The 144,179-nt window shown below is 41.8% G+C and overlaps 1 protein-coding gene across 1 annotated transcript; it reads left to right on the top strand.

Moving 5' to 3' along the window:
* Positions 1-39,758: 39,758 nt before the first annotated feature.
* LOC124596474 (proteasome subunit beta type-4-like) lies at positions 39,759-107,524 on the top strand. The gene is made up of 4 exons (XM_047135617.1): positions 39,759-39,849; positions 59,068-59,319; positions 73,769-73,997; positions 107,304-107,524. The coding sequence occupies exons 2-4, from the start codon at positions 59,069-59,071 to the stop codon at positions 107,457-107,459; spliced, it is 636 nt and encodes a 211-aa protein (XP_046991573.1). The 5' UTR covers positions 39,759-39,849; position 59,068; the 3' UTR covers positions 107,460-107,524.
* Positions 107,525-144,179: the final 36,655 nt, after the last annotated feature.

Below are 144,179 nucleotides of genomic sequence, written 5' to 3'. Positions count from 1 at the left end.
AGTCGGCCACAGAGTACTGCAGGTAGCCTTGCTCGGGACCTTACCGCAGCCACTGGAACAGTTGTCTCCAGACACACAGTCAACAGACGACTGAAAAGACATGGTTTATTCGCCCAGAGACCTGCAAGGTGCATTCCACTGACCCCTGGTTACAGGAGAGCCCGTAAGGCAGGGTGTCAAGAACACAGTACAAGGTCATTGGAACAGTGGTCCCAGGTTATTTTCACGGACGTGTCCAGGTATAGTCTGAACAGTGATTATCGCCGAGTTTTCATCTGGCGTGAACCAGGAACCAGATACCAACCCCTTAATGTCCTTGAAAGGGACCTGTATCGAGGTCGTGGTTTGATAGTATGGGGTGGGATTATGATTGGTGCACGTACACCCCTGCATGTCTTTGACAGAGGAACTGTAACACGTCAGGTGTAACGGGACGTAATTTTGCACCAGTATGTCCGCCTTTTCAGGGGTGCAGTGGGTCCCGCCTTCCTCCTAATGGATAATAACGCACGGCCCCACCGAGCTGCCATCGTGGAGGAGTAAGTGAACGGAGTGGCCTGCCTGTTCTCCAGACCTAAACCCCAACGAGCACGTCTGGGATGCTCTCGGTCGACGTATCGCTGCGCGCCTTCAAACCCCTACGACACTTCAGGAGCTCCGACAGGCACTGGTGCAAGAATGGGAGGCTACACCCCAGCAGCTGCTCGACCACCTGATCCAGAGTACTCCAACCCGTTGTGCGGCCTGTGTACGTGTGCATGGTAATCATATCCCATGTTGATGTCGGGGTACATGCGCAGGAAACAGTGGCGTTTTGTAGCACATGTGTTTCGGGACGGTTTTCTCAACTTATCACCAATATCGTGGACTTACAGATCTGTGTTTTTTTGTGCATATGCTACTAGCGCCAGTTATGGGTAGTGCCACGTTGTGTGGCACCAAATTCTGCAATTATCGTTAATTTATCAGCATGAATGTATATTGTTCCACGTGGATTGGATACAACGAAAGATGAGTCTGAATTTGAATTCCAGTCCGGCACCAAATTTTTCAACATCCCAAGTTCAGGTAAAATAAGAGCCCTGTGACATGAAATGACCGTTGGCTCATTAAGTAAAATGAAGTTTATAGAGTAAGGAATTTCACTGGCGACAGACTTTCTGTTAGTTACGACTTCCGCCTCTGCTGTGGCCCAACCTAAACCTGTACTGCCTTAGATGGTAGCGAAGGGATATGATGCTTATGAAACGGATTGTGCACAACGGTGAAAGCTGACGTTCTTCACTTGCCATTACTAGACGAGAAGGAGATTTATTCATATTTGTTTAAGGTGGCTTTCTAGTCTAGGAGACCGATTTTTACCTCATTGTCAACATTTGTTTTGAGGTGAAATCATAAAATAAGTCAAGCAATGCTTATATCCTTTTATTCATCTATCTTTTAGCTGAATATCAAGTTTTTTTCCAGAAATATTATGGTGTTATTAAACAAAAGGGCGTCGAAGATCGTAATGCACGCCGTGCACCGGTAGACGGGTCGACCTGGTTCAAAAATAGGGTTGTCTGTAACACACCAAACCAAAAAATTATTAAAATATATGAGTGTAGCTATGGCCCGAACCTCTGAAAAGTGAAAAAATTTCTTTTTTCAGAGAATGGCGGATATTTGAAAAAAGTGAAAAAATCGATTATTTTTAGGCATAAAAGATCGATATTTTGAAAACTGTTGAACTTTTAGAGGTTCCGACCACAGCTATTTCAGTTCTCTACAAAAATGGCTACGCGGCTTCAAAATCGGCTGAGTAGTTTTTTGGCAGTCCAAAAACCCAACAAAAAATGTGACTCTTAGCAAAACGCGTTTAAAGTTTGGAAAGGGGTTTCTTCTGTTTCTTGGGACTTACTATCAGTCTGCGATGCCTGAAGCACACAGTACGCCTTCCTCAATCTAGTAAATTTCGTTCACGTGCACCGCTAGCTCCCGGGTCGCTTCTTTACTGGCCGTAGACGCGCGGTGCACTGAGCGTACAGGCAGTTCGGGTTGCGCCATCTGCAAAATTGGAAGGCCGTGTTGCCGAAGTTGAATGTCCATGACATTCGTTCAAAAATGGTTCAAATGGCTCTGAGCACTATGGGACTTAACATCTGAGGTCATCAGTCCCGTACAACTTAGAACTACTTAAACCTAACTAACCTAAGGACATCACACACATCCATGCCCGAGGCAGGATTCGACCCTGCGACCGTAGCGATCGCGCTGTTCCAGACTGAAGTGCCTAGAACCGCTCGGCCACACTGGCGGGCAAGCTTTGCACCACACCGAAAACTATATAGGGTGTCCCAAGAAAAATTGTCAATATTCGGGGATATCAAAGAACGATCAATAGAAGTAATAAAGTCCAGTAATCTGCATACCTTAGGAGCTATTAGCACGTAATCTTAGACACCGTGAAACAAATACCATCTACTGCAAACAGTTTGCTTTCCACATTTTTCGAGGAGGTCGCATGGACCAAAACAAAAAAAAGTCTAGTAAACGTGAGCTCTAAAATACATACCTTAAGAGCTATGACTACTTGTTGAGTAGAAGAGATGAATTTCACAGTATCGAAGATGAATAAGTGCTCATAGCTCTAAAGGTATGCATTTTAGAGTCCATTTTTAGTAGAATTTTGATTCCAATGCTCGTTCTTGTCGTAACCCAGAATATTGGCCAATCCTCATGGGACTCTCTCTATATTCGTGTATCTCTTTTCATTTTAGATAACTGCATCATCTGCAGAAAGTTTGAGATTACAGCTAATACTATCTGCCAAGCTAATACGGCCCCAAATACTTCTCCGGAGCACGCCTGAAATTACTACTTCTGTCGACGAGTTTCCAGTCAAGATAATACGCTGTAGCCTTCCTTCCAACAAATGCTCAACCTAGTCACAAAGTACATCTGATACTCCACAAGATCGTACATTCGCTAGTAAAAGTTAGTATGTTTTTTGAAAGTCAAGAAATACTGCATCCACCTTACGCCTTGATCCAGTTTCAGAATCAATGTCAGAAACGCTTGAGTTCGGCTCCATCGATGTTTGTCGGAATCCATGCTGTGTGGAATGGAATAGGTCATTCTGTTCGAGATAACACAACACGTTTGAGCACAGGATATATTCTAAGATTCAACGACAGATGAATGTGAGAGATATTGGACTCTAGTTTTGTGGATCGCTTCTGATACCAGTCTTCTGTGGTTTCTTCCAACTCCGGTGCACATAGTTTTATTTATTTATTTATTTATTTTGCCGGATTCCATCGGATCCAGTGACCTCGTTTAACTTTAGCTGAGTAGTTTGTCTGAAAAACACAGAAAAAATGTACAGTTTAGGCGTTAGATTACAATTACATGTGTGTGTGTGAAAAATATGGGGACAACCTGTAGCTGTAATCTACACGAATATCGGAATGGTAGAGAATGAGATAAACAAGGACTAAAAATACTACCATCCGGAAAAAAATCTACAGTTTAATCACTGAATTACGATCATCTGTGTCTGAAACATCAGTACAAGACGAATAGCAGCGGTGTACATGGGTATCACGAATGACAAACCTACATCAATAAAAATAGTTGCCTCATGTCCGAAAGATCATCACCTGAGAACTGCTTGACCGATTTGGTTGATTTTTGTTGCTGTTGTGTTCGTTATTGTCAGGAAACATTTGTATGAGAAAAAGTTGGAAAATCCAACGGAAAAATGCGAAATTAACATAAATTGCTACATGTTTGAAATATCATCAATTAAGAACGGCTCGACAGATTTGGTCTTTGTTGTGTTTGTAATTGTCAGGACGAGGTTTGTATGACAGAAAATGTTTTGAAAAATTCACAAGGAAAGTCGGAAATTACAATCAGGTGTGTAAGATCGTAACTTGAGAACGGCCGGATTGATTTCGTTGATTCTTTTTTGTTGTGTACGTAATTGTGGACGGTAGAGGCATTTTTGGTATGAAAAAGAAAATAAAAAAGATTTTGCGTTCAGTTTGACAGTCCTGCTGTCTCATGTTATCGTAGAAAAAAAAAAGAAAAGAAAACCAGTTTGACAGTTACATACGAGGGTTGGAACTTATATAGTGGCAACTATTTATTCACAACCGATGCAAAGAGTTACATATTTGCATTTGTTACTGTCCTTCAAAGTAGTCACCAGCGTTGTGTGGAACCCGTTGCCAGCGATGTGGAAGGCGTAGTATGCCGTTAGCAGAGAGCCTGTTCTGTTGCTGGTGCGAATGGAGCGGTTTAAAGTTATGGTGATTCTAGTGTACGACTGTGATGGTGTTATCCTAACACATTACGTTCTTCCACGGCAGACCGTCAATGCACAGTATTACGGTTCGTTTTTGGAGCATCACCTGCGACCAGCTTTGCGAAAGAAGCGCCGACACTTTCTGCGCAGCCCACCCATCATTTTGCACGGCAATGCGCGGGCGCATACACCGCAGGCTGTGGCTGCCCTGTTCGGTCGATGGGACTGGGAAGTACTGTACCATCCACCACACTCCCCAGACTTAAATCCTTGTGACTTTGATTTGATTCCGTAGATGAAGGAACCACTTTGTGGCATTCGCTTCAGAACTGTTCCAGAGATTCGACAGGCAGTAGACCGGTCTATTCGCACCATCAACAGAACATGTTCTGCTAACGATATACTACGCCTTCCACATCGCTGGCAACGGGTTCTAAACAATGCTGGTGACTACGCTGAAGGACAGTAACAAGTGCAAACATGTAAATCTTTTGTATCGGTTGCGAATAAATAGTTGCCACTATTTAAATTCCAACCCTCGTATATGATATATAAATACATGTGTAACATCTCGAAAAGTTCTTGACCGATTTTCTACAGATTTTATACGCGACACCCTAATGAACGTTTGGACGGACATAGGGTATACATTTTTGTAATATATTACATAAATAAATATATGTGTAATCTACACTGAAGCGCCAAAGAAACTGGGATAGGCATGCGTATTCAAATACAGAGATAAGTAAACAGGCAGAATATGGCGCTGCGGTCAGCAACGCTTATATAAGACAAGTGTCTGGCGCAGTTTTTAGATCGGTTACTGCTGCTACAGCGGCAGGTTATCAAGATTTAAGTGAATTTGAACGTGGTGTTATGGTCTGCGCACGAGCGATGGGACACAGCAAAAAAAAAAAAAAAAAAAAAAAAAAAAAAAAAAAAAAAATATATATATATATATATATATATATATATATATATATTAAAAGAAATAAATGTGTGTGAAATCTTATGGGACTTAGCTGCTAAGGTCATCAGTCCCTAAGCTTACACACTACTTAACCTAAATTATCCTAAGCACAAACACACACACCCATGCCTGAGGGAGGACTCGAACGTCCGCCGGAACCAGCCGCACAGTTCACGACTGCCGCACCTTAGACCGTTCGGATAATCCCGCGCGGCGGGACACAGCATCTCCGCAGTAGCGATGAAGTGTTTTTTTTTTTTCGTTTACGACCAATTCACGAGTGTACCGTGTGTATCAGAAATCCGGCGAAACATCAAATCTCCGACATTGCTGCGGTCGGAAAAAAATCCCGCGAGAACGGGACCAACTACGACTGAGGGGAATTGCTCAACGTGGCAGAAGTGCAACCCTTCCGCAAGTTGCTGCTGATTTCAATGTTGGGCCATCAACAAGAGTAAGCGTGCGAACCACTCAAAGAAACATCATCCATGTGGGCGTTCGGAGTCGAAGGCCCACTCGTGTATCCTTCATGATTGCACAACACAAAGCCTTACGCCTTGCCTGGGCGCGTCAACACAGACAGTGGACTGTTGATGACTGGAAACATGTTGCCTGTTCGGAGGTCTCGTTTCAGTTTGGATGGACGTGTACGGGTATGGAGACAACCTCATGAAGCCATGGACCCTGCATGTCAGCAGGGGACTGTTCAAGCCGGTGGAGGCTCTGTAATGGTGTGGGGCATGTGCAGTTGGAGTGATATGGGACAGCTGATACGTCTAGATACGACTCTGATGCGTGACAGGTAAGTTTGATCACCTGAATCCATTCACGTCCATTGTGTATTTCGACGGACTTGGGCAATTCCAGCAAGACAAGGCGATACCCCACACGTCCACAATTTCTACAGAGTGGCTCCAGGAACACTCTTCTGTGTCAAAACACTTTCGCTGGCCACCAAACTCCCCTGACATGAACATAATTGAGCAAAATCTGGGATACCTTGCAACGTGCTATCCAGAAGAGATCTCCACTCCCTCGTTCTCTTACAAATTTATGGAGAGCCCTACAGGATTCATGGTGTCAGTTCCCTCCAGTACTACTTTAGATATTAATCGAGCCCATGCCATGTCTTGTTGCGGCATTTCTGCGTGCCCGCGGGGGCGCTACACGATATTAGGGGGGGGGGGGGGGGGGCAGCTCTCCTGGACGGCGGGGCATAACACACCACCAGGCTACACGCAGCAACAAATGGTTCAAATGGCTCTGAGCACTATGGGACTTAACTCCTGAGGTCATCAGTCCCCTAGAACTTAGAACTACTTAAAGCTAACTAACCTAAGGACATCTCACACATCCATGGCCGAGGCAGGATTCGAACCAGCGATCGTAGCGGTCGCGCGGTTCCAGACTGTAGCGCCTAGAACCGCTCGACTACCCCGGCCGGCTACACGATATTAGGCAGGTGTACCAGTTCCTTTGGCTCTTCAGTGTATAAAGGGGAAAAGTTGTTACGAGAAGTCTCGAAAAGATCTTGACGGATTTACTTTAAACTTTTACGCGATTCTGTTATGAACATTCAGACGGAAGTGGACATACAGAAGGGGGGGCAGGTGGTCGACAGAGAGAGGGAGAGGAGATAATTCAGAGAGATGAGGGGAGGGGGAGATGTACGGAGGGAGAGAGAGGGGAGATGGGAAAATGGGCAGAGAGGAGGCGCAACGAATTTAGGATGTATACACAATTCCCATAGATATTTAGCACTTGTGAGGCATTGTCGGGTTCGGTAGTAAGAAGACAAGCAAGGAGCTGCATCCGGAAAGAATCTACCGATCAGGCGCTGAATTACAGTCATCCGTGTTCGAAAAATCCGTACAAAACGTGCATGAGTTGTGCACACAAATAACATGAATGGCAGGCAACAGGATAAACAAGAAGTTGCAACGCTTCCATTCGGGAAAAAAGTTTACAGTTTACGAACAGAACTACGATAATTCCTGGGTGAGAAACGTACGCAAAACATGTAGCAGTAAATTACACGTATGTTACGGACGAGAAACAATGAGGTAAACAATGACGTGCACGGATCATTTCTGCGGAAACGGCCCTCGGCATTGTTCAGAAGCTATAAAAGCAAGCGAGCCGCGGCACCGGGCAACAGCTTTCTGAGCGAGCAACCGAGACCAGGGAGGTCGCAGCAGCTGCAGAACCATCGACAGACCGGACACCCATCTGACAGCTGAGCCATGGCTCCTACATTCCAGGGCAGCAAATCGAACGGCGGCAGGAAGCGCCTGCTGACTGTCATCTCGGATGCGCTCAAGCAGCTGGGGGACGGCCACGGCTCGTCTCCCAAGCAGATACTCGCCTGGGTGGAGAAGAACCCCACCGTCGCCAAACGGGTAAGTCGAGCGCTAAGCGAGCCGTGCCTTAGTTCTGTCGCAGTTGGCAGGACGTTAGGAGCAGGTGTGAGCCTGGGGCGGACGCTTCTGTGCAGGTGGACGAGCCGCGCCTGCTGCACACGCTGAAGAGGGCGGTGGAGGCGGGGGTGCTGACGGCTCGCGGCGGCCGCTACAAGCTGGCGGCGCGGGATGACGACCGCGAGCTGTGCTGCCGCAGGCGCCGCCGCCGCAGCTGCAGGAGGAGGCGTCGCCGCAGCTGCAGGAGGAGGCGTCGCCGCAGCTGCCGTAGGCGCCGCCGCCGCAGCTGCCGTAGGCGCCGCCGCCGCAGCTGCCGTAGGCGCCGCCGCCGCTCGTGCAGACGTAGGAGGAGGAGGAGCTGTCGGAGGCGGCGTCGCCGTTCCTGCCGGCGCAGGAGGCGAAGGTACTTGCTTAACCCTGTAGCAGATAGGCACGAGCTGCCACGCCTTGCGGTGAACGTGTAAATTTAACCCCCTGCTCCTGTCCGCAGCTGCCGCCGCCGCCGACGACGCTCCTGTAGGAGGCGCCGCCGCCGCTGCAGCAGTGATCCGGAGGCGGCGTCCCTGGCCAGCGTAGACGCCGCTGCGGGCCAGACGTCGGGCGGCTCGGGCCAGCCTCCGCAGCATGCGATGCAGCAAAACTAAATGTGTCGTCGTTCCCTCCCACTAGTGCTCGCTGTACCAAATCTTGTGTCAATAAAATTTTAAAATTTTAGTTTTGTTTTTACTTAACTCTCTAAAAAACACTGCTGTTCACTATTATGTGGAAAAGTCTGGAAAAAAATAAAGACCGTGTTGAAAAAAGGTGAACAACACACCAAGCATGCTCTAAGAAACATGTATTCCGTCCAGGTAACCCAAGCAAATACCTCCCACAAACTGGTAGTGTGTGTTGAAAAAAGTAAAGCTACCAAGGAAAAACTAAAGCTACAAAGTATTTTCTAGGAAACATTCCGTTCAGCTATCTCTAGCAAACACGTGTAAGAGTAATGGAATCTGGTTGAAAAGATACCAACTCTGAGATGGTAAACACCTGTTGGCCGCTAAGGCCACCAAATCTGAGATAAAAATTAAAAAAAAGTAAAAAAATTGGGTTCTAGATTAGAGCTCGCTCTCCCTTACAGTTTCTACATGGAAAGCAATGATATCGGGTTCTAGATTAGAGCTCGCTCTCCCGTACAGTTTATACATCGAAAGCAATCATCCAGTTTCGGACGAAGTACAAGAACTGAAAATAGCTCGCTCTCCCGTACAGTTTATACATCGAAAGCAATCATCCAGTTTCGGACGAAGTACAAGAACAAAATATTCAACCGCGGCAGATCAGCCTGTACAGTTTCGTATGATGCGACCTCGAGCCAGACAGACACCATCGGCCTACACGCTGCGCGACGAGAGAACACGAAACGAGAATTCGCCTTGCCGGCACAGGCACGCCAAGGATGCGTTAGCGCCAGCAAAGCAAATGGTGCGAATGCGACGCCTCACCGATCAGTCGCTGTCCCAGCAGACTGATGCAGTTACTGTCTACTCTCATATTCCCCGCTGGTGGCCAGATTGTGCGCAATGTGAATGTACAGGCTAGCGGGAGAACAAATGTTTACGTCTGAAAAAAAAAATGGCTCTGAGCACTATGGGACTTAACATCTTACGCCATCAGTCCCCTAGAACTTAGAACTACTTAAACCTAACTAACCTAAGGACATCACACACATCCATGCCCGAGGCAGGATTCGAACCTGCGACCGTAGCAGTCCCGCGGTTCCGGACTGCAGCGCCTAGAACCGCACGGCCACCGCGGCCGGCATTTACGTCTGACCTCTACCAGATAATGAAGGCAAGAAGACAAATACATTAGTACAAGTCTCTCCGTTTCTTTCTGAACAAGTTAAGTTAGAGTCTTTGCAAATATCTCTGAAAAAACTGCACTGGTGTGCAAAACTTAAACACGAACATAAATTTTGCTTAAAGTGTATGCCAAGTAACATAGCACAATGAAACTTGGACCGTACACGGAATGAATTACTACAGTGATGTACAGCAGGTAACTGAAAGATATACACAGTGAGACGATCACAAATGACAAGAAATTATTATACTGAAGTCGTCCGATTTATGGTGGTGCCCTTGACATTACGAAAGAGGCGACATGGTTCTGAACAGGGTGTGTGCTTATCACGGACGGCACTTCATACTCTGCAACGTGCTCCCATGCGGCTACAAGGTTGGTAAGCATTCTTGTGGACGGGCGTACCTCTCTCCAACACATCTCACCCGTGTTCGATGGGATTTAAATCGGCGGAACAGAGAGGCCAGTCCATTTTCCGAATATCCTCTCCTTCAGGTTCTCCTCCACCTGCGCTGTACGATGTGGTCGTGTATGGAAGCAGTACGGTATCACAGTAACCTTGTTCAGAGAGTGTACTGTGTTCAAATGCTTGGAGGTCAGAACACCACTATTAACACACGGATCACAAAAACGATCATGTTCGATAATGTTCCTGGGTACGTCCAGAATCACTACTCAGACTAAATCTGCTGCTCTGAACCGAGAAGAGCACGCGACCCCAAGGTCGTTTAATGACTACGAGTAGGCGACACAGTGTTGGGCGTCCACGCATCATCACAGAACGTGAAAGTCAGATATTTTCCCACTCTGTAAAACAGCACATAAAGCGATCTATGACAGATCCAACCATAAAGCACAGTCAGATCTTTTCCCACTCTGTAAAACAGCACATAAAGCGATCTATGACAGATCTAACTATAAAGCACAGTGCTAGTGTAAGTACAAGTGTTTCAGAGTACACCATTCTGCACACGTAGATGAACATGGGGTTCTGCAACAGACGACGCACTAAAATCATCAATTAGGATCGCAATGGGCACAGGTTTATCGAGATTGGACGTTGCATCAATGGAAAAGTGTCGCCTAATCGGCCAATCACCATTCTGCACACATAGTTGAACATGGAGTTCTGCAACATACGACGCCTACATGCTACCAAATGGTTCAAATGGCTCTGAGCAATATGGGACTTAACTTCTGAGGTCATCAGTCCCCTAGAACTTAGATCTACTTAAACCTAACCAACCTAAGGACATCACACACAGCAATGCCCGAGGCAGGATTCGAACCTGCGACCGTAGCGGTCGCGCTGTTCCAGACTATAGCGCTTAGAACCGCTCGGCCACCTCGGCCGGCCATGCTACCAAGTTGATCCACTAACATCACCAATTAGGATCGCAATGGGCATAGGTTTATCGAGATTGGACTTTGCATCAATGGAAAAGTGTCGCCTAGTAGGAATGATCATGTTTCTTGTTACACCAGGTCGATGATCTTGTCCGGATATGCCGTCATCCGGGCACTAGCTCATGGGTGGAGTACTACGCTACGAGGAACATTCATCTGGGCTTCCATATAACGTATGATAGTATTCGAAAGCACCATGGCAGATGTGGACTACGTGAAAATTACTGCAGACCACCTGCATCCTTTCATGCTTGATGTCTTGCTTGACTGCGATGGCTTTTCCAGCAGAATAACTATCCGTATGGTAAAGCCAGAACCGTGGTGCAGTGATTTGAGGAGCTTGACGGAGACCAACGTTCATGCCTTGGCCACCAAATTCGCCTGATCTCAAACCGGGGGACGCTATCGAGTGTCAGCTCCACGCCCGCAAACCACCAGATTGTAATTTATGTGCCTTGCGTGACCTGTGCATAGACGTCTGGTACCACCTACCTCCAGAAACCCATAGACCTATCGAATCCGTGCAGAAGCTGCAATGCACTCCGAACGTGGACAACACGCTGTTAAGCAGACGGTCTACACCTACATCTACATAGACACTCCGCAAGTCACCGTACGATGCGTGGCAGAGGGTACCCTGTACCACTACTAGTCATTTCCTTACCTGTTCCACTTTCAAATAGAGCGAAGGAAAAACGACTGTCTATATGCGTCCGTAAGAACTCTGATTTCTTGTATCTTATCTTCATGGTCCTTACGCGTAACGTATGTTGGCGGCAGTAGAATTTTTCAACTTCAGCTTCAAATGCCGTTTCTCTAAGTTTTTTTAATAGCGTGTTTCGAAAAGAACGTCGCCTTCCCTCCAGGGATTCACAGTTGAGTTCCCAAAGCATCTCCGTAACATTTACCTGTTGTTCGAACCTACCGATAACAAATATAGCAGCCCGCCTCTAAATTGGTTCGATGTCTTCCTTCAGTAATATGAATGTAATCATCACCAGAGTTGCAGGGTGCAACACTTTTAATTCTGTGCTCTATTGAGATAGTGAAGCCAGAATTTTTAAATGCAAAGAATAACTTCTTCATTCACAATGACAAGGTAATATTTTACCAGCGCCCATTAGTGTAGAGAATAGCATAATCATGAACTGTAACTGTAAATTGCCTCATTTCTGTTGGAGAAGGAAGTGAAGAGACGTAAAATAGTGGGCCCCAGATGTGGACAAAAAGAAGGAGTATTACTTAAAGATAATTACTAATGTGAAAATTCTGTAATTTGGAATGTAAGATAGTAGTCTTTTATACAAAAGATTTATCTAACCGTGTTTCTTCCATTTTGTTCCGTATATGCCTAATTAAGAACAACAGAATGGATACAGCTTACGAATTTCAATTGTTGAAGGGTGCTAAATAATAACGCTGAAAGTGCCACCACTAGTCGAAATTGGGTTAACAGTGAAAGCTGGTTCTATGTGGCACTCTCCCACTGCTTTGATGTTCATAACTTTCAAATTGACAACTGCTAGCGCTCTTGTGGTAAAAAATCAAACGTGCCTGCCAAACGTTGCATTTGAGCTGCACAAAACTCTTAACTCGCATTGTGATATACAGGGTGGTCCATTGATCGTGATCGGGCCAAATATCTTACGAAATAAGGGTCAAACGAAAAAACTACAAAGAACTAAACTCGTCTAGCTTGAAGGGGGAAACCAGATGGCTCTATGGTTGGCCCGCTAGATGGCGCTGCCATAGGTCAAACGGATATCACTGCGTTTTTTAAAAAAGGAACCCCCATTTTTATTACATATTCGTGTAGTACGTAAAGAAATATAAATGTTTTAATTGGACCACTTTTTTCGCTTTGTGATAGATGGCGCCGTAATAGTCACAAACATATGGCTCACAATTTTAGACGAACAGTTGGTAACAGATAGGTTTTTTAAATTAAAATACAGAACGTAGGTACGTTTGAACATTTTATTTCGGTTGTTCCAATGTGATACATCTACCTTTGTGAACTTATCATTTCTGAGAACGCATGCTGTTACAGCCTAATCGCCTGTAAATATCACATTAATGCAATAAATGCTCAAAATGATGTCCGTCAACCTCAATGCGTTTGGCAATACGTGTAACGACATTCCTCTCAACAGCAAGTAGTTCGCCTTCCGTAATGTTCGCACATGCACTAACAATGCGCTGACGCATGTTGTCAGGCGTTGTCGGTGGATCACGATAGCAAATATCCTTCAACTTTCCCCACAGTAAGAAATCCGGGGACGTCAGATCCGGTGAACGTGCAGAACATGGTATGGTGCTTCGACGACCAATCCACCTGTCGTGAAATATGCTATTCAATACCGCTTCAACCGCACGCGAGCTATGTGGCGGACATCGATCATGTTGGAAGTACATCGTCATTCTGTCATGCAGTGAAACATCTTGTAGTAACATCGGTAGAACATTACGTAGGAAATCAGCATACATTGCACCGTTTAGATTGCCATAGATAAAATGGGGGCCAATTACCCTTCCTCCCATAATGGCGCACCATACATAAACCCGCCAAGGTCGCTGATGATCCACTTGTCGCAGCCATCGTGAATTTTCCGTCGCCCAATAGTGCATATTATGCCGGTTTACGTTATCGCTGTTGGTGAATGACCCTTCGTCGCTAAATAGAACGCGTGCAAAAAATCTGTCATCGTCCCGTAATTTCTCTTGTGCCCAGTGGCAGGACCGTACACGACGTTCAAAGTCGTCGCACATGCAATTCCTGGTGCATAGGAATATGGTACGGGTGCAATCGATGTTGATGTAGCATTCTCAACACCGACGTTTTTGAGATTCCGATCCTCGCGCAATTTGTCTGCTACTGATGTGCGGATTAGCCGCGACAGCAGCTAAAACACCTACTTGGGCATCATCATTTGTTGCAGGTCATGGTTGACGTTTCACATGTGGCTGAACACTTCCTGATTCCTTAAGTAACCTAACTGTCCGGCGAACGGTCCGGGCACTTGGATGAAGTCGTCCAGGATACCGAGCAGCATACATAGCACACGCCCGTTGGGCATTTTGATCACAATAGCCATACATCAACACGATATCGACCTTTTCCGCAATTGGTAAACGGTCCATTTTAATACGGTTAATGTATCACGAAGCAAATACCGTCCGCACTGGTGGAATGTTACGTGATACCACGTACTTATATGTTTGTGACTATTACAGCGCCATCTATCACAGAGCGAAAAAAGTGGTCCAACTAAAACATTCATATTTCTTTACTTACTACACGAATATGTAATAACAAATGGGGGTTCCTATTTTTAAAAAACGCAGTTGATATTTGTTTGACCTATGGCAGCGCCATCTAGCGGGCCAACCATAGCGCCATCTGGTTCCCCCCTTCAAGCTACACGACTTTCGTTCTTTGTAGTTTTTTCGTTCTTTGTAGTTTTTTCGTTTGATGCTTATTTCGTGAGATATTTGGCCCGGTCGCTATCAATGGACCACCCCGTATAAGCATTTTGAAAAACCTTTTATTCTTTCGACGGACTACTCTGTCGGAGTTGTTTTAAGACAGGAATATGATGGTGAGGCAAGACCAATTGATTACGCCTCCAGAAATTAATTACAGTACTACCGAGAAGGAGTTTCTAGCTCTCATGTTTGGAGTAAATTAGTTTTAATGTTGCACGTCAGTTCACTGTGCTACAGACCATGCTGCTGTAGTATGGATGTTAGTTTAAAGGACCCCTCTAGTCGCTTGACTAGATGGGCATTAAAATGATCAGAATGTGATTACACAGTTTGGCAAAATCCTGGTCGCCAGCACAGCAATGCCGCCGGTCTAAGCAGAAGCGTTAGAGATGTTCAGACAGATGATGTTTCTATCGATGAATTGAAAGAGGCACAAGAGAGACATGTAGATTGCCATCGGTATGCTACAGTCCCAGATTTTGTTACGGAAGACGATATACTATACTGCAAAACCCCACTGGGTAACACAAGCGTTAGAGATGTTCAGACAGATGATGTTTCAATCGATGAATTGAAAGAGGCACAAGAGAGACATGTAGATTGCCATCGGTATGCTACAGTCCCAGATTTTGTTACGGAAGACGATATACTATACTGCAAAACCCCACTGGGTAACAGGATAGCAACACCTAAAGAATTGCAACAGCATGTTATGGCACAATGTCATGACAGCCTACAGGCCACCTTAAGGGGCGACAGGACAAAAAATGCTAGAACAGCCTCACGATGCTGATGGAGAGGTCGACAAACGGATGTTTGGAAGTATATACAAAACTGTTTGCCTTGTCGCAAAGATCGCCTCCATCAAGAACCGAAATACCTTTACAAACATAGCCAGAAACTACAAAACCATTCCAAAACATGGTCTTAGGTCTCGTACGTCCCTTTCCCCAAAGTAATCAGGGTAGCAAAAATATACTGTCAATCCTTGACACTTTTCCAGGTTCCTAATTTTAGTACCACTTGCGGACATGACCGCGGAAACAGTAGCGTGCGGACCATTCGGCAGCCCCGACTCAATACCTACTGAGCTTACTGACCAAGGTTCAAATTTCATGTCAGTTTTGTTCGTAGAGGTTTGCAAAATGTCAAGAACTAAAAAAATGGCGAACTACTCCCTTTCGCCCTAAAGCTAGCGGGCGCCTGGAGTGAGAGCATAAAACTATTGTGCAAATGCTATCGTATTGTGTAGGGAAGACCCATTTGGATTGGGACACATGTGTAGAATTTGTCACCTCAGCTTTGTGTCGTATCCATGAGGCAACGGGATACTCCCCATACGAAGCAGTCTATGAGAGACCCCTGAATCCACTTGTGAGACTGACAAGGGACGAATTGTGTAGTTCACTGCTCGGTACGAGGGCCCCTATCCTCTGTTACGGATCACCTCACCAGCGAACGCCGAAATTCAGTTGCGGGATCGTAATAACACTTTGAGGCCCCTGTGCCGCCTCAAGCAGCACTGCCTGCCTCTAACCCTCAAGTCGCTCAGACGGGTAAGGGTGTCGCCATGAAAAATCGTAAAAGGAAGAGAGATAGGGAGTTATTAGTACGTCTCGCTATGCTTTAAGAAACAAACATCCCTACGCCCCGAGGTATAGGAAATAAATAAGAAAGATGTGGTGATAAGAAAGCATCAAAATAGGACAAGAAAATACGAATAATTTAACTATTTATTTGTATATATATTAGCCGGACGGAATTGAGTGCAACAGAGACGCATGCTGTTCCGCTAAAACAACAACAAAAAAAAAGGTTTTTTGCAAGGGTTGCTTGTGCTCTTGTATGCTTCTAGTTGCATCATGTTGTAAGTCATAGAGTTAAGCATCATCAGTTAGAGCAGAGAAAAATAAGTCATGAGAACTAAATTATAATAAGCGAGCGAATTGTAAATGCCCTTTCATTTGTGACAAGGTTCTGCCAGTTACAAGGAAACGTGAAAGTATGAGTAAGTTTATGATGCAGCAGTCACAATTTATGTAAGTTAGACATTGCCTAGCACTTACACGTGGTCATGAACAGAAAAGCTGAAGAGAATAAGTTTTACGAATTCACGGTAATCCATTGCTTAACTTTAATTATGGAGGTCCAAGGAGACAAAAGACCTCCACGACACATGTACGAAACAGAAACAGTTTGCATAATGTCACTATAACTGAAACAGACACAAAATATAGCGAAAGGCTCTTAAGTCAATTTAAGTGTAAGACACAGGTGAAGAACACAGGTTATGTTCCACTTGAGAATCAGTCGGAAACTACTTCTTGTGCCAACTTGAACACCTAGAAAATGCAGAGTAAGTTAAAAGTGGCATCTCTGTTATTAGTACCGTTGGATAGCTCAAGGCACAAAAATCTCGCATTTACAAGTAACGACTGTTACCAGTACACAACTGTTTTATCTCTTGCTACAATGCTTCACGCAAAGTGCAGTTCTATTTCTTAACAAGAACCCTAAAAAGTTTTGGTCATATGTAAAATCGGTAAGCGGATCTAAATCCCCTATTCAGTCACTCGTTGACCACGATGGAACCGAAACAGAGGACGACCGAAGAAAGGCAGAAATACTGAATTCAGTGTTCCGAAACTGTTTCACTGCGGAAAATCGTAACACGGTCCCTGACTTCAGCCGTCGCACGGACGCCAAAATGGAAAATATTGAAATAAACGATATCGGAATTGAAAAACAACTGCTATCACTTAGTAGCGGAAAAGCTTCCGGACCAGACGAGATACCCTTAAGATTCTACAGTGATTATGCTAAAGAACTTGCCCCCTTTCTATCAGCAATTTATCGTAGATCGCTGGAAGAACGTAAAGTACCTAGCGACTGGAAGAAAGCGCAGGTCGTTCCCATTTTCAAGAAGGGTCATAAATCAGATGCGAATAATTATAGGCCTATTTCGCTTACGTCAATCTGTTGTAGAATAATGGAACATGTTTTGTGTTCTCGTATTATGACGTTCTTAGATAATACAAATCTCCTTCATCATAACCAACATGGATTCCGCAAACAGAGATCATGTGAAACTCAGCTCGCCCTATTTGCCCAAGAAATTCACAGTGCCGTAGACACTGGCGAGCAGATTGATGCCGTATTCCTGGACTTCAGGAAGGCATTTGATACGGTTCCGCACTTACGTTTAGTGAAAAAAATACGAGCTTACGGAATATCGGACCAGGTTTGTGATTGGATTCAGGATTTCCTAGAAGAAAGAACACAACATGTCATTCTTAACGGTTCAAAATCTGCAGATGTAGAGGTAATTTCGGGAGTACCGCAGGGAAGCGTGATAGGACCTTTATTGTTTACAATATACATAAATGACTTAGTTGACAACATCGGTAGCTCCGTGAGGCTATTTGCAGATGACACGGTTGTCTACAAGAAAGTAGCAACATCAGAAGACTCGTACGTACTCCAGGAGGACCTGCAGAGGATTAATGCATGGTGCGACAGCTGGCAGCTTTCCCTAAACGTAGATAAATGTAATACAGGGCGTTTCAAAAAGAAAGAGCAGATTTCAAACATTTATTTCTCAAAAACTACAAATGATAGAAACACAATTCAAACGTTTCTTGTCAGAGAAAGGTTCAAAGTTTTTCAATGGTCCGCGCAGAAGTTCCATGCAAATCCGCAGTGGCGCTGGCGTTTGTTTGTAGGAAAATGGCGACGACACCACAGGAACGATCATTTTGTGTGCTGCAATTTGCAAAGTTAGAGTCCATTGTTGGTGTGCAACGTGCATTCCGCCGTCAATTCAACAAACAGCCGCCTCGTCATAAGCAAATTTATGAGTGGCATCACAGATTCGTAGAAGATGGTTGCATCTGCAAGCGAAAAAGCACGGGTCGTCCACGCACATCGGATGAAAATGTCGAGCGTGTCCGTGCAGCTTACGAAAGGAGCCCTAGAAAATCCACGACACGGGCAAGTCACGAACTAAACATGTCTAAAACAACGGTATGGCGCGTTCTGAGTAAGCGTCTGCACATGAAGCCGTACAAACTGCAGTTATTGCAAGCATTGCGTCCTGACGACCACAACAAAAGGTTCGAATTTTCAACTGCAATTCTACAGGACATGGAAGAGGACAATTTTGCCGAACGATTAATTTTTTCAGATGAATCAACGTTTCACATTTCTGGTAAAGTTAATCGGCATAACATACGAATTTGGGCGAGTGAAACTCCGAGGGACGTTATTCAACATGAAAGAGACTCACCAAAGGTTAACGTCTTTTGTGCAATTTCGGTAAACAAAGTTTATGGACCTTTCTTTTTCATGGAGAAAACTATCACAGGAACCATTTACCTGGACATGTTAGAAAACTGGCTATTTCCTCAACTTCAGGAAGATTCAAATCACTTCATCTTCATGCAAGATGGCGCCCCACCACACTTCTCTGAACCTGTACGACGGTACCTAAATAACACCATTCCAGGACGGTGGATTGGAAGAGCAGGAGCACAAGATCAATGTCATCGTCTGTGGCCTCCCAGGTCACCAGACCTTACTCCCTGCGATTTTTATTTGTGGGGGTACATAAAGGACTGTGTTTATGTCCCACCTATGCCCGCTACTCTTCAAGAGGTACGACATCGAATTGTTGCGGCCGTGAATTCGGTAACTAAAGACCAGTTGCGTCGTGTGTGGCAAGAAATGAGATACCGGTTTGATATTTGTCGTGTAACAAATGGTGCTCATATTGAGGTACAGTTTTGATATTTGTTGTGTAACATTTGGTACTCATATTGAGTGAAGGACCGTTGGAATTGTGTTTCTATCATTTGTAGTTTTTGAGAAATAAATGTTTGAAATCTGCTCTTTCTTTTTGAAACGCCCTGTATAATGCGCATACATAGGGGCAGAAATCCATTCCAGTACGATTATGCCATAGGTGGTAAATCATTGGAAGCGGTAACGACCGTAAAATACTTAGGAGTTACTATCCGGAGCGATCTGAAGTGGAATGATCACATAAAACAAATAGTGGGAAAAGCAGGCGCCAGGTTGAGATTCATAGGAAGAATTCTAAGAAAATGTGACTCATCGACGAAAGAAGTAGCTTACAAAACGCTTGTTCGTCCGATTCTTGAGTATTGCTCATCAGTATGGGACCCTTACCAGGTTGGATTAATAGAAGAGATAGACATGATCCAGCGAAAAGCAGCGCGATTCGTCATGGGGACATTTAGTCAGCGCGAGAGCGTTACGGAGATGCTGAACAAGCTCCAGTGGCGGACACTTCAAGAAAGGCGTTACGCAATACGGAGAGGTTTATTATCGAAATTACGAGAGAGCACATTCCGGGAAGAGATGGGCAACATATTACTACCGCCCACATATATCTCGCGTAATGATCACAACGAAAAGATCCGAGAAATTAGAGCAAATACGGAGACTTACAAGCAGTCGTTCTTTCCACGCACAATTCGTGAATGGAACAGGGAAGGGGGGATCAGATAGTGGTACAATAAGTACCCTCCGCCACACACCGTAAGGTGGCTCGCGGAGTATAGATGTAGATGTATTACGATATGTTTTTTCAGTCAATGATTTATATTGGCACGAACGAATTGCTATGTATGCCTACACAGAGTGTACTACAAATGGAACACGTTACCCATTGCCATTGCTTGCGAGGTCAACCAATGTTATTTACACGAAGATAAAACCGTTCACCAAAACAGCTGACGTTGTATACAACACTTACACGAGTTGAATTAGAACCATACTTCTAAACAAAACCATGACTATTATTTATTTTACACTCAGATTTCGTACACTGAGGCAGCAATTCAATCCCATTTAAGTTCAGGATTGTTGATTATTGTCTGGTAGTAAGGAAAATTTATTATAAAACAGGAAACTAACAAAGATCAGCTTATTTTCGTCAGCTCAGAGGCAACAGGACGATAAGCGTGTGACTTAAGATTTCTACAACTTAGGATTGTATACTGACTTCTTGGAACATGCCTTCCATCCTCCTGATAGGAAATATTAACGAAAGGTTGAAAAGCTTAGCCGCTACGGCGAGCGACGCTACATTGTCGCCCGCGCGTAGATTCGAATGCGCGCCGGCTCCCCCGCCCCTACGCCGGCACACGGCGGCCATTGCTCTGACGTGCGGTTCTCAGCTGTCCGTCCGCTTGCTGTTTACGATCACCACACGTGGCTTTCTTTACTAACCGTAACATACCGGAAGATGATTTCCTTTCATAAGACACCCACTGCATTCCAACCCAGCAAAGTATAATTAAAACGTTAAGTTAAAACATTAAATTCACATTATCAAATAAAGGGTTAAGCGTTTGCTTTATGGCTTAAATAAGTCCAATGTTAGACTGGTCAGAGCTCACCTGAAACAAAAGATGAAATGAGCGTATGGCATGGTTTGCGGGGAGGTCCCATTCGCGGAAGTTCGGCCGCCAAGTACAAGTCTTATTTCAGTCGACGGCACATTGGGCGACTTGCGCGCCGGTGTTGAGGTTGAAATGATGATGAGGACAACACATTACCCAGTCCCTGAGCGGAGAAAATCTCCCACCCGGCCGGGAATCGAACTTTTTTTGTAACAATATATATTTATTTAAAATATTAACAATGGTACGTTTTTAAACATTTCTTTCTATCAAGCTTTTATATTCCTACAGTTCGTTAACAACACTGTCGTTTTTACAGTTTTTCGTTTGTATATTCTTTTTCTTTTTGATTTTTCCTTATTTTGTTCCTCGAAACCGTTTCCATGGCCATTTGTTGCCTTTTTGTTCGTGGATAAACCTTTGCAGGACAGGCATAATAATTTATATCTAGGGTCAACACATAATTGATTATGACTTCAAATTTTGTGTATGTGATGCACTTTATGGCGCCAGAGGCACGTTGTGCAAGCTGGTTTGATTTTCTTTCTTTAGTCAGTACTCTTAGGTGGGACAGAATGAGAAAAAAACATCAGCATGACAGATGGAGCAGAAGTGGGAGAAAAATTTTTACATAGACTACAAACTAAAAGGTAAATTGAAAGAAAACAATGTCATGTTATATAAGAAGCAGAGGTGAGTGTGAGTAAACAATATAAATTTTGTAAAGCATATAATAAAGGAAACCGTTCAATTTTTGTGAGTAATAGGCACTTTTCACTAAGTAATGCTTGTATCCTAAAACAATATAGTACAAATAATGAAGTATACCTGAGTGCTAGCCGGCCGCTGTGGCCGAGCTGTTCTAGGCGCTTCAGTCGGCAACCGCGCTGCAGCTACGATCGCAGGTTCGAATCCTGCTTTGGGAATGGATGTGTGTGATGTCCTTAGGTTAGTTAGGTTTAAGTAATTCTAAGTCTAGGGGACTGATGACCTAAGATGTTAAGTCCCACACTGCTTAGAGCCATTTGAACCTGGGTGCTACGAAACAAACATGACAGGAAGTAAATGTTGTCTTTTTTAACAAATACACGTTTAGAAATCACGGGTAGTACTATTGGACGTACTTTTGACTCTGATTTGGATGTGAGCATGACCGATGTTTAGTGAGGAGCACTTGTAACACTGTTTCACTAGAAGAAACACTTTAGACTATGATACTTGAATATTTTAGGTGAGACGAGGAACACTTTATCTTTTCTGTTGCACTTATGCACTTTCACTGCACACTTTCTTCTTGTGGGGAGTGTGGTGGGATGGGGGTCATAGGCTGGGGAGGACTCTGGCGATTGCTGTCTGCAGTGGAATCTGCAGGAAGTTTTTTAAATTCTCGCGGTAGCGCGTGTGTTGCTTGCTGGACTGTCATGTACTCCTCCCAGAGGTCTATCAGGAAGGCCGGATGGTCGGTCTGCCTCCGCGCTACGATGGCGTGTCCGTATGGCGAGGATCCAGAGAGTCGCCAGCCGCTTGGCTCGTAGAAATGGCTTGGAGTCTGGGGCAGTAATTGCTTCCATTGTGATGCTTCCCGGCGCCGTTCTGTTGATGTGGGCCACCATCTGCTGGCACGCTTCCCATATGGTGGTGGCATTCCCACATGTGAAACGGTGCTCGAGGGTGTCACTCATGGCACATACGTCACACTTGTCACTTGCAACGAGTTTTATCTCCGCCAGTCTTTGGTTGGTTGGTACCGTCCTGTTTACTATTTTGTACCATGTCTCCTTTGCGTCTTTAATCACGTTTTCGGAGACAGTTTGCCATATTCGTTTCCAACTGTACTGCGGAAATTTGTTTTCAATTTTGTTTTTCGCCAGGTTCCCCCTGAGAGCCCAGTATATTCTCTTGGCTGTTCTGTGGCCAGGGTTGGCCATGGTGTTCAGAGCCTAGCTTTTGTTGACATAGTGAGGCAGGGATGTGCCCCTGTCGACGAGCGTCTCTTCTGATGCGGTCTTGTATCTTGCAATCACTGTGGCTGTGATCCTGTCAGGGTTTTTGTCCTGGATGGCGAGCGTTCGTTTTAATAGGAGCGCCACACATTTGGTCTTTACACCCACTAGACTTCGTCCCCCTTCTTCCGTTGGCAGCGAGCATGTTGCACGAGCCACTTTCAATATATTTCGACGCCACAGCAGGTAGAACACTGTGCTCGTAATTCCTCTCGCAATTTCGGTCGGGATGCTTAGGGATTCCCAGCCACGTGGTCGGCCTGGAGCACGCGCTGGGGCTACCCCTCTTGCTCCGGATAGTGTTCGGCACCACGTGATTGCTGACGAGCCATGGCTTGCCAAGAGGCCACGCCAACTCCGAACTTAGAATATTTTCAGGGCACCACAACTCGCCCATTATCTCATGACTTGCTTAGGTTGTGAAACCACACTGTGTTGAAGTGTTCATCAAATTTTATCTCAAAGCTTCTGTCTGGCTTCCCAGTGTAGCATTTTGGAGGGGATTCACAAATTAGTTTGTATAAGCAGTGACACATAAACACACTTTATAAAGGCGGTGCTTGCGGCAGTGCTATGTTGTCTGCAGAGGGTGCCCCAGACCTTTCAGTTCTCTATGTGTACTGCTACTGCTCTTTGTGTACATAATTGGTTCCTGTTGAATGTTACTTTAATACTGTGTTGAAGTTGTTAACGCTTCTGTGGAATAAACTTGTGCTCAGTCTACTGGTAGTGTTGTACTTATACCTAATTACAACAGCGAGTATCAGATTTCTTAGGGGTATAATGGATGTATCTATATTATGAATAGCTTGATGCTGCAGTTTACTGTTTTTGAAGAAAGGTACTTTTGAAGACTGGCTGTCTTATAGAACCGGCCTCATAGAAAGAGTGTAGCAGCATATTTGATGGCAGTTTTAACAACTTGCATTGGAAGCAAGGAGGTGGTAGAAGTGTTTCAGCTTTTATTTTATCTGAACACTTGTCAGTAAAGCAAGAATTGTAACGATTGTTCTTAGCTTCTGTTTCAATAATAAAAATTTCTTCTAGTTCCCATGTTTTATCAATTGTGGTCTTATGCAAATGATTCTGCATTGACATGTGGAATAATTGGGTCTACTGCCTGATGTTTGTGTCGCTCTGGTACAATATTTCGGCCACGTAACTCGTTGCCTTCTTCAGGTGCTACCTGAGACTGCCCTATTGGAGGATCTTGTCCAGTATTTATGCCCGTCTGGCACTCTGCATTGCTCTGAATTCTGGATGACAAGAGCTGCTGTTGACACTTACATGAGTTGAAAATTAGTCGAAAGCCAAAGAGACCATCAAAATGTGTAGCTATACAAAGATGTTATTTGAAATCAATGTATACACGCAAAGACAATTTTATGTGTAATTTATAATTTTTATAATTGACATTGCAAATTTTACGAGAGATCATAAAAAATTATAGAAACAGTAATAATGTCGTTGTTGTCGTGGTCTTCAGTCCAGAGACTGGTTTGATGCAGCTCTCCATGCTACTCTACCCCGTGCAAGCTTCTTCATCTCGCAGTACCTACTGACCTACATCCTTCTGAATCTGTTTAGTGTCTTCATCTCTTGGTCTCCCTCTACAATTTTTACCCACCACGCTGCCCTCCAATATTAAGTTGGTGATCCCTTGATGCCTCAGAATATGCCCTATCAACCGATCCCTTCTTCTAGTCAAGTTGTGCCACAAATTTCTCTTGTCTCCAATTCTATTCAATACCTCCTCATTAGTTACGTGATCTACCCACCTAATCTTCAGCATTCTTCTGTAGCACCACATTTCGAAAGCTTCTATTCTCTTCTTGTCTAAACTATTTATCATCCACTTTTCACTTTCATACATGGGTACACTCCATACAAATACTTTCAGGATCGACTTCCTGACACTTAAATCTATACTCGATGTTAACAAATTTCTCTTCTTCAGAAACGCTTTCCTTGCCTTTGCCAGTCTATATTTTATATTCTCTCTACTTCTACCATCATGTTATTTTGCTCTCCAAATAGAAAAACTCATTTACTACTTTAAGCCTCTCATTTGCTAATCTAATTCCCTCAGCATCACCCAATTTAATTCGACTACATTTCATTATCCTTGTTTCGCTTCTGTTGATGTTCATCTTATATCCTACTTTCAAGACACTGTCCATTCCATTCAGCTACTCTTCCAGGTCCTTTGCTGTCTCTGACAGAATTACAATGTCATCGGAGAACCTCAAAGTTTTTATTTCTTCTCCATGGATTTTAATTCCTACTCCGAATTTTTTTTTGTTTCCTTTACTGCTTGCTCAATATACAGATTGAATAACATCGGGTCTAGGCTACAACCTTGTCTCAATCCCTTACCCACCACTGCTTTGCTTTCATGCCTCTCGACTCTTATAACTGCCATCTGGTTTCTGTACAAATTGTAAATAGCATTTTGCTCCCTGTATTTTACCCCTGCCACCTTCAGAATTTGTAAGAGAGTATTACAGTCAACATTGTCAAAAGGTTTCTCTAAGTCTACAAATGCTAGAAACGTAGGTTTGCCTTTCCTTAATCTATTTTCTAAGATAAGTTGTAGGGTCAGTACAGCCTCACGTGTTCCAACATTTCTACGGAATCCAAACTGATCTTCCCCGAGGTTGGCTTCTACTAGTTTTTCCATTCGTCTCTAAAGAATTTGTGTTAGTATTTTGCAGCCGTGGCTTATTAAACTGATAGTTCGGCAATTTTCACATCTGTCGACACCTGCTTTCTTTGGGATTGGAATTATTATATTCTTCTTGAAGTCTGAGGGTATTTCGCGTGTCTTATACATCTTGCTCACTAGATGGTAGAGTTTTGTTAGGCCTGGCTCTGCCAAGGCTGTCAGTAGTTCTAATGGAATGTTGTCTACTCCCGGGGCCTTGTTTCGACATAGGTCTTTCAGTGCTCTGTCAAACTCTTCATGCACTATATCTCCTATTGTATCTTCATCTACATTCCCTTCCATTTCTATAATATTGTCCTCAAGAACATCGCCCTTGTATAGACCCTCTATATACTCCTTCCACCTTTCCGCTTTGCCTTCTTTGCTTAGAACTGGGTTTCCATCTGAGCTCTTGATATTCATGCATTTCTCCTTTCATCAGTTAAATTCAATATATTCTCTGTTACTCAAGGACTTCTACTAGCCCTCGTCTTTTTACCTAATTGATCCTCTGCTGCCTTCACTATTTCATCTCTCAAAGTTACCCATTCTTCTTCTACTGTATTTCTTTCCCCATTCTTGTCAACTGTTCCCTAATGCTCTGTCTGAAACTCTCTACAACCCTCTGGTTCTTTCAGTTTATCCAGGCCCCATCTCTTTAAATTCCCACCTTTTTACAGTTTCTTCAGTTTTAATCTGCAGTTCATAACCAATAGATTGTGGTCAGAGTCCACGTCTGCCCCTGGAAATGTCTTACAATTTAAAACCTGGTTCCTAAATCTCTGTCTTACCATTATATAATCCGTCTTAAACCTTCCAGTGTCTCCAGGCCTCTTCCATGTATACAACCTTCTTTCATGCTCCTTAAACGAGGTGTTGGCTATGACGAAGTTATGCCTTGTGCAAAATTTTACCAGGCGGCTTCCTCTTTCATTCCTTAACCCCATTACATATTCACCTGCTACTTTTCCTTTTCCTACTATCGAATTCCAGTCCATCATGACTATTAAATTTTTGTCTCCCTTCTCTGTCTAAATAATTTCTTTTATCTCCTCATACATTTCTTCAATCTCTTTGTCATCTATGGAGCTAGTTGGCATATAAAATTGTACTACTGTGTTAGGTGTTGGCTTCATGTCAGTCTTGGCTACAAAAATGCATTCACTATGCTGTTCGTAATAGCTTACCCATGCTCCATTTTTTTTTATTCATTATTAAACCTACTCCTGCATTACCCCTATTTGATTTTGTAGTTATAACCCTGTAGTCACCTGACCAGAAGTCTTGTTCCTCCTGCCACTGAACTTCACTAATTCCCACTATATCTGACTTTAACCTATCCATTTCCTTTTTAAATTTTCTAACCTACCTGCCCGATTAAGGGATCTTACATTCCACACTCTGATCCGTAAACACCAGTTTTGTTTCTCCTGATAACAGTGTCCACCTGAGTAAACCCTGCCCAGAGATCCGAATGGGGGACTATTTTACCTCCAGAATGTGTTACCCAAGGCGACGCCATCATCATTTAACCATACAGTAAAGTTGCACTTTTTAACTTTCTCTCTGGATTTCCTGTGGCACCAGCAGATTGGCTGACCAGTCTCTGATTTGGACTGAGTCAAGTAACAGCTCCTAGATTGCTTGCAGCTAGACCTCTGTAGCGACTACCACATCCTTGCGACATGAATGTGCCGATATATGTGCTCGGTGCATCAACTTTGGCAGACAGATCATTGTAATTTGTGCAGCAGACAGGAAGGGTCATGGATGTGCCACTACTAGACATTGTCACAGCACTAATCTGTTGATTCAGAGCGATGGCTTCATAGATGTGGTCAGCCCACTGTGCAGTAGCATCCAGACATCTCAGCCTGTGACACAATGATCACCTTTACCTGTGGTGGCAGACAGATGCTCCATAAAGTGTTCAGGAGATTGTCAGGCAGTGCCACCTTGCTGCAGAGTTGACACAGGTACTGGGACAGTTTTCTGTCACCCATGTCTTCCTGAGTCAGCATTTGTCTGATACAGTATACCTGCAGTGCTGGTACTCTACATATAAGCTTGATGTTTGATCTTTCGAGGATTGTCTCTGCTCACGGAAATGTGATTATATCCTAAACTGTGGATGTGTAACATTGGTCAAGCTGACTGTCAAAGAAAATTTAGTCGCATCCACTGTAATTCCAGTACTTAATAAGTGCTCGATCAAACACTGGGAATAGGCTTCAACAGTTTTATCAAAATAACAGAATGGAAAGAATCAGTTGCTATAGGTGACTTGTCAATAAACAGTTAGCAGAGAACAGAATAAACATAAAGTAAATGAGTTACAATTCTAAAGAGTAAGTAATAAACATCAACGCAGCACTCCAAGCAGCAGACACAAAGTTATCATTGATGTTCAAACAATTTTATTGTGTTAATAGCCATTTGAAATGAAATACATGGAAATGATTTGCATATGGCTGCTACATCTATGAAAGACTGTACAGAAAAGCTAACATTTGTGACTGTAATGATCATAAACATTTGTATTTACTGTCAGGTTTGTGTGTTAACATGCTGCGCAATTTTAAGAATGAAGAAATTAAAGATATAAGCTGCTTGGGAAGAAGATCTCATACCAATCATGGACTACACCTTAACTACTTAGGAAAACAGTTTTTGGCGATGAAAATAATCTCTGCTCTAGTATTACTAAAAACTACAGGCACTCACAAAGCAGGAAGTAAGCAGGTGCTAATTACAAATTGTTTGACAAAGAAAAGAATAAGCAGGACAAAACACTGATAAAACTAGTTTAATGTGTACTGAACCTACTGTTGCAAATGGCAATAGCCAGTTAAAGTTAACACCATCAAAATGATTCTTTCTGACTGAGAGCCAACAATCAAGGAAGGATAGTATACAAGATCTACCAACCACTTGTCAAGTGATTTCTACAAAATCATCCCCAACAGCAGCACTGAGCAACCTAACATCAAAAAGCTCCACAGAAAAAAACCACAGCAGCAGCACAAGAAAGTATCCAGAGAATGAGCCTGAGACCTAGAAGATACATAGCAAAATCAGCAACAGAAATCAAAAGCAGCAAGCACCCAGAGAATGCAACTCATACCAAGAGAAGCCACAATACACAATGAGGGTTCTTCATGGTATTGTGGCATAGTGAGGAAAGGTCTATCCTATATGTAAGTAATGTGGCCCAGCTTAATAATGAGTAGTGTCATATCTTTACAAAGAGTATCCAGAGAATGAGCCTGAGACCTAGAAGATACATAGCAAAATCAGCAACAGAAATCAAAAGCAGCACCCAGAGAATGCAACTCATACCAAGAGAAGCCACAATACACAATGAGGGTTCTTCATGGTATTGTGGCATAGTGAGGAAAGGTCTATCCTATATGTAAGTAATGTGGCCCAGCTTAATAATGAGTAGTGTCATATCTTTACAAAGAGTCTCCCTTCTCTGCAAACAATAGGCCATTTAGTATGTTGAAAGAAATAACAACATCCAGCTCCTTGGAACCATATACTAACAGGTATAAAGTACTTATTGTGCAATAGTTCAATAATGCAACATTAGAAATATGGCACTAGAATTAGAACATTACTGCAGAAGCAAGAAACTGGATATAGTTTGTACATCACAACACTGGATAACTGAATATGAAATAGACTTTTCTGTTCCTAAAGGCTATGTTGATGCTTGCATAATGTGTAAAAAAAAAAAAAAAAAAAAAAAAAAAAAAAATGTGGAGTTGTAACATTTATCAAAGATGGTCTGAAATTCACAGAAGTTGAAGTAATCCTATTCTCTTCCAAATTAGACAGTGAGGTCAGCTGCCTAATGCTGACAGACCGGAATATTATAGGTGTAAGTCTTAATGGGGCTCCAGACAGAGCTGTATAAATATTCGTCATAAATTTTTAACCTGTGAAGAAAAAAATCAAGGAAAAAAGAGAACATAATTACATGCGGTGACATCAATATAGGAATTTTAGTCTCTGACAAGCAAGCATCAAGATCTTTTTTCAGTATCCTAAAGGCATTAAATTTATTCTGCACAGGAAAAAGGACATTCCAAGGCACAGACTGCTTAAAGCAACACACTCATACAGAGTCTGCTCCCCAAAAATCCCTAATAAATTATCAGCCCCAGAGTGGTCCATATCTTTGACATCACTTCAAATAAAATTGTATAACTGGTTGGGTGATAATCCATTTTATACAATAACATAATTTTTTTGATGTACAGATTGTGGAGATATGTTAAATTTAAAAACATATAACTAAATATCTGAAATTATGAAAATAATTAAATATTTCAGTAACTAAGTATATCTTCAGTGATGTACAAAAATGATGCCTATTCCTCCACTGTATAGAAGGTAAACGGTGAATAAAAACGAATATAGATGTGCACTGACATGTGTGTTACTAGCTTTGAAATTACAGCCTAACTGGTGGGTATGCATGTAGATACACAAGAAAATTGCACACAGTAAGCAAATGAATTAGACACAACCACTAGTAGCATCAGCGCCCCTTCCCAAGCTAACGGTGCATTATGATATGGACATCACAAAACATCAAAAGCATTGGGGAGTCATCATGATTTATGACTGCTCAATGGCTACTCAGAACTTATGGAGACAGGATTGAGCTGGATTCAAGGCAAGAACATATTGCAATATGGCATTCCAAACAAGCTCAGTAACTTTTTGATTTGATTATCTGAGATGCTACATACAGACCCTCATTTCTATGGGGTATTCTTCAAAATTCTGGAGTAATGGTGTGTTGCATTATCTTCCTGAAGGTAAATATGACTTATGGGAAGCAGTAGGCAAGCCGACTGTTGTTCGTTATTAGAAATAGGAGTCTGTACTGTTTGGTAGTGGGAGAGAAATCGAAAAATATTAGAGAACCCCTTTCAATCCATTTAAAGATTCCCCTGATGAGAACATTAGAGTAGATTACTTCCATGAACTGACTAAATGGTTTTTTGTTTGTAAGTGGTTTTATCGCCTTACATGGTGTTTTTACCTCCTATCATTGGTGTATACCAACTTGTAGCAGAGTTCATCAGTTAATGTGATCTTTCTCCAAGCTTAGAGTGTTCAATGATAATGGTTCTGTGTCCAAGTTCCTAAATGGTATGACTGCTCACTGAATTTTGTGATCCAGCATTGAACTGGAGAGTGATTTGCTGTACTCTGGGCCATTTATTCAAAGTTCTGGGAGAATGAATGCTCAAAAGCCTCTGCCCACACTGTAATTAGTCTATACTCCAAACTTTTCTTTGCTGTCCATATGGGACCAGCATTCTGTAGCATATTCCTACATCCTCACTCAGTAACGGTTCCAGAAGCATCTGTGGCTCTCTTCCACAGTTCAAACACCCTGTGGCCATTCACACTGCCCATTTTTATATAAGGTCAACATCCCTTATGGGGGAGGAATCATCTGATGACATGACATATGAAGAAATTGTAGTCGATATGGAAGAGGATGGGGATCCAGTATTAGAATCAGAATTTAAAAGATCTTTAGACTAGCTGAGATCAAATAAGGCAGAAGGGGTAGGTAGCATTCCACTGTAATTTCTAAAATTAGTCTGGGAAGTTGCACCTAAACAGCTACTCAAGCTGGTGTGTATAATTTATCAGAGATGCCATCAGACTCTTAGACAAACATCATCCATTCAATTCTGAAGACAGCAAAAGCAAATAAGTGTGAGAACTATCACACAATCAGCTTAATAGTCCATGTATCTAAGCTGGTGACAAGGACAGTATACAGAAGAATAGAAAAGAAAACTGAGGAACTGTTAGTTGATGATAAGTTTGGTTCTAGGAAAGGAAGACACCAGAGAGGAAGTGTGGTATTTTACTTGATAATGGAAACACGAGTGAAGAAAAATCAAGACAGCCCCATAGGATTTGTTGAACTAGAAAAAAGTGTTTGACTACACAAAATGGTCGAAGATGATCAAAATTCTGCGAAGAAGAGGAATAAGGTAAGAGGAAATGCAAGTAATATACAATATGTACAACATCAAAGAGGTAAAATTAAGACTGGAAGACCAAGAATGAAGTGCTCAGATTAAAAAGGCAGTAAGACAGAAATGCAGTCTTTCAGCCCTGCTATTCACTCTACATATCAAAGAACCAGTGACAGAAATAAAAGAAAGTTTCAAGAGAATGGGACTGAAATACACTTCGGGTAAACTGGAACAGAAGAGAATCAAAGCATCTGATATGTGTTGCTAGAGAAGAACACTGAAAATTAGGTGAACTGATAAGTTAAGGAATGAGGAAGTTCTCTGCAAAATTGGTGAAGAAAGAAACATTTGTACTACACTGACAGAAAGAAGAAAGAGGATGATAGGATATGTAATAAGACACAAAGGAATAAATACCATGGTACAAGAAGAATCTGTAGAGGAAGACAAGGAATCCAATAAATAATTGAGGATGCAGGATGCAAGTGCTACTCTGAGATGAAGAGTTGGTATAGGAGAGCAATTTGTAGCAGGCTGCATCACACCATTCAGAAGACTGACAAAAAATCCTTGATAGACTTGAAAGCTGACAGCATTTTCCCAATATTCTATCAATAAAATGAGGTGTGCCAGCTACTTTGCCCATTACTGAGCTATTGTGCCCATTTTATATGTTCAGCCATTATTACAGCCAAGTATTGAATGCGTATGAGATGACTGCTTAAATTTGTGGCCTACTGATGATAATGTTATAGCGCATTGATGTCGATGTTACAGGATGTTATGTTTTTTGCATTTTGCGAAACACACAGTTTTACATTTTTGAACATTTAAAATGTATTATCAATCTTTGTTCCACTTTCAAATATTATCAAGAGGTGACATCACAAAGTTTTTTTGTTCTGTGACTCACTCCAGCACATTCACAAATTATGCTGCTGACACCTTAACCAATGTTCTCTGGGTTTTGAATGTGAGTATAGTTCCAAGCAGTACTAACAGTGACAATCTATGGAAGGAGCATTGTTGTCACCAAAAAAGTCTTTTTCATACAACATTTCTTTTCCAAAGCTAAGTTTCCTCTTTGCAGCACATTCTCCTTTCTTGCATTTCTCTTCATGTCTCTGGAGAAGTTGTTTTAAGTAGGCACTGTTGGTGAATTCATTTCCAAATGAGCTGGAAGGAATGGGGATGATATCTGCCATGCCATTTGAGTGGGAGTGAAATTCACTTCCATGGCTTCAACATCTTTGTTTGTTTCTTTGTCTTTGGTTTCACAAAGAGAGGTGGTCAACTCAGCAGACACTTCAGATGTCTTTGGAGGTTCACAACTGGAATATCTGTAGTTGCTGCTGGAGCAAAGAGGTGTCCTGGAAATATGTCATGGCTACGAGGTCAGAGACCAGTGTGTTCGAAGGCACTAACAATGTTAGCAAGGGTTGCTGCTTTCCCACAGGCTTTAGTAAATAGAGTACGCATTTGATACTGGGAAACTGTTCTTTCTGGATTACATTTTAGCCACTTTGTTACCTCTCAATCAAAATAAGTTCTTAGTGGGCCAACAAATGAGATATCTAGTGGCTGGAGCCTATGGATGCAGTGCGCAGGAAAACAAAACATAGTGATACCATTCTCCTTAGCAAAACAGACACTTCAACCTGTATGTCTATCTAGCAGGAGGAGTGCATTATAGTCTAGAGACAGCTTCACAAAAGAACAAAAATGCTCAAACCACTTCAAAAAAAGTCTCCTGTCATCCAGCCTGTTTCCTGGACAACTCCATTGGTTCCTAATGAAGCCATGTCAGTTAACTCCTTTTTACCAGTTTTTTCTGGGGTAAATCAGCATTGGTGGCATGAACACCTCTTTCTGCAATGGTTATTGCACCTACCTGCTTTTTTCTCTCTGTGCAAATATTCGTACCTTCAAAGGTTTCTGGACACTGCACAGACCAGATTCATGAACATTATAAGTGTTACATGCTGAAATACCTTCATTGTCTATTACTTCTTCAAAAATTGAAAAGAACTTTTGGACAACTGGTTTGTTACAACCTGCTGCCCTAGCTGCTGATGTTGCCTCAGGTTTACGTAGGCGAATGTCTAGATTTTGCTTTAAGAAGCCAGCAACCCAGTCCCACAGATCCATCTTCTTTTCCTTGTTGAATCTGGGCACAAATCAATTTTTCTCAGCTATTTGGAGTGCAAGTTGTCTCACCTCCTTCATGGTCATAGCAAACATGCACAACGCAAATATATTTCAGGTGTTGTACTAATACATGCTCCAATTCAGTGTTGCAAGTTGCTTGGAATCTACACAATCCTTTGTCAATGTCATTGAAGACTTTGTTCATATTCCTAGTTCATCTTCTGAACATAGCCTGGGGAACTCCGAATGCTTTCGATGTGTGCACCCATCCCATCTCGCCTCTGGTAACAGCATCTATAACCTGCTGCATCTGCAGCGCATCCCAAGACTATCTTGATGATTTCCTTACTTTATTGCTTGCCGTCTGAAAGGGGAAATTCATATACTTATATTTGGCCTAAGTAAATTCACTGTATTTGTGTATCATTGCACATTTATCAACTCATGTTTAATGTTTTGTTTAATGTATTTTATTCTAGAGTGACCTACTGTTATTGTTGTTAAATTTAAACAGATATGTAAAATAAATAGCTTAATTAATATCAAAGATCACACAGAATAGAATACAATCCACATCGGGGTAAAATGACATACTGAGTCACTTTATACTGACACATGGTAATTCACTGCAGCCTGGAAAACCTTCTTTGATTCATTCAAGAAATATTCCACAACTGCGTGCTCTAGCAGAACCTCCTGCCTCTCAAAAAATAGCTAAAAGTATGCTTTACAAGATAACTTACGCTTTTCTCAAACATGTAATTACCTACAACACTAATCAAGGAATATATGTGAATAAAAGTAAAAAGTTGGATGTTTACCATCAAGCTTTTCGTTCACAGCACCAAGACAGAAGCTGGCAACTCATCGCAGGAACAGGGTTGCAAATCGACTTTTCTATACAGCTTAGTGCAGGTGGTGTCACTCATCTGGTTTCATCCATAGACTTGCTATTCCACTTTACCTTGGTATGTCATTATAACCTGACTTCCCTGATTTGGAAAAAAATTGCCACAGCACGCTATGGCCTATATCAAGCACACCATGTAATAGCTCATGTCTAAGAATAACATACTTTGCACACACACACTCTATCATAAGATATGGAAAATGTGTCCAAAGTGCAAAAAAAAGGCTATCAAAATAATGAGCAAGAGTTGCCACAGTACCCACTGCACCAAGCTAGTTAAAAAATTTTATATTTTGACAGTTTTAAATGAATACATGTTTGAAACTACAATTTTTGTACAGAAAGTCATTGAGTAATATGCAGCTAACAGCTCCACATATGATCAACAAATCAGATACAGTGATTGTTTGTACCTGACTACAAAAAATTAAAACTAAGAACAAACTACTTTGTTTTACCTAGGACTTGTGGTATATAATAAACTGCCAAATGAGATCAAAGACATACAATAAATGTAAATTTAAAACACGTATTGAAGTCCTGGTACGTTGACTAAAAAATAATTTTTACTCAGTTAAAAAGTTCATGCAATACAAATAATTACAAACAAATAATGAGGTTGCTCAACAGCAAAATAGTCACACAGGATGGAGTATGCAACAAGCAACACAATAGGCCTACATGTCTTGTTTATAAATTATGCCATGTAATCTAAAATCCAAAGTTTATTGCCTGAGGAGTCTTATAAGTCATTTCACTTGTTTGAATAATGTTTGTTTCTGATCCCCAAATCCTGACTTATGTAATTCAATGATAAATAGAATACATATGTCTGTTTAATGAATTTCTTATACGCCATTTTAATTTTCCCCCCCCATTACTCTTAACTTACCCCTGTTATAAGTAGGCCTATTGCACATGTGCATGTATTGCAATGACATCCACACAAAGGAATTTGGATGGATGAATAAATAAATAATTACGAATTTGTGTGTTTTCAGATACCTGTAGTGCACAACCTACACCTCAGCATGATTTCTTTGCACCTTTGCGTGCTTTTTGAACAACAGGTTGGTCAACAAAGACATTGAACATGCACGTCACTTTTTCCCTATGTTTTTTCTCACATATAGATGTTTTAGTTTTCCTTTAGCAAAGAGATAATTAACATTTTTGACAAGCATCAACAAGTTGCTGGTTTTATAACTAGACTAAGTACGTTCCGGTAATGATATCAGTTGACTGTTTCAAAAGATAGGAATGTCTATTGTGCCCTTCCAAGTGAATGACAGAGTGAACAAAAAAATAATTTATATTTGTAGGGAAAGCTGTGTGTTTAATATTTGCAGCTTTTCTGCCCAAATTTACCCAAACACCCAGAATACCTACTCCGTATTTCTAATTGACACTAGTGAATTATTCACCAGCGACACAGAATACAAGTCAGAAAAAGTGAAGAGACACTGGATTTGTGCCAGCATATGAAAATTGGAGGAAACCAATTTGCTATTTGTTTATGTCATTACGGCTAAAATTGTTACCCTGGCACCATTGCAGGTTGCCTATCTGACAGCTTCCAGGGCCAACAAAAATTTGATTTTCAGCATTTCCGATAATTATTACCTGAGTTCAAAACACTACCATAATCTATTCATTAAGTAGTATTATCTTACATTAAAGGTTTAACACAAGAAGTAAAGTATTAAAGTTAGGAACTGTGTAGGACTACGTTTTGAAGTATTGTAACTCATGCTGAGCAAATTATACAGGCTATATTCATCCAGTATTTGAGAAAGAGCTTTTAAGCGACTTCCAACAAACTTGACACATAATTTCAAACTTTTTCATAAATTCTCAGTAATGAAACAACAAGCGCACTCATTTTGTATGTCTGGGGACCTCGTTCAGCATGTTTAAGAGGCTATTCCAGCAGCCATTGAGGAAACATTAAGCAAACAACTGAAGACTGTAGCACACGTTGGAACGAATCATGCCTGTCGTCTGGGCTCTGAGGTCATACATGGGTCATTCCAGTGACTGGCAAAGAAAGTTAAGACCAGTATTGCACATGATGTTTTATTGAAGCTTGCAATTTGCAGCATTGTCCCCAGAACTGATCATGGCCCTTAGGTTCTGAGTCGAGTGGAACTGAACCATGGAGATTTCAAAAGGTCTGTGACAAGCTGGGCTGCGACTTCTTAGGCTGTGTCATAGGGTTGAGAACTGTAGAGACCCCCTAAATAGGCCAGGTGCGCACTACACAGGTTTTTAGATTTGAAGACTCTCCACCCAGTCTAAATAACAATAGCTGTAGGAAACTCAAGGGTATCAGTGTAAGATCGAAAGAAATGCCTTCACAGATGAGTAGGCTATTAAAATCCTAATGGTAACCAGTCGAATCATTCACAACAAAGTGCTAAAGTTTGAAGTGCTCATGAAAATCAGTGAAGCTCACAAAATACTAGGTACAGAAAGCTGGTTGAAACCTGAAATAGATAGCAGTGAGATTTATGGGGAAAATTTAAGTGTATATTGAAAGGATAGGCAAATGGGAAATGGCGGTGGCATATTTGTCACAACAGACAAGAAACTCAGACCCACCGAGCTGAAGTTCCATGTGGGATTGTTCGGGCAAGACTATCAGGGGTGGGCACAAAAGGATAATTGGACCCTTGATGTATCCAAAAACTTCTACAGAGGGTCCCCAATCATACTGTAATCAGTGATGGAGGCTTTAATCATCCAACAATGAATTGGGAAAATTACGGTATTGTTAGTGATGGGTGTGATAAGCCATCCTGTGAAACTTTACTAAATTCCTTCGCTGAAAACAACCTAGAACAGATAGTTAGGAACCCCATTCAAGAGGGAAACATACTGGGTCTAACGGAAACAAATAGAGCTGACCTCTTTGAGTGTATTTTGAAACAGGTACCAGTGAATATGACACAGTTGTGGCAAAACTGATTACCAAAGTACAAATGACAACTAAAATGAGCATAAAGATATGTATATTCAGTAAACTAGATAAAGAATCAGTAGCATCATATCTCGATGAGGAACTTGAAGCTTCCAGCACAGGGCAGGAGCATGTAGAAGAACTCTGGCTCAAGTGTAAAACAATAGTTGACTATGCTCTGGATAGATATGCACCCAGTAGAAGATTTCACAATGGGAGGGAAGCTCAATGGTATACAGTCACTGCAAACAAACTTCTAAAGAAACACAGATTACTGCATAATAGGTATAAAACAAAGCATAGGGCTGTTAAGAAGGCAATGACTACTGTAGCAGAATATTGTCATATGATCTTTCACGGAACCCAAAGAAATTCTGGTTATATGTAAAGACTGTTATTGGCATCAAAGTTAGTGTCCAGCCCCTAGTGAGTAAGGCAGGAACTGAAATAGAGGGTAGCAAAGCAAAAGATGAAGGGCTTAACTGTGTTTTCAAATGTTCCTTTGCAAAAGAAAACCCAGGAGAATTGATTTCTTGATTTCTGAAAAGCATTTGCCTCAGTACCACACCTACACTTATTGAAAAAAGTATGATCATATGGAGTATCATCACACCTATACTTATTGACAAAAGTATGATCATATGCGGTATCAAGTAAAATTTGTGACAGGATTGAGGAGTTTTTGGTAGGAAAGAGGCAACATGTTATCTTCGACTTTGGGTGTGGCCCAGGGAAGTGTGTTGGGGCCCATGCTGTTCATGTTGTGTATAAATGACCTTGCAGACAATATTATAGTAAAATCAGGCTTTTTCCCGATGAGGCAGTTATCTACAATGAAGTACTATCTGAAAGAAGCTGCATAAATATTCAGTCAGATCTTGGTAAGATTTCAAAGTGCTGCAGAGATTGGCAACTTGCTTTGAATGTTCAGAAATGTAAAAGTCAGCACTTCACAAAATGAAAAAACGTAGTATGCTATGACCATAATATCAGTGAGTCACTGTTGGAATCGGCCAACTCATACAAACATCTGGGTGTAACGCTTGATACGGATATAAAGTAGAATGTTCACATTGGGTCAGTCATGGGTAAATCATATGGTAGACTTGTTTACTGGTGAAGTGCAGTCAATCTACAAAGGAGAATGCTTACAAATCACCGGTTCTAGAAGATTGCTCAAGTTTTGTGGGATCCATATCACATACAACTAAAAGGGAATATTGAACATTTACAGTGAAGGACAGCACGAATGGTCGTAGGTTTGTTTAATCCGCGGGAAAGTGCCACAGAGGCACTGAAGTCTATTAACAAAGTTTTAAGAATCGGCTTTAAATGATTACTTTACGAATATACTATAACCCGCAATACATCGCTCACATATGGAATCTGAAGATAGGATCAGAATAATTACTGCACAAAAAAGAGGCATTCAAATATTCAGACTTCTTGCGCTCCATACGTGAATTGTGCAGAAAGAAACCCTAATAACTGGTACAATGGGACGTACAATATGCGATGCACCTCATAGTTGTTTGCAGAGTGCATATGTAAATGTTTATCGCGTACTGAAAGGAAAACATTTTCGCTGTTTACGAAGTAACACTTCAGCATCAGGCACGACTAATTATTATTTATTTACCACTAACTCTACTCCCAACACACTTTGTAGATACGCTGAAAGTACCTACAAAATTATCTCATTGTATAATACAAAGTCGGTCACAGGAGATATGACATCATAAAATTTGAGATGCGTCTTCAACCTCAATATTTAAAATGCTCAACGTCAATATCTAGCACATTAATCACTTGCAAAATAATTAGCCGTTTGATGCTGTTTTATGCATATAAGTCCGATTCTTTACAGAATTAGGGGTGAGGCTACTTGGGCTAACACAATATGCCATGAAATTGTATTGCAGTGCTTATCGCAAGCACTTATTTTTTTCCGTTGTACCAAACAACAGTCAGAATAAGTAACTTAGAGATAAAACAAGTGAAAAACATTACTTGACGGAATTATTTTATGTGGACGACATTTCTTCAATTTGCCTACGGGTGCTGACGCACATTATAAGTTCACAGTTTGAGGATGACACAGCCGTTCTTTCTGTTTTGCTTTCAGTTTGTATCATCGCTGGATGCTGTTGTCACGTGTCTGTCTGTTGAAGATGCGTGGTCATTATTGCGAGTGGTATTGCTGCGGTGCATTAGTGATCACTGAGGGACTTGACTTACGGAGACAAAGCATCTGCTCGAGAACTAAGGTAAACAGTTGTGGTTTTTCAGTTATTAGATTAGCGCGTTTAGACTGAAATTAAACTTCTGCAACATTGTAGCTTAGTATGTAGTAACGGTATGAAAGATTCGTGGATAGTCTCACAGAACCGTAGGAATTTTTGTTTCTTGAATATGGTGAGTTTTCCCCGCAGTGCGCTTTCTGTTTTGAGAAACATATTTAGGCACAATCATTCGAGAAAAATGTGCTTGCTATTTAGAACTATTTTTCACGTCATTGGGCGATCGTAACACCGTATCTTTGTTAACACATATGCTTAGAAAGTTGACAAACACCATTTCATTCATGAGAAATATTTAATGATGCAGTTATATGGAAAACCATGTGGTACCTCATGTTGTTACTGACCGTTCCAAGACAACCTCGAAATAAAATACAAAATTATGTTAAAAAGTACTAAGGTACCGTATTAGTTTCCACCATACGTTCCTCCCCATGCCACAACCGATCGTGGAGGCTATGAACATCTTGGTAAAAACTTCGAGAATTATGTTTAAATCGCTGTAAAGTTCCGTTGAATCTATTCAACATTTTAAAAACTACCCCTTTTCCCTAAGGCCAGACTACAGTTCGCACAAGAGCTGGTACCAAAGCATTCGAATACTGTGAATGGCTATTGTAAGGAGTTTAAGGAGTTAGAGGGTTCGACGCTGTTACCTCTCTTTTGAGCAAAAAACTATCTCACTACAGCATTTGCGGGCGAACGCTATTAATAATAAGCGCGCACCATCACAGATCTCGCTTACTCGAAATACTGTTGCCAACCGCTACAAAAAAAGTAAAAAGAATCAGTCCCGAATTTTATTGAATCGATTGTATAGCTAGAGTAAGCCATGTTGCCTCTATAGGAAAGTTCACTGGCTAAATTTTAATGATAGTCTGAACGGAAGTTAGACAGCTGTTAACAGTTAATAAGCAATCAGGGCTAGTTTAAAGCGGCCCCTAGAAGGTCAATAATACTGCACAATTTTCCTATATTGAGAACATAAAAATCTTTAGAAATATATTGATCGCCTGTGTCACATTTATGTTAGACTGTGCCAGAATGAGATTTTCACTCTGCAGCGGAGTGTGCGCTGATATGAAACTTCCTGGCAGATTAAAACTGTGTGCCCGACCGAGACTCGAACTCGGGACCTTTGCCTTTCGCGGGCAAGTGCTCTACCATCTGAGCTACCGAAGCACGACTCACGCCCGGTACTCACAGCTTTACTTCTGCCAGTATCCTGCCTCCTACCTTCCAAACTTTACAGAAGCTCTTCTGCGAACCATGCAGAACTAGCACTTCTGAAAGAAAGGATATTGCGGAGACATGGCTTAGCCACAGCCTGGGGGATGTTTCCAGAATGAGATTTTCACTCTGCTGCGGAGTGTGCGCTGATATGAAACTTCCTGGCAGATTAAAACTGTGTGCCCGACCGAGACTCGAACTCGGGACCTTTGCCTTTCGCGGGCAAGTGCTCTACAATCTGAGCTACCGAAGAACGTCTCACGCCCGGTACTCACAGCTTTACTTCTGCCAGTATCCTGCCTCCTACCTTCCAAACTTTACAGAAGCTCTTCTGCGAACCATGCAGAACTAGCACTTCTGAAAGTAAGTATATTGCGGAGACATGGCTTAGCCACAGCCTGGGGGATGTTTCCAGAATGAGATTTTCACTCTGCAGCGGAGTGTGCGCTGATATGAAACTGCATGGTACGCAGAAGAGCTTCTGTAAAGTTTGGAAGGTAGGAGGCAGGATACTGGCAGAAGTAAAGCTGTGAGTACCGGGCGTGAGTCGTGCTTCGGTAGCTCAGATGGCAGAGCACTTGCCCACGAAAGGCAAAGGTCCCGAGTTCGAGTCTCGGTCGGGCACACAGTTTTAATCTGCCAGGAAGTTTCATATCAGCGCACACTCCGCTGCAGAGTGAAAATCTCATTCTGGAAACGTCCCCCAGGCTGTGGCTAAGCCATGTCTCCGCAATATACTTACTTTCAGAAGTGCTAGTTCTGCATGGTTCGCAGAAGAGCTTCTGTAAAGTTTGGAAGGTAGGAGGCAGGATACTGGCAGAAGTAAAGCTGTGAGTACCGGGCGTGAGACGTTCTTCGGTAGCTCAGATTGTAGAGCACTTGCCCGCGAAAGGCAAAGGTCCCGAGTTCGAGTCTCGGTCGGGCACACAGTTTTAATCTGCCAGGAAGTTTCATATCAGCGCACACTCCGCAGCAGAGTGAAAATCTCATTCTGGAAACATCCCCCAGGCTGTGGCTAAGCCATGTCTCCGCAATATCCTTTCTTTCAGAAGTGCTAGTTCTGCATGGTTCGCAGAAGAGCTTCTGTAAAGTTTGGAAGGTAGGAGGCAGGATACTGGCAGAAGTAAAGCTGTGAGTACCGGGCGTGAGTTGTGCTTCGGTAGCTCAGATGGTAGAGCACTTGCCCGCGAAAGGCAAAGGTCCCGAGTTCGAGTCTCGGTCGGGCACACAGTTTTAATCTGCCAGGAAGTTTCATATCAGCGCACACTCCGCTGCAGAGTGAAAATCTCATTCTGGAAACATCCCGCAGGCTGTGGCTAAGCCATGTCTCCGCAATATCCTTTCTTTCAGAAGTGCTAGTTCTGCATGGTTCGCAGAAGAGCTTCTGTAAAGTTTGGAAGGTAGGAGGCAGGATACTGGCAGAAGTGAAGCTGTGAGTACCAGGCGTGAGTCGTGCTTCGGTAGCTCAGATGGTAGAGCACTTGCCCGCGAAAGGCAAAGGTCCCGAGTTCGAGTCTCGGTCGGGCACACAGTTTTAATCTGTCAGGAAGTTTCATATCAGCGCACACTCCACTGCAGAGTGAAAATCTCATTCTGGAAACATCCCCCAGGCTGTGGCTAAGCCATGTCTCCGCAATATCCTTTCTTTCAGAAGTGCTAGTTCTGCATGGTTCGCAGAAGAGCTTCTGTAAAGTTTGGAAGGTAGGAGGCAGGATACTGGCAGAAGTAAAGCTGTGAGTACCGGGCGTGAGTGATGCTTCGGTAGCTCAGATGGTAGAGCACTTGCCCGCGAAAGGCAAAGGTCCCGAGTTCGAGTCTCGGTCGGGCACACAGTTTTAATCTGCCAGGAAGTTTCATGTTAATACTGTGTGCAGTATTAACAATATCCTTAACAGTTCCTGCATGCTAAGTAGACCGAGCAGGTTAGGGTTGTCCTTGTTGGGAAATGAGTTCAAAACGAGACGAAAGAACATTACTTAGTGCGTCGAAATGTGTAAATCATTATGGAATGTCAGGACAGATGAGTAAAAAAACAGTTGTTAAGAATGATGAATAGCATAATTTCTTGCCCAGATAATATGGGAACGGCCATAAAGGAAGATATGTTAAAAACTTGACTAATACGTTATTTACCCAAATATAATCCTTTGTGCATGTATTATGGCATGACACGTTTCCAGAGCTATGTCTCAGATATTGCAAAGTGATATTGCACTAGCAAGTTTCATGTCTTCGAAAGAAGTACCAGTAACAAGATAAACACTGACATGTTGGAACTGCGTTTCTCATTGTATTGTATTGTTTTTTTATGGTGGGGATATAGGCGTACGCAGAAATTTAACAGAGAGGAGGGGGCAAATGCCATAGGAGTGCCAATGTATGGGAAGAACCGTTTTCAGTAGTGAATTTTCTCTTGGACCTTCAACGCGCAAAGCTGTAATTTTTTCTTTCTTTTGTTGTTTCTATGTCAGTCTCTCAACAAGCTTCCGTGAGTGACCCTTGACGCTCCTTGAACCAATTTTTGTCCGCCTTTTTTTTTCTACTTGGAAAGAAATAGAGCTGTTATCAAAGCAGCAGCATCTTTACCGTCTAACATTCCGAACCACAGTGTTATGACACAATATTATAAATAATATTATTGGTACGTATAAGGAGCGTGTCAACAATATCGCATAGTATTATTGTGCAATATTATTTACCGTCTGTGGGCCGCTATAAACAAAATAGACATGTCAATTAATCATTAATGACTGTGATTCAGCATGCATAAATTTTAGAATGAGATGCTCTGAACGCCTGGAGCACCGGAAAGCAGAAACGTGTGAACTACCGCAAATGACAGAATAACTTGCACAAAAACATCAGTAAGCTATAATAATAATTCGCAGACGTCTAGTGCCTACCTAGAACAACCCAGAAAACAATTGGTGACAGTAATTTCAAGCGTTGGATGCGCTACTCTTCTCACTTGAGTTAATTATATTTTGAGGTTATTATTTGACACTAAAATTTATGATAAAGATTTTGCGTACTTATTGTTTACAATAAAGCTGCGAGTTCAGTTTTTAGATTCCGAATTATATCCCGCTTATTATTTTTTATTCTCAGGATGTCACAAACTCCTTTCTTGAACTAAACTTTCAATTTTGCACATTTCCGCCCCCAGTAACCTACTGGAGCTGGCTCGGTAGCTCGGTGTTTTCGGTCAGAGATAAAAGAAATTGAGTGAACAGATCAACGAACATCCTGTACTGGTGTCATGAGACGTCCGCCCCGAACATATACAACAAACAAAATGAGATAAAAAAAAGTTGTCAGCGCGACAGAATGTCAATCCTAAGAGCCCGGGTTCAGTGCCCGACTGGGTCGAAGATTTTTTCCGCTCAGGGTCTGGGTGTTGTGTTGTCCTAAACATCATCATTTCATCCCCATCGACGCGCAAGTCGCCGATGTGGCGTCAAATCGAAAGACTTGCACCCGGCGAACGGTCTATCCGACGGGAGGCCCTAGTCACACGACATCTACATTTTATTTCTCATATTACATATTTCTTGTTTGAGAACGTCGGTCGATTCGACCGAACAAATCAAACTTATTTGAATTTAACCGATTGTCGTTCGAAGTCTGTATGTCAAGCGAAGAGATGGTTACATTCTGACCGCGCATTTTGTGGCATCCTGACTTGAAAAGATCGAAGTCGGTCGTCGGTGGAACTCACCGGTATCGGAGCCAGTGTGACCAGTTCTACACAGGAATTATCACAATTATAGTAGCGGCCACTTGGGACGCGAAGCTGAGGGGCAAGTGCAAGATTTATATACAGTGTGCATCAAAATTGAAAAAGTTCTCGAACTGGCACTGTAGGTAACAGCATCTTTTCCGGGTACATCTACATCATACTCCGCAAGCCACCTAATGGTGTGTGGCGGAGGGTACTTTCGGTACCACTATATTGTACAAACTAGTTTCAAACTGTTGCAGATGTGGCGCCTATTGCGGAAAATATATAAATTAGATAGGATTTGTTAGGATGCTGTTACGTAAAATTCAATAACTTTGATTTGTAGAGATGCCTCGTCACGTGGTTGCAAGTGGTTTATGACGTACAGCTCTATTTGGAATATTTAGCGATTTCCAGAGTGGTGGTTAGTTCGGAGCCTAATAGCACAGCTTAAATTGCTGCAAGTGAATGAGTGGCTTTGAGATTTGATATCCACCCATTTAAGCAAGGCAGACTCCGAGCAGATCTGGAGTCGAGCAATACGGTACCAGTTGAAAATTCGTGGAAGGGGCTTTAGTTCCTGAATTTACCTCACTTTTAAAGAAAATATCCTGAAACCCGCCCACCTCTGTAGCTGAGTGGAGCCGGCATGGTAGCTCATCATGCTGGGTCAGAGAACTGGGGACCCTCTGTAGTAAAAAAAAAAAAAAAAAAACCGTCTCATCGATTGAATTTGAAGGTGTTATGCGACAAGTACACAAAACGACTGATCGAAATACGACGAAGAAATAGGTTGAAAGAAAGAAAAAAAAATCAGCGTTGATAGCTGCCATGCGAAGTACCTGGGTTCGATTCCCAGCATTTCCAAGGATTTTTCTTTGGTGGAAGAACTGGTACTGGTTGCCAGCAGCCTCGTGATGCCAACTGAGGGGCTACTTCATTGCGAAATGTTGGCTGTAAGGTCTGGAAAGTCGGGAAAACGGCCTGGAGAGCGGCTTGCTGACTATGTAGCCCACCATAGCCGCCCTCTCCCACATACCGTGTGCACATAACGCCACCTGGCATAGGACGAAACAGCGGCCGGTCGCATCCTCTGGGGCTTCAAGGCCTAGACGAGGAGCTGGTTTAAAATCCTGAAACCCTTGGTCAGAACCGGAGAGCTCGTTTTTTATTCACTCTCCCTTCGTCGTTACACTTTCAAAGAATCAGTCAGACAAAATGAAAAACTTCTGAAGCTGCGTCTACATCAGCCGCGCTGCCCAAAACCGAGAGAAGAGGTTTGGTGCAGCGCCGCTCTGTCCAGCGACGAACAAGTTCCGCGTGGTTGTACATCAAATGAAGTACTTCGCGTGTGGATCTGTTTCGACGGCATTTGTCGTTTTCCATTTTTATTGCCGCAACCCCACGCACATTGGAACATTACTGCGCATCTATCACAAAGCGAACGAAGTGGCCCAACTAAAACATTCATATTTCTTTACATACTACATGAATATGTAATAAAAAATAGGGGTTCTTATTAAAAAAAAAAAAAACCAGCTGTTATCTATTTCACCTAAGGCAGCGCCATTTAGCTGGCCAACCATAGCTCCATCGGTTTCCCCCTTCAAGCTAGACAAGTTTCGTGCTTTGTAGTTTTTTCGTTTGACGCTTATTTCGTGGGATATTTGGCCCGGCCACGGTCCATGGACAACCCTGTATAACGTAGGTACAGATACTTAGGCACGATAATTACCGTCTCTCGTGAACTTAGTGGGGGAGGATAGTATTACACATTCGCTTGTATTCATCCGTCATGTTCCGTTGTAGGCACCTGTTCATCGTGAAGGAAAATCATCAGGAGTGGAGAACTAGTCGAAGTCTTAACAACGAGAAACAGCGTTGATAAATTAACCCTAGCTGAACTGCCAAGCTATTTTGTGCTCACTGGTACTAAATTTATCACTGTGACATTAGCAGAAAAATTTCACGTTAGTTGGAAAATTGCTTCTTTGAAAAGAAATTTAAAAAGCAATTTATTGAATACGTGTGCAATGACGTAGGTTACATGGGAAGGAAATTATTTAGCTCATTCTGCACTTCCAAACTGCATTGTTGCTTGAGAGAACGTGGTACAGGGTAAATTAAAAACCATAAGAGAACGTGATACAGGTAAATTAAAGTTTTGCCAACCAACCACATCGCTGCATAAATACCGCCGGTATATGTGTCAAACATTTAATTTTTTGAGTCCATAAAGAAATTTAAATAAAATTTCATGTGTCAAAGAAAAACAAACATAAATCGATCAAATACTTATGTTTTCGATGAAATGCATTACATGTAATTAACTTCTTATGTGATACATACAAAGGTGCAGATCCAGTTGGGAAAGGGATGTCATTGGGGCCGTGGAATCACCCCACCTTAAAAAACACTGTACTAACCGCTGATGTAAACATGTTGTTATATTTGTATTACAACATTTTATAAATTTTATTTGCATCTTAAAATATAGGCATCTGTGATACCTTAAATGTGGATATATCAGTAAGTTAATTGGGGGAGGGGGAAGACTCAGTAACAGGCTCTCTGACTCCCAGTCAAACTCTGGATACCACCTTCTTCGAGCAAAACTTGGTGTGCGAGGGTATCTTCGGTTTGTACCTACACTTTCTGTGACTGATCAGTTTGACAATTTTCCATTCTTCAAACGTCCAGTTGTAGTATTCCTGCACCCATGCTAACCTCTATGCCTTGTCACATGACATGCAGTTAGCGGAATGGGGCAAAAGCTTCTGTAGCCCATTGCATGGTGGTGATTCTGGATAGTGCTGCTGTGCACTCATGTTGTTATGCAGTATGCAATTGGCGAGTAATTTTCTACAAGTGGCCCCTGTACCAGCCATTGCAATATGCGTTAGTCTAAGATAACAACAGTCATCAACGCTTTGCTGCACGTGGCAACTGATGATGGCAGCTGTAGTTCTACCCGAGTGGAGTTAATTTTGATAAATCCTTGTCACGGTGGTGTGCAAACAGCATAGTGCCTACACGACTCCTACAGCTACATCTTCATCTATATTTTTGGTTTGCACCCACTCTCTGCACTATGACAGCCAAGCACGCCACTTTCAGTGCTGTAAGTGACATCTACATCCGTACCCTGCGAACCAATGAGAAGTGCGTGGCAGAGAGTATGTTCCGTTGTACTAGTTATTAGGGCTTCCCATTTTGTTTACCATTTTGCATGGGAAGAAAGATTGCTTAAGCACTTCTGTACACACTGTACTTAATCTTGTCCTTACGGTCACTACTGGAGCGATTTGCATTGGGTTGTATTTTAATCCTAAATGTACCTGTTAAAGCTGTTTCTGGAAACTTTGTAAGTAGGTGTTGTTGGAATAATTTGTGTGCATCCTCAAGTAACTGCCAGTTCAGTTTCTTCATCTTCTCTGTGACACTCTTCAGAGGGTTGAACAAACATGTGACCATTTGTGCTGTCGTTCTGCGTACACCCTTAAATTCTCGTTCTATGTGGTATGGGTCACTACACACTTAAGCAATATTCTAGGATAGGTCATGCAAATCTTTTATAGATAATCTCCTTTGTAGGCAGATGTTTGAAGTCTGCTACCTGCTTTACCTATGAATGAGTCTAGGTGACCGTTTCTTTGTATGTCACCACAAAGTGTAACACTAGGTATTTGTAAGAATTGATTGATTAGAGATGTGACTCATAGGTTTTGTAATCACAGCATATTACCTCTTTTGCATTTTGTGAAGTGTGCAGTTTTATATTTATGAATGTTTAAAGGAAGTTGGCAGTTCGAATCATCAAGGTCCGACTGAATATTTCTGCAACTTTTTCAGACAGTACTTCATTGAAGATAATGGCATCATCTGTGAAATGGTATCATTAAAACTGTCTATAAGGTCATATTTTCTTGATATTGTCACATACATTACAAACAATTAAAATCTTTATTTATTCCTTTTGAATGAAATGATTTTGGGTGTTAGGCCACTTCATTATGTACTAAAAAGCAACTAAATGAGGGTGTTTTGGCCGTCTTTGCAACAGTTCTCTTCAGGGCACCCTGAAGTCGCCGTGTGAGGACCATTGCAAAGACTTTCGAAACGTCAATCTTTTAGTTGCTTTCAGTGTTCAATAATGACGCAACTGACCTCAGAGATCAGTTTTTGTCGAAAAAGATCAGTTTGTGTTCTGGAGAAATGAAGGAATGTATGAGGCAATACTGACTCTACGATTTAGAATGTAGGTTGAAGAAAAGCTTTGGAGAAACCTTTTGACATTGCTGACTGGACTAAACTCTTTGAAATCCTGAAGATAGCAGGTATACAATACAGGGAGCGAAAAATTGTCAACTTATGCAGTAACCAGACTGCAGTTTTAAGAGTCAGAGGACATATAAGAGAAGCTTTAGTTGAGAAGGTAATGACACAGAATAGTAGCCTCTCACCAGTGTTATGTCTGTACATTGAGCAGGCTGTGAAAGAAACCAATGATAAATTTAGAAAGGGAATTTAAGTTCAGAGACAAGGCAAGGTAGTTGGAGGAGCACCTGACTGGAGTGAATAGTGTCTTAAGAGGACACTATAAGATGAACATCAAGAAAAGTAAAACAAGGGTAATGAAATGTATTTGAATTAAATCAGGAAAAACTGTGGGAATTAGGTTAGGAAATGAGACATTAAGTGGTAGGTGAGGTCTGCTATTTGGGCAGCAAAATAACCGAGATGGCCCAAGTATAGAGGATATAAAATGTGGATTGGCAATAAAAAGAAAAGCATTTCTGAAAAAGAGGGCTGAGCTAACACCAAATATAAATTTGTGTTAGGAAGTCATTTCTGAAAGTATTTGTCCGAAGCATACCCTTGTATGGAAGTGAAACATGGATGATGACCAGTTCAGACAAGAAGAGAGTAGAAGCTTTTAAAATACAGTGCTGTACCGATGAATGCGGAAGATTCAGTGAGTAGATCGTATAACTAATGAGGAGATAGTGAATTAAACTGGGGCGAAAAGAAATTTATGGCATAACTTGATTCAAAGAAGGGATCGGTTGATGGGCTACAACCAGAGACATAAATGAATTGTTAATTTGGGAATGGAAGGAGGTGTGGGGAGAAGGAGACGAAGGTTTTATTACAGTAAGCAGATTCAAATGGATGTTGGTTGTGATAGTTATGCAAATATGAAGAGGCTTGTGGAGGACAGACAAGCATGGAGAGTCTTTGTACTGAAGAGCAAATGAGGCAACCTATTACCCAAACTGACTTTATTGATATGTTCTTGTTTCAATGATGACTATGCTTGGGATGAACAAAATATGAAAGGCACCTTACAAAACATAAAAATGAATGTGAGATATTATAAAATCTACGTCTTTGTTCCACAAGCTGTGTTATAGTGATTTTCGGGGGTATTTGATTTACCATTGTTACTTCACTCTTCCTTGTTCCAGTGATGAATGGTTCATGGGAACAACTATTGGTTATGTGCTAGAATCTTTCTTATTTTATCTTCATGGTCTCTTCATGTAGGAGGAAGCAATATGTTTATTGGTCGACTCTTTTAGGAATGGTACGCTTGGAATTTTAACAGAAAACCACACTGTGATGAACAACATGTCTCGTGAAGCGTCTTCCATTGGTGTTGAATGGCTATTTCTGTGACACTTTCCTCTTACTAAAAGAACCTGCCTCGTAACATGCCTTTCTTCTTTAGATGTTCTTTGTTACGTGTGTCAATACTATTTGGGTCCTACACTGACGAGCAATATTCAAGTATTGCTCTAACAATGATTTTGTGAGCTGCCTGCTTCGTGGGTTGACTACACTTCATGAGAACTCTTCCTCTGAGATAGTGTTCCATGTGCTATGATCTGGCTGTGATCAAATGCACTGATGTTCACATCTTGGTCATGCTGAACTCGACAGGAAAAAGCTTAAGAGCATTACAGTATAGTGACTGATAATCTAAGAATGTGCTAATGAGAATCTGAGACTGGATTGGTGTTAATTATCCACTGCAAACATGAGTCGGGAATAGCTGCAAGTTTTTGGCACATCCAGTGGCAAGAAGACTCAAAGGCCTGCGGAAGTCTGGTACAGAGCCACACTTTTGGTTAGTTCATTTCTACAGGGGCAGGAGGCACACTGGGAAGGGGTCCTCCAAGAGCTCATACATTTGGTGTCACGCAGGCAGATTTGTCACGGCAGCAAAATTCATTACCAGCAGCTGTATGTTCCAGAAGCCAGAAGTGGCTATAAGAATTTTTGTACACTGGTGGGAAATGGCATAAACTTAACAGGGACCACTGCAGACAAAGGAAGGCAGCAACAACCAATTGCTGACATTGTCACAGATTATTGACGAATGTGGAGTCACACCCTGGCCACATCATGAGGTATGTGACCTACATTTTATGAGCAGTTTATAGTGCTGTTCGGCGTCTATCTGAGGTGATGAGAGAGACACAAAAACACCGACGGACTTGAAGAATACACTAAGCAGATGCAGCAACAGACAACCAGTTTTTTTTTCCTCTCTACAGTAACATGCACGTCAGCTATATCATCCGTAAAGCAACCTAAGTGTAAAAGTAATGTTGGGCATTTATCTATTAAACTTCATAGTCAGATGCACTTGTAATTATTATTGATATTTTATGTGTGATTTCTGGAGTAAACTCTTTGAGTAAATGGTTCTCCAGTTAGAGATACCCAGAAACCTAACCCACCAATCTTCTCATTACCACCATCCCAATGTAACTTCGATTACTACGCTGCCAGAAAAAAATGAAACATCCTTAAGGATAAGATTATTTTATTGACAAAGTGAGGTGACAGGTAGTTCATCTTTGTGGGAGTTAGTGATACCAAATTCAGAACAAATGAAACACACATTGCCCCTCTGGTGGCAATACAGGTATGTACTCTCACATGCAAAAGATCATAAAGGTGCTGAATGGCACCCTGAACAAATGGTCCCAAGCGTCTTGCACCTTTTGTTGCAATTGGGGAATGATTCTTGCAGGCCCTGGAGAACAAGTAAGTTCCCACTCCATCATGGCCAATACCATGTTCAATTGGCAACAGATCCAGTGATCTTGCTGGCCAGGGCAGTTGTACACCAAGAAGAGCATGTTGCATTGCAGCAGCCGTATGTGGACATGCGTTATTCTGCTCAAAAAGCACATCACCTCCCTGTTAAAGAAATAGCACTAGCACAGGGATAAAAGCTTGTGCAATGTAGTGGCCACTGGTTATTTTACTCTACGGAAACACAAAAGCGATAGCGAGTTTTAACTGAAGCCCCCCCCCCCCCCCCCCCCTCCAAACGTTGAAACCTGGGATGGACCTGTGGACCTGTACGTTGTGGGTGAAAACACTATGGAATAGGCAGCTCACCAGATCGACGCCATACTTACACATCCATCACTCGCATACAGACAGGACCTAGTGTCACCACTGAAGACAACAGAGCACCATTCCACTCATCAGTCAATGTTTTCATGACACCAGATTAGCCACGCTTGGCAGTGCTGTGATGTCAGTGGTCTTCTGGCCAAAGGCAGTCATGATCTTAATCCTGTTGCAAGCAGACAGTTCCCAATAGTCCCTGAAGACACAGCAATTGCAATAAGTACCCTGGTTTTGTCCCTGAATGAAGTTTGGTCGGCCAACACTGCTCGTAGAAAGTGCCTGTCTTGATGTTCATATGTACTACACAGACATGCAGAACCTTGTCTACAGGTGTGGGAATTTTCCACAGACCACTGCTGAAAGCAGCAACAAACAGCTGAGACATTGTGCCCATAACATGCAGCAGTTGGTTGATACACCCATCCAGCTTCACACAGGCCTATAATATGAATCCTTTCAAGTGGTTGAAGCTGTTCTTTGAGACTAGGTAATTATTTGTGGGGCATGGTTGTACAGACCAAGAATGAATGTTGCAAAACACTGTTCACCTCTAAACTTGGCACAGTTACTGTCTGCATAATCAAAACATTGGGTGTGCAGACAGTCCTCTTGAGTGCCGTTTGATTGCTAATGATCGTGGCAAATGAATCACTAATACTGCAACCCTTCACTATATACATATTACAGAGGCAGAGAGGCCGATGGATTATGAGTTTTCATTGTTCTGCACCAGCCTTGATTGAGGCTTTATTCAGCTTCCTGTTGGATTGTAGCTGACATCTGTTGAGTCAGCCCAGCATCTGCTCTCCCAGGCAAGATGTTACCGACATAGGTGCCTCAGCGGGCAGCCAGCACAAAGTGGTCTCATGCTGGCTGCTGGAGGTTCTTCCTACTCTGAATTCTACAGCAATCCTTGATGACTGAACAGTGGTGTATCTGGTGTCAGTAGTTGTATGGTTGGTTGATCTCATCTTTCCAGCTTGGTAGATTCCAGCACCCAGAGGTGCCCAGCCATTGAACAGAAACCTGGACCTCAAGAGACCCTGTTACTGTCTTCTGCATTGAAGTTCAGTGCTGGCAGCACTCTCCATTGTGGCGTTGTTGGAGGGCAGTCAGTTTGTCTGTCAGCAGATGACAGGCAGTGAACAGCAGGAAATCAGGTGAAGACCATCATCTCGAGTACAGCTTCGGCCAGTTCAAAGACTCTGCTGGAGCATCAGGGACATTGATTCACTACAGTATTGTAATCATGGACTAGAGTGCTATTACTGTGAAGGCCATCAATCCCAATGAACTTACCAGAGTTAAGTGCAAGAGCTGGAAGAACGGAGGCTACTGTGAGGCTATGACATGAGGCTCTGTTCATAATGACTGCATGAGTCCTCCTTATTCTGCTGTATGTACTTAACAGGCTGTTAACTGCTGTGTAAGTTCCTTGCTAAGTGCTGTTGTGTAAGAGACAGAGTTTCTTGCACCATGTCTTAAAAGCTAATGAATGTGCCTGTCTCAGTTCCTTTCATTTTCTGTTGCTGTTTTCTTTCTGCTGAATGCATGTTCTCACTCAGCAGATGGTGTAGTCATGTACTGAGGGCTTGAACCACTTGCAACATACCGCCGGCATCTGTCTCTGGCATGACTTGGTTTTGCCTGTGGCAATGTTAATGATTTTATGATTTTTTTCTAGCTGTAGTTCAGCAGCTTTAGGATATTTCAATAAAGATAAAAAATCAGTTGTCAGCTGCACAAGAAAACCTTTATTTGGTTCACTTTACTGGTTTCACCAGTTTGAACTGTCGTCTTCAGAAGTGAAAAAGGCTCCAATCATTAGTAAGACAGTGTCAAATTAAGAACTGGATAGTGATCCTTTGCTGTAGAATCATTAAGACAGAGTAACATCACTAAAATATATGTTATGTGTGATGAGTAGCAAACAGTTACCTCTCAAATTCCACATCATAAACAGTATGTCCCCCCCCATGAACCATGGACCTTGCCGTTGGTGGGGAGGCTTGCGTGCCTCAGCGATACAGATAGCCGTACCGTAGGTGCAACCACAACGGAGGGGTATCTGTTGAGAGGCCAGACAAACGTGTGGTTCCTGAAGAGGGGCAGCAGCCTTTTCAGTAGTTGCAAGGGCAACAGTCTGGATGATTGACTGATCTGGCCTTGTAACAATAACCAAAACGGCCTTGCTGTGCTGGTACTGCGAACGGCTGAAAGCAAGGGGAAACTACAGCCGTAATTTTTCCCGAGGGCATGCAGCTTTACTGTATGATTACATGATGATGGCGTCCTCTTGGGTAAAATATTCCGGAGGTAAAATAGTCCCCCATTCGGATCTCCGGGCGGGGACTACTCAAGAGGATGTCGTTATCAGGAGAAATAAAACTGGCATTCTACGGATCGGAGCGTGGAATGTCAGATCCCTTAATCGGGCAGGTAGGTTAGAAAATTTAAAAAGGGAAATGGATAGGTTGAAGTTAGATATAGTGGGAATTAGTGAAGTTCGGTGGCAGGAGGAACAAGACTTCTGGTCAGGTGACTACAGGGTTATAAACACAAAATCAAATAGGGGTAATGCAGGAGTAGGTTTAATAATGAATAGGAAAATAGGAATGCGGGTAAGCTACTACAAACAGCATAGTGAACGCATTATTGTGGCCAAGATAGATACGAAGCCCACACCTACTACAGTAGTACAAGTTTATATGCCAACTAGCTCTGCAGATGACGAAGAAATTGAAGAAATGTATGATGAAATAAAAGAAATTATTCAGATTGTGAAGGGAGGCGAAAATTTAATAGTCATGGGTGACTGGAATTCGAGTGTAGGAAAAGGGAGAGAAGGAAACATAGTAGGTGAATATGGACTGGGGGACAGAAATGAAAGAGGAAGCCGCCTGATAGAATTTTGCACAGAGCACAACATAATCATAACTAACACTTGGTTTAAGAATCATGAAAGAAGGTTGTATACATGGAAGAACCCTGGAGACACTAAAAGGTATCAGATAGATTATATAATGGTAAGACAGAGATTTAGGAACCAGGTTTTAAATTGTAAGACATTTCCAGGGGCAGAGGTGGACTCTGACCACAATCTATTGGTTATGACCTGTAGATTAAAACTGAAGAAACTGCAAAAAGGTGGGAATTTAAGGAGATGGGGCCTGGATAAACTAAAAGAACCAGAGGTTGTACAGAGATTCAGGGAGAGCATAAGGGAGCAATTGACAGGAATGGGGGAAATAAATACAGTAGAAGAAGAATGGGTAGCTTTGAGGGATGGAGTAGTGAAGGCAGCAGAGGATCAAGTAGGTAAAACGAAGAGGGCTAATAGAAATCCTTGGGTAACAGAAGAAATATTGAATTTAATTGATGAAAGGAGAAAATATAAAAATGCAGTAAGTGAAACAGGCAAAAAGGAATACAAACGTCTCAAAAATGAGATCGACAGGAAGTGCAAAATGGCTAAGCAGGGATGGCTAGAGGACAAATGTAAGGATGTAGAGGCCTATCTCACTAGGGGTAAGATAGATACCGCCTACAGGAAAATTAAAGAGACCTTTGGAGATAAGAGAACGACTTGTATGAATATCAAGAGCTCAGATGGAAACCCAGTTCTAAGCAAAGAAGGGAAAGCAGAAAGGTGGAAGGAGTATATAGAGGGTCTATACAAGGGCGATGTACTTGAGGACAATATTATGGAAATGGAAGAGGATGTAGATGAAGATGATATGGGAGATACGATACTGCGTGAAGAGTTTGACAGAGCACTGAAAGACCTGAGTCGAAACAAGGCCCCCGGAGTAGACAATATTCCATTGGAACTACTGACGGCCGTGGGAGAGCCAGTCCTGACAAAACTCTACCATATGGTGAGCAAGATGTATGAAACAGGCGAAATACCCTCAGACTTCAAGAAGAATATAATAATTCCAATCCCAAAGAAAGCAGGTGTTGACAGATGTGAAAATTACCGAACTATCAGCTTAATAAGTCACAGCTGCAAAATACTAACACGAATTCTTTACAGACGAATGGAAAAACTAGTAGAAGCCAACCTCGGGGAAGATCAGTTTGGATTCCGTAGAAACACTGGAACACGTGAGGCAATACTGACCTTACGACTTATCTTAGAAGAAAGATTAAGGAAAGGCAAACCTACGTTTCTAGCATTTGTAGACTTAGAGAAAGCTTTTGACAATGTTGACTGGAATACTCTCTTTCAAATTCTAAAGGTGGCAGGGGTAAAATACAGGGAGCGAAAGGCTATTTACAATTTGTACAGAAACCAGATGGCAGTTATAAGAGTCGAGGGACATGAAAGGGAAGCAGTGGTTGGGAAGGGAGTAAGACAGGGTTGTAGCCTGTCCCCGATGTTGTTCAATCTATATATTGAGCAAGCAGTAAAGGAAACAAAAGAAAAATTCGGAGTAGGTATTAAAATTCATGGAGAAGAAATAAAAACTTTGAGGTTCGCCGATGACATTGTAATTCTGTCAGAGACAGCAAAGGACTTGGAAGAACAGTTGAATGGAATGGACAGTGTCTTGAAAGGAGGATATAAGATGAACATCAACAAAAGCAAAACAAGGATAATGGAATGTAGTCTAATTAAGTCGGGTGATGCTGAGGGAATTAGATTAGGAAATGAGGCACTTAAAGTAGTAAAGGAGTTTTGCTACTTGGGGAGCAAAATAACTGATGATGGTCGAAGTAGAGAGGATATAAAATGTAGGCTGGCAATGGCAAGGAAAGCGTTTCTGAAGAAGAGAAATTTGTTAACATCCAGTATTGATTTAAGTGTCAGGAAGTCATTTCTGAAAGTATTTGTATGGAGTGTAGCCATGTATGGAAGTGAAACATGGACGATAAATAGTTTGGACAAGAAGAGAATAGAAGCTTTCGAAATGTGGTGCTACAGAAGAATGCTGAAGATTAGGTGGGTAGATCACATAACTAATGAGGAAGTATTGAATATGATTGGGGAGAAGAGAAGTTTGTGGCACAACTTGACCAGAAGAAGGGATCGGTTGGTAGGACATGTTCTGAGGCATCAAGGGATCACCAATTTAGTATTGGAGGGCAGCGTGGAGGGTAAAAATCGTAGGGGGAGACCAAGAGATGAATACACTAAGCAGATTCAGAAGGATGTAGGTTGCAGTAGGTACTGGGAGATGAAAAAGCTTGCACAGGATAGAGTAGCATGGAGAGCTGCATCAAACCAGTCTCAGGACTGAAGACCACAACACAAACAGTATGTATGACAAAGATCACCACCATGCAGTCTAATGTGTTCTCATTACTGGAAAATATAAACAAGTCACTACAGTGACCCAACTAGAGGCATGTATTTGTTGTTGAACACATATACGTATATTAAAAAAGTAAATTTCATATTCCATTGTTGGCTGGGATATCCTACGTGGTGGGTTCAGCCAACTGTTCCTCCCTGCGAACTGGCCCTTACATTATAGTCGTATGATCAGTCCGGTGGTTGACATGTGTCCTACATACTATGTATGATGTAGAATTGGAATCTTTTCCACTCATCGCACATAACATATATTTTTAGTAATGTCACTTTGTTTTATTGATTGTGTTACAAGGAATGCCACCATCCAATTCTTATTTTGAGGTTGGCTTGATATGAGCCTATTTCACTACTAAAGATGACATTTTAAACTGTTGAAACCGGTAAAGTGAATCAAATAAAGGTTTTCTTGTGCAGCTGAAGACTGAATTTCTTTCTTTATTGTTAATAAGTTTTAATTAAAATTTCTAATTTCGTACCTCTTACTATTCTGTGCCACAGTAGTTTTATATGGGGGTGTCACTGAACACAGTCCTTGAGGGCATTGCATTTTTTTCAGGCTGTACATTTGAATGCATGTATGTTCATTTCAGGGAAGGGTCTACTTAGATGCCATTCAAAAACATCTGGCACCCAGCATTTGATTCATAGTTACTTAAATTTTCAACCTTTCATGAATTCAAAGTTAATTCTTTTCAAGTGAGGGAAGAGATCAATGTATTTCAGTGACTCCACAGTGTATTGCATTCTCAGTACTGGAAAATATAAACAAGTCACTAAAATGACCCAACTAGAGGCATGTATTTTTTGTTGTCCATGTATACGTGTGTATTAAAAATCTAAATCTCGTATGGCATTGTTGGCTGGGATATCCCATTTGATGGGTTCAGCAAAGTGAACTAGTCCTTTCCTTAAGATTATGTGACAGGCAAGTCCTAGAGTATTTGTAGAATGTAGGTGAGTGTAATAGATGCGTGTGTAGTGTAGTGTTATTTTTTGTTGTATCATGACGATGAATGAACCACCATCAACAATGTCATGTGTACTCACTTCATGAAACACTATGGAGAGGTTTGAAATTTAATCCAGGACTTTGGCACAAAGACTGATAATAAAGAACTTTATGCCATCATCTCTCTTCCCCTTGCCAGCCAAACACACCGTGAACATTTTGTCCTCTGGAATTTGAACCAGCTTGTCTCCTAGTTGACCACCACTGCACAGGCATGCATTAGTGACATCAGCTATGGAGGCCAGTTGTATGCATATTGATCTATTTATAAGGAAGACATGGAAGACACATCACCAGCCACTTGAAATGCTAAACTGCTCCACTCCCTGCAGTGACAGAAGCACTCCCCCTCCATACAGCTGCTATCCCTAATTCAATTGCTCATGAATACAATAAAATTCTGCACTTTGCAACCATTACACAGTAATCACTCTTGGTATTTCAGAGAATGCTGTACAGATCTGTTGGTTGTAGGATGTCCGCTGGCGTGACGTCTTCAAGCGTGGTGGGTCTTACATTTGAGGATGGTGTGTGTGTAGCGACAGACACACTGGGTTCATATGGCAGCCTGGCAAAATACCGAAAATTGCCGCGCATCGTCCAGCTGACAGAACGCGCTCTGTTGGCTGCGGGTGGAGATTATGCAGACTTCCAGTATGTGCGGGACCTCCTGGAAAACAAAATTCATCTCGACACTGTGGATGGTGACACACCTCCTGCACCCAGGTATCTCTCCCCACCCAGACACAGATAAAAAATAACTTACTGTTGCCTCAACTTTTAATGAGGCACAAATTCCTAAGATTTTACTAATGGTAACAATAAAATGTACAACACATTTTAGTGTAATAGTGATAATTTGTTTTCATTGGTGCTTAGAACATCACTTAAGCATAACTTCCATGAAACTTTTATTCAGAGAAATATATCATTTGTAAAAAAAAAAAAAAAAAAAAAAAAAAAAAGAGAGAGAGAGAGAGAGAGAGAGAGAGAGAGAGAGAGAGAGAGAGAGCAGTACGTATGCCATGCAGTTTATTTAAGATCCACAGTAGCAACAGACTTCCACAAATTTGACATTCTAATACTTTATGTGGTGTAGGATTGAACTGTGAAATCACCATTATAAGTGTCTTGGAACAGCTCCCCCTTGGAACATATCTTCCCTCCAAATTAACTAGGAGTAACGCTTGACTGCTCCCTCACCTTCAAACAATGTATGTCAGACATACCACTAGTGCTCAGAATAACATCTTGAGAAATTTAAGAGACACAAGTTCTTAGAATCACTGCTTTGTCCCTGTGATATTCTGGAGGAGGGTATGTCCATGTTTGGTGGAAATCATCTCATGCCAAAACTGTCGACTCTGCTCTGAATGATTACAGGGTGCTTAGAACCTACCCCTGTTGAGAAGATCTATTGTCTTTGCCAGTTTTGCACCTCCAAATATTTGTTGAGAAGTTGCCACCAATCTTGAACAACTGAAGGCTGAAAACATTCATTTCACCCACTGTTCATTCATGAACTACCTCATTGCAGGCTAAAGTAAGGTAAAGCCTCTTTTGAACTGCAGAACCTTTTGGATCTCCCTTCAGACTTGGCAAGACATCTTCTGGCCGACTACAACGGGATGTGGAGTGTTTGGAGATCACTTAGGTAGGGTGTCGGCAGCATGAAGTGCTCTCTTAAATTGTGGGGTTTCACTTCAGAGAATAGCAAGTGTGGGTGCATAGAAGAATGAACTGTGGAAAACCTATATCAATACCTTTTTATTCATGTATCTATTGAATGCAGGACCATATGCTTGCAAACAATAGTGCTGCAGTTGTGGCTCAATATTGGACCAATGTAATCTGATTTCCAAATTTAGCCATGATATTTCTGATTTTGCTTTCAAAATATGTATATATTGTGTATAACTGCATGTATTGTAAAGTTAGGCTTCTGCTAAGCATAAATAAATAATTTCAATGAGCACTAAGATTTTGAGCACAGATTTGTGGGCTAATGCTATGTGGCTGTGTAAATGAAACAAATACGGTTTTTTTAGTCATTTCCACGTACATTTGAGAAAGACAGTTTTTTTATTTTTTTTTATTTTTTATTTTTTTTATTTTTTTAAAGAACACCAGATGCCAGATGTGGGAACATGAAGGGAGTCCATAACAATATTTTGAGAAGGCGGTGATGTACATGTTTTTAATAGCTTTTTTTCAAAGATCATGGTTTTGCAGAATAGCATCATGTCATTGTTTCATTGAAACATTACCAGTTTCTATCAAAGAACAGCCTATCCTCAGGCATTAAAAAATGGCATTACAGGCCATGTTTATGTAGAAAAACAATAGAATTACAGTTGAGGTAATGTGTTGCCAGGACAAAGCAGAAGGTCAGACTCAGTAAGGCAGAAGATGCCTCTCCTGTTTGAAACATTACACACTTTTGGAGCCAGTATTTGTTAGTCATTGGGCAATTTAACTGCTAACACTTTACTGAAGGCATAAGTATTGCAGATTAAGTCATAAAGCCGTCATATTAAACTACACTTGCGTAATAATTAACTAATATTCATCAAAAGCATTCCGAGCCCAGTGTATTTGTTTTGCTTGGATGAGTTGTGAGACTGCAAAATTTGAATTTTATCAGTGTTTCTGAACAATCAATGATGATCAGTACTAAGTCGATGTTGTTGTCTGTCTTGTGTTAGTTGGAAAACAGTAGTTGTTATTAAATATCTCAGTACATGTAGGTCAAAGTTAGTAGAGAAATATTTTGTTCAATAGCGTAGAAATGAGTTCAGTATCCAGCAGAACTAGAGTTTGACCTCAGTCTAATTAACCTGATAGCCTAGAATGAGTCATTCATTCTGCAGTGGTGTGTGTGCAATTTTAAATCTGTCTGGTATATTAAAACTATTTGCCAGATCACCAGCTCGAACTTGCAAATTTGGCTTTTATGGAAAACGCTCTTCAGAAATGAGTCATTCATTCTGCAGTGGTGTGTGTGCAATTTTAAATCTGTCTGGTATATTAAAACTATTTGCCAGATCACCAGCTCGAACTTGCAAATTTGGCTTTTATGGAAAATGCTCTTCAGAAACACTTATGGATACCTTGCTGAAATAGCTACCCTGGAAAAAAAGACTATCGTGGAAAATGGTTTAGCCACAACTTATGTGTTGTTTTCAGAATGAATATTTCACTTTGTAGACATTTTTCACTTTATTTTGAAAGTTCCTGGCAGATAAAAACTGTGTCTTGGCTGGGAACTTGAATGCAAAATCCTGAATGTTGCCTAGATTCATTCTGGAAATGTCCTCTGGAGTGATAGAGTATGGCTAAGCTATTTCTCTGCAGTATTTCTCCCAGGAGTGAGAGGAGAGCTTCTGTCAAGTTTTAAAAGTAAGAAAGTAGTCCTGTCAGAATTGAAACTGTGAGGAAAAGTCGTGAGTCACATCTGAGTAGCTGCAAGGTTCCAGATTTGGCACACCACTGAAATTTGCAAGCAAGTTTCAGTCAGTTAGCTGATAACCAGGCCTGCTTTGTGATGAGATTTTTCTCTGTTTATGTGTTGCTATGTATTAATCTGGAGAGGGTCATTCCACGTCAAACCATCCAGAAATTTTAGGAAATGACACCATCGTCACATAAATCCTTGAAATATTGGGTAGTGGAAGTTTACCTAGATATATTCACAAAATGTAAATGTTGCAGGTCAATTACTTTTTCACTTAGGATAAAAAGAAGTTGTATAGATTCAGGAATTCAGGCTTTCATAGATGAGCTCCTTTATAATTTAAAAATGCAATAGTTCCTACAGTTTTTGCTGTGGAAGCGTGATTTTTTTTTTAGTTAAAGAGGAAGGATTATATTTTTATAGCCATGCTTCTTGTAGTGAATATCCATCACCTACATCTCAGAAAAATTGTAAATAATTTCTTTTAAACAAAATCCATGCATGGACACTATAATTGTTTTAAGGTATTGCCCCCTCATAGATACCTTTGAAAAATTTACATTATTATTATAAATATTCCATTATGTCACCCAAAAAGAATCAGTTTGTGGAAATAATGGGAAGTGTAAAAAACAATGTTATTGTAAAAGAAATATTGAAGTTGATAGAGGGAAACATTCCACGTGGGAAAAATATATCTAAAAACAAAGATGATGTGACTTACCAAACGAAAGTGCTGGCAGGTCGATAGACACACAAACAAACACAAACATACACACAAAATTCAAGCTTTCGCAACCGACGGTTGCTTCGTCAGGAAAGAGGGAAGGAGAGGGAAAGACGAAAGGATGTGGGTTTTAAGGGAGAAGGTAAGGAGTCATTCCAATCCCGGGAGCGGAAAGACTTACCTTAGGGGGAAAAAAGGACAGGTATACACTCGCGCACACACACACATATCCATCCGCACATACACAGACACAAGCAGACATTTCATGTGTCTGTGTATGTGCGGATGGATATGTGTGTGTGTGTGCGCGAGTGTATACCTGTCGTTTTTTCCCCCTAAGGTAAGTCTTTCCGCTCCCGGGATTGGAATGACTCCTTACCCTCTCCCTTAAAACCCACATCCTTTTGTCTTTCCCTCTCCTTCCCTCTTTCCTGACGAAGCAACCGTCGGTTGCGAAAGCTTGAATTTTGTGTGTATGTTTGTGTTTGTTTGTGTGTCTATCGACCTGCCAGCACTTTCATTTGGTAAGTCACATCATCTTTGTTTTTAGATATAAATATTGAAGTTGCTAATTCATGACTACCATGTCACCACTAAATTGCTGAAGTTGGCTACATTGGATTTCCCTAGGAACAAATCATATCTGAGAACACTGTTTTACTGCCACTATGTGTATTGCATCATCCAGTTCCTTTGTTTTGAGTAGTGCAGTTCTGAGCTCTTGTACTGAGTTGTACCCAGAGTCAATGATTGGTTAAAAATTCAGTTGTTGCAGTTTTTAACTGCTCTTTCAAAAACAAAGTAAGTCCCCTAATGTTACAATAATAATGTGAAATACTTTTGTATGAAACAATGTGATAGAACGATGTTTCATTATTTAATTACTTTTGAGGTTACACCAATCATCTTTTGAATTATTTACGGCAAATATTGGTTTTGTGACTGAAGCACTATGGAAAGTGCAAATAGGCAGTGTTTTCTTGGACAGTATCTGCAAGATATATGTGATAATGCCCTGACTTGTGTGAATGAACTGACCAGTGATGAACAAGAACTTTTATTATGGCGAATCAACAGTCATTCATACTGTGATTTAAGTGTTTGATGTGTGTGTGCTAAACATAAAGACAGTTACCTGTGCAGATTCTCTCTACATAAGAAAATTTGCTGTGATCCCATCAAGCACCCCATACACAACGTGTTTCATCTGGATTGCATGAAATTAGAGGCTTTAGCATTATTCCTGAGGAGAAAATGTGCCCAACCTGTATCAAACGTATTAATGAAAAGCAAGCAAGTGACGACTCATCAGCAGACTATATAAATGACAGTAATGTGAAGGTGCAGACTCCTGAAAAATCTGTGCTCAGTATGAGCTTGACTAGCTTAGGAGTATCTCCTGCAAAGGTGCATTCAGTTGCTCATCATAGTCAGTATGCACCATCCAAATGAAAATTAGAATCAGCAGCTGGGGCTCTGAAAACTAAAATTTCGCATACATATCAAGCTGAACTGGCTGCTGATGCAAGCACTATCCCTGACAGTGATTTAACAGAACTGGAAGAAAAAGCAAAACATCATGATGAACTCATGGACAAAATCAGACAGAAAATTGAATATACAAATAATCATGAAAAAATTTCGTTACTTATGCTTCTGCTGCCAACTTGGTCTGATAATTTGGTATGACAAGCAAAAGCTCTTTTAATGAAGAAGGGTATTTTATCGATGGCTGTGCAGAAAAGAGGGAAGATATTGCCATATGACACAGTGCAAAAAGTAAAGTTTTTATTTGGATGACGAAAACACAGGAATAATGCCTGGGAAAAAAGACGAAGTGAGCACCAGCAAAAATACTTATGAACAAAAGCATCTTATTTTAAGTAATTTAACTGAACTGTATTCTCTCTGTAAAAAAAAAAGTATCCTGAAGGCAAAAAGATTCTCAAAATTTGCTTTTCTTTGACCAAAACAGTGTATACTTGCAGGTTCATCAGGAACACATGCTGTATATGTGTGCATTTACCACCAAAACATTAAATTGCTTCTAAATTCCATTTCTATTAAAGAAACATACCAAGATCTAATTAAAATAATATGTGATATAAATTACTTAGCCTGTATGCTTTGTCTGTGTGAAAAATGCCCCACTAGTTCTTTGCTTCAAACCCACTTAGAAAATGAAATAGAAGACTATGATCCTGATGAGATGGTTTAGTCCAGTCAGTGGGTATTAACTGATAGAATGACTTTAAGTGTTCAAATCACTTCTCTATCAGAATTCTGTGACACACTAATTAAGAAAACTGGAAAAACTTACACCACACTCTTATTTCTCATTCACAATCTGATTATCTGAAAATGAAGAAGGAAACACTTGGTGAATGATCAGTGTTAATTTTAATGGATTTCAGTGAAAATCTATTTTGTTGTTCAAGATGAAGTACAGGGTACAACTGGAACAATGGCAGCTGCACTCTTCACACTGTCCATATATATTACAAAAAGGACAAACAACAAACAGTTGCATGCAATAGTATTAGTATTATTTCTGATGATCTAGAACATTATGTAGCCTTGGTGTACCAGACTCAGAAGACTGTATTGAATTTCTTTACATGTGAATTTCCAGAAATTCATCTTGCGCATGTTGAATATTTCACTGATGGTTATGCTGCACAGTGTAAAAATTGTAAGAATTTCAGAAATATCTGCTACCATGTACACGACTTCAATGTAAACTGCAGCTGGTCTTTTTTTGCTACCAGCCATGGCAAATCTCCATGTGAGGGCATTGGTGGCACTGTTAAAAAGACTTGTCACAAAAACAAGTTTGCAAAGAGTTTATAAAAATCAAATACTTACAGCTTCACAGGTATTTGAATTCTGTCGTGAGAACCTGCAAGGCATTTCAGTTCTCTTTGTTTCAAAAGATGAAATGTAAAAGTCAGATATTATCTTTCTCAGTGCTTCACAAGTGAAAAAACAATTCCTGATTCCTGGAACACGATCTATGCATCACATTGTACCAATATCACCAAACAAGATTGGAGCAAAAAGGCTGAGCTGTGATACGGATTTTAATATTGTGCATGATTTCTCAGATACACTTTCGCCTCTAATGCCAGAATGCACTGAGCCCAACTGCTATGTTGCATGTGCATATGACTCTTCTTGGTATTTGGGAATTGTTGAGAACATGAATTGTGAAGAAGGAGATGTTACAGTAAGGTTCATTCATTGTCATGGACCATCTCCGTCCTTGTATTGGCCTGATAATGATGTTTGTGATGTTTCTTTCACTCATATTCTATGTGAAGTTGATATCACCTCAGCAACAGGCTGTACTCATTCTCTCAAAGTTGGTGGAAGAAAAGTGGTTCTCACACAAAAAAAAATTTATGCAAGCATCAAAGTTCTTATCACATGTGTAGTTCTGAATCAACTTGAAAGCAGATTGCAGCACCAGCATTTTGTGCAGTGTTGACTATATTGGCTTTTGACAAAATGCTTAAATATTATAAACAAAATGCTATGTAATTTAACATTAGTTTTAATCTGCCAGGAAGATTCATATCAGCGCACACTTCGCTGCAGAATGAAAATCTCATTCTGGCAAACTATGTACTACTGTTAATATCACCACTGTTTGCCTTGATGTTGTAACCTGTATGTGTCCTATGAGCCGATGTTGGGAACTTTAGTTTCGTCGAAACTGGTAATCACAGAATAAAAAGAATTCCTGCAACCTTGGCTACCAGTTTATTGTTTTACTAACATTGATGTTTCGGACACTAAATTCACCTGGTCTGAACTCGATGGAGTGCATCCGGGAAGCTATTGGACACCATCTCCATGCCCACAAACCAATGGCTCATAATTTACAGGAATTGCATCATCTGTGCATTGGTACCTGGTGCCAAGAATCTAGCAAGGATTCCAGAATCCGTGCCACATATAATTGCTGCTTTATTGCATTTCAAAGGTAGACTGACATGCTGTTAAGCAGGCATTCATTATAATTTGGCTCACCAAAGTTGCTCTGCATTGGCATCAGTGTGGAATAAAAAATGCTAGCTGTCCAATTTCAGCAGATCAACCAGCTTTTCCATTGTATAAATTATCTTAACACACCAGCCAATAATATGACATACGAACCTACATTTGTCCTGCGCGTGAACCTACATTTGTCCTGTGCAAGATAACCTCCACAGTTGCCCATGTTGGATATGACTACAATAACAATTTGTTAAAAAATATGCATGTAGTAATAAAATCAGTTCATGTAGTGCTGTCCCAGTTATACCAAGTGTATATCACTTATGGGTCATTTAAGTCAAGTCATCCAGGCCATGACACACATTATCTAGTTGTGAACTGAGATTTCATGTACTGCATTTGTATCTAATATCATGAACTTTTGCCAATTTTTATTGCTTTATATACATTCTGTTGGTAGCAATTGCTGGAAGTTTGATGCAATTCATTACTTCAAAGCAAACTGTAAAAAATTGAAAATTGGCTGCAGTTTTTAAACAAAAAATGGTATGGTGACAGTTTTTTCCCTGAATTTCCTTTCAGGCATGTCATTTCTGAAAACATGTTAGAATCGTCCAATTAAATTTTTGTAAATTGATTTTATTTAATTTTATTGTTAAATTATAAAAAATATTTTGGACAATTGCCTCCCTCTGGAAAACACTGAAAAAATTAGAAAGTGCTCGACCGAGACTCGAACTTGGGACCTTTTTCTTTCGTGGGCAAGTGCTCTACCAACTGAGCTAGCCAAGCACGACTCATGCCCTGTCCTCACAGCTTTACTTCTGCCAGTACCTCGTTTTCTACCCTTCCAAACTTTACAGAAGGTCTCCTGCGAACCTTGCAGAACTAGCACTCCTGAAAGAAAGGATATTGCGGAGACATGGCTTATCCACAGCCTGGGGGATGTTTCCAGCTGGTAGAGCACTTTCCCGCAAAAGGCAAAGGTCCCGAGTTCGAGTCTCGGTCCCGCACACAGTTTTAATCTGCCAGGAAGTTTCATATCACCGCACACTCCGCTGCAGAGTGAAAATATCATTCTGGAAACATCCCCCAGGCTGTGGCTAAGCCATGTCTCCACAGTATCCGTTCTTTCAGGAGTGCTAGTTCTGCAAGGTTCGCAGGAGAGCTTCTGTAAAGTTTGGAAGGTACTGGCAGAAGTAAAACTGTGAGGATGGGGCATGAGTCATGCTTGGGTAGCTCAGCTGGTAGAGCACTTGCCTGTGAAGGGTCCCAAGTTCGAGTCTCGGTCCAGCACACAGTTTTAATCTGTCAGGAAGTTTCAACCTAGCTTGCACTTGTATGTGATAGAGACACTTAATATTTATAATGTCACCTCTCTTGGATGCCTATGTGCTACCGACAATTTTGTAAGGCCTGCGTGTTGCAGGTAACTATTAATATCACCATTGTTTGCCTTGATGTTGTAACCTGTATATGTCCTAAGATCCGATGATGGCGACTTTAGTATCACCGAAACCAGTAAACACAGAATAAAAAGAATTCCTGTGATCTTAGCTACCAGTTTATTGTTTTACAAGCATCTAGATCGCTCCCACATGAGCACAATGTGCTCCCTACAACATCAATGTTAGTTCACTATCAAGCCCCTCAAACCACTGTGACAAGGTTCTGGCTTTGTGACATGAACAGTTATTCCACTGAAAGATGGCTTAGCTGTTGGGAGAGACACTAATCATGAAGAGATGCAAGTGTACCACGACAGTGTTCACATAGTCTACAGGTCATATGATTTCATTGATTATTACCTCTAGTCCCAAGGAAGCACAGTTGAACATGCCCCAGAGCATAATACTGCATCCACCAGCCTAAGTTAGAGGTCAAACGTGTGTTTTGACTGGAGGAAGATGTCTCTGGATACTACCACTGACCTGATGTGCTGACGAGGCAACAGGTTCCCATCGATCCACGGACCAGTCTTGATGCACACTGCTATTGTAATTGACAGTATCATTGGGGGAAACTCTAGGAATCGTGCTGTGAAGTCCCATATTCAAGTATGTGTGTTCCAAAACACAGGTGCCTTCATCAGCATTGTATGCTCTCAACAGACCTACCATAGATTGGCACCAGTCCTGCTTTACAGCATGGGCTGGCCTCCGACATTCAAGTTCTGTGTTGAGCTAACAACTTGTCACCTACTTGTGCTTTCATTGTCCTTCAACAAATTCCCATAGATGCGTAAAACTGTAGCAAGATGCATATGTTTGTGTATTTTCCATATCAACAGTAGAATGTTTCCCATTTCTCTCTGCTTCACACATATATTTTCCTTACCATGCCAGTTGCCCACCGAACCAGTGTACATGATTCAAATGAAAACCAAAACCTGTTGTAGTCCTTTGTAGCACCAACAGATGGTGCTGCCATTAATGTCAGAGGTATCACACATCAAAGAATAGAAGTGCCCTAGGTTCCCTCAAGGTTATGTACAAGACCAGTGACTCACTGTAAAGTAGTTAACTGCTGTTTCATTTTATTGTTCCATTTAGATTAATGTTTCCCATGGAATGGATGCCCAAGCTTTCAGTTGACCAGGAGAAAGGAAGCTGGAGTATTAGCTAAGAGTCATTGGGAAGTCCAACATTTCTCAAGAAAGATATGGTGTGAGAAGCCACCTTCAGTTTTTACAGTACCTTAAGAAAATACATAGATATCTCAATGCTTGTTATTAGGTAGGCTTTGTGATTGTGGATCACAATAGAAGATCAAGGAGTCTTTTATTACAATAAAAGTCATGTGGCTTCCTTCAGTGGAAGAAGCAGTATATTCTGAAACGAGAAATCTCTGTCCATTACCAGTAGAATTTTCTTGCTTGCCTTCTATTGTACCCATGAGTGGGGAGGTGGGGGGGGGGGGGACCTGCGAAGCATACCACCATCAGCAAGATCTTGCTGATAACCCAAGGAAGTTCTGGTCCTAAGTAAAATTGCTAAGTGGTTTGGAGGTTTCTGTCCAGTCACTCAGGGACCACTCTAATGTGGCAATAAAATACAGTAAAAGGAAAGTGAAGTTTTAAATTCATTTATGCAGGATGGTCATACGAAAATTTTGTTGTTTGATCATCACACAGATTCCTGCATACATGACATAGTAACAGACATCCCTAGCATTGAGAAGCAACTGAAAGAGGTGAAAACAAGTAAGTCACCAGGTCCAGATGGAATTCAAATTCAGTTTTACAGAGTGTACTCTATGGCAATTTTTCTCAGTCTTTCAGTATTCACAATCCAATTTGTTATAGTAATTTTCATCTCCCCACCCCCCTCCCCAAACCTTCTTTCCTTATATGAAGACAAAACCAGAATCAATGGCCCTATATTGCTCTTTATCTTACAGGTAGTTAGTGAAAATACTCGGGTGTATCAGTTAGCAAAGAATAAGTCTTCATAGACTCCAGAACAAGTGGTGGAATCAAAAGACAGTTTAGTAATAAATCACATTTTAAATTCTGGGCTGGAGTGGATTGATGATGAGTTTCTTGCACTGAAAACTAGAGCAGTTAATCAACTGTTACCATTACAACATCCTATATATGGAATACCAGGTTTCTGTATTGGCTGCTTTGAAAACAAAGTATAGATTTCAGCTAAACACAGGAAAATCTATTTCTAATATCTAATCTTTGAAAACTTTGCTCTGCAAGCCAGGCCCAATGCAGTAACAAATAGTTACAAAAATAGCTGTCAGTTTAGTATTGAAAAGTTAATTATTAAATGCAGTGTCCAGTACTGATAAATCCTATTTATCAGTATGTTGTATCACTGAGAAAGTGAATTTTAATTTTAACAATGGAAAATCCAGAATGGAATGTAGCAACATTATGAGAAGGAAAGTTGCTACTCGCCATATAGTGGAGATGCTGAGTCGCAGATATGCACAGCAAAAATACTTTCACAATTAAAGCTATCGGCCATTGGCTTTCGTCAACAGCAACACACACACACACACACACACACACACACACACACACTCATGCAAGCGCAACTCACACACACACACACACACACTCATTCAAGCGCAACTCACACACACAACTACAGCCTCAGGCAACTGAAACCACACTGCGACCAGCAGCACCAGTGTGTGTGTGTGTGTGTGTGTGTGTGTGTGTGTGTGTGTGTGTGTGTATTGTTGACGAAGGCCAATGGCCAAAAGCTTTAATTGTGAAAGTCATTTTGTTGTGACTATCTGCGATTCAGCATCTCTGCTATATGGTGAGTAGCAACTTACTGTCTCATAATATTGTTGAATGTTAATTTTTTATGGTGTCAGAATGTATTTTTCTTTCCGTTTCTTTGAGTAAATTGATCAGTTTGTGAATGAATATTTTTTTATTTTCAACAAGCTTGTACCACCCATTCTCTGTCTTCATCTCTGCAAATCACTGTGAGGTGCATGGCAGAGGGTACATCCCATTGTAACAGTTATTACGGTTTCTACCTGTTCCAGTCACATATGGAGCATGGGAAGAATGATCGTTTGAATGCTCCTGTGTGAGCACTAATTATTCTAATCTTGTCTTCAGGATCCCTGTGTGAGCGATACATAAAGGGTTGTAGTATGTTTGTAGATTAACCATTTCAAGCTGGTCTTTGAAATTTTATTAATAGACTTTCTCAGGATAGTTTATGTCTATCTTCAGAAGTCTTCCAGTTCAGTTCCTTCAGTATCTCTGTGACACTCTCCCATGGATTAAACAATCCTGTGACCATTCATGCTGCCATTCTCTGTATGCATTCAATATCCCCTGTTAGTTCTATTTGGTATGAGTCTCACACGCTTGAGCAGTATTCTAGAACAGGTTGCACAACTGATTTGTCGGCTATATCCTTTGTAGACTGATTGCGCTTCCCCAGTATCCTATCAACAAAATGAAGTCTACCACCTGCTTTGCCCATGACTGAGCCAATGTGATCATTCCATTTCATCTCCCTACAAGTGTTACACCTTGGTATTTGTATGAGTTGGCCACTTCCAACAGTGACTCATTTCTTTTATAGTTGTAGGATACAAAATTTTTTTGTTTTGTGAAGTGCACAGTTTTACATTTCTGAACATTTAAAGCAAGTTCCCAATCTCTGCACCACTTTGAAACCTTATAAGCTCTGACTGAATGTTTATGCAGCTTCTCTCAAAGGGGGGGGGGGGGGGGGGGGGGGGTGCCACACAGATCGAGAATTGCTGCTCTGTGACAATGGCCCCTTACTTAGACCAAGTACAAAGTCTCAAAGGACTAAAAAACAGCCCAGGTGATTCTTGTATGCAACAACAGTTTACTGCAGAATTCTTCAACATATTCTCAGACTGAATCCAATAAATTGCTGTGAGACTGAAAAGTTTCTGATGAGAAATCGGCATGGGGTTAGAAAGCGTTGCTGCGCAAACTTCAGTTTTACCTTTTCTCCAAGGATATCTTGCAAACTGTGGATGAAGGTCAGCAGGCAGGTTCTATATTCCTATAGTTCTGAAAATTGCTTGACACAGTGCCCACTGCAGAGTGTTAATGAAAGCACAAGTATACGGAATAAGTTAACCACATATGTGAGCGGCTCGAAGACTTCTTAAGTAATAGAACACAGCATGTTGTCCTCAACGGCAAGTGTTCATCAGAGACTAGGGTATCATCAGGAGTGCCCCAGGCACTGATCTTATTCTCTACATACATACACCTCTGACAGTCAAGGTGAGAGCAATCTGCAGCTGTTTGCTGATAATGCTGTTATCTACAGGAAGGTGTTGTCATTGAGTGACTGCAAGAGGATACAAGATGGCTTAGGCAGAGTTTCTAGTTGGTGAGATGAGTGGGAGCGTACTCTAAGTATACAAAAATGTAAGTTAATACAGATGGGTAAGAAAAACAACGTTTTAATGTCTGAGTACAGCATTAGCAGTATGCTGCTTGACACAGTCACATCAATTAAATATCTAGGAGTAAAACTACAAACGAATATGAAATGGAAGAAACATTTAAGGACAGTAGTAGGGAAGGTGAATGGTTAACTTCGGTTTACTGCGAGAATTTCAGGAAAGTATGGTTATCTGTAAAGGAGACTGCATATAGAGCACTAGTGCAATCCATTCTTGAGTGTGCTTGAATGTTTGGGATCCCCATCAGGTCAGATTGAATGAAGATATTCTAGCAGTTCAGAGGCAGGGTGCTAGATTTGTTACCAGTTGGGCTGATACACATGAGTATAATGTAGATGCTTCATAAACTCAAATGGGAATTCCTAGAAGGAAGAGGATGTAGTTTTTGTGAAACACTATTGAGAAAACTTAGCAAACTGGCAGTGGAAGTTGATAGTAGAACAGTAGTACTGCCACCAACATGCATTTCGCATAAGGACTATGAAGATAAGAGAGATTAGGACTTTTACAGAGGCATATAGACAGTAATTTTTCCCATGCTCTATTTGTGAGCAGAACAGGAAAGGAAACGACTATTAGTGGTACGAGATACCCCCGCCATACACAATACAGTAGCTTGTGGAGTATGTATGTGCATTTAGACAGAGAATGTTTAAATTTTTGAATGAAAAAAAATAAGGAATAATAAGAACTCTCTTTGTTCTTATTTAAAGACTGGACTTAAATCACACTGAACAACTCAGTATTAGACAGCTCTTTTCTAACTCTTAAAAACAGTAAAAAGTCTGTTTGATCTGGTTTTCTTAAAAATGTGTACTGTACAGAAATATGTACATGATTCTGAACAGTTTTCAAAAATAATAAATAAAAAAGAACCTTAATATATTCACTACGACCCATTGTTTTCTTTCCCTTGAAAATTTCTGTTTTTTTTTATTTTTTTTTATGTGCATAGATCAATTAGCCTTCCCATTCTACATTTAATCCCTGAGTTCTGGAATTACTGATGTTTTAAATGGTTATGGAACTTCTTGAAATACAAATGAAGAAACCATGCGCTGTAGGTCTCTGTTCTGCTGGCTGCGGCGGCTGCTGTATGACCGGCGCACCCGGTTGAGGCCTCTGCGCATGGACGCAGTGGTGGCAGGTCTGGAGCCAGACGGGGAACCATTCTTGGGTGTCGTAGACCTGCGTGGCACTGCCTTCTCGGCACCCTCAGTGGCCACTGCCATGGGTGCCTATCTTGCATTGCCTGGTCTGCGGGAGGCTGGAACTTCACTCAGCCGCCAGCAGGTAACTTACCTCTATCAGAAAAACAATTCAGGTGAATCACAGAAATCATAGGAGTTGGACGGTGTATCTTCAGTATCTTAAAAGATAATTTGTGACTGCTGAACTGGGTGCCCAGAACACACAGTATTAGACTGCAACAAATACAATGAAATGCATTCAAGATGAAACTGGGGAAAATCCAATTTCTTTTTCATATTAAAAGAATTTCATATTAAAAATACATTAGGAAAAAACTGTTTTAGATATCAACAAATGTTCTAGGTTACTGTAATTAGATTTCCTGCTAAAATCAGTCAGGCACAAGCCTCCATTTGTCGACCACAAGGAGAGTAGTTCACTTAAATTTTGTCTGCCAGTGTGTAGTGATCTAGGCTGTATGTTTTCAAGTAGCTTGCATTCATGTTTTTAACAATTTTGATAGAATAAATCCTTGTCTGGAAGATGATAGGGCTTGATTTTATCTTTATTGGTATCTACTGTTTTCATTTGAATTTTAATAGCAGGATGGGTAGGGTGTTTGCACTATGTGTGTGGACACAGGAGGACTTGGCTGCATTTCATGAGAACTGAAGACTTTGTCATCTGTGGTTAGCCATCTGCTGGCTGCTGCCTCAGGGTGCAGCTGCAGCAGACAAACTAGCATGGGGAGGGGAGGGGGGGGAGGGGTCACTACTAATCGCCATGTCTATGGCATTCGATAAGCCACAGGTGCCCCGTGCATCATTCTAAATGGCAAGCACCTCAGAGAGCTCAGCATTCATTTGCTGGGTGTGAGCTTGGCAACCCTGAGTTTCCTGAGCTGAGAACTGGTAAATGCTGCCAGTCAGCATTGTCAGATCTCTGTAAACATAAGGTGTGGGCATGCTTCAGTGACTATAGTTTGGCATGGCGGTGGAAAGTTATATGTCATTGGGAACGGGGTCTTGGATTGATCATTTGGGTCAAGAGGATGGTGCAAACCTTTATTAAATAAAACCCTCACTCTTAAGGTGTGTTATGTTCCAATAAGATACATGACTGTTGAGGCAAAACAGTTGTTAACAGGCAACCTCTGAGAAACCTGCTGCACCTCAGTTGTAAAAGGTTTACATAGGCATGCAGAGCTCTGTCTGGGCAGACGGATGATTCCCTAGTGACTGGTGGGACCAAAATAGCTCACATTAACAATATTCAAACTCCCAGTGGAAGGGGTGGGCCGCTGGAAGGTTTATCTACCCACTACAAAAGAGACATCAGGTGGGTAGCCCATCTCGTACATCTCTTTCAGTGTTGAATACCAGTAACAGAACAATGCCAGTGCATAATGTATTAGTTGTCATGAAGCAGTAAGTGGGCATATCTGAGAGAAAATCCACATTCTGTAAACAGAAGGGAGTGGAGAGAATTGCTGTAGCTCCTAAATCTGCTGAAAGGTTACAGAATGGTACCCTGCTTGATACTCACCTGTAATTCACCTGAGTTACTTAAATATATAAAGGCTGCTTTCTTATGTCTTAGTCCAGTACAATGCCTTGCTTTCAATGCCAGGAATTTGGGCACACAGTTCCAGCATTCAAAGACAAGCTGACATGGGGGAGATAGAGTTTAGATGCTCCTGATCCAGGTTAGCTGCACACCTAACTACCTTGTTGTGTTAACTGCTCTGGCCCCTATGCACTCTCATGAAAGGAACATGCTCTTTATGTGCAGGAACAGAAGATTCAGGAGCTTCAGGTCACCAGGTGGTTACCATACACAGAGCAAGAAAGATTTTTGAGGCTGTGCAACCTCAAACATTTGCAACTTCATTCTCTACCATTGTCAAGGAACCACTTGCCAAGTCTGATGTCTGAACTCAAACAGCTGGTACTGACGCTAGCATGAGTACCATCTGCAACATTCAGTGGCAAAGTTTGATGCCTTGGCACAAACTCATAGTTAAATGCCAGTACATCTAGTGGCACTTGTAGCTGTGCCTGCCAAGGCAAATTGTAAAGAAAAGCAGGTGACTTCCACACCAAAAAAGAAATCTGGTGACAAGACATCTGTGTCTGATTCTTTACCATCCAAGGGACTATAAAGCAGGTGTTGAACTTTCTAACCATAGTGCTGTAGTAACTTCAGGTGGGAAATACTGTCTGATGGACCTAGACATATGAGTATGTTTGAGCAATCCACTGAGCCTGTCTACTCCTCCTGCCAACTTTTTAACTCACCTCCTAGGTGACAGGACTTACTGAGGATTAAACCCCATTCTTCAGTGGAATTTGTGTAGCCGTTGGACGCATTTGGAGAAATTAAAACTGCTTGTACAAGAATGGCCCACTTGCATCTGCCTTCAGGAGACACACTTCAAGGCCAAGGATAATTCTGTTTTGCCAAGATTTCACCTCCATGGGAAGAATGATCTAATCCTGACTGCACAGAGGTTCATCAATGAGGCACATCGCTACTCACCCATCACCTTCACCAACGAGTTACAAGAGGCTACAGTGGCAATGTATGCGCAATCTCGCCTTATAGAGTGCTCTGTGTACATCCTGCCACAGGGACCCCTTGGTGGCACAGCACTTGATCTCATGTACTATCTCTCTCACCCGTTCCTGTTACTTGGTGACATCAGTGCATATGATGTGTTGTGGGCTCATCTACTGCCTGCCCCTTGGGTCGGGCAGTTGAGAGGCTGCTGTTGTTAGAAGACATCAGCATGTTTAATACTGGGAAAGTGATGCACTTCTGCATGGCTGCTGGGTTGTCCTCTGCTGTATCTTTCCCTCTGCTCTCTTGCCATTACTGGTACTGTTACATGGGAAGAGGCCAGTGATTTACTCTCCCTTGACTCATGTGGCTTCACGTAGCTGTGACTACAACGCCTGAACAGAGGCCATCTATATGGCTGTTCGGCTGGGCGAACTGGCCACTGTACAGCTGATTGGCCATATTACAACACTGTGACAGCACACAGGAGTGAATGGACAACATCCAGGTTGTGAGGCAACATGCTGCTGATCCCCCCATTCCTCTAGACAGCCTAGAAGAAAAGCTGTTCCTTGGTGGGACAAGGAATGAAGTTAGTAATTTGGTACAGGTGTGCTGCATTATGTCAGTTTAGGAACGATCTTGCAGCCTTTTATTAGGTGAGAGCTAAAGCTAGGCATATCATCAAGGAGAGAAAACAATGCATGGAGAGAATTTTGAACAACCATTAACTGTTCCAAACCAGCAACGAAGATAAGGGAATCAATTTGGAAGCTATCAGGGAATAAAAGTCCAATACTTGTGATGTGAAAGAATGGTATCCTCCAAACAACACCAAGGGAAATAATGCAATCATTGATGAAACACTTTTATGTTTTGAACTCTACCTGTTATAACAACATAGGGAACACATAGAGAAATGGTGACTAGACTTTTCCTTTGAAAACTTGGAGCCCTATAACTGCCATTTATCCATGTGGGAATTACAGTCAGCACTAAATGCTGAGCTTGAAATTGCTGCTGGACATGAAAGTATTCAATATAGCATGTTACAACACCTAAGTAAGGAGCAAAAGAAGTTCCACGTCTCTTCAATAAGGTATGGGTTGATGGCTGTTATCTGGGTCTGTGGAGGGAGGTGATTCTGATATCACTTCAAATCCAGGAAATGACAGGTTATCTCTAGATAGCTACAGGAATGTTGTGACCACTACTTCATAGGAAAGACCTCTCAGTGGATAATAAGCCAGTGCATAGTGTGGACTCTCAAAACCAGGGTCTTGGCTAGTCATTTCCAATCTGGGTTTTGGAAATACCGATCCGCGCTTGATAGTTCTCCAGTTACAGAGTGTGGTAAAAGACTCATTATTATTCAAACAGCAATTTATTGGTATCTTTTACAATCTGAAGAAATCCTGTAATACCACCTGGAAGTACAACATGTTTCATCAGCTGCATGAATGGGGATTTCGTGGGTATTTCGCTGCCTTGTTGCAGTCCTTGCTCGCTGAAATATATTTTCATTATTGAGTCAGTGCTACATACTCCATTCCATTCCCTAAATGGAATGGTGTTTCTGAGGGTAGCATTCTGAGTTGTCACCCTTTTTATTATAGTAATAATAATGAGCATATGGCATTGGTGGTCGGGAGACCCCTCGCGGGGTGGTTCGGCCGCCGCTCCATGAGTTCTTTACCACCACTATGGCAAGTTGTGGGTGAATGAGGATGAAATGATGATGAAAGACACACAACACCCAATCATCTCGAGGCAGAGAAAATCCCTGACCCTGCCGTGCGCAGGAAGCGAGAACGCTATTTATTTTGGTGATTCATAGTATCTCTTTCACAGTAAGGAACTCAGTCAATTGTTCAACCTGGAGTTCCCAGTTAATTGTTCCTAATTTGTGGATGACTTTGTGGTATTTTGCTCTTCCTCCAGTCTCACAACTACTAACTTAAACTACATCTGACTCTTAGGAGGCTGGAGGATTGGACTGATACAGTTTTTCTTTTTTTTTGCATGGAGAATTTAAAATTCCCATCAATGATTTGCTTACCCGGAACTCCAGTTGAGGAGAACCATCTTGGGTTTTAAGATCTCAGTGAGGTTCTTGAGCTTCATCTTGTATCAGAGGTTAATATGACTGCCACACATAACGACCTGAAATGTATATATTTAAAGACACTAAACCTCTTAAAATAGCAGTATGAACTTGGGAGGAGATTGATTCAGTGTGCTTATATTCTGTAGAATCTTTGTCTGCACTTGATTTGCCTATAGCAGCATAGTGTATGGATCAGCTAGGCCTTCTTATGTAAAGATGTCGGATGATACCCACCAAGCATGCTTTAGGCTGGCCACAGGTACATACTGAGTCAGTTCCTTTCGTAGCCTCTGATGCTGGTGAGCCACCGCATATCATCTGGTTAGAGCTACTCAAGATGCAAATGTGTACAAAGTGCAGTCCATCTCCAACCATAGTGTCACTGGTGCTGGAGCTGAGCAACCTATACAATGCAGGTTTACTTGCTGCTGGGCTAGTAAGCCATTTTCAGTCCATGCGAAGAAATATCTTGAGCAAGTTGGTGTGGAAGACATACGAATTCTTAAACAGTGATGGAGAAAATCTGCTGCCTGAATGACTGACAGGCCCATCCTTAACTTCGATATGTCAGAATACAATAAGCTCACCATTCTGGCTTTAGCTATAAAATGAGTTTTTAATGGAATTTTATCAGATTATACAGAGCACATGGTGATTTTTACTGATAGATCAAAGCAGTGGGACAGTGATGAGTGTTCTGTTATCTTCCCATATTTTGTACTTAAACGCTGCCTACTAAGCCACTTCTCAGTTTACTATGTGGAGCTGTGGCTGGCCAAGAAGACACTGGAGCACATGAAACTTCTTGGTGGAGGGAAGTTTGTGTCCTAATGCTCTGCAGGATATTCAGTAAATTTTCCCAGCCAGTAGCATAGTTTGGATGGTCCAGGACACTATCCTCCTCCTGAATTGGCAGAAGAAAGAGGTGGTCTTCTGCTGGGTCTGTGAAACATGGTGAATGAGGAAGCTAACAGAGTAGCAAAAGCAGCCTGCTGCAAAAATACCACTCATCAACTTCACATCCCCCTGTTGGCTGTCGTAATGTGGGTGACAAAGAGTCAGCTGAATGGGAAAGACAGTGGCTGCAAGTGGGTAATGACAAGCTGTGGTCAGTCATACCAGCTATTAGGCCATAGTGCACTTCGTTTTGAACTCTATGAAGGGACAAAGTGGTGTGCACATGCCTATGTATCAGCTATTGCCCAGTGAGGCATGATTATCTCTTGTGACAAGAAAGACCCACTGGAATGCAGTGTTTGTGATATCACACTTATGGTGCACCAGGTTTCAACGTCTTGCATTTTGTATTCTGGTAGGAGGGAAGCCTTTGGTCTACTGAAGGAAAGGGCATTGATGATCACGTTGTTTAGCACCCAAAAATTTTTCTTGCATCCATCTAGAAACTAACACTTCACTCGGGACTCTCCATGTGTCGCTTGTTTTGTCTACAGGCTCTGCTGCCAAGTCATCTTACAGCGTATCTGGCACATGGGGACTGCACTCCCTGCAGAGTGAGTGGCAGTTCTAATGTGTTCACTTTGCTTGAGTTGGAGATTCAGTGTGGGGAATGACCACCTGGCCTCGCCCATTCACCCTGTGAGTGGACAAGTGGCTGCTCTCAGGATCTGAGCAGGCAGACAGAGGGGGCAGAGCTATTGGGACCTCTAATGTTAGGCGAGTTATGAAACCCCTTAGGGAAATAGCAACCAGGACTGGAAAGAAGTTCGTCTGCCAGGGGACCTCATCCAAGATGTGGAGGAGATATTGCCTTTGGGTATTGACAGTGCAGACATCAGTCATCTTCAAGTTGTGTCTCATGTTGGCACCAATGATGCCTGTAGCTTGGTTTCTGAGGCCATCTTCAGTTCATACAGGCGGTTGGCAGAGGTTGTGAAGTTGGAGCCAAGTGGAGGTATGAACAGACACTCCATAGATCCTGTGACAGTCTTCGTTACAAATTTATGGACCTACATTACGGGGTGGAGAATTGTAGGACTGCACTTGATAGCCCAGGGGTGCACTAAGCAGAGGAAGCAGGTACTCTGAAGCTGACTACTTGTGGAGTACACATGGGGATTTTTTTAGACTAAATGATAGTTTGAGGTCCTGTGATGGACACTCATCAGTCGATACACAGAGAATGAAATCAGATAACATACAAAGTAAAGATGCTTGTAACAGTAAATTGCCAAAGCAGTTGTTACAAAAATCCTGAATTTACTGTCCTACAGGAAAACTACTATACTCAATTTATAGTCAGAATTGAGAGCTGAATGTAACATGAAGTAGAAAGCTGCAAAATATTTAATGAGACACGGAATGTATCCAAAAGACTGATTGGATGCCATGGGAATAGGAAAATTCATTGCGAATGATAAAAATATTGTGTCTGTCAGTCTAAATTGAGTGTGACTGTGAAGTTATCTGGGAGCAAGTAACCATCCAAGGTGAACTCAAGCTAATTATCGGGTGTTTTTACTGCCACCTGACACTGCCATAACAGTTGTCCAATTATTCAAAGCAAGTATATGCTTAGCAGCACGGACGTACACTGATCATGTGGTTGGAAGCAGCTTTAACCTAATGAGTATAGACTGGTGCATCTATGGATTCATTGCAGGTGCTACAGATAGACAGTTGAGTGAAGCAGTTCCGAACACATTTTCCAAGAACTGTCTTGAGAAGCTAGTTCGACAACCCATAAGCAGTGAAAATATTTTAGAGCTTTTATATGTTGGTTAAATGGATTAAGGATGAAAAAGACCCACTGTAGTATACTAAGAACATTAGGAAAATGCTGAGGAAGCAATAGTGTTGCGCACTGGTTTAAAAAAAGAACACGGAAATGTCGACAGCGAAAGTCGGAAAGAATGTGTCCACATAGAAAAAGATCACTGTGCAAGGCATATAGCTTCCTTTGTCATACCTTAGTGAAAAATCTTGTTGAGAATCTGGGAAAATTATGGTCCTAAGTAAAATCAGTAAGCAGGTCAAAAACTTCTGTCCAGTGACTCACTGTGCAGTCACTCATTGACCAGTTTAGTGTGTCAATAGAGGACAGTGAAAGGAATGCTGAAGTTTTAAATTTCCTATTTAAAAAAAAATCGTTCATGCAAGAGGATCATGCAGACATACTGTTTGACTGTCGCAGAGACTTCTTTATGAAGGACATAGAAACAGGCATCCCTGGCATTGAAAAGAAACTGAAAGAGGTGCAAAGAAATAAATCATCAGATCCAGATGGAAGAACATTTCAGTCTTACAGAGAGAATTTTTCAGCATTGGCCCCTACTTAGCTTGCATTTATTACAAATCTCCTGCCCAGTGCAAGTGACTAGAAAAAAATGAAAGTCTCTCCTGTATATAAGTAGAGTAAAAGAAAGGCCCCACAAAATTACATATCAGTATCCTTGTATCGATCTGTAGTAGAATTATAAGTTCAATGTAATAAATTTTCTTGAGACAGAAAAGCTTCTGTCCAAAAATCAGCACAGATTTAGGAAGCATAGTTTGTTAGAAACTCAGGTTGCCCTTTCCTCACATTAGCCTGCAAACCATGGATGAAGAGCAGATTTTCATATTCCTAGATTTCTGGAAGCTGTTTGACACAGTGCTCCACTGCAGACTATTAATGAAGGTTTGAACACAAAGAACAGATTACCAGGTTTGGTTTTACAAAGAGCACTCTGTAGCATTGGCCCCTAACCTAGCTTGCATTTATCGCAAATCTCTCACCCAACACAAAGTCCCAAGCAATTGGAAAAAGGCACAGGTGGCTCCAGTATATAAGAAGGATAAAAGAACAGGCCCGCAAAGTTACAGACTAGTATCTCTAACTTCTCTTTGCTGCAGCATCCTTGAACATATTCTCAGTTCAAATACAATAACTTTCTTGAGACTTAGAAGCTTATGTCCATGAATCAGAATGGTTTTAGAAGGCATCGCTCATGTGAAACTCAGCTTGCTCTTTTCTCACATAATTTACTGCAAACTATGGATGAAGGGCAACAGGCAGACTCCATATTTCTAGATTTCCAGAAAGCATTGGACATGGTGCCCCACTTCAGGCTGTTAACGAAGATAGGAGCATATGGACTAAGTTCACACATATTTGAATGGCTTGAAGGTTTCTTAAGTAATAGAACACAGTATGTCATCCTTGACAGCAAGTGTTCATCAGAGACAAGGGTATCGTCAGGAGTGTCCCTGGGAAGTGTGATAGGACCACTTTTGTTATCTATATACATAAGTGATTTGGTGAGTGGAGTGGGCAGCAATCTGCAGTTGTATGCTGATGATGCCGTGGTGTATGGTAAGATGTTGAAGTTGAGTGACTGTAGGAAGATGCAAGTCAACTTGGACAAAATTTCCAGTTGGTGTGATGATTGGCAGGTAGCCCTGAATGTGGAAAAGTGTATATTAATTCAGGTGAGTAGGAAGAACAAATCTGTAATATTTGGTACAGCATTACTAGTGCCCTGCTTGACACACTAAAGCTGTTTAAATATCTGGGTGTAACATTGCAAAGCGATATGAGATGGAAGAGCATATGAGAACTGTGGTAGTGAACACAAATGGTCAATTGCGGTTTATTGGGAGAATTTTAAGTAAGGGTGGTTCGCCTGTAAAGGAGACCACATATAGGATGCTGGTGCAACCTGCTCTTGAGTACTCCTTGAGCGTTTGATATCTGTACTAGGTCAGATTGAAGGAAGACATTGAAGCTGTTCAGAGGCAGACTGCAAGATTTGTTACCAGTAGGTCTGAACAACATGTAAGTGTTACAGAGATGCTTCAGGAACTCAAATCGGAATCCTTGGAGGGAAAGTGACAATGGTTGTTGTGAGCGGACGCAAGGAGAATTGGCCACTCTTCGGGGGCAGGTGGAGGCTTTGTCTGTTAGGGTCATCGAGCTCGAGGCGCAGGCGTCGGCTCGTAGTGGCGTCGGGGCAACTGTGGTGAGACCTATGCCTACTTCGGTGGCCTTGGAATCACATGGAACCCCTGATGTCGCTGCATCTTCCGGCAGTGAGCATCTTACCGGTCAGCCATCACTCCAGGGTGAATGGCGGACAGTGGTGGGCTCGCGCGTGCCTGGCCGAAAGGCGAAGGTGGGATCTGGCCGCGTGGCAGCTGCCTTACCCCTTTCCAACAGGTACGGGGTGCTTCCTAGTGGTGATGACATCGTTTCCGAGCCACCACAGGATGCCTCGCCTGTTGGGCCAGTGACCGATTCTCCGGCAAGGTCCCGACAGTCACAGAGGGCGGGCCTATTAGTTATAGGGAGCTCCAACGTTAGGCGGGTTATGGAGCCCCTCAGGAAAATAGCGGGTAGGTCGGGGAAGAATGCCAGTGTGCACTCGGTGTGCTTGCCGGGGGGTCTCGTCCGTAATGTGGAGGAGGCCCTTCCGGCAGCTATTGAACGCACTGGGTGTGACCGGCTGCAGATAGTAGCACATGTCGGAACGAATGACGCCTGCCGCTTGGGTTCTGAGGCCATCCTTGGTTCCTTCCGGCGGCTGGCTGATTTGGTGAAGACAACCAGCATCGCACGCGGAGTGCAAGCTGAGCTTAATATCTGCAGCATAGTGCCCAGAGTCGATCGCGGTCCTCTGGTTTGGAGCCGTGTGGAGGGTCTAAACCAGAGGCTCAGACGACTCTGCGACTATAATGGTTGCAAATTCATCGACCTCCGTTATTGGGTGGAGAACTGTAGGGCCCCCCTAGACAGGTCAGGCGTGCACTACACACCGGAAGCAGCTACTAGGGTAGCAGAGTACGTGTGGCGTGCACACGGGGGTTTTTTAGGTTAGAGGGACCCCCCCTTGGGCGAAACGATAAAATACCTGACGGCTTACCAGAGAGGACATTATCATCGTTGATAAAGAACGTCCGTCCTCAGAGACCAAAAACAGGAAAAGTTAACGTAATATTGGTAAACTGCAGGAGTATCCAGGGCAAGGTTCCTGAATTAGTATCTCTTATTGAAGGAAATAGTGCGCATATAGTATTAGGAACGGAAAGTTGGTTAAAACCGGAAGTGAACAGTAACGAAATCCTAGACACAGAATGGAATATATACCGCAAGGATAGGATAAACGCCAATGGTGGAGGAGTATTTATAGCAGTAAAGAATTCAATAATATCCAGTGAAGTTATTAGCGAATGCGAATGTGAAATAATCTGGGTTAAGTTAAGTATCAAAGGTGGGTCAGATATGATAGTCGGATGCTTCTATAGACCACCTGCATCAGCAACCGTAGTAGTTGAGCGCCTCAGAGAGAACCTGCAGAACGTCGTGAAGAAGTTTCGTGATCATACTATTGTAATAGGGGGAGACTTCAATCTACCAGGTATAGAATGGGATAGTCACACAATCAGAACTGGAGCCAGGGACAGAGACTCTTGTGACATTGTCCTGACTGCCTTGTCCGAGAATTACTTCGAGCAGATAGTTAGAGAACCAACTCGTGAAGCTAACGTTTTAGACCTCATAGCAACAAATAGACCGGAACTTTTCGACTCCGTGAATGTAGAAGAGGGTATCAGTGATCATAAGTCAGTGGTTGCATCAATGACTACAAGTGTAATAAGAAATGCCAAGAAAGGAAGGAAAATATATTTGCTTAACAAGAGTGATAGGGCACAAATCGCAGAATATCTGAGTGACCACCATCAAACGTTCATTTCTGAGGAAGAGGATGTGGAACAAAAATGGAAAAAATTCAGAAACATCGTCCAGTACGCCTTAGATAAGTTCGTACCGACTAAGGTCCAAAGCGAGGGGAAAGATCCACCGTGGTATAACAATCATGTACGAAAGGTACTACGGAAACAAAGAAAGCTTCATCATAGGTTTAAGAGTAGTCGAATCATAGCTGATAAGGAAAAGCTGAACGAAGCGAAAAAGAACGTAAAGAGAGCAATGAGAGAAGCATTCAACGAATTCGAACATAAAACATTGGCAAACAATCTAAACAAGAACCCTAAAAATTTTTGGTCATATGTAAAATCGGTAAGCGGATCTAAATCCCCCTATTCAGTCACTCGTTGACCACGATGGCACCGAAACAGAGGACGACCGAAGAAAGGCAGAAATACTGAATTCAGTGTTCCGAAACTGTTTCACTGTGGAAAATCGTAACACGGTCCCTGACTTCAGCCGTCGCACGGACGCCAAAATGGAAAATATTGAAATAAACGATATCGGAATTGAAAAACAACTGCTATCACTTAGTAGCGGAAAAGCATCCGGACCAGACGAGATACCCTTAAGATTCTACAGTGATTATGCTAAAGAACTTGCCCCCTTTCTATCAGCAATTTATCGTAGATCGCTGGAAGAACGTAAAGTACCTAGCGACTGGAAGAAAGCGCAGGTCGTTCCCATTTTCAAGAAGGGTCATAAATCAGATGCGAATAATTATAGGCCTATTTCGCTTACGTCAATCTGTTGTAGAATAATGGAACATGTTTTGTGTTCTCGTATTATGACGTTCTTAGATAATACAAATCTCCTTCATCATAACCAACATGGATTCCGCAAACAGAGATCATGTGAAACTCAGCTCGCCCTATTTGCCCAAGAAATTCACAGTGCCGTAGACACTGGCGAGCAGATTGATGCCGTATTCCTGGACTTCAGGAAGGCATTTGATACGGTTCCGCACTTACGTTTAGTGAAAAAAATACGAGCTTACGGAATATCGGACCAGGTTTGTGATTGGATTCAGGATTTCCTAGAAGAAAGAACACAACATGTCATTCTTAACGGTTCAAAATCTGCAGATGTAGAGGTAATTTCGGGAGTACCGCAGGGAAGCGTGATAGGACCTTTATTGTTTACAATATACATAAATGACTTAGTTGACAACATCGGTAGCTCCGTGAGGCTATTTGCAGATGACACGGTTGTCTACAAGAAAGTAGCAACATCAGAAGACTCGTACGTACTCCAGGAGGACCTGCAGAGGATTAATGCATGGTGCGACTGCTGGCAGCTTTCCCTAAACGTAGATAAATGTAATATAATGCGCATACATAGGGGCAGAAATCCATTCCAGTACGATTATGCCATAGGTGGTAAATCATTGGAAGCGGTAACGACCGTAAAATACTTAGGAGTTACTATCCGGAGCGATCTGAAGTGGAATGATCACATAAAACAAATAGTGGGAAAAGCAGGCGCCAGGTTGAGATTCATAGGAAGAATTCTAAGAAAATGTGACTCATCGACGAAAGAAGTAGCTTACAAAACGCTTGTTTGTCCGATTCTTGAGTATTGCTCATCAGTATGGGACCCTTACCAGGTTGGATTAATAGAAGAGATAGACATGATCCAGCGAAAAGCAGCGCGATTCGTCATGGGGACATTTAGTCAGCGCGAGAGCGTTACGGAGATGCTGAACAAGCTCCAGTGGCGGACACTTCAAGAAAGGCGTTACGCAATACGGAGAGGTTTATTATCGAAATTACGAGAGAGCACATTCCGGGAAGAGATGGGCAACATATTACTACCGCCCACATATATCTCGCGTAATGATCACAACGAAAAGATCCGAGAAATTAGAGCAAATACGGAGACTTACAAGCAGTCGTTCTTCCCACGCACAATTCGTGAATGGAACAGGGAAGGGGGGATCAGATAGTGGTACAATAAGTACCCTCCGCCACACACCGTAAGGTGGCTCGCGGAGTATAGATGTAGATGTAGATGTAGATGTAGATTTTTGAGAAGCATTATTGAGGAAAGTTAGAGAACTGCATTTGAACTGACTGCCGAACGATTCTATTGCTGCCAACATACGTTGTGGGTAGGGGCAACAAAGATAAGATGCAACAAATTAGGGCTCACACAAAGGCAAATAGATAGTCGTTTTTCTCTTGCCCTATTTGTGTGTGGAAAAAGAAAGGAGATGATTAGTAGTGGTAAGGGTACCCTCTGCCATGCACCATATGGTGGCTTGCGGAGTATCTATGTAGATGTAGACTTACGTGAATGTCATGCAGATTTCTTAACTAATAGGACCCAGTACGTTGTCTTGGATGGCGATTGTTCACCAGAGACAAATGTGTCTTCAGGAGTGCCCAAGAAAGTTTAATAAGGACTGCCCTTTTCTGTATGTATGTAAACAATTTGTTTGCTGATGATGCTGTAATGTGTGGCAATATGTGACTATAACTGAGTACAGGATAACTTAGATAGAATTTCCATTTTGTGTGATGAGTGGCAGCTTACTCTGTAAAGTAGAAAAACTCAAGTTAATGCAGATGATAAGCAAAAACTATCCTGTAATGTTTGAATACAGTATGAGTGGTGTGCTGCCTGACACAGTCGTGTTGATTAAATACTTAGGTGTAACTCTGTTGAGCGATAGGGAATGGAATGTGCATATAAGGCAGCATATAGAATACTAATGCGACCTACTCGTGAGTACTACTTGAATGTTTCCGATCTCCACCAGGTCGGATTAAAGGAAGGGATAAAAGCAATTAAGATGCATGCTACTAGATTTTTACCAGTAGATTCATTCAGCACGTGAAATATTTTTTGAACTTAAATGGGAATCCCTGGAGGGAGGATGACATTCTTTTTGTGAAACATTATTTTGGAAATTTAGAGAACCAGCAGTGGCAACTGACTGCAGAATGACTGTACTGCTGCCAGTGTAGATTTTGTGTAACGACTGTGAAGATGAGATAAGAGAAATTAGGGCTTATACAGAAACATATAGACAAATTATTTGCCCCTCACTCCATTTGCACATGAAACAGGAAGGGGAATGACTATAGTCGAGATAATGTAAGAAGATTCCTGACAGCATGCAGCACTGTTGCCAGCTTTCAGTTGCAAAGAGCTAATAGCTTCAGGCTAAAACAGTAACTGTCTAAATGTCTGCAGAGCTGAGACAACGCTGATGCACTGCCATAGAGACGTTTATGAAATGTATTATATTGTTGGTTGAGGTAGGTGTGTGAAACTGCCATACCCAGCCCAGCGCAACTGTCAGGGATCAACTTATGCTGACTCAGCTATAGTAGTGGTGCAAGGTACCCTTCACTATGCACCCTGTGGTGGTGTATATGATGAACAGTAAAGAGATCAGAGGTAGTTTTGTTTAGGTCGAGCATGGTAGCTTGTGTACACACCGCACCATGGCCAGTGACCAGCTCGCCTTTCTGAGAGAGTGACAGGGGTCTCAAGACGCACCATACGAACTGCTTACATGTTTATTTACATACTTAATTAGTGAGTCAGAGGCAGCTGAACCAGATGTTTAATTAAAGTCAGCATAATTAATTGCACAGGACAGCTATATGAACAGCATGGCAGCATGTGGTAGACAGTATAGACACACTTCATAAACATCACCTAGATCAGACACTGATAAGCCAAAACGTTAAGACCAACTGCTTAATAGCTTGTTTGTCCATATGCAGTGATGGCGCCAGATATTGACCCAGATGGGTTCCATAGGGTTTACTTCAGGCAAATTTGGTTGCCGAGACATCAATGTGAGTTCACTATAATGCTCCTCAAGTCATGGTTCTGGTTCCGAGACGCTGACAGTTATACTGCTGAAAGATAACATTGCCGTTGGGGAAGAGATCAAGCAGGAAGAGATGCAGGTGATTACAGCTACCAGCATGTCTTCAACTACTACCACAGGTCCCACGCAAGTGCAGGAGAATGTCTCCCTGAGCGTAATACTGCTCCTACCAGCCTGCATCAGTGCCATGCTGCACATTTCGAGCCACCATTCTTTTCAATGATGGCATTTTTGGAGACAACCATTGACCTGGTGTAGGAAAAATGTGATTCATCCAAAGAGCTGACATGTTTGCACTGATCAGTGGTCAAATCCTGATGGTACCATGCCCACTGCAACCATAATTGAGAATGTCATTGGGTCAACATGTGAGCACATAGGAGTGGTCTGCTGCAGAGCTCATGTTCAACAGTGTACATTAATTGGTGTGCTCTCAAACACTCGTGTGTGCCCCAGCACTGTACTTTTTCAGCAGAGATTCCACAGATCACCATCTATCCTACTTTACAAAGTGGGCAATCCTCCTAACCCCACATTCTGTGAAAAGTTATGGATGTCCAGCCGTTCAGTGCCTAATGGTAGTTTCACTGTCCTTTTACATCTTTCCATAGATGCCCACTACAGTAGCAATTGAACATGCAACCAGCTTCACTGTTTTTGAGATACTCATTCACAGGTTCTGTTTAATAATAATCTGCCCTTTGTCAAAGTCACTTATCTCAATGGAGTTCCCTATTTGCAGCCCATATCTTCACTAAGGTGATCGCCTGTCCGTGTAGCTCCACTTACGTACTTTTGTTACCATGTCACATGCCCACAACACCACCAGGCAGCATCCAAAGTCACGACTGGCAGTGATCATAATGTTTTAGCTTATTAGTGTAAGTAGTCTATAATATTGTTGTATTCCATCCTGGTTTTCCATTGTTTGATTTTTTTTCCCATCCCTAATTAGTAATTTTAAATTACTAATTAAAATTTTACGCAGTTTTGTCCATAATTCAAATTCCATTAAAGATTTATAAATTTGTATAACAGCAGTGGAAAGAGCAGATCATTTCCTATAAAACTAACTTGATATATATATTGTAAATGTTCAAGGCACAGTCGACAAAAAGTGAATATTGGTCATACCATTTGATACGTGAAATCATTCTAATTATGACTGTAAGTGAACCACTTGACCAAACTTCTGTTGGGATATATCAATTTGATTAGCATTTCTACTGTCACCTCTAGCTTTAAAATCACATGTCAATGTCGAAAGTTGTAATTTGGACTACTGATTTCTCTTACTCGCTGAATAATTTAAATTCACAGAAATTTCAGTGTTAGAACCACTTTTATCAAAGAGGCCACCATCTTTGCTTTGGGTCAGCCGTACAAGTGCAGAAGTAGGTTCTATGCATCTCTGGGCAACAATGTAACTGATAATTTACTGGAATTTGAGGTCTTTCGGGTTGCCATGTGTGAAAATTTAGAGTAAATTTTCATTTTGATTTAGTGGGGACTGATAATTACAGCTGTTGCATTTAGAATAATTTTGTCAAGGGTCAGACAGATTTGTCTTTATTGTGATTAATGCTGGACTGGACAGAGAATATTTTTGGATGGTGAACTCAGATGCCTAATCTTTTGAAACCCAACAATGTGAAACGAAATATAATTTTAACATTTTTCATAAAATTAATTTTTATTGTCATAATAAGCAATGAATACAACAAGAAATTGGCAAAAAGCACATCCTCAATAGTTCAGGAGATGGTTTTACTTTGGAATATAATTTTAAATTTTTTTACAGAATAAATATTTATTATCATAGTAATTAATGAATACAAGAAGAAAATTGCAAAAAGTATGGACTCAATTGTTTTAAAGAGGTGGGGTCACTTCAGAGCCATTAGGACATACTGTTTTCAACCACCCATCATTTCATGTGATAAGTTTGAAAGAAAATTCATATTTTTCCAAAACATAGTTAAAACATATTGAAATGTCCATGAATTCATAATGCCTAATACAAATTGTAGCCCTAAATAACAAACAAAAATGTGCCTAAAATTTAAGAAATTGTGCATCAAAACTACATAGTCCCCATGTGGTTTCGTTTCAAAACTACTCGTAAAAGCTGTAGTGCATTACAATAACTTTAGATATACTTACTTTCACTGTCAGTGATCTCCTCAGTGTGAATCAAGTGACTGCTACAATGCACTATGTTAGTAGAAGTACATCAGTCAGCTTCTAATACATTTTATCATAGAAGCAGACAACAAAATGTCCATAAACATTTGTATGCAACATCTTCCTTGCCTGACTTGCTCTGTCTTGTGTGCTGAAGCACACAACTCTCTCTGTCTGCTACCACCAAGCAGCACTGCTGCTCAGTAATGGTTGCTCTCCTTCTTTTGCTGCCCCTCTTAACACATTGTTAATTCAACTATCGCATTAGGCCACTTTGGGTGTGTTACATAAGATGACTAGATATTAAAAAATGTTGGTGATGAGAAACTAATTGATGTTTTCCTTTGACACAGAGCATCCCATGAAATATGTAATGAGTGTTTGTTTGAGCTGGGTCTTCCCACACATTGCAAAACTGAAACTACAAGTATCTTCTGAAACACCAGAGAAAACGTACCTTAAGCCTCTCAGGAAAAAACACTCGATAAAACGATTCCTTCAGAATGAACCAAATTTCAACAGCAAATGCTGTATCCCACAAGGAGCTATAGAGCTACTGTATTTACTCGAATCTAAGCCGCACTCGAATCTAAGCCGCACCTGAAAAATGAGACTCGAAAGCAAGGGAAAAAAATTTTCCCGAATCTAAGCTGCACCTGAAATTTGAGACCCAAAATTCAAGGGGGAGAGCAAAGTTTTAGACCGCACCTCCAAATTGAAACAAAGTTGGTCCATTGTAACATGAGACACAATTTTGGTTGAATGGATGAAGATACAACTACAGTAGTTTGGACCGAGTCGTAAGCTCAATATTTAAGCTTTATCAAGTAGCCATTGGTATGTGTCAGGCGCTCAGTCCATATTTATAAGGGTACCTTCTTTTTTCAAATGTTTTGTCTGGTTTGAATCGATCGCTTATTTTGCTTTAATCAGATCAGTGCCGTTCTCTTTGTTATAGGTGTTTACATCACTCTAAGCTGAAAATGCACAATTGTACTGTGTCATGCATTGTTTGTCGCATTCTGATAATGAGTGATAATGAGTCGCCGCTCGAGGCATGGCTTGCTTTTGTGCGTGCTACCACCACTTACAATAAAAAGAAGAGAGGAATTGTCACATAAGCGAAAGAATGACAAGAGACTGTTATTTGTTATTACTTACACTGCTGCTTTCTTTGATAATGATCAACAAGAACCAAATAATAGACTGCATATGTTAGATGTTCTGAACGAGAGTTTAGTGAAAATTTTTCTCTGTTTGAAAATCCTTGCAGACGCCTGTTTAGTACATAACATTCTGCATAGAAATTAGAGTCATCTTAGATTTAAAAATCTAGTCAGTTGCCGTGCTTCAGTTCTGACTGTATCACTATCCAGCATAAAAATAATACGAATATAATAATGACATGATACGAATATTCTTCCGCGCTTGCTGGTGTCTCACTCTAGTTTCCTAGTTTATTAGGCAGACAGGATTTAAATGAGATAGCAGCAAATACGAAAGAATACATGGCATAATGTTTACATTCTTCTACCTTTTCTTTTAATTTATTTATTGGTGCAGAGGTTTTGGCACCAGTATTTATCTTTGAGTGTGCACAAGCATGCCTGTGTAGCGCTACATATATTCGACGGCAGAAGTTAGTTGTGGCGGCACCTACCAACATTTTTCAGAACTTCCGCTTACTCTGCACTTGATTCTAAGCCGCAGGTGGTTTTTTGGAGTACAAAGAGTGGATAAAAAAGTGCGGCTTAGATTCGAGTAAATATGGTACCTCCACATATGGGTGCAATTTAATGAATGAATGAAAGTTGGAGATGTGACAGACGTACACAGGGAAACTGACAATGTCAATGACATGAGTGTAATGTAAATGCCTATGAGACAGCAACAGCTTCTGTCACATGGTTGGTGATGCATGTTGGAAACAGCAGATGAGTACAGCTCATCACTGAGACATTTATGAGAAGTGATAAACAATGAAGACATCAAAAGATTAGTTCTGTCAGTGGAGTAAAGTCATTGTCCAGATACTTGTGGATGAGACAGTGACTGAAGTAGGAGTAATTAAAACAAAATCTGAAGTGTTGAATTGACTTAAAATGTTCCTTCATGAGGAAAAATCAAAGAATGTATGAATGGAATGAGATGAAACATGCCCAGCAGGAGATTGAATGCCACCTGGTGTCATGGCAAGTGATGCACTAAGGAAAGTGAATAAGCAGAACAGAGTTGAATGAGGAATCATTCTAATGATGATAACGACCATGAATCGAGAAATCTACTAACAAACAGTTTTGCCAAAAGGCAGATTATGATGGCCTTGTGCTTGGCAATGAACATGATAGAAGTGGCGAAGCTGGTCAATTGTTTGCTTGCTACTGTAAGTGGGATTGGTGGTGATCCGAGGCAGATCTGATGACGAAGAACAATGCTGTTGCAGACACAAGTGTTTCGGAGATGACCCCTACCATTTCTCATGTTGACCAAACAACATTGTCAATTATGATTACAGTCCACATGAGAGCATTGAAGTCGGTGTTTGGATGAATGGAAACGTGCTGCCTGGTTGAGTGAATCATGTTTCTTGTAACACAAGGAGGGTGGTTGTGGCCAGAGATGTGTCATTGAGAGAAACGTGCTCGAAACATGCATCACAATGCAGACATAGAATTGGGGGGGGGGGGGGGGGCAATGTTATGCTATGGGGAATCTTCTCCAGGTCTTCCATAGAACCTGCAGTGTGATTGAAGGCACCATGACAGCTGTGATTTACATGAACACTACTTCATGCTTGGTGTCTTCTTTGTTGGCAATGGAATCTTTAAGGAATACAACAGTCCTTGTTGCAAGCTGGTGTGTTACAGTGGTTTTAGGAGTATGATAGTGAACTCATGTTAATGTCTTGGCTGCCAAGTTTGCCTGATCTGAACTCTAAGGGACACATACAAGATGCTACTGGGTTCAAGATCTGTACCTGTAACTTATGGGAACTGCATGATGTGTGTATAGACAAGTTTCACATACCTCTGGAAATCTACCAAGGACTTACTGAATACATGCCATGCAAAATCTTTGCTTCATAGCTTTCCAAGGTGGATCAACTTGCTTTTAAGCAGGTGGTCATAATGAAACTTCCTGGCAGATTAAAACTGTGTGCCCGACTGAGACTCGAACTCGGGACCTTTGCCTTTCGCGGGCAAGTGCTCTACCACCTGAGCTACCGAAGCACGACTCACGCCCGGTACTCACAGCTTAACTTCTGCCAGTATCTCGTCTCCCACCTTCCAAACTTTACAGAAGCTCTTCTGCGAAGAGCTAGCTTCTGTAAAGTTTGGAAGGTGGGAGACGAGATACTGGCAGAAGTTAAGCTGTGAGTACCGGGCGTGAGTCGTGCTTTGGTAGCTCAGTTGGTAGAGCACTTGCCCGCGAAAGGCAAAGGTCCCGAGTTCGAGTCTCGGTCAGGCACACAATTTTAATCTGCCAGGAAGTTTCATATCAGCGCACACTCCACTGCAGAGTGAAAATCTCATTCAGGTGGTCATAATGTTTTGTCCCACCAGTGGATATGATACAGTAAAAAGTGCTTTCTGCCACACACTTCACAGTTTAGACATAAATGAAGCTGGTTTTCTTGACTTGATCCTTCACACCAAATCAAAACTATCCAACTTTGGGGGCAGAAGAATGTAAACTGCCTTTGTAGCCCTCTGCTCAAAAGTATGCTGTCATATGAACAACTGTTGCACAGTTTTGGTGATGAGTGTGCAGCTCACCCATGTTTCCCTCACCAAATGAGATGGCACATTGGTCTCACATTGGACTTATATTTCAGAGGTTAATAGTTCAGATTCTCATCCAGCCATCCAGGTTTAGGTTTTCCATGATTTCCCTGAATTGCTTAGGTGTCATGCCATGAGGGTTCCTTTGAAAGGCACAAGTGATTTCTCTACTTATCCTTCCCCATTTGAGCTTTTCCTTCTCAAATGATCTCATCAATGGCACAGTAAACCCTATCTTCCTCTCTTTATATATCACACTACTTATGTGACCCATACATGTCACTGCAATGAATACACATTTCTCTCATTTAAATTACTGTTAACAGTGTGGTAAGAAATATATTTAACATCAAAATTGGCTGCCATGTAATATTCGAAATGAAGATATCCTATACATTGGAAGGAAACCAAGATATGATGGGTGAAACGAGGAGGGTGCAGGAACCAGACTATCACAGGAAAATAGAGTAGTCCTACTGGTTTCAAACACAGACTTTAATTTGAAGAAGAAATTTTTAAAAATGTACTTTGAATCATGGACTTTGGGAACATCTGATGTTATGGTGCTAGCATGGACCGACAGACAGTCAGGAAGCTGTCCCAGAAGGTGTGCAGGGTGTGGTGTGTGAGGGACCAGTTCCTTGGTACTCATGAAATTAGAAATGCAGCAAAACCAACATCATACTTGATTGAACAAGGACTTGTACATGGCTGCAGGTGGTGTCTCAATGGTGTGTGTTGAGCCTATGTAGCAGTGCTCAGCTCAGCATTAACACAAGGTGGTGTATAGCAGTGCACAGATGCCGGCAGGTGGAGTTGCTACATCAGCAAACTTGTGGCATACGGGCATGTCAGACATTCCACTGAAGCAAGAGGCACAAGTGCTGGTTGCCAACAGCTAGTAGCAGCAGGTCAGCTGCAAGGTGCATCCAGGTGTGGACTGTGAATCCAGCACTCTACAGGTGTCCAGGAGCCACTTAACAATGGTCTGGAGGACATACCAATTGGAGGCAGCCACTCAGACACCAGCAGTGTCAGGCCAAGGAAAAGCCTGTAGAACAGCAGCTAGTGGTGGGAGGTTGCTAGTTGTGGATGAGGATCGGTAACCTATATTGGGTTGACCTTTGGCGTGGAGTAGCTCTATGCCTGGACAGCTTGACTTTGTAGCAAATACCTCTAGTCACCTAAGGTCCGAATTAGTGCAGCATCAAGAGTGGCATGAAGTAACCATGCTCACTGCTGCACTGGGCTGATGTCTTGCACCATACAGCCTCAGTATTATTCTGGCCCTGCCAGTGATATTCCATTGGCAGCATACTGGCTTGCCTTGCCATGGGTTGTGAAGTCTGCTGGGGAAGTTGTCGGTCTTACAGAAGAATAATGGAAATAAAATGGTGCGATAAGAAATGAGGAGGTGCTCCACAGAATCGATGAGGAAAGGAATATATGAAAATCACTGAGTAGAAAAGGGACAGTGTATTAGGATGTATGTTAATTGTCTCCAAATTTGGTAGAAAATCCGAAGAAATTCTGGTCGTATGTAAAGTACACAAGCGGCAAGACACAGTCAATACCTTCGCTGTGCAGTGCCGATGGTACTATTACCGATGACTGTGCCGCTAAAGCGGAGTTACTGAATGCAGTTTTCCGAAATTCCTTCATCAGGGAAGATGAATGGAATATACCAGAATTTGAAATACGAACAGCTGTTAGCATGAGTTTCTTAGAAGTAGATACCTTAGGGGTTGCAAAGCATTGATACGGGCAAGTCTTCAGGTCCAGATTGTATACCGATTAGGTTCCTTTCAGATTATGCTGATACAATAGCTCCGTACTTAGCAATCATATACAACCACTTGCTCACCGATAGATCTGTACCTACAGATTGGAAAATTGCGCAGGTCGCACCAGTGTTTAAGAAGGGTAGTAGGAGTACTCCATCGAACTACAGACCTATATCATTGACGTCGGTTTGCAGTAGGGTTTTGGAGCATATAGTGTATTCAAACATTGTGAATCACCTCGAAAGGAACGATCTATTGATACGTAATCAGCATGGTTTCAGAAAACATCATTCTTGTGCAATGCAGCTAGCTCTTTATTCGCACGAATGGCCGCTATCGACAGGGGATCTCAAGTTGATTCCGTATTTCTAGAAAGCTTTTGACACTGTTCCTCACAAGCGACTTCTAATCAAGCTGCGGGCCTATGGGGTATCGTCTCAGTCGTGCGACTGGATTCGTGATTTCCTGTCAGGAAGGTCACAGTTCGTAGTAATAGACGGCAAATCATCGAGTAAAACTAAAGTGATATCAGGTGTTCCCCAGGGAAGCGTCCTGGGAACTCTGCTGTTCCTGATCTATATAAATGACCTGGGTGACAATCTGAGCAGTTCTCTTAGGTTGTTCGCAGATGATGCTGTAATTTACCGTCTCGTAAGGTCATCCGAAGACCAGTATCAGTTGCAAAGCGATTTAGAAAAGATTGCTGCATGGTGTGGCAGGTGGCAGTTGACGCTAAATAACGAAAAGTGTGAGGTGATCCACATGAGTTCCAAAAGAAATCCGTTGGAATTTGATTACTCCATAAATAGTACAGTTCTCAAGGCTGTCAATTCAACTAAGTACCTGGGTGTAAAAATTACGAACAACTTCAGTTGGAAAGACCACATAGATAATATTGTGGGGAAGGTGAGCCAAAGGTTGCGTTTCATTGGCAGGACACTTAGAAGATGCAACAAGTCCACTAAAGAGACAGCTTACACTACAATCGTTCGTCCTCTGTTAGAATATTGCTGTGCGGTGTGGGATCCTTACCAGGTGGGATTGACGGAGGACATCAAAAGGGTACAAAAAAGGGCAGCTTGTTTTTTGTTCTATCATGTAATAGGGGAGAGAGTGTGGCAGATATGATACGCGAGTTGGGATGGAAGTCATTAAAGCAAAGACATTTTTCGTCGCGGCGAGATCTATTTATGAAATTTCAGTCACCAACTTTCTGTTCCGAATGCCAAAATATTTTGTTGAGCCCAACCTACATAGGTAGGAATGATCATAAAAATAAAATAAGAGAAATCAGAGCTCGAACAGAAAGGTTTAGGTGTTCGTTTTTCCCGCACGCTGTTCGGGAGTGGAATGGTAGGGAGATAGTATGATTATGGTTCGATGAACCCTCTGCCAAGCACTTAAATGTGAATTGCAGAGTAATCATGTAGATGTAGATGTAAGATATCAGAAAAGAAGTGCAGAGATTGTGAAAAACCAGTTGTCCAAATGTGTGACTTATAACACGTTTAAGGAAGACGTGGTCTCATTCTCAAGTTCATAAAAGTACTGCCAAAAATTTGTAAGCTTCAAATCTCTGTACTGACACTGTGACACAGATAATCAGTGATTAACTTCTGTGATAGTAGAGGGAAACCTAGTAGAGACAGCTCTAGGAATATACCCAACAATTAGTGAATGGTGTCTGGCACACTGCTAGATGTTTGGCATAGTGCTACTCTGACTAAAAAGACAGCACAAGAGAAGAAGCTGTGATGGGCTGCATCAGATTACTGAAAAAACTGAAGAAAAAAAAGGAGTATCTACAGGCAAGCAAATTCATTGGGCTATCTGCAAGCTGTTTGATGAAATTACTAATATTATGAAGGTTCAGCACATTTACGTATTTGTCTTGTCAGTCTTCAGATTGGTTTGATGTGCCCTGCCACAATTTCTTCTCCTGTTCCAAACTCCTCGTCTGGGAATAGAATGTATATGGAAAGTCATGCCCTTGATTATTCAGCATGTGTACTGAATGATGTAGTGCAGTAGCGCGACACTGGACTCTTGTCGAGGACAGGAGTTCCCTGTCTGACTTTAGCTGAAGGCCAGAATAATAAATTTTTCATTTTGTGGAGAATCTCCTCGTTTCTTATCTGTCTGATCAATTTACAGTACAGTTCTACAACAGTACATTTCAAAAATTACATTTCTTTTATAGAACTCCACAGCCCATGATTCGCTTCCATAATTTTCTGTGGTCCAGATACACATGCTCAAAAATCTCCTCCTCAAATTAAGACCTCTGTTTGATATTAGTAAACTTCTTTTGGTGAAGAACACTTTATTTTCCTGTCAGTATTCTTATGCCCTCCTTGCTTCATCCGTCATTCACTAATTTTCTTCCAGTTTTGCCAGTTATCAGAAATATGAGCTTTGTTCAATAATAACGGAAATTTAATTTGTCCACAACAATTTTATCCCCTTCAAAATAGTCACCAATATGCCAGCACTTTTTTTCTGTCTCCAAAACGTTCATGGTACTCTTTTAGATCTCTCAGCGATGCTTTTTTAATCTCATCTATGCTTGTGAAATAACGGTCATTTAAGGTTTGGGATCCAAAAATAGTGACGTGAGACCAAGTCTAACAAAAATGGACGGGGGCATAATTACAGTGTTGTATATGGCTAAAATTTCTCAAACAAGCAGCAAAGTATGAATAGGTGCATTAACATGGTGCAAAAGCCACTAATAATTTCATCACAAATTTGGACATTTGTTTTTGATTATTCAGCATTGTGGCAAAAACTCATGGTGCACTGTATCATTGTAATCGAAGAACACATGAGCGTAATCTTCATATTTGACTGTATTTGTTGACCTATTTTTGATTTTCGTGAGCCCTAATGCTGGACGTAATTGTGATGTTGTATCTATAACCCCATGTCTCGGCACCTGTTATGACACATTTCAGCCATGCTGCAACATTGTTCATCTAGCAACTCTTAAGAAACTTGCAATCACCACTGTTTTTGTTCAAAATTCAGTAGTTTTGGGTGTACTTTTTGCTGTCACATTTCATATCCAGAACATCCAAAAAAATTCCATCACACGAGTCAGGTGATATGTTGTCATCATCAGCAATTTCTCTGTGATTGGCATTTCTGTCCCTCTGTCCCTGTCTCCACAATTTCATCTTCATCGTCTTCACAGCATTTTTCGAAATGCCTACAGCACTCAAACCTTTTTTCTTTTTTACTCATAGAAGATCTACCAAAATAAATACTTTTAACACTTCTAAAAATTTGCTGCACTTTATTCCATTTTTATAGCAAATTTTAATACAAATTCCTTGACCTTTTTTATTCTAAATAAATGATGACCATACTACTAAAACATATTAGTCGGTTTGACATCTGGCAACAGACTAAATATGCTATATGGCTAATACTGTTCATATACTTTCCACTCATTTTTGCCAACACTGCAATGAAAATATCACACAATTTTTACTAATCAAACAAGCAAAATTACAAAATTCTCTCTACTTTTTCAGCATGCCTTATACTTTTACAATTTTTTACGTGTAATCTGCATGCCAAAACAATAATAAATGTCCATGTAAACTAATGTCTGAGAATCTTTCATTGTTTTAATTATTGACACAGAAAACTTTTACAAAGTTTCTGAATTGGAGGCTCATAACAATTGTTTGATATGATCACGTGCATTTTCATATGCATACACTGCCGCAACTTATGTGGGTGTAGTGAAAGCCCCATTATGACCCTTTTTGATAAATATCAGCAGCAGTTTCAAAGAGTGTGTCTTCCTTGTGCTGCCTGCAATGCCTTCATTTAGACCACTGTTACAACCTTCTTACAGGATGTGCCCCTGCAAAGAAGAGGAACATGGTAGTTTATGCATGACAAGGTTCAAACACATTTTTGTCACACTTCAAAATACTCTGGATGATACTCACCGTGCCAGATGGATAGATAGGGGGAATTTGTTGCATGGCTTCCAGGGCCCCTGGCGTCAGTGCTGTGGTTTAATATCTGTGGGACCATCTAAGTCAGTTGGTCTGCGCAGCAGACATTCCTAAATCAGAGATGCTTCATCAGAATGTCATGCATTTGTGTCAACTGTTCGAAACACACTGGATGATGCCTATTGTGCCAGGGGGGAATTTGTCATATGGTTTGCAGGGTCTCCTGACACAAGTACTGTGGTTTAATATCTGTGGGACCACCTAAGTCGGTTTGTGCAGCAGACATTCCTGGTTCAGAGATGCTTCATCAGAATGTCATGCAAGCCTACATCGTCCAGGGGTCCAGAATAGGTCATTCAGTCTGCAGTGGAGTGTGCACTGTTTTGATGCTTCCTAGCAGATTAAAACACTGCGCTGGATTGGTACATGAAACCAGAAATTTGCCTTTTGCAGCAGTGCCAACTGAGCTATCCCACCAGGACTGGCACTCAGTTTTAAACCATTTAGGGTTTTTTTGAATGTGTGCAATAGTCTATGGTCTGATGACAGCATGAGCATGTTGAGTCAACTGTAGAACAGTTTGCACATTTGCTATCAGGTCCTGGCTTGAGAATTTAGAAAAATGTTCTTTCCTTAATAAGTAAGATATAAAATATTTTTGGTTATATGTTTGTACAGAATTCACCTTCCCTCACTTTCCCTCCCCCTGCCTCCAAAAATTAGTTAATAAAAGTATTGCTGTCACAGCCTGTGCTGTTTATAGCACTGAATGGCATAACTAAAGTTGACCAATCTCACGTTGAAAGCTACATGGCATTGGTTGTTAGTGTAAATAGTAACACAGGCACAGAATTTGTCTAAATCAGTGAGGGGCAGTTGTTTTGGCTTAGAGGCCACTTTGTGGAAGCAGAGGGCTGCACCTTCTAAAATCGCTACATTCATTAGTTAATTTTGCATTTCAGGAAAGGTATAGATTGCACCATAAAATCAATAAATATAAATAAAGTAGTTTAGTTTTATTTAGTTTATTTATTCTGCTAATTTCATATCACCTACAGCAGTACATTTAATTTTAGAACCAGTTTAATGAGATAAATATATCCCTTTTTTTTTTGGGAGAGATTGATTGTTGAGATTCTCATCACAGTCTACAAGTTAATGTCTGTCAAAGAGCATTGATATTTACCTTTTTTGATCTTCAACCAAGAAAAACTTAGCTCACAAAAATATTTAGACCCAAATATGGAAAACATTTCCACAGAAAATTTCTTCATATGTAAGAGTCATCTAATGTCACTGCATTAAATATTTCTTTTATAGCATGATCTGACTGCACATCAGTAAGTTCAAGCTGCAGATCCTTGGGTACTATATCATCATCACCAGTGATGGGATAAGATAACAAATTGAACTTCAGCTCAAATTTCTTGAACTACTGAAATCTTTTTGTGAACTCATCCACCAAACTCTGCAGATGATCCCTAATCTTTGCAGAGACACTTTCAGGTTCTTTCTGTTTTCTTAATAAAGGGAAATGACAAAAAACCTCCTTCACCTGCTCGCCTTGCAAATAAACCTAGTTTTGCTTTGATTGGTTATATGTGCATCCACATTTCATGTGCAGACAACTCATTTCCCTGGAATGTCACATTCAGTTTCTTAAATATACCAGCTGCAAACATCATCTCATATCACCACTCCTCACATACTATTTTTTTTTTTTTAACAAAATCATGAGCTTTCTCCTTCATGTCCAGAATTTAGAGAATTTTATTCTGCAATTCCCAGACATTTTTTAACAGTTTGGCCATGATCAACCACCTCACACTGTTGTGGTAAATTACATCTTCTTACTCTGCCCCTACATCCTTAAGATGAGATCTGAACTATCAATGGTGGAGTGCCCTGGCCCCATGTGTGTTCAGAAAACCAACTCCAGGATTCACCACATGCTTCAAGTCCAGTGCAGCATAACAAAGGCTCTCATAGTGCAAAATGCAATGAAAAGACCAGATATCACTTTCTGTGTCTTCTGCTTGTTAACTTGATTTTTAAAGCTTTACTGTACATACATTTTTCTCATTGGTAGCTCAGGCCCTACCTGTTGTAATTCTTACCATTCTGTTCCAGTGCAAACCACTTTCTCCATACAGTTCACAGCACACTTAAGCAAGTCCTGACCAGCAGTTCTATCTTTAATTGATGATGAAATGTTCATTAATTCCACAGATAAAGATCAGTCATTATGCAATGTCTTTGTTACCTGTGCTCTCATCCACTGCAAAGGAAAACTAAAGAAAATCTTTGCTCATAGCCTTCTGTTGTTCTGTGAGTTCATGAATAATTCAGTCAATGTGCCACACTATAGTCCTTCTTGGCAATGAAATCCTTTCACATTTGCTTCTAACATCAGGAGACTATATGCTTGCACTCTCTCCCATATACTGTTTAGTATTCTTGCCATCTGAAAAAGGCTTTTGCGTTATAGGGTACCCTGAAATATGCCTTTGTAGTGTCATTGTGAAGTGTTGGTTGCTTTCTAAATACTGTTTGTTGTTTTCACACACTCCACAGCTTTTATTTTGCATTTTTATTTGAAATGTTTGCAGCCAAATTCACTATGTTTAGTTTCCTAATGTTGTTTTAAATTTTATTCCTAAACATGGCTATTGTTTCATGACACAATGAGCACATTGCTGTATTCCCTGTATCAACAAAGAAATTGTGTTAGTCCATTCTTCATTAAACATATGACATTCATTACTCATTTTACATTTTTTGGAGGTCCATGTTTTCAGTAAAGTTGGAAATGATATATTTACTGTTGCACAGACAAAGTAGAAATAAACCAGATCAACCAGAAAAGCACTGCTGCTTTCAGCCACCGCACTGAGTGTCAACTTGGTTTGTGCGAATAGTATCTACACTGCGCATGTGTATTGATGTGGCCCCTTAGTGGAAATCTTTGATCGCACACCGTAAGGAAAGCTCGGTCCAAGACTGATATTTCTGACTGTCCTGGTGGACTGCAAAATGACCATTAGTGGGCCGCATGTGGCCTGCGGGCTGCTGTTTGCCCAGTCCTGATCTAGGTAAATGTTGTAAACTTAGACATACAGTGAAATTGCCCAGTAGAATCAGTTTGTAACTAAATCAAGACGCGTTCATATCCCCAAACTGTTGTGCAGCCACACAAGAGCACTGCATAATTTATATTTCCTTTCCTACATTATGAGAAGCATTGCCACCTTGTTGAGTTACAGAATGTGGTAACTTCTTTACAATAAGTTTCTTTGAAATTCGAAATTTTGATTTTTTGTGATTATTGTTTACTTCTACTGCAGGAAACTGCAAGTTGTATTTTATACTAATCCATTTAAGTCTACAGATGAAGCATAGAAGAGTGTGCATATCACATCAAATAATCATTTTCGTCAGGCTCTTACTTGTCTCAACAGACTGGGGCTGTGAGTGGAGAAAAGTTGTTCTACTGCAGTGATTAAGCCATACAAGGGCGGAACAGATGTCCTTGTGGAAGTGCTTGCTGATGTGGGCTACATATGTAACAACCATGATTATGTAGTGGTGGTGAGGGAGAAGAGGTGTGTCCAGGGAGTGTGTTACCAGTTCCGTTCACTGATTGTTGAACCAGTCCATTTGTGCAATTTTGGCTTTGTTTTGGACATTACCACCCATATTCTTTACAAAGTAGTGTCAAAATCACCACTGAGCTAAAAGAGTGGAATATATTTGCCTCATAAGGAATTTAAACTACTTGACGATTATAAACACCACAGTATTTCAGATCGTGCCCAGTAACGTAATTCCGGAAGACACTAAAACTGTGACTGAACAGAATCACAGAAAACCATTTCTGGAAATGCATGAGTATCTTGCATACAGTGAATAGGAAGTCTTTACTCCAGATTACATGCTAGCAAGTGCCCACTGTTGCTCTTCTTTGGAGATGGCTATGACACTGACAGACCAAGACACAAAGTGATTCCAGTGGTGTAGTTAATCAAAACTGGATGAAAATTATAAACAGAAATTATTGTTGAAAATGTGTCCAGATTCCAGTGAATGGGTACCTGCCTTTGTTTCCTGATATAAATGCTGCGTGGCTAGGGCCTCCCGTTGGGTAGACTGTTCTCCTGGTGCAAGTCTTTCAAGTTGACGCCACTTCGGTGACTTGCATGTTGATGGGGATGAAATGATGATCATAAGGAAAACACAAAACCCAGTCCCTGAGCAGAGAAAATCTCCGAACCAGCCAAGAATCGAACACGGGCCGTTAGGCATGACATTCCGTCACGCTGACCACTCAGCTACCAGGGGCGGACTGTTTCCTGATGAAAATAAAGCAAGTATTTTTGGTAGCAGTGGCAGAATTTTAGTAAATAGAAAACAAAATACAGTATAAGAGGTATAATGGACAACACCTTCAAGCCACAACTAAGCATGGAGATGGTATCATATGTCTGCTTTAGAAGAGATGGAATTAGTTTTAATAGACAAGGGTATGACCAGGTTTCAGAAGTTGAAGATTTTGCCAGAAAAAACAAAGAAAGGTGCACAGATGCTTGTGCCTATCAGCAATTACTAATTTCAAGTAGACACCTACCCAAGCCTACAACAGAAGTATCTATCGTGAAGCCACTGTGAATCAATGCTAAGAATATTATGCACCAGTTGTCAAAAATGTGTGATTCATTTACAACAACATGTTTTAGGACTACATTATCCCATTATCAAATTGTATAAAACAAAACAAGAAAATTATTACGTCGTATTACTGCATATACTGGCTGTTTACACACATACTTAAATGTGAGTTAATATACATAATAATTATAAGTAATGGTTTGTGCTTCATTGTTTTATAGAACTTGATAATGACATAATGTTGTCCCGAAAGGTGTTTGAGGAGAATAAATCACACATATTTGCAGTTCAACTCCAACACCCACAATTATTTGTCATTTAATATTAGTTCTGGTACGTTCCAGAAATTTCTTATGTTTGTAGTGTTTGTATATTATGGAATATTCAATATTTGTGTAAATAGCTGCACTCTCTGTCCAGGAGCTCACTTCTTTTCTGGCTGTACATTGGTGTTTGTAATGAACTTGCTTTCAGTGCTAAGTGTTGTTCTTCATTTTCATTATGATATGATGATGTATTATGCAGGCATCTGGTACTTCGGAACATCTACATCACCATGGCACCAATTAGTCAACATAAAAGTCATTGCATACACAGATAGGAACTGAAATACAAACTGTACATCGTTCCCACAGTTCATATCTTCAGGATACCATTGGATTCCAGCAATAAGTCAGCTGCATATCAGGCATCCATCAGTGTTTTCTGGAGACAATGGTATGCACCCAACAGAATGCTGAAAGTATTTGACTGAGTCACCAAATACAGCAGGTGCAATGACATGATGTGTTTGGCTGCCAGCACTCCTAAACAAAGGAGTATTGAGAAGATCTATTAATGCAGAGTGCTGTAATTGGCTCCAGTGAGAACCGAAACAGTGGGTTGCTGTTTCTACAGGAGAAGGAGCAAGAAATTCTGTGCTGCCAGCTGTTTGGTGTAGCGGTTAGCATTGTTAGCTAGCATGTTGTGCCTCAACAATTTCAACCCAACAACCCGCAGTTGCTTATCGTTTATTATTTATCAGCTCCAGAGGCTTCTCGAAATTTCTTATCTTGTAATGTTGTTATATTCTGGAGTATTCAGTGTTTGTATAACTTAGCTGCACCCTTCATACAGGATGTCAGTTCTATTCTGACTGTACGTTGGTGCTCTTAATAAACCAAATCAAATCAAACCATCCATGTTTTCAGTACTTCACTGATGACCCTCCTTTTAAGATCCTGGACCTGGTTCTGGTTACATTCTGATGACATGTACCGGAGAGTATGTGGTATGGAATATTAACCACAAAAAATACCTAAACAGAACTAATTTTTTGTCCTAGAACTAGTTGTTTTTGCTTAATCAGTTACTGTGTGTTATATTGTGCTTTTCTAATGGTTACTGTAATAAAATAAACATAATAGTATATTTTTTGATAAGTTTGTTTCTTAAATTTTAATTAATTACTGTAGTTTTGGAAAATGAATGCTTAATACTACTATGTTAAATTTAAGAGCTGTTTTAGTCAATTTAACATGGGCTAAGTGCATTTTTAGCTTAACTGTAAACAGAATTTATCGTATGGGATGAAGCCACTCCAGGTGAGGGCAACATTGCTCCAAATGCATGAAAAATATTGTGGCACATAAAGCTTTTAATATTTGATAACACTACATCAATGTTACAAATTTGATATCTATACTGACAAAGATATTCTACTACAGTTTACTTGCAAACAGAGGCTAACATATGAGAGACAATGGAAAAGTGCGTTGCTGACAGTATTGGAATAAGCTGTAGCATGTGTTTGACATGTGTTTGCAGGCAGCAAAGCTGCTGGAGGACAAGATGCGAGTGCTGCTACTACGAGATGCGCGCTCCTGTGAAGAGTTCCAGCTAGCAGTCGTAGATGGCACAGGAGTCACCATAGAGCCTCCACGCAAGCTTCATGCCAACTGGCAGGTTGCCCACTCTGTCTGACTGTTCCCGACAGATGGCATTGTCAGAGCTGTGTTTTGATAAAATAAAGATTCTAAACTATGTAATTAGTGTGTAGTACTTTATCCCTATTCAGCATTGTAAGTATATTTGTCAAAAAAAAGCAGCACCATGTTGCATGAAAGAAATTTTATTTCCTTACTGGTTTCAGGCACCTAATGCCCTTTGACAGAGGACAAGAGTGCAGTAATTCGAACATTCTGAAGCTGGTTAAACAAAATTTCTTCTGTGTGACTGCCCTTCTTCAGAAGATTAGAATGTGATAATTCTAAGCTTCTGAAAAAGGAAGCTAGATACCTGAAACCAGTTCAGAAATAAAATTTCTTTTGTGCAACTGGTTTGAATCCTTTAAATATATTCACTGTATTTAATGGTATGTGTAGGTAGGGCTATGTTTTGTATCCATAGACCCCTAGGCTGGCCCTACTAGGGGGAATTTTACAATAATTCACTGGCAGAGATAGTAAGTTTTGAATTTAGAGCCTAAGTAGTGGTATTTAAAGTGTTATTTACCAAATGCTCCAGATGTCAAATAAGTGTGCCAGGAAGATGAGCTCTTACCACTGAAAGCAGTTGCTGCTACAAGGTGAATTACTTACATGCACCAACTATACAGCCTCATCACAGTGCTAAATAGGCTTAGGCAACACCAAGGAGGAAAAAAAGGGTAATTAGATCACAGTGGACATAAGCAGCAATTTATAATGATTTATTAATAGAAACGTTACATTACTTATCCGAAGTATTAGGATGGTGCTTGGCAATAGTTCAGTGTTGACTTGCACTGATCAGTCTAGTCTGAATCCAGTGAATTACAACTACAATCACAAGCAAAATGGCCAGTTCGGCCCTACTTGGCAGAGACTGCTGTCATAGTCCTCATGCAGTCTTGAGTTTCCATTGATACATTGTGGTTACTGTGTGGAGTAGAGCTATGTGTCTCCTTATAACAGCATTTGACAGCTGGATATCCCCTTGGGGACTATTTCTATGATGTGTAGCAGAAGAATAAAATGGCCCTTGCCGTGTTGCAAACTCTCATGGACACTAGCCTTGACCCAGCTGCATCTGAGTACTACACAGCTCAGCACTCTTCTGTGTATGGCTGTGTTGTCTATCTTCTGGAGAACCAACATAAGATTTACTGTTTGATTATATAAACTTTTACTACACAATTTATGGTTTAATTGAATACTGAAATTAAAAAAAATGTTTTCTGTTTATCAGTATTAGTTTGTATTTTATGGTGGTCCCTTAATAATAGACTACACAGAAAAATAAATAAAAAAGGCTTTATTACAGTGGTAGCTTTAATTTGTGTTACAGTGTTGTTATATGACTACGACTATGGATAAAGCCACCATGACATTACATTGTATTGTGCTAAAATGATGGATGCAACCATCAAAATGATTTTGACTGGATGTAGACATAAGTTTTGGGTTGTTTCCAATTAGTTGTACTGTAGTCACTGTGATTGAAATATGAAGAAAAAAGTAATGAATCTTGTTAATTGACTTTCAAATTTCTTCTGTGATGTCACAAAGCGGTAAGCGATCTGGCAGATGCAGTGAATCATAAGAGAGCCTGTATATTTCCTGCAGTATCTTGTTAACAAAATTGTCTGAACATGGTTTAACCAAGCCTCAAGAGCTGAAGAATGTCTATCTGGTGACAGAAAGTAAAGCATTTTATGCATTGTGGTTTGAATGAAATAACTTATGTAAAAATCGGCTTGCTGTGAAATTGAACTCACATCAAATTGCCAAAATTTTGTTAACCATTCTTTTAAAAATTTTAGCCATTTTGCCAACTAATGTGGAAACACATGCATGCATTGCATCGTATGATAAGATGAGAAAACCCAATGTCTCTCTACATGTGGGAATCATATGATTTTCATACGAGCAGTGTGGGATGTAGGCACAAGGACATATGGAAGTTTTGGTCGGCTGTGATTCATGTACTGATAGCCAAAGCAGTTAAGGTGACTGCTCGCATAAAGCAGGAACTCCGTGTTCAAGCCCTGGTCTAGCGCAAATTTTGATATGTTACTAATAGATCGTATAGTCACTGTACAATCATATTCACAATTTGCAAATACGTTTCATAAAGTGGAACCGTTGGCACTGGGAATTTGATGCGAGAAAGTGCAGATTTGGAGAGGTGAATGCTGACTTATTTCGTATCAGCTGTCTGTTGAAAAATACAGTTGAATAATCTTGTATAAAATAATTACATCTACATTTTTTATGATTACAAGTGTTGCTGCATCACAGTATCGAAACAAATACACATTTTTATTTTTAATTTTTTGTATAGTGTGTGCTCTTAGGCCTAGATAGTGTGTGCATATGAGTCCCACTCTATAGGGTCTATTCTAGGCAGCCCAAGATAATGAGATGCATGGAAAATTATGTGCAGAATTCCATCGAATAGCAAAATATACATTTAAAAACATAGTTTCAGCTTCAAAGCTTCTGAGTATTGAAGAATCATCATTGCTACAGCAATGAGATAAAAATTTAGAGAGAATTACTTGTGTGAAACTCAGTTTGCCCTTTTCCCTCATGATATCCTGTGAACCATGGATGAAGGGCAACAGGCATACACAGTATTCCTGGATTTTTTGAGAAAAGTGTGACACAGTGCCCACTACAGACCGTTGACAAAAGGATGAGCATCTGGAATAGTGTATATGTAAGTTGGCTTGAAGTAATAGAATCCAGTACTTTTTCCTCAATGGTGAGCGCTCATCAGGGACAGTGGTGTCATAGGGAGTGTCGTAGCGAAGTGTGATAGGACTTTTGTATTCTTTGAGAACCCACTATTGAAGATAACATCATAGACCTGCTATTAACAAATGGACCAGATCTTTTTGACTCGGTTAGTGTAGAACGGAACCATTGATGATAAGGTCATTACAACATCACTGAATACAGTTGTAAATAAGAAATACAAAGAAAGGCAGGAAGATCTTTTTGTTCAGAAGCAGATAGAAGATACAGATTTCAGATTACGTGACAGGTCATCACGAAAAATTCATGTTCAGCAGTGACAATACTGAGCACCAATGGACAAAGATCAAGAGCATTGTGCGACACACTTTAGACAAGTCTGTAGTGAGCAGAACTTTGAGGGATGGAGAGCACCCATCACAGATTGACAACCTTGTTAAGAAGCTGCTATGAAAGCAGAGAGACCTTTGCTGCAAATATGAACATAGCCAAAGCTTCGCAGACAAACAAAAACTTCATAGCTTAAGGAAGGCTATATGTGAAGCTCTCAACGAATATGAAAGTAAAACTCTATCTACCAAACTGATAGAAAATCCTATGAAGTTCTGGTCTTAATGTTAAAACAGTAGGGGATCAAAGCCATCTATCCAAGTACTCTGTGACCATAATGGCATTGAAACAGAGAATATCACAGAAAAGGCAGAAATACTAAACGCCTTTTTCAGAAACTCTTTCACAGAGAGACATCACACTATATTCCCTCCTTTAAATCATTCACAAATGAGAAAATACAGGTATCAAAGTAACTGATGAAGAGATGGAAAAGCAACTGAAATTGCTCGACTGAGGAAAGGCCCCTGGACCTGACATCAGTACCAGTTCAATGCGAAAGAACTTGCCCCTCTACTAGCACCAGTGAGCCATATGTCTCTAGAGAAGTGAAGCATTTCAAATGATTGCGAAAAAGCACAGATCAATCCCATTCTCAAGAAAGGTCATCGAAGAGAAGCATAAAACTATAGGCCTATATCTCTGAAGATCTGTTGTAGAATTTTAGATCATATTTTACGTTCATGTATTATGACATTCTGGCAGCCAAAACCTCTGTAGGAACCAACATGAGGTCCATAAACAACAATCATGTGAGATGCAGCATGCTCTGTTTGTTCACGAGGACCAGAAGGTGGTAGATACAGGTGCCCAGGTGAATGACATGTCCCCTGACTTCCAGAAGGCATTTGATACAAGTCTGCACTGTCATCCGATAGACAACATATGGGCATGTACAATATCAGACAAACCGTGTGACTGGATTGAAGAGTTCCTAGGAAACAGAACACAGCAAGTCATTTTCAATGGAAATAAGTCTTCAGACATAAAAGTGACTCCAGACATATCGCAAGGGAGTGTTGTACATCCATTAATTTTCACAATATATGACATAATAGACAACACTGGAAGTTTCACGACGCTTCTCTTAGGTAATATTACTGTACACAGAGAAGTTGTGTCGCTACAAAATTGTAGCAAAATGTAGGAAGACCTGCAGAAGGTCAATATTTCTGCAAGGAGTAACAATGGGCTCTCAACATAAACATGTGTAATGTATTACAAATTTGTAGACAGAAGGACTCTTCATTATATGAATTGCAGAACAATCACCGGAAACAGTTCCATAAAATATGTAGAGTATGTGAACAGAGCATTTTGAAGTGGAACGACCACACAAAATTAATCACAAATGAAGCGTAAGCCAGACATTCATTGGAAGAATCGTCAAGAAATGTGGTCCATCAACAAAGGAAGTAGCTTACAAGACACTCGTTTGAACAATGTGAATATTGCTTGTCAGTGTGTGATCCGTACCGGATAGGACTGATAGACAAAGTATAAAAGATACAGAAGAGAAGCATATTTTGTTACAGGTTCATTTAGTAAGCATGAAAGCATCACAGACGTGCTCAACCAACTCCCAGTAATGGACATGGCAAGAGAAGTGTTCCGCATCTTGGTATAATATACTGTTAAAGTTGTGAGGGCGTACTTTTTACAAGGGAAACTCATCACACCCTCCTCAAATTTAGTGGTAAGAGGACCCAGTGGACAGCCTGTCATAAACTGAACACAGATCAAGCATGAAAACAGGAAGAAGATGTACTGAAATGTGAAAAACAGCAAATTAGAAACAGTGAATGGTCGAAGCGCGAGAAGTGCATCATAGAGCAGCACTGAAGAGCAATGGCGTTATGATTGCGTGGTCATGGCAGTGGACTGTGAAGCAAGTGTGCCGTGTTCAAAGCTCCCTTGTGCCAATTTTTTTTTCTTCCTCCCTGTTCGCTGTATTCAATTTTGTGTGTGTGTGATCATGTAATGCCCAATTGCAACACCGAGGTGTAAGGAAGGGATCTGTAATGAAAACTTTTTCTGCACAACTACTCTATTATCAGTTGAAAGGAACTGGCTTTCAAATGGGAACCACAGACCTTTGATGACAAGGTGATAAGTCAACCGGATCCTCCACCGGAAAACAAGTCTGTTGTGTCATACATGCCATTAATGACAGTATGCGTGTCATATGATAGGAATCTCTTATCGATGCACCTAATTTATATGCCTAGTGAGTGAATGAGATAAGCCTCCTTGCCTGATTTAGGTGTTGTATGAATGTGAATGTCATCACCGGAATTGATGAAAACGTAATAGTCAGGCACATAAGATGCAACAACTGAATGTAACAGTTTCACAATCAAGCAGTTTCTCTGTGCTCTGTCACAACATATGTTTTTAATGTTTCTGAAGTTGTGTTCTGTTTTGGGAGTTTTGACTCTTGAATTCATTTCTTGTAACATAGTTCCCATCTGATTATTTGTTGTTTTCATTTTGGTGAGGCGTGTATGTGGTATCTTGTCTTCTCTCACTATTCATCACATTATTTGTGATTGTAAGGTATTCTTACCACACAACTCACATTCTATAACCAATGTATAGTTTGACAACTGCCAAGACTACAGAAAGAGAACAAATATTTCAATGACCAGACTGACAGTTCACAATGTTGTGAAAAAACAAAATCAAAAATAAATGGCACGAGAGAGTTTTGAATCCTGTTCACTGGCCCTGCAGTGCATCACTGTGACCACTTAACCACTACGCCGTAGCCTTGCTGTGTCATTTGATGTTGCACTTGGTAAGCTTCTGTTCTGCCTTTTTTCATAGTTCAGTACACCTTTTTCCTGTTTTCATCCTTGATCTGTATTCAGTTTTTGATGGGCTATCCACTGGGTCATCTTATGAATAAATCTGACGGGGGTGTGATGGATAGCTTCCCTCGTTAGAAGAGTCAACCAATATATTGTCTCCTCCTACACATGCATGCAGAGGATAAATTTAAATGTTATGTATATAGATAAATGATTTGACGGACAGGATGAGCAGCTATCTGCAGCTATTTGCATTTTTTTTTCTTTTTTGGACGTGGAGAATCTGAAGCTCTCCACTCCCTGGACTGTGATTTCAACTCCAGTTCAATGTCTTTAATCCATGTTTCATTGGTAGCGACAATTTGACACAAGACTCCTTGACCTTCATGCCGAATCGTTGTTTGAGCGAGACTACAGTCTCCAGACGTTTCCACTTCTCTTCGGTAGTCAAACAGTGTAGGACCTATCTTGCAAAAATTTTTCTCTTCTTCAAGTTATTTGTCAGACTACAGAATACTGTCGTTGGGGAAATTCCCGTGGCTTCAGTAAGTTCCTCACAAGTTGCAGTGTGCTCTTCTTCAAGAGCGTCTGCCACAATTTTTAGCTTCATTCATCTGTTGACAGTTTTGGCCTTCCAGGTCTTGGATTGTCGTCTATGTTCCCCCCGACCATGACGTAAACGATTAACCAACCTCAAACTGTACTATGGTCCACTGTAAACTCGCCACAAGCTTCACTTAACACACAGTGGATTTCTTTTGGGTCTTCACTTGTTGTATGACCTCTGGTCTTCAACAGTAACAGTACCTGAGACTATTCCTGGGTCCATTTCTACTTCTCACCAATTTTTTGTTAGAATACACAGTGAAAAAACAAAAACACATGCTTTCCTTTCAGGCTCCCAACTCCATTTTTCATAATTTCCATTTTTGTTGCATCAAACAATTCAAAGTAACACCAACCTCTGCATTATTTATGAAATGTCCCTCATAAAAACAGAATCGCTGAAGGAGCTGAACACCATAACGAAAAGTGACTTCCAAAGTGCTTCAAAGATTGGAAAAGTGTTTTTTTCCCTTTATTGTTATTTTAACACCTTATACGAAAGGTGGGCCGGCAGCGGCAATATTATGCCGCTCTTTGGCCACAGACAGTACAAATAGAAACAAGGAAGACACAGAAAAACAAAACATAATGGTGGACAAAAAACAGTAGACACATGAATAAAAAATACAGAGCTGTTCACAGGTGTAGTAAAACAAAAACGGTTGGCACTGTACACGAACACTGATGACTGCGATGACACGCATTAATGATGGAGCGTGGGCGGTGAAAACACTGAAGCACTAACATGACGGCGCACGCACACAGAACCGATGGCGATGATCTCTGGCGCGCGAATGTTCACTTTGATGTGTGCGAGTCTGGGGACCTGCCAAAAGGGGAAAAGGTGGGGGAGGAGGGAGATGGCAGAGTGTAGATGCCAGTGGCAGAGGAGATGGGAGGGGGCAGGAAGAAGGTAGGGGAAGCCCGGGGGAGGAGGGAGAGAGGGTGCCCTAAGGAAAAAACACAGGGTGTGGAAGGAGAGGATCAAAGTTGGTAGGAGGAGTAGATGGAGGGAATGAGGGCATCATCAGGGATGGGGAGTTGGTGGAAGCCACCTTGGGCGAGGCTATGGAGAGTGTAGAGATGGAGAGCAGGTGGGATGTGGGAATACAGGTGCGGCAGCAGATGGGGGTGGGAGAAGATGGGAGAGACAAGTGGGTGAGGGGGATCAAGTTTACGGGAGGTATAGAGGATACGTATCAGTTCGAGGAAAAGGAGGAGGTGCGGGAATGGAATAAGGTCATACAGGATCCACATCGGGGAGGGGAGACGGATGCGATAGGCGAGGCGAAGATCATGACGTTCTAGGATTTGAAGGGACTTGTAAAAGGTGGGAGGGGCGGAGATCCAGGCAGGGTGGGCGTAGCAGAGGATAGGGCAGTTGAGGGATTTATAGTTGAGGATGGTGGAGGGGTCCAGACCCGATGTCCGGCCAGAAAGGAGCTTGGGGAGACGGAGTCGGGAGCGTGCCTTGGCTTGGATTGTCCGGAGATGGAGAGTCCAGGAGAGGCAATGGACAAGGGTGACGCCAAGGTACTTGAGGGTGGGGGTGAGGGCAATAGGATGGCCATATATGGTGATATAGAAATTGAGGAGACGGAAGGAAGGGGTGGTTTTGCCTACAATGATCGTCTGGGTCTTAGAAGGATTGACCTTGAGCAACCACTGGTTACATGAGAAGGTATTGGGAGCGTTGCAGGGTGGGGCAAGGAAGGTGGTGTCATTGACGTATTAGAAAAGGTGGACGGGGGAGGGGGGGCGTGATAAGGCGGTGGCATGTCTGCTGTATACAGAAGATATAGAAGAGGGGAGAGGACGAAATTCTGGGGCACACCGGCGGAGGGGTAGAAGGTGTAGGAATCCGTGTTATAGATGGTGACGTAGGAAGGACGTTGGGAAAGAAAGGACCTGATCAGACGGACATAGTTGATAGGAAGGGTGAAGGTTTGGAGCTTGAAGAGGAGACCGGAATGCCATACACAGTCATTAGCACGCTCAAGGTCGAGGGAGAGGAAGATGGCGGATTGACAGGAGTTGAGCTGTTCGGAGAGGAGATGAGTGAGATGAAGGGGAAGGTCATCGGCAGAGAAGGATGGTCGAAAGCCACACTGGGTAGTGGGAAGGAGGTGGTGCTGGCAGAGATGCTGGTGGATGAGTCAGGTATGGATGGGTTCCAGGACCTTGCTGTAGACCGAGGTAAGGCTGATGGGACAGTAGGAGGAGACAGAGGATGGCAGTTTGTCAGGTTTAAGGAACATCAGGATATGGGAGGTTTTCCACAGGCTGGGGTAGTAGCCAGTGGACAAGACCACATTATATAGCCTCGCCAGGGTGGAGAGGAAGGGGGCAGGAGCTTCACGGAGGTGGCGATTGGTAACACGATTGTGACCGGGAGTGGTGTTGCGTTTCGTGCAGAGTGTAGTGATGATATCCTGAGTAGTGATGGGGGCATTGAGTTCGTTGTGTGTAATGTTGTCTAAATACTGGAAGCCAGGGGCGAGGGGAGGGACAGAGGTGTCAGTCCGATTGCAGACATCCAGGAAGAGGGATTAATTGAACTGGGGATTGTCAGGGAGGGTAAAGATATCAGAGAGGTAGGAGGCAAAGTGATTGGCCTTACCAAGGTTTTCAGGGAAGGGTTGGTCATCATGAAGGAGAGGGTAGTAGGGGTGGGGGGGGGGGGGGTTAGATCCGGTAAGGCAGCGGAAGGCTGACCAGTACTTGGACGAGTTGATACGAAGTGTAGCATTAAGACGAGTGCATTTCTGTTGCCAGTCCCCGCGTTTCTTAGCTGCGAGCAAGTTTCTGATGTGTCGTTGTAGTTGCCAGTGGCGTCGTAGTGTGTCCGGGTCACACATGTGAATAAAGGCACGGTAGAGACGGCGGGATTCACGGAGGAGGAGGATGGACTGTGGGGGTAAAGTGGGATGGTGTGGGTGGATGGCGACGGAAGGGACGTGGGACTCCATGGCGTCAGACAGAAAGGAGGCGGCATGAGTGAGATCATCAGGGTGGTGGTAGGTGAGGGGGTGGCTATCGACCTGGGTAGAAAGGGTAGGTAGAGAGGGTATCCCGGTAGGCATTCCAGTCGACACGGGAATAATCATGGACGTATTTCGGGGGAGGGTCGATACGAGGATCGGGATGGGGGCGACGACCGTCTGAAACGATGAGGAGGACAGGGAGATGGTCACTACCAATAGGGTCAAGGACATCCACTGCTATGTGGCCAAGGAGGTTAGGGGAGGAGAGGACAACATCTGAAGTGGTATTGGATTCAGGGCGGGTGTGCTGGGGAATGGGAATGAGGCCGCCTTGGAGGGAGGAGAGGAACCGACTATAGATGTTGAGGTCAGCAGCGATCACGTAGGAGGAGAAGGTACGGTCGATGTGGGAAAGGAAGTCAAAAGGAATAGGGGCGTTAGGGCGGACATAGATGGTGGTGCATGTAATGGTAAGGTCGGGGAAGAAGAGACTAAGTATCAGGTGTTCTGTGGGGTCGGGAAGGAGGGGTTGGAGCCGAACAGGGATCTGGCGGTGGCGGCCGATGGCTAGCCCGCCCCACGCTATCGGGAGGGGATTATCAGAGTGGTGGAGGAGGTAGGGCGATGTGTGTACGGTATGCTGAGGCTGAAGAAAGGCTTCATGGAAAAATTCTGCCACAAGTGTAGTTTATGTGAAGGGAATTGCTATAAGGGGAACAAACTCAAAAACTGATGTTGATGAATAAATAAATATTATTTTTTTAACAATAACGCCCGTTACTTTTTGATCATGCTTTGTATGTTACACAACACATGTTGAACACACAATACTTACAAAAGCTGCATAAAACACAAACTCATGTTTCACAACTACAAAATCAGCAACAAATTGTGGAAACTGCTCTTGGCGCTTCCTAGTGCTCATCCGTTCAGGCGCTTCTAAAATCAGTCATTAGATGGAACCACCAACCATGAAACATTATGTGTTCCTAGGTACACTGTCCTCCAGGTACAACACTCTCCAGGTACCCTCTTTCATTCACTTCATAATGTTTTGAAGAGTGTGTATGTAGATGTAGAAGCTTTTTGACAAGATAACTACTTCCGCGTTCAAAAGCAAAGTGAAGCATGTTGTTAATCTAAAAAATAGGCATAAGTGAAGCCTGCCTGACATGTGATAAGAGGTAATGCGTTCACTGACAGATGCAACGGATTTATGTTGACGTTGTTAAGTTGAATAATGACGAGAAGAGGGCATGAAAAATACGACAGAATATGCTTCCGACACTTTAAAATACTTATTAATAAAGACAGTTGGTATAACTCGTGATAGTACCGAGTAGTGGTGAGTACAGTTACACTATCTTCTCCAGAGAGTGGAAGGAAGTGCTTAAATTATACAATCCACGGACGATGTTCATTAATGTACTGGGAGAGAACTGTCCCTCCGTAAATTTTTTCGTACGGAGCTAGACTTCAAGGTTAACAAGGGAGCGTGTATTTCAAACGTAACATTTTATTGCAATAACCACAGTGACATCTAGACTGAAATCTGGAAGAGAATGTACATCTAATCGTGGAAATGGCACAGTTAACAATTCCCTTTCAGTGCCCGAATAAACTAATAGTTTATATAATTATGTCTTTCCTTTAGATGAAATGTTTTAGTTCATGGCTTTGATTATTATTTGATGACATTTCTATTGATGGGTGATGGAATGTAACATCAGACGATATATTCGACATTTTATTCAACATCTTATTCTCTTTGTAGAAGAGCTGGAACAGTTTTCCTGACAGGCGATGCGGAGTAATGCTAGCATAGCCCTCCTGGTTAGTCCTGCAGTCCTAACGCCCTACTTTCTGGGCGGTAAGGCGTGCCGGTCCCCACGCGAATTAGTGTCAGGTCCGGTGTGCCAGCCAGTCTGATGATGGTTTTTAAGGCGGTTTTCCATCAGCATCGGCGAATACGGGCTGGTTCCTCTTATTCCGCCTCAGTTACACAACGTCGGCGATTGCTGCGCAAACACTTTCTGCACGTATGCGTACACCATAATTACCCTACCACGCGGTTACAGTCACGTTACGGGGGGGGGGGGGGGGGCACTGGGGACCGAACCGCATAATAACCCTGGGTTCGGTATGGGGTGGCGGAGGGGTGAGTGGACTTTTGTAGCCTGTTATGGGGTTGTGTACCACTGATGCTACGGCGGGGACAAAACCTCTCCGTCGATTCTAGGTCCTCAGTTCAATACAATACAATGCTGGTATTTAAATGCTGGGCATCTGTGTACTTTTTTTCCGTTGTTTTTTCAGTATGAACATAAAAATTGTCATGTCATCTGTACTGTAGCTTGTCTATCGGGTAGCAGCGCTATGGCGGTTTAGGCAGCTTTGTAAATGTCTACTGCAGTGATTTTCAGCCTTTTCGGGTCCATGGGCTCCCCTGACCTGAACGTGAAATACCCGTGGTTTCTTTCGCACATGGAATCTGACTCGATGTGTGGGGTAAATAAACCTAAATTCTGGAAAAAAATGAATAAGATTAGTTATTTCTTTATTAAATGTTGACATACAACATTTTAATCAAATTTTAATATTACTACGTCTTATAACTGCAACGAAACCTATGGGAAGGATGAATGCTTCTTCATCATTATGTCTTCACGGCGCAAGGTCGGAAATGTCGACTCGCGTTTCTTTCTCCATCCTCATTCGCAATCTGTATTTTGTGTTGATGACTGTGGATGTTGAAAAACCTACCTAACATAAGTAGGATCTTGCAAAATTTATCAAAACGCGTAGGGCATTGTTACCCAATTGAGGATTCTCCTGCTTCACCAAGCTCCAACATTCAAACAGTTATGAGGAAACAAATTTTGATTTCAATGTAAGTTCTGAAGAAATATCAATAGATTACTCTTGTTCTTCGGTGATAAGTGTATATGGGAATTCTGTACTGGAAGGATCCTCATCCAGTAATGTTGATCAACTTAATATAGTAATCACAGATTTCAGTTAAATGATCGACAAACACAGACTTCAATTCTTCACTCAACTGAAAGCCATGGTCTTCTAAAGCCATGTGAATGATAGGGCGCACTCGTTTTGATACCAGTACTTCCCGGTGAATAAAAAAAAGTGTGTCCATGAGGAACCTCTTTATGGATCACAGCCTGCAGTCTGGCATAACGGCCAGCCATACTACGACCTCCAGCTGCACATTCGCCTGCACAGAACTCCCAGTTGATGTTGCTTCCGTCCATAAAAAACTGCAGTATTACGAAGATATCTGTTGCTTTTGTTTCGGGAATTATTTTCCCATGGAGAATAAGACCAGCATGAAATTTGCTGTCAAGCATAAACCGCTCGAAACAAATCAGAGCCGCATCATTGTAGATGTCTGTAGCTTCGTCAAACTCAATATCGAAATTAGCTTTACCTTTGAGGTTTTGAACCAACTGATCATCTGTGTCATCTTCCATACTGGGTGCTCGACGATTAATAGTGTTTTCTGACAAAGGCAGACTTGTTAGTTGCAGTTGCTTGACGGCTGACTGACCTATAACAACAGACAGCAGAGCAGCTGGTAAAATAAGGTCTTGCAGTGTGGTGAGAGATTTCTTACTCTTTGGTACAAGGTAGGCTTGTGTGGTGAAATACTTTTTCGGGCTGTCATTTCTTTTGACATGTGGGACGAGTATTCTTGTTGTCCGTTTACCAAACTATTGTGATTTGACTCTAAATGTCGTTTAGTTTTATTAGAAAATATGCTTTCAGCACCTAGTACTTTTAAACAAATGATACACTGTGGTCGTTCTTCATTTCCAAAAGTCGTACACATAGTATCGAAATTGAAGAACTGTCACACTTCCTGCATGTTCGTCTATTCATGTCTTTAGAACTGCATGATAATTTGAGACATCGCGTTTTGTTCTTGCATTTAAAAATTTGTCCATGCTGACAAACACAAATCACAGAAGAAAAACAATTAAAAACAATATGCGTTCGACAAACCTAACACTGAAACTAATTACATATGCTGCGCTCGAACATTATGAATTACGTCGAAGAAAACGATTTATTGACAAACAGCCCACACGAGTTCAAAAAATATCGTTCTTGTGAAACACAACTAGCTCTCTATTCTCATGAAGTAATGATTGTTATTGACGGGGGATGTCAAATTGATTCCATTTTTTTAGATTTCGAGTAGGCTTTTGACACCGGTCCTCTCAAGCGACTTCTAATCAAATTGCTGCCTATGGAGAATTGCTGTTGAATTCGCAATTTCCTGTCAGGAAGGTCACAAATGACGGAAAGTCAGCGAGTAAAACAAAGTAATATCCGGCGTTCCCCAAGGAAATTTTATAGACCACTTCCTTTTCCCGATCTACATAAACGATTAGGAGTCATTCCGAGCAGCCCATTTAGAGTGTTTGCAGACGATTCTGTCATTTACTGCCTTATGAAGTCATCGGATGATCAAAAGCAATTGCAAAATTATCTGGACGAGATATATGTTTGATGCGAAAAGTGGCGATTGACTCCAAATAATTACAAGTGAGAAGGCATCCACCTGAGTACTAAAAGAAATTCGCTAAATTTCGGTAACACGATAAATCATACCAATATAAATTCCATAAATACGAGTACTTAGGGACTACAATTACGAATAACTCAAACTGGAACGATCACATAGGTAATGCTGTGGCAGAACATAGAAAATGCAGCAGGGCTGCTAAACAGACTGGTTACACGACGCTTGTCGGCCCTTTTCTGGAGTACTGCTGTGCGGTGTACGATTCACATCAGTTAAGATTCACGGAGGACATCGAAGAAGTTCAAAGAAGGGCAGCGCTTTTTGTATTGTCGCGAAATAGCGGAGAGCGCGCCACGGTTATGAGATGCGAGTGTAGTGGCAATCATTAAAACAAGGGCGTTTTTTGTTGCGGCAGGAACTTCTCATGGAACTGCAATCACCAACTTCCTCCTCAGAATGTGAAAATATTTTTTTGGCGCCCACCTACATATAGAGAAATGACCATAATAATAAAATAAGAGAAATCAGAGCTCGCACGGTAAGACTTAAGTGTTCGTTTTTCCCGAACCTCGTTGGAGGGTAGAACGGTAGAAAAATAGCTCGAAGGCAGTTTGATGGGAATTGCAGAGTACTCATGTGATTGTAGATTCTTAATGAAGAAAAACAATAGAGCGATATACTACTCAACTGCGATGTTATTGCACTTGAATGATATGGAAACCACGAGGTGACGCTGCAGTAAACAAGTACAATGGTGACTAAAGCCACTGACACGGACCGTGCATTCGAAGGTTGAGTGTTGAGCGTGCCGAGTTTCTGATGTCATAGCGTGGAATAGCACGTTGGGGAGTCTTTCCGAACGTGCAGAGCAATATCTAAAACGTGAAATATTCTGAACGAGCGTTTGTATGTTGTCCAATGAGATAGCAGAACGCCATCTACGTCACGTGCACGTCATCTCCCTTCAATATAGGGTCGCGAGGCACCATATTGTCAGTTGAAGTCCATATGTATGTATGCCGTTATGGAGCACCAGAAAATTGAGGTTCTCTGGAAAACCCTTCGTTAATTGTATGGTTCCTTGTAACAAAATGACGACAAACGTAATATTCATGGTCAAAGAGTTACTGTAACTTGTGTATTATGAAAGTATGCTGTCTGAAGGTATCCATCAAAAACCCAATGATCTTGGTACAAATTGTTGCAATTAAATTTCGGTTCGTAACGTAGCTACGATTAAAGCTTCCAAGAGGTACTAAGATTATAGGTACGATTGTTAACTCTGAGTGGTCGCTTTAGCATTTCACAGATTCGGAAAGATAGTGCGAGGTGTTGGTGGTTAGCGTTCCTCTGCATCCAAACATTTTTTGACTCCCTTCACGTTTTAATAGGTTCTGATATTTTCTTATTAGTTTAATATAAGTGTTTACTGCCGGCCGGAGTGGCCGAGCGGTTCTAGGCGGCGCAGTCTGGAACCGCGCGACCGCTACGGTCGCAGGTTCGAATCCTGCCTCGGGCATGGATGTGTGTGTTGTCCTTAGGTTAGTTAGGTTTAAGTAGTTCTAAGTTCTAGGGGACTGATGACCTCCGAAGTTAAGTTCCATAGTGCTCAGAGCCATTTGAACCATTTTTATAAGTGTTTACTATAGTATTCGATCTTATACAAATATGATTGCGCTCTTTTTGAGGAGTGAGTTTGTTGGATTGGCTTAATCTACAGGACAGCATGTTCTACCTGCAGTAAGGTATTTTGCCCTTTCTTTTTTTAAGTTTTGTGTTTCATATGTTGTAAAGGAAACGAAAGAAAAATTCGGAGCAGGAATTAAAATTGTGGTGTCACCGCCAGACACCACACTTGCTAGGTGGTGGTTTAAATCGGCCGCGGTCCATTTAGTACATGTCGGACCCGCGTGTCGCCACTGTGTGATCGCAGACCTAGCGCCACCACAAGGCAGGTCTCGATATACGAACAAGCACTCGCCCCAGTTGTACGACGACATTGCTAGATACAATACGGACGAAGTCTTCCTCTCATTTGCCGAGAGCCAGTTAGAATAGCCTTCTGCTAAGTCCATGGCTACGACCTAGCAAGGCGCCATTAGCCTTACCTACTTTGAGAGTTATAGTATAAATGTCTCAAGAAGAACGCTGTATTCATCACATAATAAAAGTTAAGTATAAAGCAGCTACGTACTTTTCTTGCTACCATTCAATAGTTATCCTGTTCCAGAATTCACGCCCATTGGCGTGTGTGTACGCGTGCCTTTCTAGCGGCTACCTGCATAGTAACTAACAGTTCTTGATAAAACTTTACATAGTTTTCGTGTTAGATTTCTTAGTGTTTTCTTGATCGTTTAGAACAGAAAGCGCCCTAAAACCGTCTTTTGTTTGTTTCGCGGCCGTTAGCCACTAGTCACTTGAATCAGCAGTTGTCTTGTGACAGCCAGAGCGAGAGCACCAGCAGCAGCGAGTACTGTTTGTATAAAGCGTTTTTGTACTTATTTGCTGCGCTTAGCTTTTAAATAGTTTTTCTGGGAAAACTTAGCGTAGTTTTCGCGTCTCGTATTTCAGTGAGTGTTTCTTGATTATCAGAGTAGCTCATCAGAAGATTATCTTGGGAATTTGTCACCGTATAGAGTAGGGTAAACATAGTCATGTGTAGGGACTGTGGTTGTTGTGAGCGGACGCAAGGAGAATTGGCCACTCTTCGGGGGCAGGTGGAGGCTTTGTCTGTTAGGCTCATCGAGCTCGAGGCGCAGGCGTCGGCTCGTAGTGGCGTTGGGGTAACTGTGGTGAGACCTATGCCTACTTCGGTGGCGTTGGAATCACATGGAACCCCTGATGTCGCTGCGTCTTCCGGCAGTGAGCATCTTACCGGTCAGCCATCACTCCAGGGTGAATGGCGGACAGTGGTGGGCTCGCGCGTGCCTGGCCGAAAGGCGAAGGTGGGATCTGGCTGCGTGGCAGCTGCCTTACCCCTTTCCAACAGGTACGGGGTGCTTCCTAGTGGTGATGACATGGTTTCCGAGCCACCACAGAATGCCTCGCCTGTTGGGCCAGTGGCCGATTCTCCGGCAAGGTCCCGACAGTCACAGAGGGCGGGCCTATTAGTTATAGGGAGCTCCAACGTTAGGCGGGTTATGGAGCCCCTCAGGAAAATAGCGGGTAGGTCGGGGAAGAATGCCAGTGTGCACTCGGTGTGCTTGCCGGGGGGTCTCGTCCGTAATGTGGAGGAGGCCCTTCCGGCAGCTATTGAACGCACTGGGTGTGACCAGCTGCAGATAGTAGCACATGTCGGAACGAATGACGCCTGCCGCTTGGGTTCTGAGGCCATCCTTGGTTCCTTCCGGCGGCTGGCTGATTTGGTGAAGACAACCAGCATCGCACGCGGAGTGCAAGCTGAGCTTAATATCTGCAGCATAGTGCCCAGAGTCGATCGCGGTCCTCTGGTTTGGAGCCGTGTGGAGGGTCTAAACCAGAGGCTCAGACGACTCTGCGACTATAATGGTTGCAAATTCATCGACCTCCGTTATTGGGTGGAGAACTGTAGGGCCCCCCTAGACAGGTCAGGCGTGCACTACACACCGGAAGCAGCTACTAGGGTAGCAGAGTACGTGTGGCGTGCACACGGGGGTTTTTTAGGTTAGAGGGACCCCCCCTTGGGCGAAACGATAAAATACCTGACGGCTTACCAGAGAGGACATTATCATCGTTGATAAAGAACGTCCGTCCTCAGAGACCAAAAACAGGAAAAGTTAACGTAATATTGGTAAACTGCAGGAGTATCCAGGGCAAGGTTCCTGAATTAGTATCTCTTATTGAAGGAAATAGTGCGCATATAGTATTAGGAACGGAAAGTTGGTTAAAACCGGAAGTGAACAGTAACGAAATCCTAGGCACAGAATGGAATATATACCGCAAGGATAGGATAAACGCCAATGGTGGAGGAGTATTTATAGCAGTAAAGAATTCAATAATATCCAGTGAAGTTATTAGCGAATGCGAATGTGAAATAATCTGGGTTAAGTTAAGTATCAAAGGTGGGTCAGATATGATAGTCGGATGCTTCTATAGACCACCTGCATCAGCAACCGTAGTAGTTGAGCGCCTCAGAGAGAACCTGCAGAACGTCGTGAAGAAGTTTCGTGATCATACTATTGTAATAGGGGGAGACTTCAATCTACCAGGTATAGAATGGGATAGTCACACAATCAGAACTGGAGCCAGGGACAGAGACTCTTGTGACATTGTCCTGACTGCCTTGTCCGAGAATTACTTCGAGCAGATAGTTAGAGAACCAACTCGTGAAGCTAACGTTTTAGACCTCATAGCAACAAATAGACCGGAACTTTTCGACTCCGTGAATGTAGAAGAGGGTATCAGTGATCATAAGTCAGTGGTTGCATCAATGACTACAAGTGTAATAAGAAATGCCAAGAAAGGAAGGAAAATATATTTGCTTAACAAGAGTGATAGGGCACAAATCGCAGAATATCTGAGTGACCACCATCAAACGTTCATTTCTGAGGAAGAGGATGTGGAACAAAAATGGAAAAAATTCAGAAACATCGTCCAGTACGCCTTAGATAAGTTCGTACCGACTAAGGTCCAAAGCGAGGGGAAAGATCCACCGTGGTATAACAATCATGTACGAAAGGTACTACGGAAACAAAGAAAGCTTCATCATAGGTTTAAGAGTAGTCGAATCATAGCTGATAAGGAAAAGCTGAACGAAGCGAAAAAGAGCGTAAAGAGAGCAATGAGAGAAGCATTCAACGAATTCGAACATAAAACATTGGCAAACAATCTAAACAAGAACCCTAAAAATTTTTGGTCATATGTAAAATCGGTAAGCGGATCTAAATCCCCTATTCAGTCACTCGTTGACCACGATGGCACCGAAACAGAGGACGACCGAAGAAAGGCAGAAATACTGAATTCAGTGTTCCGAAACTGTTTCACTGTGGAAAATCGTAACACGGTCCCTGACTTCAGCCGTCGCACGGACGCCAAAATGGAAAATATTGAAATAAACGATATCGGAATTGAAAAACAACTGCTATCACTTAGTAGCGGAAAAGCATCCGGACCAGACGAGATACCCTTAAGATTCTACAGTGATTATGCTAAAGAACTTGCCCCTTTCTATCAGCAATTTATCGTAGATCGCTGGAAGAACGTAAAGTACCTAGCGACTGGAAGAAAGCGCAGGTCGTTCCCATTTTCAAGAAGGGTCATAAATCAGATGCGAATAATTATAGGCCTATTTCGCTTACGTCAATCTGTTGTAGAATAATGGAACATGTTTTGTGTTCTCGTATTATGACGTTCTTAGATAATACAAATCTCCTTCATCATAACCAACATGGATTCCGCAAACAGAGATCATGTGAAACTCAGCTCGCCCTATTTGCCCAAGAAATTCACAGTGCCGTAGACACTGGCGAGCAGATTGATGCCGTATTCCTGGACTTCAGGAAGGCATTTGATACGGTTCCGCACTTACGTTTAGTGAAAAAAATACGAGCTTACGGAATATCGGACCAGGTTTGTGATTGGATTCAGGATTTCCTAGAAGAAAGAACACAACATGTCATTCTTAACGGTTCAAAATCTGCAGATGTAGAGGTAATTTCGGGAGTACCGCAGGGAAGCGTGATAGGACCTTTATTGTTTACAATATACATAAATGACTTAGTTGACAACATCGGTAGCTCCGTGAGGCTATTTGCAGATGACACGGTTGTCTACAAGAAAGTAGCAACATCAGAAGACTCGTACGTACTCCAGGAGGACCTGCAGAGGATTAATGCATGGTGCGACAGCTGGCAGCTTTCCCTAAACGTAGATAAATGTAATATAATGCGCATACATAGGGGCAGAAATCCATTCCAGTACGATTATGCCATAGGTGGTAAATCATTGGAAGCGGTAACGACCGTAAAATACTTAGGAGTTACTATCCGGAGCGATCTGAAGTGGAATGATCACATAAAACAAATAGTGGGAAAAGCAGGCGCCAGGTTGAGATTCATAGGAAGAATTCTAAGAAAATGTGACTCATCGACGAAAGAAGTAGCTTACAAAACGCTTGTTCGTCCGATTCTTGAGTATTGCTCATCAGTATGGGACCCTTACCAGGTTGGATTAATAGAAGAGATAGACATGATCCAGCGAAAAGCAGCGCGATTCGTCATGGGGACATTTAGTCAGTGCGAGAGCGTTACGGAGATGCTGAACAAGCTCCAGTGGCGGACACTTCAAGAAAGGCGTTACGCAATATGGAGAGGTTTATTATCGAAATTACGCGAGAGCACATTCCGGGAAGAGATGGGCAAGATATTACTACCGCCCACATATATCTCGCGTAATGATCACAACGAAAAGATCCGAGAAATTAGAGCAAATACGGAGACTTACAAGCAGTCGTTCTTCCCACGCACAATTCGTGAATGGAACAGGGAAGGGGGGATCAGATAGTGGTACAATAAGTACCCTCCGCCACACACCGTAAGGTGGCTCGCGGAGTATAGATGTAGATGTAGATGTAGAAGTGGCGTAACAGTCTTGTTACGTCACTACAAAAATCCATGGAGAGGAAATAAAAACCGCCGATGACATTGTAATTCTGTCAGAGACAGCAAAGGACATGGAAGAGCAGTTGAACGGAATGGACAGAGTCTTGAAAGGAGGATATAAGATAAACATCAACAAAAGGAAAACGAGGATAATGGAATGTAGTCGAATTAAATCGGGTGATGCTGAGGGAATTAGATTAGGAAATGAGACACTTAAAGCAGTAAATGAGTTTTGCTGTTTGGGGAGCAAAAAACTGATGATGGCCGAAGCAGAGAGGATATCAAATGTAGACTGGCAATGGCAAGGAAAGCGATTCTGAAGAAGAGAAATTTGTTAACATCGAGTATAGATTTCTGAAAGTATTTGTATGCAGTGTAGCCATGTGTGGAAGTGAAACATGGACAATAAATAGTTTAGACAAGAAGAGAATAGACGCTTTCGAAATGTGGTGCTACAGAAGAACGCTGAAGATTAGATGGGTAGATCACATAACTAATGAGGAGATATTAAATAGAATCGGGGAGAAGAGAAATTTGTGGCACAACTTGACTGGAAGAAGGGATCGATTGGTAGGACATGTTCTGAGGCATCAAGAGATCACGAATTTAGTATTGGAGGGCAGCGTGGAGGGTAAAAATCGCAGAGGGAGACCAAGAGATTAATACACTAAGCAGATTCAGAAGGATGTAGGTTGAAGTAGGTACTGGGAGATGAAGAGGATTGCACGGGATAGAGTAGCATGGAGAGCTGCATCAAACCAGTCTCAGGACTGAAGACCACAACAACAACATGTTGTAAAGATTCTGCTAATGAATCGGAACAGTGATCAATTAAGAATGACATTAGAGTTTTAGAAAAAAGTGATAATGATGAAATAATTTTTACCTCATGTAGAGATTATTGTAAAGTTGTATCACACAATTAGTAATGGAACTTTTATAAACCAGTGTTCTTACTGACTGGACATGGTACTTCCCCTTTTGCCTTACAACATGTTCACAGATATTGAAGTTTTTATTTGTGTTTACTGCAGACAGAACAATCTGACTAGCTTATGGTCCACGGAGGACACGTGCGTTTTAAAAGAGCTAATATAGGAATTTCACCCCCGTCCATTTCGTAAATTGTGTTATTTACGAACCAGATGCAGCCGACAACTACCACTGGAGCCCGCTGCTATCGCATATTCCACGATGGGGTTCACGTAACGTATGCACAAGTCGTATCGTCTCTGAGCATTCAGCAGCGCGTCGAACTCGGCACGCTCTATGTTGACATATAAAAGCACGGTCTGTGTGCCGACGGCTTAAGGAATCCATCACACTGTCCATACTCTGTGGTCAGTTGTGTATATACTATTAACCTCGAAAACCCAACCGTAGGTCCCTCAATTCCAGGTACAATAATATTGCGGTCGACTAATAGTGTGGTCCGACTGCCATTTGCACATGTCAGGATGGTATCAGGAGCCCAGGTGGCTATTCGTGTTTCTCCTACATATAAAATGAGAAAGGGCAGGATCCAGAGAAAAATAGGTTTCATTCCCAAGAACTTCCGCTAAGAGGTACAATATTCACTAAAACTGGCTATGGCCTCTGAGTCAACCGCACGTGATACGGAGAGAGCGTTTCACCCTCAACAGGAAGAACTGGTGGACATGTCCATATGGTAAGGAAGCTGGCGGGCAAGAGAGCGACTCACTGTTGTGGCGGCTACCTCACTGACCTTGCGTACCTCATATGACGGCACCTGGTCCTTCCATTGGCGGGTTTGTGGCAGAAAGTTGGCGTCTCTCACTGAGCAACACCATAGTGGCGTCCATAGCTCAGCTCAATAGCATGGGAGCTGGCCACTAGTAGTGCGGAGTAGTTATCATAACTTTCGCGCCACTGCATGGGATTAAGTTAAAATGATGGAAGCAGGATACAATAAAAACTTTTACCTCTAGGGGAGAGTGGGGCAAGACGGGTTACTTACGTGCTTAACAATTTTGTGTAAACTTACAAAATGTTCAATAAAAATACCAGCTATTTCACCTTAAACTTCATTATTTCTAGAGTTTATAAAAAAAATTAGGACCTAAAAATTTTAGTATTTACTATAAAAAATTTATTTTTCGGGGTTTGCCAAGTACCCCATCTTGCCCTATAGTGAGGGCAAGATGGGTTACCTTAATACTGTATAAGGCAAAGGTTATTAAATAATTCAATGAATACAGGTTTACAAATTTATAAAAGATTTATTTTAATATCTAATGACAATGCATTAAATAAACATTATATGATGTTAAAGTTCAGTAACTATTAACTTTAAAATATTGACTTTAAGCATTAACTTTAATTACTAAAGATAACTCCAATAACTAAATACAAATCATCTTTTTAACATTGTATTACGAAGAAATTGTATAAATAGGCTACTAACTTAAAAAAAGTAATTGTAACATTAACTTCAATACCTAAAACACTGTATGATAAAAAAATTAATTACTCAAAACATAAACTCCAATCGGCCTAACTAAACTAATTCTTGTTAATGGAGGATAAATATGTTCAATTATTTTTATTTTAATCGGTAGTAGGTTTAGTTTATTGTTATTCAGTTATCATCGACTTTCTTTAAGCAAAATTCACAGACATGATGTACCTCAGCATCCTCGTTCTCTTCTACCGCACATGAAGAGTGAGCTCATTTTTTACAAGAGATGCATGACACCCATCCTTCTGTCGACTGCTAGTAGAAATAGCTGCAATACAGGCATGCAGTGTCATCTTCATCTGATGTGCTTTCTTCTTCATTTTTCCCATTTTTTATCATCTTTTCCAAGTTTGCCATTTTTTTTTGTTTTTCCCACTTTTACCTTTACAAACAAAGAGCGATTTCTTAACATTCTTCTCAGGTGCACACTTTCCTTCTTGTTTCTTCTTTTTGCCAGTCTTACGAGTATCTTTACTTGCAATCTCCAGAAGTTCTCTTTTGTAAGGGGAGCTAGTAACAACAACAGTTTTTCCTTTTTTGTGGCCAGTTTTTCGGATGTTTTTCTTTTCAACATGAAGTATCAGGACAATTGGTTCAGGTGAAACAGCAAATGACCTTAATTGATTGGTGTTGTTCTCAGAAGCCTGCTTGTTTGTAGTGTGGTAATTGGGGTTATTACCATTCCAAAATGAGCATCCAGGGCTTAGGCTTACATCAAGTGCATCTTGATCTTTAGGACCGGCTTGGTTGACAGGACCATCGCTTGTCTCTGGCATAACCTCTTTATGTGAGCCAACTGAAGCCTCTACTTGGTCATTATTGACAGTAACGTTAGCGGCCTCACTTGTAGCTAAAGAAGTGTCTATAGTGAGAGAAGCTTCAAACACTGAAACTGGGAAGATGGTAACAACTTTACCAAGATTTGATCTTAGCCAGTTGGTTACTCTTGATCATAGTATGTGCTGAGAGGCTTCACGAATGAAACATCTAGAGGCTGAAGCCTGTGGGTACAATGTGGTGGAACACAGAGGATGACCACACCATTATCCCTTGCTCTATCAATGATAGTCAGACTCTGAATTTGGGCTGAATATCCATCTAACAATAACAGCATGAGTTTCTCTTTGGTTGCTTTAGAAAATTCAATGAATTTGTCGAACCATTTCTCAAAAATGTCTTTTTGCATCCAAACAGAGACGTGATATTCCGCCCACATTCCAGGTGAACAAGTTTTAAGTAGTTCCGGCTTCATTCATTGGTGAGGATACACTAACATGAGCGGCATAAAACCTCCAGGTGCATTCATGCAAAATTCTACAGAGACAGTTTTGTCCTCTTTCAGCAGATGATAATGAGCCTACTTGTTTTTTCCCTTTCGATGCCAATATCTTGGAAGTGTTTTTTTGAAACAGCAGAAATCCCACTTTCATCGCAATTATAAATTCAATCTGCTGTAAATTTGTGCTGGTCGTATAGTTCCCCTAATAAAGCAAAGAATTTGGATACATTAGCTTAGTTAAAAGCCATCACACTAGCTGCGGAGGTTTGCTCGGGTTTCCTAAATGATAAACCTGGGTTTCTTTGCAAAAATCCCCTAAGTCAATCCTTTCCAGCTGATTCTTTGGTCTGGTTAAAATTATGCTGCTTGTTATTTCTCACAGCTAACTAGTATGCCAGCCGCTTTATATCATTACCAGTCAAACCAAACAAACGGCTTTCCATATTCTTTATATGAATAACTAATTCTTGTTCTTCTTCAGGGGTAAATACACTTTTGTAAGGTTCCAGTTGATCCTTTACAACAAAAGATTCACTTTTTTCGACTTCATTAGATTCTGATTTGAATTTTTTTACCTTACGTTCAAGAGTTGTTTGAGGCACCTGAGATACCGTTGCTGCTCGATAATAACCCATTCGGCCATTGACTTCAGTGACAGCATTCTTCATAGCTTCTTCACTCCATGAACCCCTCTCTGTTTTCCTTTTATATGTCCGAACCATTTTCTGGAAATAAAAAATATAATTAGATTTCTTGCATTATGTGTTATCCCCCATCTTGCCCTCCCACTACGCACCAATTCTTGCCTGCAAGGACCGTTTTTAGGTTAGGTTAATATTATAGTACAAAAAAAGCACTCCGTCTTCAGGCAACAAGGGGCCCATCGGGACCATCCGACCGCCGTGACATCCTCAATGAGGCTGCGGATAGGAGGGGCGTGGAGTCAGCACACCGCTCTCAATATTATAGCACAAAGGATATATTCAATTAGTTATTGCATACATTAATTTATTGCTAAAAAGGCGCTTTTTTCAATGATAATACTTGATAGTACGAGAAGCAATTACTTCTCTTACCTTTTGACGTCTGAAAACGACGAATAATTACATCAGCATACACGAAAACACGTTTTGATGTATACACTCCGAATGGTTTGCTCGAAATGGCTGCCAGCACTGTCAGGTACTCGCATAACGACAGCCTACTATTTAAAATATTCGCCGCTAGGATGCGACATCTGCCGTGGCAGCACTTACAAAAACCCCGTCTTGCCCTCCACCCCATTACCAGTTACCATGTGCAGTTCTTTCTCCCTTCCATGAGACCAGGTTACGGGTCTGTGAGTGATATTATGACTGACAATAATCACTCTTAATGACCAATTCAAAACACAAAAAGCTTTTCTTTTGACATACACGGAAGACGACCGACATTTAGTGTTTTTTGTTTAAAAGAGGTTTCTTAAAATTAAGGGATGGCTGAATTCGCATTTAAAAAAAATTGATTGTAAAATAAGTAGTACGGGCAGGAGGTAGAAAGTTCGTGTTTTTATTTTAGAATATCATTGCCCATTCGTGTCACTTAAGTCGCTCATAGCCGGAAGTCTCTGTTGATACAGTTACGGTATTTTTACACAGTTTGCGAAGCCGTCGAAGTCGGTGTAGCGGCCGGTAGTCAGTTGCGTGCGTGGATTCAAGGCGGTGGTGGGCGCAGTGGCGGTGACCAACTGGACTGCAGCTGAGCCGAAATGCATGGTCACCCGGGCGCCGTAACACAGAACCGTGGTAGAGATGGTTAGAGGGCCGGCAGGCCGAATGAGAGCGTGCCGAGTACTAGCGACTGTAACACTCGCGGGTGGGAATTGCGTCTGTGGAGGCTCAAGTGACTCGCAATAAAAAGGAGGTAAACTAACAATAAAAGATGGATACAAATACTGTCTGAACTTGTGAGAGATGTAACTGGCAGTTGATCAAACCAGGTAGCAAACTTTTCATTACATATAGTTAGTTTGTTTTTATGTCTGACCTATCAAAACTACTTTCCCACAAAATTATTTTTAACGAATTTCCATAGAACTTGAGCAGACAGTTATACGAAACTGTATAGCTTAACTTATTGGGAGTGCATTGACAGTGAAGTAGGATGACTTTCAGACGTTCTGGCTGGGGATCTGGTACAACGTGTGGTAGTGGTTTGCGGGCTTTACAGTGGACATGTTTATACAAAACCCACACAATAAAGCCAATGAACAGTACAGCTACAGGCATACACGTAAAGCTTGAAATGACTACTCGATTGGAATAATTCTGAGTGCGTCATTCAGTAATGTGCGCTGCCATAGTAACAAGAATTACTTGCTCACACTTTGTTCCTTTACTAAGAAAGCAGATAAACTAAAGAATTATTTTTTTATGAAACCACCGAGATTCTCCTACTGCAAGACTGCGACACCCTGGGAGCCGCAACGCACAAATTGGAAATCACTGGTCTACCATATTTTTTCTCATTTTCTATTTTATGAGTGTGTATATTTCGTTATTTATATTCTTATTAGCTTCTCGCTTTATTTACGTAAGTAATTTGATGTCTGATTAACAGACGATGGGTGTTACTGGCCATTTTCACGAACACCCTACATAAAGGAATCATTACCAAACAGCTGGAAAATCAAAATTACTCTGGATGTTTATTATTACACTCTCATATTAGCCAACTGAGTTTGTTCAGTGTATGATCTGTAATTCAGTGTCTTCTACTTACATGGTTGACGCCACTAATTGTTCTAAAACAATATGCTATTTTCAATTTTGACTACGTGATACATGGTGCACGCATTACGTGAATTTGCACTTCGTCCAGGAAAACTTTGACGGGTGAGGGAGAGGGGCAGAGGAAAGAGGAGTCAGGGCCAAACGGCTGTAGTGACGTTGTTTATGCCATGTGTCAACCTTAGTGAGCAGACACTGCTGTTCGCAGTATTATCGTGTAATAATATTTTGTAATTTGTGGCAACAAAGTTTCACCTTAGAAAAATGCAGGTGCTAGTTTCTCTAATATGTTGCCTGACCTGTAAGAGAAGTGTGTGTGTGGGAGACAGGAGCGTTTACATCTGCTCGCAGCAACTGTTCCATTGCACGCACTGTATTACTCATGTATGTAGAAATGCCAAGCAGCAACGTACATCAGATTCCTCGTTAAGCTAGTGGAACCTCCATCATTCGCTGAATATTTTGATTTTCTTGTCAGAAAAGGACAATGGCTCATCCCTTTGAATAGAGCCATAGATACCACAGCACGATGTTGGAGGAGGAGGAGGAGGAGGAGATTAGTGTTTAACGTCCCGTCGACAACGAGGTCATTAGAGACGGAGCGCAAGCTCGGGTGAGGGAAGGATAGGGAAGGAAATCGGCCGTGCCCTTTCAAAGGAACCATCCCGGCATTTGCCTGAAGCGATTTAGGAAAATCACGGAAAACCTAAATCAGGATGGCCGGAGACGGGATTGAACCGTCGTCCTCCCGAATGCGAGTCCAGAGTGAGCACGATGTTGTTCAAGTGGACAAGATCTTAATAATATTGCCTGCCTGTGTGTTTGTACGGGTTTTCAAGCTGTGTAAAGGGTAGCTTTTGGCTCTAGATGACTCTGACGACTCCCTCTTTAGCGCAACATTCATTCTCGTTTGTTTTCGAGGGTACAGGGTGGTTGAAGGGGGGGGGGGGGGAAGCGGTAGGTGTGGAATAAGAGGAAGGGATTCAATGAAACACTCAGCCACCACGTCGTCATTCTCGCAAATAGTATCGTCTGCGTCGCACGGGCAGATCACCTTTGATAGTGTCGCTCAGCTAAACATTTCAAGACTCTTCGGAGAAGATTGGAATTAAACCCACGATAATGGCACACGAAGTGAGCATACTAAGCGAAGGACGTGGGATGGCAGCAGCAGCTCCATCTCCCTAAAAATAAATTACGATTTTCGCGAACCAAATTCGCATCCTGCCCCTACACTCTGGCGTGTATCAATACAGTACCACTTTGAAGAGTCAAAACATGTAGTCTATTGGATCATTTGTCATGATATGTCAAAAATGTTTCGCTGTTCGCCGCTATTCTCCCCTGAAACTGATAACGCCAAATGGCTATGTTACAAAAAGATGTTTTTTCTTGTGTTAACAGCTTGCGTCGACAGACTGTCAATCCTAAGGGCCCGGGTTCGATTCCCGGCTGGGTCGGAGATTTTCTCCGCTCAGGGACTGGGTGTTGTGTTGTCCTAATCATCATCATTTCATCCCCATCGACGCGCAGGTCGCCGAAGTGGCGTCAAATCGAAAGATCTGCACCAGGCGAACGGTCTACCCGACGGGAGGCCCTAGCCACACATTTCCATTTTATTATCTACACTTACTACTAAATTTGAAGTCTCCCGCCCCGTTTTTCTTTCTGTGTGTAAAGACTAATCTCAGAAACTACTGCAGGGATTTTGATATGGTTTTCACTGACAGGTATAACGATTCATTGTGAATGTTCGTGTAAATAATTTATAATTGTAGTAATAATGACTGTGTAATTTGTGTATTGTTAACTGTTCCATATTAAATTGGCATTTGGACTGACATCTCGTGGTAATGTTGGGAGCTACTTGCTGGTCAGCTACAGATAAGGCGGTATGTGGTGAGAAAAGCCGTAAACAGCAGCCGCAACTCTAGAGTTCAGCAAAGCTTTTGGACAAAATCTATACATATCTATGTAACATTATGAGTGAAAGTTCCCCTACGCGTTCTTCTGTCTGCATGTGAAGGCTGATCCCTGGAACTACGGTAGGGATTTTCATATGGTTTTCACTAAAAGATAAACTGATTCGCGAGGAAAGTGCGTGTATAATAATTAGCTACTGCTACGCCAAACAAGTCATCCGACTGTAAATATTTAGAACAACACGTGCGAAGCTGGAGCATGCCGGAAGTAACTACTGAAATGTGAATGTAGAAAGTATTCGCATGTGATGAGCGTTTCCTGCTTGTAGAAATCGAATACCACCTACACCCTCTCTTCAGATCACTGAAGGTACTGAACATTCATACATACGAGTAATACGAAAATGGATATATTTATTTATATTTCACATCTCCACCTAAACCACTGGATAGATTTCAACCATACTTGGTACACATATCAATTATTGTCTGGAAAGAACCCAGCGGGTGTAAGAACCACCTACCTCTCAAAGAGGTGGGAGTGTAAAAGAAGTGTAGCTCACGACGTGCAAATAGCCAGACTATATTCAACCAGCATTTGGGGATGTGAGCACTTAGTGACTTGCAACGAACTTTACACACAATTTCAACCTTATTGGAGACTTTTTCTCACCCACCCCGGCCCCCACCCATATGATGAAAGGAGAAAAATTGGTCAGTTACTACACTTCTGCTGTTCATGCAGTAAAACTGTCTCATCATGAATGACTTTTAATGTATCTTCCCTTTACTACTAGCTCTTTTCGCAACACAGTTTGCAGACAGTGTCCACGCACACCACTGGATGCACCTGCAAAATTATATCACTGTGCGACACATAGTCGAATGATAGCCTTCGTTACTGCAGCAGCACATCAGAGAACACCGTTTCAGGCTCTTTGTTTAACACAGCTTCTCATAAGAAGCGACTTATTTTGTTTCCTCTGTGCTCTCTAGTTTAAACTCGTTAATTTCGTGTGTATTTGTTTATTTATCAAGCACAGTTCCATGTTTTATTTTCTGTGCAGTGCACAGTACAGCTCTTTGCATCGCGCCAGGCATTTGTGATGTGTTTGAACACCCACTGCTGTAATTACAGTTCTCAAGCTTTCACTACTGCAGCAGGACGTCAAGGGTTAATTTCGTGCGTGTTTGTTTATTTATCAGGCACAGTTCCACTTTTATCAACTGTCTAGATTGTAGTTTCGACGTCTTTAGTATGGGTAGGAACAGTGATTGCTGTGTTCAGATGCGAGCACAGTTGGTGACCCTTCGCTCATAGCTTCAGGTCGTGTTGCCTTCGGTCACACGCTTGAAACTGCTGCCAAAGGGCATCACTGTATAAGGCCGAATGTGAAGACTCGATGGACGTCCAGCAAATCCCATGTATCCTCCGATCCGTCCATACTTGGCCACCGCTGGTACTGCCTGCACTGAGGCTGACCCATCACACGTGGTCGAGTGATAGGTCACTCCAAGGTGTGGCAGGCAGTAAAAGACTTTCCAAGGGCCGACTGGAGATCCTCTTTGATTAGCCTGACGAAGAAGTTTCGGGCTATATCTGTAGCTAAGGAAGTTCCTGAGCCAGACACGGTCGCTCACCCTGTCCCAGGGAAAACCTCTTTGCTCGCAAGGTCTGGGAATTCGCAGAGGGTCAGTTTACTGGTAGCTGGGAGCTCCAATGTTAGGCACGCAGTGGGAACCATTAGGGATATGGCTGGCAGGGAGGGGAAGGAATCTGGTGTATACTGTGTGTGCATACTGGGAGGAGACATTCCAGATGTGGAAAGGGTGATTTCGGATGCCACGAGGAGCACAGGGTGCAACCAACTGCAGGCGATGGCTCATGTTGGTACAAACGATGTGTGTCGCTTTGTATTGGAAGAGTGTCTCTCTTGTTTTGGGCGGTTAGCTGAAGTGGTAAAGACTGCCAGTCTTGCTTGCAAGATGAACCAGGGCTCACCATCTGCAGCGTCGTCAACAGAACCGACTGTCGTCTTTTGGTACAGAGCCGAGTGGAGAGTCTGAATCAAAGGCTCAGGTGATTCTACGACCGTGTAGACTGCAGATTCCTCGACTTGCGCTATCAGGTGGCGTGTTTACAGGTTCCGGTTAATATGTCAGGGATCCAGTGCACACAGGAGGCGGCTGCACGGTTAGCGGGGGCTGTGTAGAGGGGACTGGACGGCTTTTTTTAGGTTAGAGGGTCTCAAGATACTACAGAAAGAACGTCAGTTTAAAAGCGTGCAAAGAAACACACGAAGATAGACCCAGAAACAATCGGCATTCTAATTTTCAATTGTCGTAACTGTGTTGGAAAAGATCCAAAAGTCCAAGCGCAAATAGAAAGCACTGAACTGCAAATTTTTACAGGTACAGAAAGTTGGCTAAAGATCCATTTACAACATATCTGAAATCGTTTTCAGAAAGAACAGAATACGTACAACTGGCGGTGGAGTGTTTACTGTTGTCAGAAGTAGTTCACATTGTACCGAAATTGCAGTAGAAGTTCCTGGAGTTAGTATTGGTAGAGGATATACATGACAACTGGATTAAATTAATAAATGGTGCGTTTCACCAACCGTCTGACTCAGATGATACAGTTGCTGAGCAGTTCAAAGAAAATTTGTGTCTTATTTCCAGTAGGTACCCTACTCATGCAGTAGTGGCTTCAATCTTCCCACGACATGTTGGAAAAAATGCATGGTTAAAGCCGACTGTAGGCATAAAACGTTTTTCTGCTCGCCGTTCGAGAGTGTAACGGTAGAGAAATAGTTTGAAGGTGATTCGATGACCCCTCTGCTGGGCGCTTAATTGTGGATTGGAGAGTAATCATGTAGATGTAGATATTTCAGGAGATGTGACGTCATAAACATTGAGCTGCGTGAAAACGGAACTGCAGAGATATAAAACTTTCTGGCAGATTAAAATTGTGTGCCGAATCGAGACTCCAACTCGGGACCTTTGCCTTTCGCGGGCACGTGCTCTACCATCTGAGCTACCCAAGCACGATTCACGCCCCGTCCTCACAGCTTTACTTCTGCAGAGATATAGGTGAAATATGTTAAATATATGTGAGATGCTTGTGACAAGTGAGTATTTGGGAAAAGCCGTGGGTGGAAAGCTCCTTCTAAACTCCTGGATCGGTTTTAATTAGAACACATATTACTTACCTCCTGGAAACATACACTGTTTGGGTAAGGACAAGCGTCCTCCTATTGGGATGCGGGTGATGATATGGAGTGAGAAGAGAGAAGGAAGAGATGGACAGACAGAGAGGGGGAAGGAGGAGGTGGACACAGGTATGAGAGAAGAGAAGATGGACAGATAGAGGTCAGGGGGAAATGGACAGAGAAAGGGAAGATGAGATAGACAGAGAGGGGGGAGGAAGGAGCTGGACAGAGAAAGAGTTGGTTCAAATGGCTCTAAGCACTATGGGACTTAACATCTGAGGTCATCAGTCCCCTAGAACTTAGAACTGCTTAAAACTAGCTAACCTAAGGACATCACACAGATCCATGCTCGAGGCAGGATTCGAACCTGCGACCTAAGCAACCGCGCGGTTCCGGACTGAAGCGCCTAGAACCGCTCGGTCACATCGACCGGCGGAGAAAGAGATAGACAGAGAGAGGGGTGAGAACCAGATGACAGGGAGAGGGGCAGAAGGAGATGGTGGGGGTGGGGTGGAGGAGATGGACAGAGGGTGGACGGTGGACGAGGTGGACAGAGACTGGAGGAGAAGAAGATGGACAGGGAGGGGGGAAAGGAGGAGATGAACTAATACAATTGGAATAAAAACACACCTAGCAACACCGTATACTTAGCTAGGTTGTTGTAAAGGTGTAGCCTTATTATGTTTCAAGATTAAGAAACACAGTTTTTCAATTGTTTTGAGATTTATTTTGTAAGAAATTCTGGGGGAGAACGTCTAGTATGATAAAAAAATTTATAGCTAATAAGTTAGGTAAGGGAACCATTCATAGACTTCAAATATACTATGTGATCAAAAGTATTCGGACACCTGGCGGAAAAAGACTTCCAAGTTCTTGGCGCCCCACATCAGTAATGCTGGAATTCAATATGGTGTTGGCGCATCCTTAAGCTTGGTGAAAGCTTCCACTCTCGCAGGCATGCGTTCAATCAGGTGCTGGAAGATTTCTTGGGGAATGGCAGCCCATTATTCACGGAATGCTGCACTGAGAAGAGGTATCGATGTCGGTCGGTGAGGCCTGGCACGAAGTCGGCGTTCCAAAACATCCCAAAGGTATTCTATAGGATCCATGTCAGGACTCTGTGCAGGCTAGTCCTTTACAGGGATGTTACTGCCGTGTAACTACTCCGCCACAGACCGTGCGTTATGAACAGGTGCTCGATCGTTTTGAAAGACGCAATCGCCAGCCCCGAATTGCCCTTCAACAGTGGGAAGCAAGAAGGTGCTTAAAACATTAATTTAGGCCTGTGCTGTGATAGTGTCACGCAAAACAAAAAGGGGTGCAAGCCCCCTCCATGAAAAACACTACCACACCATAACACTACCGCCTCCGAATTTTACTGTGGCACTACACACGCTGGCAGATGATGTTCACCGGACATTCGCCATACCCACACCCTGCCATCGGTTCGCTACATTGTGTACCGTGATTCGTCACTCCATACAACGTTTTTCCAGTGTTCAGTCGTCCAATGTTTACGCTCTTACACCAAGCGAGGCGTCGTTTGGCATTTACCGGCGTGATGTGTGGCTTATGAGCAGCCGCTCGACCATGAAATCCAAGTTTTCTCACCTCCCGCCTCACTGTTCGTAGTACTTGCAGTGGATCTTGATGCAGTTTGGAATTCCTGTGTGATGGTCTGGATAGATGTCTGCCTATTACACATTACGACCCTCTTCAACTGTCGGCGGTCTCTATCAGTCAACAGACGAGGTCGGCCTGTACGCTTTTTTGTTGTACGTGTCCCTTAACTTTTCCACATTACTATCACGTCGGAAACAGTGGATCTAGGGATGTTTAGGAGTGCGGAAATCTCGTGTGCAGACGTATGACGTAAGTGACACCCAATCACCTGACCACGTCCGAAGTCCGTGAGTTCTGCGGAGCGCCCCATTCTGCTCTCTCACGATGTCTAATGACTATTGAGGTCACTGAAATGGAGTACCTGGCAGTAGGTGGCAGCAGAATGTACCTAATATGAAAAAAGTATGATTTGAGGGTGTCCGGATACTTCTGATCACATAGTGTATCTGACCCAGAGATCATCACCTAAAAGATGTCAATATTTTCATAACATTTAAAAGTATATTAAGATGAAAGCACTACAGGCCCACAACCTGTAATTATGATAGTTTGAGTATTACTGCATAGTTTTGCATTATGACCGTTTCGAAAACAGACGATAAAAAAAAATTGGCACATGGAAGGAAGTTTATAAGGAATACAGAAATACATAGTTTTTCACAATAAACTCTAATTAACAGTATAAACGAACAACTACATACGAAATTAATGTTAACCATATTTCATGAAGTAAGTCGTCTTGGCTGAAAGTGTAGAAGTGAAGGAGTGAGGAAGAACCTTAAAGTAAGAACAAAACATCAAGAGTGTAAGCTGAAATCCTCGTCGTTGTCAGAAGAGGAAGGTCTACTCCAGAAGAGTCTGTCATGTGTAACAAGGCGATGCGAGAGTAGTGATAAACTTCGATAAAGACATTGCAATGAATGAGAGACCCAGATGAAATAAGACAAGGCTTAGGCATTAGGAACCGTTGGTTGAGAAGTCTGCCCCAAAACACAGGGGACCAGAGCTGATCGGAGCATTGGGTCTGGAGCTGCGCAGTGAAAGCTGCTATAGGTGGGCTCTCAACTACCACTATCTGACCGGATGCGATGGAGATGCAACAAGCGCTTTTTTGGTAAAGTGAAGGAATACAGACTCCTTCGCCCACAGTCTTGCCCTTAGGTCGGGAAACTGCCCTTAAAAGGCGGAAGAATCAGCAATAATGAACGGCATGAGGACGTAGAAGGCAATGGAAACCATTGCATTAAAGACACATACTGGGTATTTATTCAAAGAACATGTGGCCTGTAATTGATAAGAGTGTCATGATGATCACTCCATTGGCAAAAGATCCCGGATTAGTATCACTTTCGGATCCCCGAAGAGGGGTCCCAAGAGGGAGGTGGCCATGAGAAAAACATGGATTAACCAACAATTGGATAACATTCTACGAGTCGAAGCCTAGAATTTCAGAAGTCTGAAAGTAGTAGGAAAGCTAGAAAATCTGAAAAGTGAAATGGAAAGGATCAGTTTAGATGTAGTAGGGGTCAGTGAAGTGAAATGGAGAGAAGATAATTAAATATAGGATAATATCAAAAGTAGCAGAAAATGACGTAAAGGGAGTAGGATTCGCTATGAATAAGTTGGTCGGGCAGAGCGTGAGCTACTGTGAACAGTTCGGTGACAGGATTGTTCTCATTAGATTTGACAGCAAACCAAAGCTGACAACGGTGGTTCAGATATGCATGGCAACATCGCAGGCAGAAGATGAAGAGATTGAGCAAATACACTACTGGCCATTAAAATTGCCACACCAAGAAGAAATGCAGATGATAAACGGGTATTCATTGGACAAATATATTATGCTAGACTGACTTGTGATTACATTTTCACGCAATTTGGGTGCATAGGTCCTGAGAATTCAGTAATCAGAACAACCACCTCTGGCCGTAATAACGGCCTTGATACGCCTGGGCATTGAGTCAAACAGAGCTTTGATGGCGTGTACAGGTACAGCTGCCCATGTAGCATCAACACGATACCACAGTTCATCAAGAGTAGCGAATGGCGTATTGTGACGAGCCAGTTGCTCTGCCACCATTGACCAGACGTTTTCAGTTGGTGAGAGATCTGGAGAATGTGCTATCCAGGGCAGCAGTCGAACATTTTCTGTATCTAGAAAGGCCCGTACAGAACCTGCAACATGCGTTCGCGCATTATCCTACTGAAATGTAGGGTTTCGCAGGGATCGAATGAAGGTTAGAACCATGGGTCGTAACACATCTGAAATATAACGTCCACTGTTCAGAGTGTCGTCAATGCGAACAAGAGGTGACCGAGACGTGTAACTAATGGCACCCCATACCATCACGCAGGGTGATACGCCAGTATGGCGATGACGAATACACGCTTCCAATGTGCGTTCACCGCGATGTCGCCAAACACGGATGCGACCATCATGATGCTGTAAACAGAACCTGGATTCATCCGAAAAAATGACGTTTTGCCATTCGTGCTCCCAGGTTCGTCATTGAGTACACCATCGCAGGCGCTCCTGTCTGTGATGCAGCGTCAAGGGTAACCGCAACCATGGTTTCCGAGCTGATAGTCCATGCTGCTGCAAACGTCGTCGAACTGTTCGTGCAGATGGTTACTGTCTTGCAAACGTCCCCATCCGTTGTCTCAGGGATCGAGACGTGGCTGCACGACCCGTTACAGCCATGCGGATAAGATGCCTGTCATCTCGACTGCTAGTGATACAAGGCCGTTGGGATCCAGCACGGCGTTCCGT

The sequence above is a fragment of the Schistocerca americana genome, chromosome 2 (genome assembly GCF_021461395.2).
Source record: "Schistocerca americana isolate TAMUIC-IGC-003095 chromosome 2, iqSchAmer2.1, whole genome shotgun sequence".
NCBI lineage: Eukaryota > Metazoa > Arthropoda > Insecta > Orthoptera > Acrididae > Schistocerca > Schistocerca americana.
Note: the sequence above shows the minus strand (reverse complement) of the source record. Positions and strands in the feature narration are given on the sequence as shown.

Bases quoted from the DNA above. Each gene is read 5' to 3' on its own strand.
- LOC124596474 (XM_047135617.1), top strand. From the start codon at position 59,069: ATGTCCGCTGGCGTGACGTCTTCAAGCGTGGTGGGTCTTACATTTGAG. The intron at 59,320-73,768 runs GTATCTCTCCCC...CATGCGCTGTAG, and splicing joins GACACACCTCCTGCACCCAG to GTCTCTGTTCTGCTGGCTGC. The intron at 73,998-107,303 runs GTAACTTACCTC...ATGTGTTTGCAG, and splicing joins CTTCACTCAGCCGCCAGCAG to GCAGCAAAGCTGCTGGAGGA.